This window comes from Felis catus, chromosome F1 (assembly GCF_018350175.1).
Source record: "Felis catus isolate Fca126 chromosome F1, F.catus_Fca126_mat1.0, whole genome shotgun sequence".
NCBI lineage: Eukaryota > Metazoa > Chordata > Mammalia > Carnivora > Felidae > Felis > Felis catus.
Genome location: NC_058384.1, coordinates 41,925,607 through 42,047,502, shown reverse-complemented (window position 1 = coordinate 42,047,502; position 121,896 = coordinate 41,925,607). Strand labels below are relative to the sequence as shown.

At 50.9% G+C, this 121,896-nt stretch overlaps 1 protein-coding gene and 1 long non-coding RNA gene across 14 annotated transcripts; one reads left to right on the top strand and one right to left on the bottom strand.

Moving 5' to 3' along the window:
* Window positions 1-243: 243 nt before the first annotated feature.
* On the bottom strand, window positions 244-98,570 carry ATP2B4 (ATPase plasma membrane Ca2+ transporting 4). 12 transcript variants are annotated; one of them, XM_003999388.6, is made up of 22 exons: window positions 98,134-98,570; window positions 51,987-52,647; window positions 40,642-40,839; window positions 39,772-40,029; window positions 39,202-39,327; window positions 38,162-38,287; window positions 37,010-37,045; window positions 35,267-35,428; window positions 31,785-31,999; window positions 31,180-31,422; window positions 30,405-30,646; window positions 26,375-26,606; window positions 25,272-25,451; window positions 24,343-24,430; window positions 22,462-22,568; window positions 18,474-18,665; window positions 17,787-18,000; window positions 16,750-16,961; window positions 15,629-15,736; window positions 13,053-13,229; window positions 9,701-9,808; window positions 244-4,892 (listed from the first exon to the last, which is right to left on the bottom strand). In XM_003999388.6, exons 2-22 carry the CDS (start codon window positions 52,177-52,179, stop codon window positions 4,578-4,580), a joined length of 3,732 nt encoding a protein of 1,243 aa, XP_003999437.1. In that variant the 5' UTR covers window positions 52,180-52,647; window positions 98,134-98,570; the 3' UTR covers window positions 244-4,577. The 12 variants fall into 12 exon arrangements, with proteins under 12 accessions (XP_003999437.1, XP_044904947.1, XP_044904949.1 ...); XM_045049012.1 differs by lacking the exon at window positions 9,701-9,808 and having other exon boundaries at window positions 51,987-52,289; window positions 52,555-52,647; window positions 98,134-98,568; XM_045049014.1 differs by lacking the exons at window positions 9,701-9,808; window positions 98,134-98,570 and adding an exon at window positions 96,854-96,870 and having other exon boundaries at window positions 51,987-52,289; window positions 52,555-52,647.
* A 16,641-nt stretch (window positions 98,571-115,211) lies between these two features.
* On the top strand, window positions 115,212-120,891 carry LOC109495710. Of its 2 annotated transcripts, none has more exons than XR_002739270.2 (3): window positions 115,212-115,318; window positions 120,229-120,316; window positions 120,446-120,891. It is a non-coding gene; the product is annotated as an uncharacterized LOC109495710 (long non-coding RNA). The 2 variants fall into 2 exon arrangements; XR_002151325.2 differs by lacking the exon at window positions 115,212-115,318 and adding an exon at window positions 119,139-119,274.
* Window positions 120,892-121,896: the final 1,005 nt, after the last annotated feature.

The following is a 121,896-nucleotide window of genomic DNA, read 5'->3' as shown; positions in this document are numbered from 1 at the left end:
CCAACTGTGGATTCTGCCCGAAGCAAGGGGAGCAAAGCTCGTACCTTCGGCGCAGGGGTCCAGCAAGCGGGGCCACGAGTCACCAGAGGGACGTGCTGGCAGAGAAGCATGTCAGGGTCCAGTGACAAGCTGAGCTCCGGGCTTGCACGGATGGGTTCCTGATGTGACGGTGGCAGGTTCCCCTTCCCACGGACCCCCGGTGACACGACCCCCCCCAGCGGAGACACATTGAGGACAGCGCAGTTACAGGTGGGCATGGGTTTTTATTTTCAGTGCACGGCAGTACTGATTCTCATCAGCAACAAGCTTTATTGGTTCCAAAAAATATATATATATCCCTTTTTCTCCCCCGTCTTTTAAAACTCCTCTTCTTCCCGTCTCAGTGGACAGCATATTTGAATTTCAGATTTGCCGGTTTACGGCATTTTTTTTTTCCTTTAAGAACCATATAAATACATGCAAAACGTTGTACAGAGAACTTCAATAATATCGGAACGCAAATACAGATCGGGTGCACTGTTTGGCTGAACTGCGAATTATGGTAACACACACTGGGGCGCACACTGCTGCTTGGCTGTCGCCATGTTTGTTGATGGCATGCAGACCACACTAGTCAATCTTTTGTTTTGTTTGTTTTTCTTTTTTATACAAAAATACCAGTGCTTGTTATACTAATTACTGAAAAAAAGAAGAAGAACAGAAAAAAAGAGACGAAGAAACTCAAAGTTCCTATCTGCGTGCTGATCGGAAAAGAACAACGTAGATAGATTTGTTGGCACATATATATGGCATATTCACATATGGCATATATACATATGGGGAGCAAATCTGAACCAAAGGCCAGTTCGGTCACGGGGAGCTCACTTCCCTCCGTCTCTCCTCGTCAAGAGGAAAGGGGACAGCAGGCCTAACAGCAGGGCTGGGAAGGCAGAGCACTGGCACTGAGCTAAATGGAAGGGCGTCTGGTCTATTCTGAGGAAAAGGCTGGAATGGCTTCAGAATAGCAGGCATTTACAAGTGCCTCATCCCCACCGCTGCAGCGGGTGGTCCCTAGATACGGAAAGTGAGGAAGTGTGCACTTTGTGATGGTATCCCAGGCTGCTTCAATCGTTAGGCAAAAGAAAGCAGGAAAGAAAGGAGGTGAGGCATTTAGAGGTTGCAGGACACATGCGAGCTTGCCACACCCCCCCCGGGTTTTCGGCAGCGAGGTCAACGCTCAGATATAACGGTGCAAACTCTCCCCTCTGACGTTCAAGTGGAGGAAGAAACCTAGACCCTAAAGAACCCACAAGCGTCAGAAGGATTGCTCGGTGGTCTAACACCTTTAGGGATGGGGGAGTCACTTCAGAGGGCACCTATGGGAAGGACCTAGCCCCAAGATTACCACCCGGGGTTAGAACCAGCCTTTGATTTTTCCACTTAGAAATCTATCCCCCGTCTAATATATTGCACACAACATTTCTAGGGGAGGGGAAGTCCCAAATCAGATCCTTGCACAAAGACTCATTAAGGGAAAACTCCTGGGACAACAGGAGGTGAAAGAACCATAAAAAATGCAACCCCCAAATCAGAGCATCCTTGCAGCTCGAGAGATATTCGTGTTGTGGGTACCACTCTGCCAGCTACCCATCAAGAAACGAAATCCAACCAAGGCCCCTGATCTTAATTCACCAGTCACTAAAAAGCCTGGCACCCATCTCCATGGGGGACATACCCTCATTTTCTGCTGGCTATCCCTTCTTGCTGGATGCTTTCCTTCCCATTCACAGTCTGCTGCCCATTTTTCTAGGTTCATCTAGGATAGTAATTTCCCCTTCTCCCCATCAGACCCTTTTCAGATCTAAAGCACCATATTGGGGGAAAGCTTTAGTAACTTGTGCCATATTGACTCACTGCCAGTTGGATCACTAAAACTGAATAGAAAAAAAACTTATATAAAAAACATATGCACATAAACACTTAAACTTACTCAATTCCATATCAACAAAATTTATATTAAAAAAGTCTAGAACCCAACAAATTTTTTTTTCCCTAAGTATAAAGATGGCTGTTTGGAGAAAGGAAGTACGGTGCATTGGTTTTCAAACCAATTACAAATATACTAAGTCACCTGTCATGTCAAACAGCTGGTTATATGCTCCTGCCACAGGGTAACATGACAGCACTTAATTTCGAATCCTTTAAACAAAATACATATGGCTGACTCAAAAATATCAGTTTCTGATCTAAAGAAAACTATATTTTTTGCATAATATTTCTCTATTTTTTTTCTCTCCTACCACGGAAACTAGAATACACACAAAAACCATTGAGCTTAAACAAGTAGACACAAGCTCTCAAGAGTAACCTGTCAGGCACCATGAGAGTCTTTTGGGAGCAGGAATGGTAAAATAGCCTCCAAAGTTTGTTATTGGCTTGTTTCTCAAACTGATCTGAGGTAATAAAAGACTTGACAGAACGAAATCTTCCAATGTACTTAATAAATATGTATGTGCACACCTAACACCTTGGGTGAGCTGTTTTGTCCCCACAGGAGTATTTAAGACAGAGAAAAGATTGCTGAAGCACGTGACCCTTATAAAACCCGAATCAAATTTGGTGGGTTGCGTAGGAGTGGGGATGGGTAGGGGGTATTGTTTCCTTGCTCTTTCTACCTCGGACAGCCCAGATGGAAGGGGTAAGGGAGGAGGGATCTAGAAGAGAAGGCCAGAGAGCATAGGTTCAGGCCACCTTCCCGTCACAAGGGGACATTTGGCAGTTCATAAGAGCCTCGAGCCCTACTCCCTACTCCCATCACTCTTGAAAGAGGGGGACAGGCCTCATTTATTTAATGGGAACCGGTAGACATGCACAGAGGAGCTGATGTCCACATCAGCAGGGATAAAAATGAAGCTCCTGCAAATGTGGCTCCACCTTGTCCCATTAAGGAACACTTAAAAAAAAAATCTCCTGGCAAAGTCCCCAACTCCTGAGAGGCAGGGAGGAAGGGGATGCTTTGGGCAGTGTTCAGGGAGAGAAGGCACCGGGCTTTACAGTCGAGCACATTCTGGGGAGGGCCTTGAGTGGGTCATGTGGGAGAAAGGGAGGGAGGAAGGAGAGAATTTCAGGGTGGGTCTTTTGCTCCTTCAAGTCAGCAAAATGTCACTGGAGTCCACTTGGGATGTGTATTTTCAAAAGCAGAATATTTGAGAAAGGTTGGGACCTGTTCAGAGACCAGACGAGTTAGGGGCCACGAAAGAGCAGAACAAGAAAGATGAAGGATATGTCAAAGCTGGTACTTGGGCACCTAACCTCAGAGTGTCTGGTTTTCTCGGACGAAGGGTTTCTCTGATCCTGTTAGGATGGCCCTTTGGCCTCTCCCAAGGCTTCTCAGTACTCACTTCCCCAACAATCAGGTCCTGTCCTAGAAGAGCCTTGGCAGAAGGCCTTGAAAGCGGTAGTGGTCAACCCAAGGAGGATTGCACAAGAGTTGGCTTTGATGGTCTGTCTTGTCCTAGAACTTCCAGCTGTTGGTCCTCAATATCCAAGTCCACTTAGGAGGCAGGGCCGGTCTCAATTAATTCCTCTGCTACCACTTTGGGAATAGGAGAACAATCAGGCTTATGGTAAAAATTGCATACCAAACATATGAAAGCTTCATGGTCAAGGCTGAGCTCCCTGGCACTTAGAAATGATACACACCTGACAAGATGGCAGTTTAGAAGTGGAAGGTAACCTGACAACAACAGAAACACATTCTTACCAGCTCTCAATTGCTTCAAAAGGATCTTATTAGCAGAGAAACCTTTCCTCCTCTAAGACTAAAGCAAGGGTTCCACTGGGGCCAGAAGGGAGAATGGCCAAAGTTGACTCAATTCAGCCATGTCCTTTCCAATTTCTCAATCATCATGACAAAAAAAAAAAGAAAGAAAGAAAAAAGAAAAAGAAAAAAGAGAAAAGAAAAAGAAAAAGAAAAAAAGGGGGAAAAAAAAGAAAGAGTGAAAGTAAGGAAGACAATGGTCACAAAAGACCCAAAGAACCTTGGGGAGGTTTGACCAGAAGGGCAGAAAGAGCTAGAGGGCTTTAGGTGTAAGGTTTGAAAATGGGAAAGTCATTTTAAAAACAACCACTCTATAAGATGATTCTATACATTCCATTCCTATCTCAACACATCTCGTTTGGGGATATTTTATCTCTCTGAACCCTCAACCTCGCTTATAAATGGCACAGACTCATAGGGTAAAATCCAGAAGTCAGGAGTTGATGACATATGTATATATACCGGGAAGAGTCTGGGTTGGGGTAGATGCCAAGAGGATTGTCATCATTTCTTTACACATGACAACTGATACACCCAAGGGGTAGATTCTACCATTCGTTACCTGCCTGGGGTTTGACTGCGTCCTGCTACAAACCCCAACTCAAGTTTAAGTTGAAATCCTTGTTGGTCTGTACTCTTGCCTCTTCATGGTCAGGTGGGGGTTCACACATACTTGGGAGCAGCTGACATGACAGTGAAAAGTCCCATCGTCACCTTAGAGATGGGACAGATGAGAAAGGAAATGGGGAAAGCGGGGACGGGAGCCAGAGAATGAAGTTCAAACTGATGTCTCCAGGCTGTGTAGAGGGCTGTCCGCATGGGAGGCAACGATGTGCACTTGGCTGCAGTCCACCGCATTGTTGTTCTTGTTGGCATATGGGGTGACCTCACCATCCAACAGGAGCACCCTAGTCCCAGCCTTAGGAGCCTGTTCGAGATCTTCCTCCTCATGCTCATCCAGGAGTGGTGTTCGTGGCACCTCCTCATCTATGGCGAATTCAGGGTGGGTCATGAAGTTGTGGATGGAGTTTTGGTTCTTGGGTTTCTGAATGCTTTCGTGGAGGGAACTATGGAACGCTTTGACCACTTTGATCTATACCAGGGGAAGGAAAAGGAGGACGAGAAAACACGAAGGTGAGAATTGGCCAGTAGAACAAAGAACTCGTGGTTGGAGGAGAGAAACAAAACCCAAACTACAAGACACTACTGCTCAACAATCAAAATCAAACACATAAGAAATCACGGAACACCAGGAACATCAACTTCCAAGCACGGGGTTGGGGTGGGGTGAGTGATGGCAAACAACTGAATATTTCAAAAGCTGCATTAAAATAAAAAGAAAGAAAGAAAGAAAGAAAGAAAAAAAAAAAAAGGTAGAGAACCCAAAGCAAAGTTAGCGTTCCCAAACAATCCATTCTTCAAACGAAACAGAAAACAAAGATTCATTAGTTCTTCTGGATGGAAGGCAAGGGCATTGGAACTAGGTGCAAATTAATAGCCAAACTTAAAAGATGATTCAGACACGTGGCTTTCTGTGTTGAGGCCAAACATTTTGCGAACGTGGAACGGAAAAATCACACACCGACGTTTAGTTATCTGCTTAAACCCCTTAAAGAGCCAAACACATAGAGGATATACTTTGGGTGATAAGTGACCATGGATACCGTGCAGCAAGGCAGACAAAACAATCTTCGTTTGTGTTGGCAGCATGCAAGAAATTGAGGCTCTCCAGCTTAATAGTTGCTCTGTCAGGGAACATGCATACGCTTATATCCTGCCACCTCAACCATGTCCCCTTCCCCCAAAGAAAGCAGAACTCCACCGTTCAGGCCCTCCCCTGGCAGATGGGGAGGAAATACGGGTATCAGAAGATGCCTTCCTTCTGACTACTGACAGAAGAGGTGGCCTGCGTGATTCAGACGCGTGTCGTGTCTCTGATGCACAGCACCTGTGCCGGGCCTTGTGGCTCTGTCCAGCCGTTTGTAAGTTGGAAGAGGAGCACGATCTTAGGCGGAGAAGGGAGAGGATGGGACCAGGAGACAAGGCACCCAACCCGGGAGGCCGTGCTACAGACAATTTGCAGTTTTAACGGGCAGAGGGAACCGCACTGTCCTAGAAGGGTCAAGGTCTTTTTTTCTACCGCACAAAAAGGGAAGGGATTCAGTCAACTTAGAGAAGAGAGAAAAATAAACAACTGATTCCCATGACCACCTTGCGCCTTGTCCACAGGCACTAGCTCTTTTGGCGGCCTGCTTTTCTGAACCGTAGGCCTCTCTCAAGTATGGTTTAGAACCTGGGTTAGTAGAACTGGGGTAGGGGCAGGAGGTTGGATCCCGAGAGGTTGGAGGGAGAGGCTGGGGGGGGGGGGGGAAGAGACGGTGGTGGTAGGGCAGTTTTAGTTGTTGGGAGGTGGCTGACTCTAGTCTCGTCCCAAAATTGTTTCATCAGAAAAGAAATGGGGGCAATGCGGGAGAAACTGCTGTGTGGGGGAGGGGCAGGGCGAGGAATGATGAATGTTGGCGTAAGGCACCTCTTCCACCCCTCTGCTGTCGCAGCAGAGAACGTGTCCCTGGAGAAGAATGTGCACACAGCAGAGACACAAAGAGTCAGGCCGTGCTTTCGGTCATTGTATAGAACCTTTAAGACGAACGCGCCAGGAGGATCCACTAACGTTGTGTCTTGGCCAGCCGAGGCTTTCCTCCACCCCACAACAGCACGGCAGGACCCCCCCGGGACTGAGGGTGCTCAGAGCTTAGAAGGCAAAGGACTCTCTGCCACTGGGTCGGGTCAGCTCAACGCTTCCGCCAAGAAGAAGCAAGGAACCTGGGCACACGTTCACCACGCTGAACGGAAAGTAAGGACCTACTTTTCCACCCTGCTAGGACTTTTAGTGACCACTGACGGGTGAATTTTACCTGTCATGTGCTCTTTGCTCCAGATCTAGGTCAGATCACATGGAACAGAGGCTCAAGAGGTGGGTTCAAAGCCATGTCACCCCCCTGTAGGAGTGATGGCATGGCCCACGCTTTCCACCTGCTCTTGAGATTTCAAAGTGTTTAACAAGTGCTGCTGAAGAACAGGTACCTTTATACCACCAGTTGCTTCTCTTCAATATCAGTGATTTTCAAACTTCCTGCTTCTATTTTTTTTTTTAAGCCACTGAATGCTTAATGAAAACAACTCTGTGTGAAGTCCAATACAGAAAACAGATTTTTAAAAACGGGGGTTGGAGTCAGGGTCTGGAGCCCTGTTTTCTGGCTTTTCCTCTCACCTGTTGGGGTGATCAATAACATTGTTACAGGTAAACAGTAAGGGAAATAAAAGTGAATTGGAATGGGTAGATGGAAAAATAGGGATGATTTCTTCTTTGGGGGAGCAAGGAACAGTCATCCGGCTAGACTGCAGGGCTTCTAGAATCTAAAGGGAAACCAGCATCCTGCATAAAGAGCTCAAAGGAAGAGGGGTCAGGGAGCTAGGTGGCACCATCTAGTGGCCTGGTGGCAGAGAGAAGGGAGAAGGGTGCCAGAATGCTCCTCGGCTCCAGCACTGGCCTCAGAGAGTATGTAACACAATCACACAGATACATCATCACCAATCCACCCCAAGCAGAGGTGGGATCCTCCTTTCTTGATGTCTGGTGCGTGAGCCGTGTACGGGGAGCAAGACATAGCTGGTGAAGAGGGTGCTGTGAAAGCCATTGACACTCTCCCCTCGGCCAATCAGCCCTTCCTTCCCCAGTTTTCATCTCTCGAAACCGCTGGGAAATGACACTTCTGTGGCCCCTGTCCTATGGGTGGAGTCACGGATTGAAGGGTAACTCTTTCTCATGTCTTAGGAGTCCCAACCAGGCTGGACTTTCCATTAGGTATGAGGGTTAAGGGCCACTCTCTGGAGCTCTATGAAGGGGCAGATGAAGACTCCATTTCTTCAGCTATATTCTACAGTTTTCTGTTCTCTTTTCAGAAACCAGGGGGAAGAGAAGGGAGTAGGGCTTTCCTATAGAGGGAAATCTTAAAGATTTATCTACAGAAAGTTAGATAAATAACTGAATTCACTTAGAGATCTGGAATGGGGAAGGGGGTCTTCAAATGCGTGACTATTTCTTCTAGGATGGCCAAGTAAGAAGGCACAGCTGGAGAAAGAGCAGGCGTGGCTGTGTCTCTTGACTGATTTTCTGTCTTTGAGGGTGTGGACCACACCTTCTACCGGCAACTCCCTAAGAGCCCAATGGGCTCTGTCTTCTGCTTAGTCTCTTTCTACCTTCACATCAAGGTAGATTTCTACCTTCACCTGCCACTAACCCTTCCAAAAAGAAGGGCATAATTAAAAAAGAACAGATGCTAGTTAGAAGGACAGGGAAAAACTAGATGAAAAAAGGAAATAAGAGAGGAATGTGGAAGGACCAGAGAGAGAAGGGTAGGACTTATTTTGTTCTTTGACTGCTTTGGGGCCTAGGAAATATGTATCTATAGAAATACGTATCTGTAGAAAACCCCACCTCCTATATGTCACCCCAGAACCCTTAGAGTTGGCTGAAAAGACAACAAATAATCTAAGTCTGGTCAACCTGCACAGGTCACAAACACGTGAACCATAGACAATGCAACTGTTCTTTCTTTACCTCCCTGCTCCAGGTTGGAAGTGGGGGAGAAAGAGATAAATAAAACACTCAACTATCTGAAGCTCACAATAAACTTCATACACAGAGGCTCCTTCCCCACCAAGTACCTTGCACTATCAGCAAAGAGCCTTCTCTCACCTCTCTGTGTCCCCTTGGGGGAAGGTAAAGTGACCAGGAACAGGAAGGCAAAAGCATTAGCAAGAATCCAGTAATCTACCGAAGGGAACACCAGATCTTAGGTTAAACACTGGCAGCATTCCAATTGACAGTCTGGCTGCGAAAGGGGTTCCTAAAACCTTATACGCACAATAAAACGCGGAGGGCTGGCTACGGCCGACACAATCAAACTAGAGGAAAGGAAAAGCAAACAAAAACAAAACAAAGCAAAAGCTGCTCTTCAGAGATTCCTTAAAAAAAAAAAAAAGTTGGAGTGAAGAAAAACATGTTATGTTGACCTTTGCCTATACATTTCTCCCGCCCACATGTGAATTCAATTGGTTTAAAGTCCCTGAAAAGTGAAACCGTAGGGACACTTAGCCCTGTGCATGTGAACTGAACACCTTCTTTTCTTCACACTCAGCTACTCTATGCCAGTATGACCAGCTCACGACAGAGAGGTAGCCTAAGGGACCGACTTCAACACTGGCTCAATTATGACAGATCTACTGGTAAGAAAACCCCATGGGAATGTAGCTCTCTTCGTACTCACTTTCAGGAGATCTGAAACTTGCCCCCAAATGAGGCGAGTGCAAGGTTTTCATTGGCCTAAGCTCACATCTAACCTTAGGAGATAAGGTTTAGATTCCAAGGAGCAGGAGGAGAGGAGAGGAACAACATATCCAAACAAAGCAGAACAAACAAACAAAAAACTAAAGGAAAGCAAAACAAACCAACACAAAACTCCAGGAAGAAACGAGCAATGCAGAGGAACAATCAGAAAACAGGATTATTGCCTTTAAAATGGCTATGGTTTAATAGTTTTTCAACACCAAAAAAAAGTAAATAAATAAAAGGGCACACAGCCTGGTTTGGGAGTGGGATTTCTGTCCCATTTTTCTTCCCTTAAGTCAAAGATCAAAGGGAAAAACCAAAAGGAAAAGATAACCACGGTTGGTTAAAGTGGATGCCACAGTTGGTTAAAGTGGATGCCACGTGCTCTCTTGTGGTCATTTTAGCAAATCATGCATCATAATAGACTGTCACTCACTGCCCAGAGTAGGAGGTGGAACAGCAGCAGGAACAGAAGTGGTGGGGGGAGATCTGACTGGCGCAACTGTTACATAGGATGAGCTAGGAACATGTTTTACATCAAGGTGTTGACCCATGGTCTGTCGCTTTAGGACTCCCTTAAAAGAGGCTCCCGTCTGGAATGTGTTAATTACGTCGATCTGCAAAGAATCAGAGAGTGAGACAGCTTTGCTCCACAGTCAGAGAGGGGTGAAGAAAGAGGCAGGGGGCGGGGGTCCTGGAGGGTCAGGGAAGGGGGGTGGAAAGTGCTGGGAAAGGGGGACAGGAGCCGGGGAAAAAGAGCGACATTCCCTCAGACACAAAGCGAGAGTGAGGAGAAGGGGGAAAACCGTTATTTGCATATTACACTTCATTTAAGGAACAATTTGCCGTGGAGTCCAAATACCCAGCCAGAATCCAGTCTTCTCTTCCCTTTTAGCCTCTGAAGGACACTTTAGGTGTGTGGGTGTCCAAATGTATCTAAAATGTAAAGGTACTTCTCCACCCCATGACTCCTGGCAGATAGTGACAGCTTATTCACTGTGCTGACCTGTCCTCTGAAAAAATAAGGCATGGAATTTAAGACACGAGGCAAAGCATAGATTACTGAATTTTGAGGCTCTGGAAGCTCTGAATCAATGAAATCGACGACCTGTTTTTGCAGGTTCTGCAGGAATCTAACTCCTGTGTTTAAAGCAAAAACAGAGGCATGGAGTAGCCCACACACAGGTGGCCGGGGTGGAAAGCCTCCCAGGCCACGACGGCTGGGCTCACCTGCTTCTGGGTTTCTTCTCTGGGACACCCTCTCCCGGGGCTGAAACGGACAGAGCCCCTGAGAAGGGAGCTGAGGAATCCAGCGGCCAGGCTCTTGAGGGAGAATGTTACTAGCTGCGGTCACACACTGGAGATAGATGCCTGGCAGAGGTCTGACAATGACTCAGTAGCCAGATCCAGGGAGGGGGAGGAAGCTGGCCGGTGGTGGTTAGTGGCTACAAGTCTAACGCACACAAGTGGCCTCTGGTGTTCTGTGTGCTACTTCTCAGAGACAGAGGTGAATTCACGCCATTTGGTTTCCAGCAACGGTCTTGGTCTGGGGCCTGGGGCAGACCTCCCGTCTTTACCCCTGACCCCGAGGTGACAAGGAACAAATCAAAAAGAATTCCTTTCTCCTTCAGGATCTGGCTGAATCATCTCAAAAATGCCCACAGGCTTAACACCAAGGGCTGGTTCCATTTATGTGAGTTCATTTCCCCAGGTGGGAAGGTGGGAGGGCAGGCACCTTATGAGTCCGACCGTTCTTCTTATTTTTAAAGCTTCCCGAGAAGCCGTGAAATGTTTAGGGCGCGTTTCTGGATTCAGACCAAAGCTTGAGCTAAACTATCATCCCTTCATCACCTTATATAGTTTTTAGTTCCAGGGGACTGAGGAGCCCAATCCCGTGGTAGGAAAGGGTTTGCACGTGGGGAGGACAGAGCTACGGTGCACACTCCTTCCTTAGTGCCTGTTAGTGTTACAAAGTCCCAACCTCCACAGTGAAAGTGGATCCCAGGGTTACCTTCCCAAGAGTCTAGCCCTTAAGTTTCCCAAGCTTCGGCTCTCTAGTGCTTTTGGGTCTCCCTAAACTAAAGGGACCAGGATGGGACAACAGCTGGGCAGCACCTGTCATCCCCCACGTGTGCCAATGAGAATGACAATGAGGACCAACAATCAGATGGCGGGGGTTTCGCTAGAGCCCTGCTGAGGCCGACCGGCTGATGCCAGGAGAGAGCGTCAGGTGTCTGTGACTCAGGTGAGCACAGCCAGGCCCATTTGCTTATGGGGTCAGGTGCACACCGCCAATGGCAGGGATTTGGTCATGGTGGCATCTTCGAGGGTTGCCTTTGCTGCCTAGGCTTTCATGCCATTCTGGCCCAGCTGCCTCAGGCCCCCCAGGGAGAGGCAGTTTCCTAAAAGCTATGCAGGCAGGGAACCGAGAGGTATAGAGTTGAGGGAATGGTAATCGGTAGTGGAGGGGAAGGAAGATCCATGATTCTCAGCCCCCCAGGACAGAAGTCTGGCAAGGGGCCAGGAGACGCTGGAACGAGGGAATCCCGGCTAAGAAAAAAAAAAAAATCACATAGGAGGAGGCAGTGACCCTGAAGGAGAGAAAAGCAGACAGGTTATTTTGAAAGGAGCAGACCTGCAGGAAAGCACCGGGCCTTAGAGACAGGAGCCAGTGGCCTGGAAGGGTGGGGGCGAGGGGCGGGGGGCTCGGTTTTGGCAGGTCCCGTGGGAATTTCCCTCTCTGGGAGGAGGAGCGCGAGGGAGGAGCCCCATGTTTCCCTACCTAGCCCTTCCTTCCCTTCCTTCCCATCTCCATCATTGTCTCGTCTGTGGGAGACAGGTTCCCAGCATATTCAGTTGTGAAGGTTCATTTGATCTCTCTTCCCCATGCACTAAGGAGGTGGGCTTGACTAGGGAACTTTCTAAACCATCTGCGAGGCTAATTTTAGAGAGTGAACTTGTTTCTGGGCTCTCCAGCCAACCAGCAGAGAGGAACAGGCCTGCTCTCTGGGGGTGGGAAATCTCAGGACTAGGACAATAGAGGCATATGGAGCAAGGACAGGGCGAGAGATAGGATGACCGGCCTAGACCAGCTCGCCCACCCAGGAGAAGGTGGGTTACAGTTGCTTCGTGGAAAGGGAGGGAACAAAAAGTTGCTGTAGGGCTTCATAGGTGGGGGGCTCAAGCAGCATCGAGGCCCATTTTACAAATTTCGAGAAGGGAAAAGGTTTGGGGAAATTATAGCTTCTTCCTTCTTGGGAAGCAAGTCTGAATCCTGCAAAAGATGCTTCGGCAGTGAAAGACTGTTGTCATTTATACACACTTAGCCACCAGATTCCCCACCATGGCCTTAAAGTTTGAGTGGGGAAGAGGATGAGTTTCTTTGACCAGGATCCCTCTGGAGAACAGCTACATTATCCTAACAGCAGCTCGAGGATGTGCGTGCAGCGTATGCTGGAGGTGCTGGCTGAGAGCTATTGTCTAACTCCTTCCTCCTCAAGGGTGGGGAAGGACTCTGAACGTCTCCCACCGTGAAGTGAGGTCTGGTGCTTGCAAGAGACCTGACACGGGAAGCTTGCCGGCCCAACGGGAGGGTGGCAAAGTGGGGTTTAGAGCCAACCTGAAGCTAAAGGACTATGCTGCCAGTTGGTGTCCCGTGCTCTAGGCCCTCTGACTATGGAGCCCCCGTAGCAGCTGCTGCCCGATCTGTCCTGAAGCAAGGGAGCCCGGGCTGTCCAGCAGCAGTGAGCCTTAGGGAGGGAAGAGATGTCGGCCACCAAGAACAGCTGCTGCCCTCCCAACACCTCCCAACCTGGAGACATTTCTTCTCCTGGAGGGAGGACCGGCCACTAGGAAGAGTACCTGAGTCTGGATGCGGTTCAGGCCCCGGAACCAGAGGATCTGGCCTCGGCGCAGCTCCATCTCCGCGTGGTCGATCTCATCCAGCCCCTCCGCGTCCTTGGTGATCTCCTCTTTCGTGGTGCCATGCCCGGCCTCCTTCAGGAACTTCAGGGATTGCGTAGGTATCGAGGAGATTATCTGAGAACAGGTGCAGCAAAAGGGGAGACACCAGAGTCAGGGCGGGAGAGCTGTCACTCAGCTTGCACGGTCAGGCCCCCGGGTGGGTCAGTCTTCACCCTATCACCCATGGTGGGGAGGTAGGCGGTGCCTACCAACTGGCGGACCATCACGAAGGCCTTCTGTATTTGTGGACGTACAAAGGAGACCTTCCATTCTAGTATCTGACCAGCCAGCTGCCTGGTTAGTTGTAGATTTCATTCTCCTTCTGTCTCAGTTCTTCCTTTCCATTTTGCCATGGATCTTTTAAGGGAAGTAGAACTGTAATGCATGATACAGAGTAGGAAGGGACAGAGACCAGACCAGGGGGAAGACAAGTCTGGGGACAGGACGGTCACACTGCATGTGTATGGGCGAAGAGAAGAGTGCAGGAAGGGAATGACCCTTTTCTAGTTACCACGGGCAAAGTAATTCCTGTGTGTGACACGGGGGTGAAAGGCTACTAGAGGTTTTCTTGGGCTTGGGATGAGGGAGTGGGTGGGACGGGCCAAGGAGGGAGGGACAGAGGAGTATTACCAGAAGACATGGGGCAGTGGGTTGGGCTTGCAATTCAAAAATAAACCACACAGGAAGCTCGATCACTTCTCTTCCACAGACAGACGAGGAGCAGACAGGGTTCGGAGGAGACGGGGACTGTATGAGCGTTCCGATGCAGAGTCAAGTATTTTGAAATAGGAAGAAGGTCAAAGTGCAACTTTTGGATGACTGGAAGGAGCTCCGTGGTACAGAAGGGAGGCCATTATCCGGCACCAAGGTTATGTGGCCACACGTGAGACCAGACGCAGACGGGAGTTTCAGATAGTCAGTGAAACAAGCAGGCTTCACCCAAGTATAAAAGGGACCCCCTGATCAATAAACACCGGCAGATAGACGGGGCGGAAGGACTTGTGTTAGGAACTGGGATAGCAATTAATCAGGGAGGCACCTCGGGGATATGAAAGAAGCAACTAGCAGGTTTATGGGGGAAGGCCTGCGGTCCCAGGGAAGGATCTCTGGGGCCACTTAGAGCAAAGCCACCCAGGGGGCCAGATGCCAGTCAGTAGAGAGTGGGGGTCTGCAAGAGCTTAGCCCGGGTCAGAGACGGGGATGAGGGGGATGCACACGGTGGTCATAGGGAAGGAACAAAACTTAACCAGACGTGATGATATTGTTATGATATTAACAGCTCACTCTTACTGGGTACTTATGGGTCCTGGACATTGTTGTAAGTCACTGGCTGATCAACAACGATAAACAGTGATCCTATTATCTTAAGTTGAGGAAACTGAGGCACAGAGTGGGTAAGACACTTGCTCGAAGTGATTCAGTTTGTAGAAGGGAGATGGGGATTCAAACCCGGGTAGCCGGTACCAGAATCTATGCTCTGAACTGTGTGATCTGCTTCTCTAGAGACCTTGCGAGTCTGGATTTATCTTAGATGAGGGTCAGGCATGCAACCCAGATGAGGTCGGGGTGAAAAACAGGATGCTGGGGAGCCCTTAACTATGTCCGCACAGTGGGGCACCTGGGTGGCTCAGTCAGTTAAGCGTCCGACTTCGGCTCAGGTCATGATCTCAACAGTTGGTGGGTTCAAGCCCCGTGTCGGGCTCTGTGCTGACAGCTCAGAGCTGGAGCCTGTTTCAGATTTGGTGTCTCCCTCTTTCTCTCTGCTCCTCCCCCACTCACACCCTGTCTCTCTCAAAAATAAACATTAAATGGGGTTCCTGGGTGGCGCAGTTGGTTAAGCGTCCGGCTTCAGCCAGGTCACGATCTCGCGGTCCGGGAGTTCGAGCCCCGCGTCAGGCTCTGGGCTGATGGCTCAGAGCCTGGAGCCTGTTTCCGATTCTGTGTCTCCCTCTCTCTCTGCCCCTCCCCCGTTCATGCTCTGTCTCTCTCTGTCCCAAAAATAAATAAACGTTGGAAAAAAAAAATTAAAAAAAACCAAAACATTAACAACAACAACAACAACAACCAGACAAACACTGTCAGCACAACAGCTCACAGCCAGACTGTGGCTTCATCAGAATAAAGACTTCTGCTTGGTAAACTCTTCTGCTTCTAAGACCCTCAATTTTTTTTTTTTTCTTCTTAGCAAAATCCCATTGACAATTTCCACTCCCATCTCAGAGAAGCTAAGGGACGTGCCTGTCTCTAGGCATGGTTAGAGAAGAGATCCGAAGCCTCTGAAGGGGTGGGCACTGATCAGTCCCCTCTGGGATCCTGTAAGATGGGAAGATCTTGAAAGCTGTGGGTAGGGAGGGGTGGGAAGGAGAAGATGACGGGGCCGATCTGGGAGTCCCCGCGGTGCGTGTTCCATCTCCTCTAGAGGAAGGGGCGTCGCCGGCTGTGCGGACCCACGCGGCGACCCTGCCGGTACTCACCTGGCCCCACAGCAGTTCTCCGATGCCAATGAAGAGGCACCAAAACCACTGAGACAGGGTGAGCTTCGTGCAACTGAAGGGTTTACCCCCGAATTCCACAATGAGAATCTAGAACCGAGAAAGAGGCAGCCTACCGTCACGTTGATGGGTAACAGGTAGCTAGCTGTCCAGCCAAGGCCGTCATGGCCACATCAACCCCTGCCCCGTGATCCCTGTGGTGCAAGCCCTGATCGGCTTGTTGGAGAAGGAGAAGGAGAAGGAGAAGGAAGGAAACCAGAAGGGGAGAAGGGAAGAGAGACAGTCTTTATAGAGCCCCTGATGGAGGGGCAGATATCGTTACTATGACTATTATTAAGGGAAGAGCTGGCGATCCAGGGGGGCTGGAGGCTTCTTGTGACTAAAGCCAGTGGGTGACAAAGAGAAGGCAAAGGGATGGAGAGGGGGAATTGAGGAGGGGGGCAAATAAGGGAGATACCTGCTGGGGGAGACTCAGGAGCCCTTTGTCATAGGGCCGGCTCATAGTCTCCTGTATCTGCAGATGTTTTAGTCTACCTCTGACTAGGGCAAGGAGGAAGGAACCCAATCCTTTTACCACCAGGGCAACTGTGCCCTTGACCCCAGTTCTACAAGGGGAGCCTAAGTCAGGCTTATTGTCAACTGCATGTGAACCACGTACTTCTCTTTCTCTGTGAATTGCACAGCATTTTCTGCCACGAGCCCCTCGTGAACAAAGGGGCAGGGACAAGGGGAGACCCCGTACAGCACGTATTCGCACCTTTCACGCGTGCTGGCAGGAGGCATGGAAAGGACCTAGGAGAGTGGCCCTCTCTTTGGTCACTTTGTGAAATTTCTGTGTTTTAGAAAGGTAAGCAAAGGATCCCACAAGTCTTATTTGACTGGCTACCAACACGTCGCCTTGCCCTGGAGCACCTGACCCAGCAGGCTCCAGTTCTAGAGCCGTGTGCAAATGGAAGCCACCTGGGAATCCGAAAGTGTTCAATCTACAGCCCGAGTGCCCATCATTCCCTCATGTCTTCTCCTGCGCACCGAGGGAATCCTGTTCCCAGCTTCTGGTCTTTGCCATCCCAGACCTCCTACCCCAACTCCAGCTGGAGGCTCACCTGGCTGATGAACGTGCCCAAGACCACACAGCAGAAGATGAGGTTGCGGAAGATGCCTGCAAAGACGTTCCTCTCTCCGTGGATCTTGCGGGAGTTGATTTCGTTGAAGAGCTGCATCAGCACAAAGGTGTTGAAAATAATGGTGTAGTGTTGGCTGGGTGGGGAATGTAGAGGCGCCTTCCTCCCGCTATCGATGTCAAAGAATTTCTCACCTAGTGGGGAAGAAGGAAGCATTAGTGGGTGAAGTATGAGCTCCACGAGGGCTCAGGTTGAGTCAGAACACGCTGGCATGGCCAAACTGCTTGCTGACGGCCGGTGTCCGTTCTAATAGGTTAGTATCTGAGCTACACTAGTTATCAAATACTTCTAAGTGTTAGTTCTCATCTCAACGCATCTGACCCTCTTTCTCAGTTCGCTCCATCGATTTCGACTTCTTGTAGTGCAGCGTGGTGGTAAAACTGTGGACCAGGGTCAGGGCAGACACAGGTTTGACCTTAGTACCATTATTTATTCATTATGTGACCTGAGCTTCAGTTTTTATAATCTATAAAAAAAAAAAAGAAAGCTATAGAAAGCCACCCTTGTGAAATTCTTTTTCTTTTTTTTAATTTTTTTTTTAACATTTATTTATTATTGAGAGACAGAGAGAGACAGAGCACAAGCAGGGGAGGGGCAGAGAGAAGAGGGGACACAGAGCCTGAAGCAGGCTCCAGGCTCCGAGCTGTCAGCGCAGAGCCCGACGCGGGGCTCGAACTCACACACCGCGAGATCATGACCTGAGCCGAAGTCAGACGCTCAACCGACTGAGCCCCCCGGGCACCCCCACCCTTGTGAAATTCTTGAGAGGGGTACATCAAATAGCATAATGTGCCAGGTAGAGGGAAGAGAGGACACACTCAGTAAACGCAGCTGTTATCACTCCCAGTCTTGTGCTCAGTGTGCACCATTGCTACCTTCTTTCCCCAGGCCATTCTCTGCCCCCATCTCCATTTAGCCCTCCGACCCTTCCCCCAGCCCCAGCCTCACCCTCGGCTCACCGGCAAAGACAAGGAAAAAGATGACAGTGAGCTGATAGACTGCGTGGCCCAAGATGTTCTTCATCATAGTACGTGAGATCAGGGGCTTATTGCGGCCATAGGGGCGACGCTTCAACAGAGACTCCGTAGGAGGCTCGGTGGCCAGGGCCAAGGAGGCAAAAGTGTCCATGATTAGGTTAACCCACAACATCTGCACGGCTTTCAGTGGGGAATCCTGGTGGGAAGAAGAACCAGTCCGTTTAGCTTTCCTTGGAAAACACCCCCTACCTCCCTCCTCAGCCTCACCTTTGCCCCTGCAATGGCCTAGCTCCCACTATCCACCCAGACTTTGGATCTGGCCCTTTCTTAGCTGAGTGACCTTGAGAAAGTTACTTAACCTCTTTGGGCCTTGGTTTCCTCACCTGTGAAATGGAGAGAATACCCACTTTCCGAGATTGCTTTTGAAGAAGAGAGATAACACAGAGGGGTACCCATCACAGCGGCTGACAAGGATGTGCTAATTAATGGTAGATGAGTTACCATCCTTCCACACGGGCAGATGGAGACTCGGCAGAGCTAACTCCTGCCCCAACACCACCGGGGAAACTCTTGTCCTTAATCCTCAGTAGACAGTACCCCGCCTCCTGCGTTCCCTAGCCCCCGCCTCACCTCTCCCATCTCGCCCACCCCGCACGCCACTCCTTTCACCTGAGTGATACAGGCTCCGGTGAAGGCCACAATCACGGCCACCACGTTGACAGTGAGCTGGAACTGCAGAAACTTGGAGATGCTGTCATAGACGTTTCGCCCCCACATCACTGCCTTCACAATGCTGGTGAAGTTGTCGTCTGTTAGGATGATGTCTGATGCCTCCTTTGCCACATCCGTGCCTGCGATACCCTGAGGAAGAAAGGGAAGGAGGACAGTGAGAAACTGGCTAAAGCAGAGCTTATCTACGTTCTGGACCAGGGCTGCAGTTCGTGACCTCCAAGAAGCTTCTGGACCAGGCAGAAACGCCAGAGGGCGCACTTGCCTTGCTAATAACCAAGCCGGCGTATTTTGAGTTCTCGCTTCCAAAGATGAAGGGAAAATGTGACGTTGTCAGTCCACAGAAAACAGGGCTGGGGTCTGATGCCACCGTGTTACTCCTGAACCCAGGCTGGAAATGACAGTTATCTTTTGATATTCCTTTCTCCCTTCTCTCCCTTCTCTCTCTTCCCTCCCCACCTTAGAAATGAAGGAAAGGATAGGAAACATGTCCTATCTATTCTACCTCCAAATTCATACATTTCTTTCTTTCTTTTTTTTTTTTTAAAGATTTTATTAAAAAAATTTTTTTTTTCAACGTTTATTTATTTTTGGGACAGAGAGAGACAGAGCATGAACGGGGGAGGGGCAGAGAGAGAGGGAGACACAGAATCGGAAACAGGCTCCAGGCTCTGAGCCATCAGCCCAGAGCCCGACGCGGGGCTCGAACTCACGGACTGCGAGATCGTGACCTGGCTGAAGTCGGACGCTTAACCGACTGCGCCACCCAGGCGCCCCTAAAGATTTTATTTTTAGGTCATTGCTACCCTCAACGTGGGGCTCGAACTCACAACCTTGAGATTAAGAGTTGCAAGCTCCACTGACTGAGCCAGCCAGGTGCCCCTAAATCCTTATACTTCTTTTGCTGCTGCTAGTATCTCACTCAAGTCCTTGTCCCTCCCCCTGCCCCCCACCTCTAAGTCACCTTACTTTTTTTTCCAGGAGGAGTAGTCTGGCAGCACAGTTCAGATGTCCTATCCTTGTTCAAAATTCTGTTCCTGGGGAACCACTAAAGGTTTCTGAAGAGACATTATCAATGGTTGAAAGCTGTGCTTTTAGAAACAGTAACTCTTCTAGACTGACAGTCAAAGCCCTCAACAGGTGAACTCGGATGGATTCATTCTCCAGCCTACTCCTATCTAATCTTTCTGCTCAAAACCCACTGGTTTATTCACCGTTCTCTGAATCTCTTATTCACTTCTTGAATATAGACTTCTACTTACACCATTTCCTTAAACCTGGAACATCCTCCTTCCTCATCCATTTAAATCTCATCGGTTGTCAATGGTCCTTGCAATTAAGCCCTACTTGCTTTGCAAAACCATCCCTAACACCACCAGCCCATACTTCTATCCCAAGTCTTGCAAATCCTACAATCCACAGAGGAGTGTATTCATTAATTGGGCTTCCAGTAGTAGATGATTTTGTTCCCTTTACCAGGTAATAATATATTCCCTTTCGGATTGCAATAAACAAGTACCTGTCATAGACTATACCAGTCAGTTTCCCCATCAAAAAGTTCTCTAATAAATCCACACAATGCCATAACATGCGCTGTAAAAAGGGGGGAAAAAAGGAAGGAGGACTCTATGTACTTACTACTATGGAATAATCTCCAGGTTACATGAAGTGAAAAAGCAATGCGAAAGAAAGAGTGTATGGTGTGTAAATAGATAAGCACAGATAGTAGTATAGGTAATATCACTCAGCTAAGAGAATGGGATACAAACATATTACGTGTTTGATTATGTTTTAAAGGAGCAAACAAAGGATACACCAAAAACAAGAGAAGTAAGTTACTTAGGGCTAAGAGGGGAGGAAATGGGATGGAGGGGAGCAGAAGCTGGATTTCTTTTTTCTTTTTTTTTTCTTTAAAAAAAATTTTTTTTAATGTTTATTTATTTTTGAGACAGAAAGAGACAGAGCATGAACGGGGGAGGGTCAGAGAGAGGGAGACACAGAATCCGAAACAGGCTCCAGGCTCTAGCTGTCAGCACAGAGCCCGATGCGGGGCTCGAACTCACGGACCTCGAGATCGGAAGTCGGCCGCTTAACCGACTGAGCCACCCAGGAGCCCCCAGAAGCTGGATTTCTTGGTGTAGAGCTTGTTTTGTATATTTGACCTGAGACGGAGACCTGAGAACTACTTTATATGAGTATAAAACGAAATTAAGTTTAAAAAGCAATTTCCAAAAGGCAAAGCAACGCGTGCTTCTGTGGTGACAGCTCAGAGCCTGGAGCCTCTTCAGATTCTGTGTCTTTCTCTCTCTCTGCCCCTCCCCCGCTCACACTCTGTCTCTCTCTGTCTCTCAAAAATAAATAAACATTAAAAAAAAAATTAAAAAAAAGTTCCAAATGACAGTTTGAAAGACATAGTCCCTTGATGGCAGAACCTGGTAGGATATACCTCCAGGATAAAAAAAGAACTGTAAGAAAGATCTTGAACTGTTTGTAGTAGAGTAATTGTATTATTATTGCTCTTTTGAGACTATCACCTATATTTTAGGGTAAAGCAATTTATGATTATGTTAATGACATTAGGATCGGAATTTTCAGCTTAAGAGATATAAATATAAAATCAAGGAAGTTAAATAAAATTAGCAAGTTAGAGTTCTATAATTCTAAATTTGCTTTGGAAATACCAATATGGATTCATGAAGCATTTTACTTTAAAACAAAGAAACACAAAAACAAAAAAAAGAGGCATAAAAGATATATTTCCTCGCTCTGCCCATTGAAAAGATCTAGAAACAAAGAATTACTCAGTAGTCAGGAACACCCTGACATGTAGACTGTGTTCTCTAAATACCATTTCTCACCACAAAGCAGGACTCCTTTGAGAAATGGATGATTCCAGGCAGGACAAGAAATATGCATGATGATTCTGGAACCTTTTATCATGCCAGAAACCAAGTAAGGTATTAAAGACAATTGCCGTTGTATCTAAAGACCCAGCAATATTCATGAGGCTAATGATGGGTCAATGTGAATGTCAAAATAACAACAAGGGCAATGGATCAAAACACATCAAGTATACTTAAGCCCATGAGTTCATAATGGTATTAAAAAAATAGTTAAGTGGTTTTCTTTTAATGCTTATTTTTGAGAGAGAGAGAGAGAGAGAGAGAGAGAGAAAACAGGGGAGGGGCACAGAGAGAGGGAGACATAAAATCCAAAGCAGGCTCCAGGCCCTGAGCTGTCAGCACAGTGCCTGACGCAGGGCTCAAACTCACAAACCGTGAGATCATGACCTGAGCCGAAGTCGGATGCTTAACCGACTGAGCCACCCGGGTGCCCCTTTTGGTTGCTTTTAAAGAGAGCACCCCAAACACGGATTATTCTTGAATATCCTTCCACGGCTTAAAAAAATCACCAATAGTGCAATACATATGGGAGGCTTACAATCATAAGCTACTTGAGTGTGAGAATGACATTTGCAATCCGGGGGTTTCTACATTTGCGGGAATGTCAGAATGAACCAGTGTGCCTGCTAGGAAAAGCCAAACATTTCTGGGACCCACCCATGTGCTACTGAATCAAGATATCCAAATGTGGAACCTTGGAATAATCGATTTTAAATAAACTCTCCAAGTGCTTCGGACGCGCTTGGCCTCACGAGCGTAAAGCAGAGTGATGAACAGTGCTGGCGAAGGAATACGTGCTTGATACGTCGTGGCTTCCCTGCCTGTGTCGTCTAGTCTTCACACTTGATGGCTCTCCCACTACACATACTCTCATTGGCTGGGTCGTTAGGAGAGACAGAGTCAGAAAAAAGAGCGCAGTGTGGGACGTGGAGGCACAGGAGGCGGCAGGCTACAAGAAGCCTGTCCTGGCTTCCTGATGGAGAAGGCAGCTTGCAGGCAGAGAGACGGTGTACTGAGCTGCTTACCATGGCAAAGCCAACATCTGCTTTCTTCAGGGCCGGCCCGTCATTCGTGCCATCGCCGGTGACAGCCACCACCTGTCGCTGTTCCCCAACAGTGCTGTCGATGATGCCTGGGAGAAACAGACACACCCCGGTGAGTCCACATGGGCCATCTCAGTCCTCTGCTCCCCTCGAAGGTGCTTTTGGGGTTTTCCTCCCTGGTCCCTGCTACCACCTCCCTTTCTTTCCTTTCTTTTTTATTTTGTGGGTTACAAGCTCACTTGATAGCATGTTGAAAGTGTAACCATCCTTCTGAGCCCTGACAGATCTGTCAGTTCCTGAGAAGCTGCTACTGCTTTGCCTTGTTCTGTGCAGGCATCGGAGGTAAGGAAAGGCTAGAGGAGCACCTTGTCCAGCCTTCGATGTGGCAGCAGGCATGTAAACACAGGTAATTTACAAATAGAAGTGCAGCTACTAGCTGAAAACAACCACAGGAAGGGGTGAAGACCGGGTGAGGTGGACTGATCCGGTCTTGGGCAGCCACTCTGGCAACGAGAGCAGACGGTGCACTCCTGCCCTCTGGTGGTCGGAGGAGAGCAGTGTCTCAGCCTCCAAGGCCAGGAGGCCTAGCGCTTTGAAGAGGGAGGAGCAAAGGGCACAGTGACAGCCAGCCTGAAGCCACAGGTGCTATAGACTCAGAAGGCTGGAGAGGATCCAGATCATCTACGCCACTCCCATCATCCTCCAGAGGAGAAAACTGAAACCCAGAGAGAGGAAACGCCTTGCAGGGTCCCGAAGCCAGCTGGGGAAGCCCAGCCATCCTTCCATTCCATCGCAGCCAGCGAGGGCCATGTGCTTCCTGAGCAGGAAGAGGAAGCAAAACAACGGGGTGGGGGGGGGGGGGAGAGTTAAAGCAGAAAATGATACTTCCCAGGAGGCTGGCTTCTTCCGACCAAGGAGAAGACAGGAGAAAGATCGGGAGGTCAGAGTTGGACACCAGCATGCACACACGTGCACACATCTACATGCACATACATGATACCTGGATGCCTTTTCTCTGGCGTCCAGGCTGGTGCCCAAGTGTGAGTGTGTGTGTGTGTGTGTGTGTGTGTGTGTGTGGGTGACCATCTCCCTTTCTACTTTGTTCTTTCCTTCTTTCTTCTCTATGCTGGAGGTTCTACAGCATCACCCCAGGGCTGTGAATTGTTTCACAGGTGGAACCTTGACCTACGAGTCTGTCTTTATCAGGTAGCCTGTGGCAGCCCAAGGGCCCTAAGGCAGCTGGTGTTTGGTGGAGAAGCCACCGGTTGAATTAAGGACAGAGACCTGGGGGTTGAACTGTACCACTCGCATTTACCAGTTGGCCAATTTGGGTAAGCTACTCGTCTTCCCAGCCTCGAACTTCCTTATGTGCAAAATGGGAATCATTTAACCTGCCCTGGTCGAATAAGGTATGGTGTCTATTTTATTTATTTATTTATTAAAAAAAAATTTTTTTTTAACATTTATTCACCTGTGAGAGACAGACAGAGCGCCGTGAGGGAGGGGCAGAGAGAGAGAGGGAGACACAGAACCCGAAGCAGGAGGCTCCAGGCTCTGAGCTGTCAGCACAGAGTCCGACGCGGGGCTCGAACCCACGAACCGTGAGATCGTGACCGGAGCCGAAGTCGGACGCTTAACCGACTGAGCCACCCAGGTGCCCCAAGATATGATGTTTAAAAACAACTTTATTATATGTGTTGACTACAGATGTTGGCTAAGCTGTCTGTTCCCCCCACGAGCTGGAGAGCTCTCCTGGGACCTTCCTGTTCAGGACAGGAGAGTTGCTTTGGCCAACGGTCCTCGTCTGCCCTGCCCCAGACTGCCGTCTTCTGCCCCAGGTACCTGGCCAGCAGCCAAGCTTACCTTTCACCAGGGTGTGCTTGTCAGTGGGGGACGATCGCGCCAAGACTCGAAGCTTAGGCCAGATCTTGTCCAGCTTCTCTTGCTCCACCTGCCAACGTGAGACCACACCAGGTCAGGCAAGCCCAGAATAGTCATCCAGAAGAAGCTTACTTCTCCCCACGCCCTGAGATTCTGGGGGAGCTGGCATTCCATGGCCCATGGCGGCTGCTACCATGGCCTCCATGGGACATGAAACATCCGGCTGAGTCTCCAAGGGCAGATTCATTGATGGTGACCATTCAGGCTCCGCGTGCCTCTTTTTTCCTCCCAGTTCCCTACTGGGGAGCCAATCCCCTATTTCTTGGAGCCTTGACAGGAGGTGGGCAGGGGTTAGCTGTTGGCTCCAGGGGCTAAAGTGCTTCTAAGGTCTTAGGTGTGGTTTCTATGTAGACCAGGAAGCTCTGGTCTGCTTCACACCCAGACCACATCCTCTTACAAACCTGTGCCAGCATTAGTCACAGGGTGGTGACACAGGAGGGTGAGGATGGAGGGAAATCAGTACAAAATCACTCCTTAACTGAAAAAAATCGGGAAGACGCGAAAAGTTAGTGAGGCTGTCTCAAAAGTTAGCTTATGAATGAAGATAACGAGGAGAAAGGAAACTCGCAGTTTTACCCCCTGAGCAGCTTTGGTAGAAGGAACGTCTCGCTATGAATAGATTTGAGTTTAAAAACCACCCACTTGGCGGTACAACTCCTCACAGCTTCCCCTCCCTCCTCTATGGGCTGCTGCCCGATTCATGAAACCATTTAATAAAGCCGATTAGATCTTCCAAAAAAACAAAAACCAAACAAAAACAAACACACGACCACCACCACAAGAGCCAGCCGCTTTCTCCCGCGCGTCCCAGCTGCGCCACACGAGACCCAGGCTCCCCGTCCGCGACCCACCTCGCCCTTCTCGTTGCGGATAAGTCGGTTGAACTCTTTGCCTTCTAAGCACAAGAAGTCATCCCCAGGTGTGACAATGCCACATTTGGTGGCGATGGCCCGGGCTGTGTTGATGTTGTCACCGGTCACCATTCTGACAGTGATGCCAGCTTGTTTGCATTTGGCGATAGCGTCTGGGACCTATGGAGAGTAAGGCAAGGGGAAAGGAGGAGGTGGGGTGGTGAGGCCTGCTAGGCTGTCCCCATTCACTGTACACAGGAGACAGGTATCCCAGGAGCAGTGCCACGGGGCACTGGCTACGTCCGGTCATTTTTATATTGTCCGGTGTCACCTCACTTCTGTCCTACCCACGGTACTACATTTGAATTTGCCTTTTAGTGTAACTTGAGTTGAAGAGGACATTTGCTTCAGGAGCTGGGTGTGAAAGCTTACTCTCCCTGCGATCTAGACTCCTTAGCAGGGCATATACACAGCCCTTTGAGATCTGGCCACTGTTTTCCTCCCTAGCAGACGTTTTTTGCCATTCTCCACCCCCCTGGCCCATACTCCAACCATATCAGTTCTTTGCAGTTTCCCCAATGCACGCTGCCCTCTCCTGCCTGGGGGCCTTGACAACTAACAGTCCATCTGTCTGAATTTCTTTCGAGCAGAGGCTTTTTCCGATGCCTTAGCGTCTAGAATAGTGTTCAGCTACCCTAGGGGCGCTCAACAAGAATGTGTTGCTTGAAAGAAGGCGGCTGGAGGCGGGGATGGTGTCCCAGTTAACTCAGCCTCCTGGCTGTTCCAGGTATCAAATCATAAGCTCAATGAAACCTATACGTCTCACCCCTCAGACGGCATTAACCATCAGAATGGCACCTTCTAGCAGGTCAGCACTCTAAAGCAGTTTTGTGAAGCTGGAAGCCTGGGAACATCCATCCCTGCAAGTGAGAAGCTGTTAGGTAACACGCCTGGGGTCACAGCTAGAAATGGAACCAGTACCCCAGTTCCTGTGACTCCTGGGTGGCTTCCCGTTAGACCGTGCTCAGCTTGCACACGCGCCAGGGGCTGTTGGAAGACTTCCATTCATGTTTTCTTACCCTTTGGCCAAGCCAAAGCCTCACCTCTGGGCGCACGGGGTCCTCAATGCCCACCACCGCGACGCAGGTCAGTTCGGTGAGGATCTCACTCTCGTTGTCCCACGGGGGCTCTCCGTCATTGAAATCCCGGTAAGCTATGCAGATAGTTCGGAGGCCCTCACAGGCCATGGGCTCGATGACAGTGCGCACTATCTCATCTCGGTCCTTGTTCTTGAACGGCACCACTTCCCCTTTCTTGTCCAGGATTCGATTGCACCTGGGGAGGCACACGGTCAGGAAGCAGCACCCCGTCTCACCCCATATGTCTCTACGGTCACCTGCAGACACTCTGGCAACTGTTCTGAGGCCAGACACTGTTCTGAGGCCAGAAATCTCCTATCCCTCTCCCCCAGCTGAGTCCCTTTTTCCAAGGTGGGGAGGTGTGTAGGTGGATAAGGTCCACGTAAGCAGAAGGTGCGGTTCCCCCCTACCATCTGTCCCTACTCATATGTGAAGTCTCTTGGGGATCACCTGCTCTTTTGAACTTCTCAAAGGTGGAGAGACAGTTTTAATTCCCGTGACCTAGAATAGTACTCAGTGCATGGGGCGTGTTCCACGGGAATGTGCTCATTGAAGGAAAGTGGCTAATTAGCAGCCAGCTAGAGGCACTGGTTAATTCAGCTACTGGCCCTATGCCTACGCCTAACCTTTAAGGACCTGCGAGGAGCCTAGCCACATTGATTAACTTATGCAACTTTCTATAATCAGAACTGAGCGCGAGAAGGACAACGGAACATAGAGGCACCATTTCTAGTACGTGCTGTGTGCCAGGCATGTTATGTACAGGCATACCTCGTTTTGTTTTGTTTTGTTTTGTTTTTTACAAACTGAAGGTTTGTAGCAACCCTGCATCCAGCAAGTCTGTTGGCACCAATTTTCTAACAGCATTTGTCCACTTCCTGTCTCTGAGTTACGTTTTGGTAAGTTTCACAATACTTTAAACTTTTTCGTTATTATTATATTTGCTATGGTGATCTGTGACCAGTGAGCTTTGATGTTACTATTGCAATTGTTTTGGGACATCGAGAGTCGCGCGCATGTAAGACAGCAAATTTAATCGATAATGTTGTGTGTGTTCTGATTCCACTGCCCAGCTCTTTCCCCGTCTCTCTCCCTATCCCCTGAGAGACAACAATATTGAAATTAGGCCACTAATAACTCTACCGTGGCCTCTAAGTGCTCAAGTGAAAGGGAGAGGTGCACATCTCTCACTTTAAATCAGAACCTAGAAATGATTAAGCTAGATAGAGAAGGCATGTGGAAAGCCGAGGGAGGCTGAATGTTAGGCCTCTTGTGCCAAATAGCCAAGCTGTGAATGCAAAGGAAAGGTTCTTAGAAGAAACGAAAAGGACTGTTTCCGCGAAACCCAAGTGGTAAGCGCGTGAAACAGCCTTGTTGCTGATATGACGCAAGTTTGAACGGTCTGGATAGAAGACGAAACCAGCCACAACGGCCCCATAAACCAAAGGCGAATCCAGAGCAAGGCCCTAACTCTCTTAAATTTTATCAAGGCTAAGAGAGGTGAAAAAGCTGCAGAAGAAAAGTCTGAAGATAGCAGAGGTTGGGTCATGAGGTCTAAGGAAAGCGGAGATCTCCATAATATAAAAATGGAAGTGCTGATGTAGACTAACGGTGTTGGGAAAACTAGACAGCCACATGCAGCGAGTTCTCCAGAAGGACTAGCTCAGATGATTAACGAAGGTGGCTACACTGAACAGCAGCTTTTCCGTGTAGACGCCACAGCCTCATACTGTAAGAAGATGCCGTCCAGGACTTTCACAGCTAGAGAGAAGTCAGTGCCTGGGTTCCAAAGTTTCAAAGGACAGCCTTACTTGCTCGTTAGTGGCTAATGCAGCTGGTGAATTTACACCGAAGCTAATGCTCACTTACCATTCTGAAAATCCCAGGGCCCTGAAGAATTATGCTAAATCTACTCTGTCTGTGCTCTCTAAACGGAACAACAAAGCTTGGATGGCAGCACATCTGTTTATAACAAGGCTTACTGAATATTTTAAGTCCACCGTTGAGAGCTGCTGCCCAGAAAAAGACTCCTTTGAAAATATGACTGCTCATTGACAATACACCTGGTCGCCCAGGAACTCTGATGGAGATGTCCAACGAGATCAATGTTGTTTTCATGCCTGCTAACACAACATCCATTCTGCAGCCCATGAATCAAGGAGTAATTTCGACTTTCAAGGCTTATTATTTAAGAAACACATTTTGTAAGGTTGTCGATAGAGATTCCTCTGGTGGATCTGGGCAAAGTAAATGGAAACCTCCTTCCAAATGCCATTAAGAACATTCATGATTTATGGGAAGAGGCCTGCATATCAACATGAACAGCCGTTTGGAAGCAATTGATTCCAACCCTCATGGATGACTTTGACCCTCAGGGTTCGAGACTTTAGGGGAGGAATTCATTGCAGATGTGGTGGAAATAGCAAGAGAACTGGAAGGAGCAGTGGAGCCTGAAGATGGGACTGAATGACTGTGATCTCGCGATCAAACACGGACAGATGAGGAGTTGCTTCTAGCGGATGAGCGAAGAAAATTTCTTGAGATGGAACCTATTCTTTTTTTTTTTTTTTTCAACGTTTATTTATTTTTGGGACAGAGAGAGACAGAGCATGAACGGGGGAGGGGCAGAGAGAGAGGGAGACACAGAATTGGAAACAGGCTCCAGGCTCTGAGCCATCAGCCCAGAGCCCGACGCGGGGCTCGAACTCACGGACCGCGAGATCGTGACCTGGCTGAAGTCGGACGCTTAACCGACTGCGCCACCCAGGCGCCCCATGAGATGGAACCTATTCTTGATGAAGATGTCATGAAGATCGTTGAATGACAATAAAGGATTCAGAATAGTACATAAGCTTAGATGATAAAGCAGTGGCAGGGTTTGAGGGGAAGCAACTCTAATTCTGAAAGAAGTTTTACTGTGGGTAAAATGCTATCAAATAGCATCTCTATAGCATCTCATGCTATAGAGAAATTGTTCATGAAAAGAGCCAATCTATGCGGCACACTTCACTGTCTTATTTTAAGAAACTGCCACAGCCACCCCAACCTTCAGCACCCACCGCCCTGATCAGTCAGCAGTCATCAACATCGAGGAAAGAGCCTCCACCAGCAAAAACATGATCACTAGGGGCGCCTGGGTGGCTCAGTCAGTTAAGCATCTGACTCTTAATTTCGGCTCAGGTCATGAGCTCATGGTTCATGGGATTGAGTCCTGCGTCAGGCTCTGTGCAGAGCCCGCTCGGGATTCTTTCTCTCCCTCTCTCTGCCCCTCCCTAACTCATGCATGCGTGCACACACACTCTCTCTGTCTCAAAATAAATCAATAAACATGAAAAAAAAAAGATTATGATCACTAAAGCTCAGATGATGGTTAGCATTCTTTTAGTAATAAAGTATTTATAAAGTATGTTATTTTTTTAATATATATATATATATATACACATCATGTTATGGCACCCCCAATAGACTCTAGTCTAGTGTAAGCACGAGCCGTATATACACTGGGGAATCAAAAAGATTCATTTGCCTCACTCTGTTGTGGCGATCTAGATCCGAACTCACAACGTCTCTGACATAGGCCAAAGTTACATTGAACCATTTAATCCTAGGAACCCCACGGGCATTATTCTCTGTTTTCAGGCTAGCAAACGAGAGCTTGGATCATTGCGGTCCGAATCCTGGCTGTGCCACTCTTAGCTGCATCACCTTGAGCAAGTTACTTCACCTCCCGGGACCTCTGTTTTCTCATCCGCAAAGGGGGGATAACAACAGTATCTGCTGCACTGAGCTGTGAAGATGAAATGGAACAGGCCACCCGAAGGCATGTGAAAACTGCGTGGCCCGAGCAAGCGCTCAGATATTGGTTCTGCGGTCACCGCCCCGAAGCGGGGCTCATGTATCATTCGGCGGGGCTCAGCACGGGCGCGGGTTGCCCGGACCTTGCTGGGGGGGAGGATTTCGCAGGGAAGGAGAAGCGGGGGAAGGAAGTGCTCACTTGCGCAAGATGATCTCCGAGGCGCCCTTGCTGTACATGCGGTAGCCCCCGCTGGGCTTCTCGATGACCGTGCTCATGGATTTGCGCACCGAGTTGAAGGTGTACACCTTGTAGAGCTTCTCCTCGGGCACCTCATTGCGCACCGCATGGTAATCCTGCTTCAGGTCTGTGACAAAGCCCAGCAGAGCGCATTCGGTCTTGCTGCCCACCTGCCGCGGCAGACCTCCCTCCTTCTCCGGAGGCTGAGAGAAAAATCATACGTGGCATTTGAGTAACGGGCCTCGACTAGGGAGAGAGCTGAGGAAGGAAAGGACAACACTTTCATGCGTTTTCTTCCCAAGGGTAAGCGGGCAGTGGGCAGGGGCGACCGTGGTCGCTGGGCCGTCCGGGGCTCCGTTTACCCTGGGGGTGGTGCTGGAATCTCACCCTGTGCGGGTCTCATTCTAACCCCCTCTCTGACTTTCTGGACAATATGTACTTTCCTCCTGGTAAGCCCAATTCCGCTACCAGCACGAGGTCTCTTCCAGAGATTCCGCCCTCAGATGGTGCCTGGTGGGTGCTTCATGGCCGTAGATTTCTACCTGCCTCCCCACCTCCGCTCTCCTCCCATGGATCATTCCCTAGTCACGCCAAACACGTTCAGTGAGGAGTAGGAAACGTGACGGGGGATGGCAATTCAGGCAGAACAAACAAGAGAAAATTGCTCTGTCCAGAGGAGATTGACGGTCCCTTCCGACCACCCCGTTCGAAGTGTCCAGGCAAAGGGAGAGCTTACCAGAATCTTGGAGGTATAGGCACTGTTGATAGAAATGCCATTGACAATAAGATCCAGGACCTTGGGCAGGAGGACATCAGGGCTCGGGATCTGATGGTAATGGGTGTCTCCAATATAAGCCTGTACCACGGTCATGCGGTTCATGGTCAACGTGCCGGTCTTATCAGAGCAAATGGCTGTGGCGTTGCCCATTGTCTCACAAGCATCCAGGTGCCGCACCAGGTTATTGTCTTTCATCATTTTCTACAAAGGAGATGAGAGCAGACTTGAGAGGGGACCGAATACAGGTCAAAGGCCATGTTTCAGCCAACACGTCTCCACCTCTCCTCCTCTCGTTGGCGCAAAAACGCAGGATACCGTTGTGGCGAATCCTCCTTAGATTCCACTGGCTTCCCGAAACACTGATGCGGCTCCACTGGCTTCCCGAAACACTGATGCGGCTGATCAAGAGGGTCTTTCACCTGTGAGCAGTGCCAGCGGCCTCTGCCCCTGCGAGGTGCCACGCAGGGTCTGGGGAGATGGCCCGGCCTTTCACCCCAGGCTACACGGCGCCCTCCCTTCCCATCTCTGTCCTGAAAGAAGAGCCAGCCTCGTTCCCGTCTCACCTTCACGGAGTAGGCCAGGGAAATGGTGACAGCCAGCGGCAGCCCCTCTGGCACGGCCACCACCAGCACAGTGATGCCGATGATGAAGAACTTGACAAAGTACTGGATGTAGATGGGAGTGCACTCGGGCAGCCACGCTCTGCGGTGGATCACGAAGTTGTCAATCACAAAGTACAGGATCAGGATGAGAACCGTGATGGCAGACATGATGAGGCCTGTCCGGGAAACAAGTCACATGAACCCAGGCTCCAGGGCCTTCCCGGGGCCCTAGCCAGAGGTGGGCTGGCAGAGGTTAGAGGCTTTGCTACCAGGGTTTAGAACCACTCCCTCTAGGGAGTCGTACCCAGATCCCCTATCCATTCTCTGTTGCTTACACATCACCGTGCAGGGAAAAAGACGCTGGTTTTGTCTCCCACAGACACAGGCTCTAGTCTCGGCCCTGCGCTAACCGGACTCGTGGCTTTGTGCCAGGTTTTGTCCCTCTCTGGGCCTGTTTCCTCATTCATAAACAAGGAGGTGGTCTAGTTTTCTTTTTTCTTTTGGGCAAGGTCATCTAATACTTTATGTTTTTTATTTATATTTATATTTTTTAAAATTTACATCCAAATTAGTTAGCAGATAGTGCAGCACTGATTTCCCGAGTAGATTCCTTAAGGCCCCTCACCCATTTAGCCCATCCCCCCTCCCACAACCCCTCCAGCAACCCTCAGTTTGTTCTCCATATTTATGAGTCTCTTCCGTTTTGTCCCCCCCTCCCCCGTTTTTATATTATTTTTGTTTCCCTTCCCTTATGTTCATCTGTTTTGTCTCTTTAAGTCCTCATATGAGTGAAGTCATATGATATTTGTCTTTCTCTGACTAATTTCACTTAGCATAATACCTTCCAGTTCCATCCACATAGTTGCAGGTCTAGTTTTCTAAAACAGCATTTTATTGGGGTGCCTGGGTGGCTCAGTCAGTTGAGGTTTTGACTCTTGATTTTGGCTCAGGTCATAATCCCAGGGTCATGGGATCGAGCCCCATGTCAGGCTCTGCGCTGAGTGAAGGGCCTGCTTAGGATTCTCTCCCTCTTTCTCTGCCCCTCCCGTGTGCGTGCACATATGCTTTCTCTCTCCCTCTCTCAAAAAACAAAAAACCAAAAAAACCCTAAAAACAAAAACCCAGCATTTATGACTCTATCTCAGACCTACCCTCTTTTCACAATTCATAACGTAGTGACTGTATCTGCCTACTTCCTAGTCGTTTATCAATTTGGGTTTCTCCCCTATCAATTCACGACTCGTTCACAGTGATGTCCCTAAGGTCACCTGCATGACTAACTTTCAGAACAGTGTTTCCTGACCTTTCTCTTGACATGGCATAGATAGGAGATGACAATAATTTGTATGTTTACAACAAGCAAATATTTCTATAGTGCTTGCTATAGGCCAGGTAAGCACCTCACGTATACAGACCCATTTAATCCTCACGAAACCCCTGTGAGGTAAGTTACTATGATCATCCCCTTTCATGGGGAAATCAAGGCACAGAGAGGTTTTTTTTTTTAAAAGAAGGTCAAAACAAAATTATGATCTTTAAATTTTTTTAATTTTATTTATTTATTTATTTATTTATTTATTTATTTATTTATTTATTTTGTTCGTTCATGATAAGTGTACTCTTTAATCCCCATCACCTATTTCACCTATCCCCTCACCCCCTTCCCCACAGAGAGTTTTCTGGAATGGACACTGGCTGGGTGACCAACTATTCTGGTTTGCCTGAGGCTGTGCAGTTCCCTGGGATGTGGGACTTTCAGAGCTAAAATCAAGACAGTCCCAAGCCAACGGGGACAGCTGGTCATCCTACAACACTGATGTAAATGGAAGAATCTTTTCAAGGTCAGAAAGCACCTGGCCCGGGTGCTGTCTGGCCACTCTGAAGGCTGAGGGAATCACAATCCGGGCACCCTGCACCTCTCTATGGCAAAATATCTGGGAAGAGCTTTGCTTCAAACCCCAGTCTAGTTTGGGTCTTTGCTCTTCCTGAGGGCCTAATGACTCAAGAGAATCAGAGCGAGGCTAGAGGTGATTATACCAATGAAAGCGTATTCTTTTGAGCTTTGCTTCAGCAGGGTCAGGGCTGATGTGAGGCAAACTGGGTGCGTAGGGTCCAAAATTTAAGGAAGTGCTCCCTCCCAGGGTGGCACATTGCCTCGCCCGACTCCCGGCCTAGCTTGATACGTAAACTAAAACAAGAGAGGAGACCCGGTGGCCGGCCCACCGGGTAGCTCGCACTCCCTAAAGAGCAGGGCAGGGATCCGGAGGACAATAGAAGGGGTTAGGCGGGGTCTGTTTAATGTTTCACACCTATGCGCCAGGCTCAGGAATGTGATTCCACACCCGCAATTCATCTCATCCGTGTACAGTTTATACGCGAGAGATGTCACAGCGGTCAAAATCAGCCGGGTACTAGAACTGAAAGAATAGGGCTAGACTAATGCGGTCCAGCAGAACTCTCTGCGATGCTTCAAATGTTCGCTGCGTGCGCTGTCCCATAAGGTAGCCACGACCTGAGTGTGGACATTGACCAACTGAACTCAGGCTGATGTGACCGAGGAACTGAATGTTTAACTGTATTTGATGGTCAGTCGATGTAAGCGGGAACAACCACACAGGGTTAATGGCTCCGCAAAGCTTCTGGCTCCCCAGTGTGTGGTCAGCCCATCGGCGGCACTGGCATCGCCTGGGGGCTTGTCAGGGATGCAGACTCTCAGGTCCCGACCTCCTGACTCAGAATCTGCGCTTTAACCAGGTTCCGGGTGAACTGTCCACACAGAATGTACTGGTCTAGCCTCTGATTGTGGTAAAGAGAGGGGTGGGGTCAGGAGATAATTAAACAGTGGGACAAGACCGTACCTGGAGGGCTCTGCCCACTGAAGGCGCAATATTCCTTCTGTTTCCTCCTCCAGCCCCGCCACTCCCCCCTTAACCCCCAACAGAAGGTAGAGGGAGAATGTAGAGGCAGTCTGGAAAGAGCCTCTCCAACCACAGGCTTCCTTTTTCCTCCAGTCCTTACTCTGAATTTACTGTCCTTTGCCTGGCCAGATGCTAGGACCACACTCGGGAACTGCCTCCAGGAAACAGGAGCCTTCTCTGCCCTGGAGGAATTTATAAGTCAATACGCGAAACAGGTGGGTGGTTACCAGAGTCTTCCGTCTCCCTGAAGTAAATCTCCCCTGTGTGACAGAAGTTCTTTATTTCCCGCTTGGCGGCAAGAGACCACGGGGCCTTTAGCCCTCGCACGCTGGGACACGCTTCTCCCTGAAAAGGCCCAGGGAGTGGCCGGAGGGTGGCAGGGAGAGGGGGCCTACTCCCTGGGCTGCACGAGCCCCTTGGAAGTTTCGGCTTCTTTCTGCCGGCCCGGTTGGTTCAGAAGGGAGACAGGGAGGCCAGGATCCAGAACAGCACTAACGAACAACAGGAAGCCGCCGCCCTACTCACCAGCTTTCCCGATCTGAACAGCCAAGCGCGTCAGCTTGCCCTGCAGCACCGACTTCTCCTTTCTGGGCAGCTTGGCCGCCTTCTTCTCCTTCTCCTCGTTGTCGGTCCCCTCCTGGCTGTTGAGTGGCTGGATTTCCAGGGCCACCCCATCCTGAGTTTTTGCTAGGGTGCGCACAACAGAGAGGACAGGTGAGCGCGCAAGGTGACGGCAGCGAGTGGCAAGCACGTGAGAACCCCAGCTCCTCTGTCTCCTTCCTGGAATCCACCTCGGACCCCCGAGGTCGATTCTGACCACTCTCACCCCGTGCCAGACGGGGCACTTGCCTTGCACCCTCCACTGGGGCCTTGGAATGATATTCTGACAACTGGAGACGAAACGGGGGTGCTTTCGGGGTACGGGTTTCCTCTTCAGTGGCAGCTTCCTGGCACCACCTCAGAGCCCCAAGCCAGGCTTATTCCAGCAAGAGGATTAGTCATGCCGCTAAGCGCTATTACCAACAACCATCCCTCCTGGAATTCAGTGCCCAGAATGGTGAATCTTCACTGCAGGAAGGGGCCGATGGGGAAGGCTGGAAGATGTGTCTAGAGCGTAAGGGCCCTCCCGGTCTGCTCTGTTAAATGGTTCCTCTCTCTCTTCCTATAGACCGTCAGGGGAGAAACACAGACCCCCCCCAATACAAGATGTCTTCCAGTTCCTCCTCGTATCAGTCCAATGACAGTGGAAGGAAATGCCCTTTCTCCCCTGTCTGACGAAGGTGGGGAGGCACAGAGTGGGGAGGTACAGGGGTAAGTCTTTTGGGGTGGAGAGGGAAGAAGCTGGTACGAGGGACCCTCTGGAATGAGAGGGATAAAGACAGACATATAAACCCATTTTGCTTTCGAAAGAAGAGTTAAAGAGACCTAAAATTAAAGAATTCTTTCTGTGGAGCCCTGGTTCTCCGATGGGATGACTTTATTCCTGAAGACTCCTGTGACACGGGTCCAAAGAGCAAAATAATCACTAGTGGCTGTCTCAAGAGAGCCATTCTCGCTGGGTCCCAGCACCCCTCCAGCTTCACCCCCGTTGGAGCTCAGCCCTTTTGCTTAGGATGCCCTTCCTGAGATACTGTCTCTGTTGTCAGACTCACAAACAAGACAGAGACGGGATGTAGACACAGCCACCAAAAAGGAAACACACACCAGATCGGGAGGAAGAAAACAGACTGAGGGGAGAACAAAGAAAGAGGTGGGGAGAGGTACAGAGAAAGGGCTCTGTCCAAGCACCCCCGAGAAGACTAGAAGAGAAGACCAGACCAGAAGAGGACACCGATGAGGCAGCTAGCAAGAGGAGGGTGCAGGGACTGCCCACCCCATCTCCCTCCACCGTGAGGACCCTGAAGTCTTCCAGCCCGGAAACCGATGACCTTTGGTGTTTAAATCTGGCCGAGGGCAATGAAGCAATGCGTTCAGAGCCCAGAGAAGAGCTGATCCATCCAACACGCTCCCCAAGAGAAACCTTGACAGGAGATTCCATGAGACAACAGCAGAGGGTGCTGTTGTCCCATTTTGGATTGGGATTGGGACACCCCCCCTCCCCCCGAGACCGCCCCCAAATCTCTGCACCTTCCTCAGGATGAGGCATCCAGGCCACAGCAGCAGATAACAGATTTATGGAGAGGACAAAGGGAGAAGGCAGATGGCCTGGAAAGGTCTGATTTGAGTGTGGGCAGGTAGAGATGGTAAATGAGTGGGTGGCGAGGTTACCTTTGTTGCGATTTTCAGGGACTCCTTGTTTTTTACCTGTTTGAACAAGAAAGAAAAAAGTGGGGTGGAGACCCAAAGCGACTATTAAGAGATCAGATATCCAATCTGTTGGTCCTGCTCAGAGCCCAAAAGGGCGACAGCAAAGGGGCTGAGCGGCAGGGAAGGGACTATAAAGGAAGTTCACGTCTCTGCTCACATCCCTGCTCACGAGGGGCTCTCCTGAATCCTGGGGGTGCAGACCAGCCACTCGTGCAGGTGAGTGCACACCCACACCTGAGCTGCGTTCTCCCGGAGCCCGGCCGCTGCTGGGAGGCTGCTCCCGGCCTGAGTCACATCGCTGGGAGAAATGGGGTGGGGGTTAGAAAGTGAGAGGCTGGAACTGTTTCTGCCTAATGGTGAAGGCTCTGAAAGGGGTCTCCGTGTCAATTCACTGGCACCAGGCAAGCTTCGTCCTTACTCATTTGCAGGTAGCTGCAAAAACCACTAGTCTAGCTCCTGGGGGAACGTGTTTCATTTCCTTTTGATAACCCGCCCTCCACGAAACAGCCTGAGATGGTCCTCTAGCCAAGGGACAGAAATCCTTCCCTCCTCCAAGGAAAGAAGGAATGCCTAGGGAAAGGGGAAGACTTCTTTTTAGTATCTCTTCTTCATTCACCCTCTGTGTTTCCTCCCTTCAGGAGCACGTGAATGGCAGAGACAGGACTAACTCTGGGGGGAGACATTACCTCTCTGTTCCCACTCTCCTAGCAGTGTCTCTCTTCCCCTGACAGCCCACGGTTTTGGCAGTTCACCCTCAGCCTTGACGGGTCATTTAATCCCCCACGTTTGCGGAAGAAGGGTTGGGGGGGCGCACGGAGGGCATCTGGGGCCGGAGCACCTAGCCAGCTCCCTTGGGGCAAGCTTTACATCTTGCCCCTGCACAGCCATTAACAGACACGGGAGTTGAGCCTCAGAGGTGACCTGACTTGGTTTTCATCAGAGCACCCTGGGGAGCCAGGCTTGACATCTTTATCTCGGCAAGACGTTCAGATATCTGTGCTCTTCATCCAGCAGCTTCTTCCACGCAGATGTTCCATCCGGGTCTGTTCTCTTGCCTCCCGCTTTGTCCGCGGGCACGGGTGGGAACAGAATCTCATCTCAAACGCCCCTTACCTTTTTTCTTCTTCTCCTCCTCTTCTCCCTCGCTGGCTCCCAAAAGGGTAAAGATGATTCCAGTCTGAGAGTTGATACCCACAGCCGTCACTACCATCCGGCCAGAACCTTCCATGACATGGGTCCCTATGTGAGAAAGGAGAAGGTGGGAGGAGTGTTGTTTTTTTATCCCTAGCCAGGCTTTGGTGTGGAACGCAAACTTAGAAAACAACAGTCCCTCTTCCTTCCTTCCCCACGGATAATGATCCGCTCGGCAGATAGTGGGAAACGGTCAAGAGCTGGGCCCATTTAAAGGAGACCGAGCACTCCAGCTGATTCCAACGGGTAGCCAAGGTTGAGAATCACTGTTCTAGAACGCTGGTTATCTTTACTCACCCAAGTACTGTTGCTCCCAGCTTTAGCTAACATGGTTGACCCTTGAACAACACGGCTTTCAACTGCACATGGATTCTTTTCAATAAATATATGTACAGTTAAAAAATAATAATCAAGGGGCGCCTGGGTGGCGCAGTCGGTTAAGCGTCCGACTTCAGCCAGGTCACGATCTCGCGGTCCGTGAGTTCGAGCCCCGCGTCAGGCTCTGGGCTGATGGCTCGGAGCCTGGAGCCTGTTTCCGATTCTGTGTCTCCCTCTCTCTCTGCCCCTCCCCCGTTCATGCTCTGTCTCTCTCTGTCCCAAAAATAAATAAAAACGTTGAAAAAAAAAAAATCAAATCAAATCAAATAGACCAAGCAGATTGGGGGGTAAGGAGAAAAGTGCGTCTAACTGCTTTAGGGTAAGACTCTTTCCCCCACCCCCACCCCCACCAGCAGCGCCCTACCAAGGCTCCTAGAGCACTTGCTGTAGAGAACCTCTTTTAGGTTGCCCGATAACCCTGTGTGCAACCCACCGATATGCTGCTGCCCCAGATAAAGCTAGGGGAAGGAGAGGGGGTAGGGCCAGAAGAGAGAGCGAGGCCTGGAGCAGGTCTCCGTAGCCTCACTGGCTGGGGGAGGTAGAATGGGAAGTAGAATGGGGGCCGAAGCAGCCAGAGGCCATACCTGAGAGCAGCATTGGGTCCCTTTCCACAGACTTCTTGACATGGTCTGATTCCCCAGTCAGAGAGCTCTCGTCAATCTTGAGATCGTTCCCCTGGATCAGGATCCCATCTGCGGGCAGTAGGTCACCTAGTGCACAGAGGGGAAAGGGCAACAGGGAAAGAGGGGAGGAAAGAGCTTGGCAGAGGGTAGGAACCATCCAACCCCATTTCAGGGCTGCTTCCACGGGCCCTGCCCATAGGGCAATGGCCCAGGGGGGTACCTGGAGAGCCTCTGAAAGATGACTTCATCTCTGACAACCTGTCAACTCCTTATGAATTAACAGTTACTTCTCATGGCCTCAACATTATGGATTTTTAACCCTAAGACACACAGGGTACAAGTCTGACACTTTTTGGGGAGAGTTTCTTCTTTCTTTAGATCCTTCTCCACAACCTCCTTCCCCTGACCTAGAAGCTAACACGATTGCGGTCTTATCTTTTTGGGTCTTCGGTGATTCCCAGCCCCCTATGCCAAAGGACCTAGCCCTCAGATAGGGAGGGTGCCACAGGTACAAGAAGCACGAGTTCTCACCGTATTTGATTTGGGCGATGTCACCCACCACGATCTCAGCCACGGGGAGCTGGATGATGTGACCATTTCGGATCACGGAGAATTTCTGTTCCTTTTCGATGCGGTTCTGCAGCCCCCGGAATTGCTTCTCTTTGCTCCAATCATTGAAGGCAGTCACCAGCACCACGATGATCACGGAGAACAGGATGGCTGCCCCCTCAATCCAGCCGGCTTCTGCCTCTCCTTCATCTTCCGGGCTACTTACGGGTAGACCACACTCTAGCCCAGGGAAAGGAGAGAGTGGAAGGGTCACCTGGGGGCCTTCTGTTAACATTCAAAACGGAAGTAGTGTCTCCACAATCCCCAGAACGGCAAGTCAGGGAAGGAGAATAATAGAAAATAAAACCCTCGGGTAGTAGAGCCATCCTCTGAGGGTACTGGAGGATGGCACGATTGGGCACCGTCTCGTTGCCAATAGAATTATTTGCGTGCTAGATAGCACGAAACATGTCATTGCCAACGACTGGCCAGTCGCATGTGCAGAACTTATGATTCCTAACGTGGTCAGGCTCCAGGTCTCTGCTATTTCCCATGATGCCAAATAGCTGGCGGGGGGCACTGGGAGAAGCAGGTTTTGTTGGTTGGGTGAGGGTAGAGGACTCCTGATATGCTGCATGAGGATTTGATAGGAGAAGGGGAGGGAGACCCTGGAATCAGGATGGGTTGGAAGAACAGCTTACTAGCTACTTGCTGGTTTTCTTTGGAGAGCCCTGCCCACCCCCCCCCCCCGAACTTTTAAGCTACACCCTGCCAGCTGCTAAGACCAGTGCTTATTGGAGGTGCTGGAAAGAACGCCGATCAGAGCTGCGCTGGGCTGCTGTGGACACTCACGTTCATTTTCTTCACCGGGGGGCCGATAGAAGGACAGGACGAGGGAGATGATGGCTGCAATCTCCAGGATGATGAGTGTGACATCTTGGAGGGCTTCCCACACTAGTTCTAAGAAGGTCTTGGGCTTTTTGGGGGGGATAAAGTTCTGTCCGAACACGTGCTTACGTTTCTCCAGGTCCGCAGGGTTCCCAGACAGACCTGGGAAGGAGATACGAGTAGGATGAGCAGGTGAGCAAAAAGGGGAAGAAATGAGGGACAGAAGCAGGCAGTTGAAAGACCGAAATAAAGACCCTCCGCTTCCTGTTCTGCCCAAGTATGAGATCCAGCCAGGGTGACCAATCTCCCCACTTTGCCCAGGACGCGGGGGGGAGGGTGTGTGTGTGTGTGTGATACCTTCAGTCTCAAAATGGGCAAACTGGGACAAGGTGGTCACAGGCGGCCACTGGCTGCTGCTCTGTCCCCAGGGTAAGCTAACCTAGATCTAACACCTCACCGCCTCCTCCCAAGGATGCTGCAGGCTCCGGCTCTGAGAACACAGACATTCAAACGGTCCCCGGGGCTGACAGAACTTTCCTCTCACATTAACATGTAACTACTGGTGATGATTCTACAACAGAGTTAGCTTCCATCCACTGGCTCACACACAAAGGCCCGGAAGAATAAGCTCTCTGCTCAAGGTCACGCTAGGAAGCTAGGAGACAGCTGGACCAGTTGTCCTGATTGGAAGTTCCAGGGGCTTTAGGAGAACAGGAGAGGCTTTCGGACTCCCAACTGTGGCCATCCCCTTGAGGCACATGTTCCCCCGTTGTGTCACCTCCCCCACAGACACAGACACACACCGCTAAGAGGTGCTACCATTCTAGTAAGTACTGTGGACTTACAGAAGTACTACTTAGACTAAGTATTAGGTATTAAGAGAAGCACTATTATTCACATTGATTGAAAAGAGAACACAAAGGTGAAGCGGCAAAGTCAGACGGTATGCAGTCCTTGATTACCAGCACGCTCCCCTCTAGCACATATGCTTATAAACCTGTACGAGTGTGCACCCATATTCCAGACATGTTCCAGAGAGAAAAGGGATAGGCAGAATTATTCCCTATTCTCAGTGCCGCCTTTATTTCAGGACTTTTTTTTTTTTTTATTTTTGAAAGAGAGAGAGGGGGAGGAGGGGCCGAGTGAGAGTGGGAGACACAGAATCCGGAGCAGGCTCCAGGCTCCGAGCTGTCAGCACACAGCCCAATGCGGGGCCTGAACTCATGAACTGTGAGATCGTGACCTGAGCCAAAGTCGGACGCTTAACAGACTGAGCCACCCAGGGGCCCCCAGGCCTTATATTTAGACTCCTCTGCTGGGCCCCAGGAGGGGGTTATACTGTAGGGGAAGGAGGGAAATCCTAAAACTTCAACAGATGCCAGGTGGCATTTCTCAAGTTGTTTACCCAGAGCAGCAGATAAGCCCTGGGCTTGGCACCTGGAGCTGCACTGTTCCATGGGTTCCCACCCACAGGCAGGGTGGGGCGAGCTTTGTCTGGGGAAAAGAAAGTCCTAGCAGAGGAGAATTAGAATCAGAGGGCAGGGACACTCCATGAAGCCTCACGAGGGAGAGCAGGGGACAGGAAGCTGCAAGGAGAATTGGAGATGCTGATGCCAGAGGGCTGCTTCACACTTTGGTCAACAGGAAGGGCTATTCCCCCGGTGGGGAGGGGGGCGTGGCGTGAAGGCAGACCTCTACTCTCCGTCTCCGCTCAACAGGACCCAAGAGTAGTATCTTAAGTGGCAAGAGGAGAGATTTGGGTCAGACCTCGGGAAGGTACTCGGACAGAAAAAGACTTGGGAAAGGGGAAACCGGAAGGGGTGTTGCTTGTAGGGTCTGAGATGGCCTCCATTTCTGGATCCAGAAGACAAAAACCATCAGGAGGGGTACTCAAGATACTCCCCTGTCTGGGAGGGTAGACGAAGGACCCTGAGTGGAGGGAAAGTGTGTGTGTGTGTGTGTGTGTGTGTGTGTGTGCGCGCGTGCGGGGTCGGGGGGCGGTAGTGGTGAACTGGCTTCCACACTGTTGGAGTTGGGGAATAGAGACCACTCTCACCTGCCAGCACTCAGTCTGAGAGGGAAACGGGGAGCCGGTCAGGGAAGCGGTGCCCATATTCTAATCCAGGGCCTCCTGCCTCCCAGTGCCCAGATATGCCACCCTGGCCTCTGGCTGAGTGGCGTAGCCAACTCTGTGGGGGAGTGGGTTTGGCCAAAGCACTAGAAGCAAGTTGGGCTGCTTCCCAGAGGCTCCCTGCCTCCACCGCACTGCAAAGTCGGGTTCCCAGTGGGAAGGGAAAGCAAGGGCCTGGGAAAGGAGTGTTTCTGGGCAGGGCATCGTGATCCCCAGGCAGGCAGAGGCGGAGCAGTCGGCGGGTCCTGGCCGGTTCTTTCTCCCCGAGGACCTGAGAGAGCGAGGCTGTGCCAGTTTGGGACCGCTCTACTGGAGGGCCAGGTTTGCTCGAGGGAAACAGGAGTTCTGATCATTTGTTCATCTCCCCGGGGACGTTTCTCAAGGAAGCAGCGAGGAGATGCCATTGCCCCCTTACCAAGGTGAGTAGGTGACTGTGAGGGCAAACCAGATATCAGATACTAGAGGTCATCTTTTTTTTTTTTTTTTTAATTTTTTTTCAACGTTTTTATTTATTTTTGGGACAGAGAGAGACAGAGCATGAACGGGGGAGGGGCAGAGAGAGAGGGAGACACAGAATCGGAAACAGGCTCCAGGCTCTGAGCCATCAGCCCAGAGCCTGACGCGGGGCTCGAACTCACGGACCGCGAGATCGTGACCTGGCTGAAGTCGGACGCTTAACCGACTGCGCCACCCAGGCGCCCCAAGGTCATCTTAAGGGACATCCCAAGACCCCAACGGAGGCCAAAGCCAGAGCAGCAACAACAATCTAGCTGAAAGCACCCATCTGAGGTCACCCTGCCCTCTCTGTTCTCAGATTAATACCCTGTGACCTCCCTCTTTCTCTCTCGTGCTCTATCCATTCCGCCAGCACATCCTGGCAGCTTTATCTTCAAAATATACCCAAGGTCTATTCCCTTCTCACTTTCCACTGCCACCGTCCTGGTGTGAGCTGGCACCCTCTCTTGCCTGGGTGATGACGACTGTCCTCTAACTGGTAACCTTGCTCCCACCCCTGCTGCCCTGTGCCCCGTCCCCTCCCAACACAGTAGCCAGAACGGTCTTTTTCAAACCCAACCCCTGGCACTCACCTACTGGTGGCTGTTACTTGGAGTGAAAGCGGGCACCGGGGCCTTTATGATGGCCCGTAAGGCCCCTCAAGAGCCCCCGGCCTCCCACCCCTCAACTCCTACTATTTGCTCCTTGCCCAGTGAGCCTTCCTGCCATGCCCTGAATGCGTTCGAGAAGCTTCTATGTCAGGGCCCTGCAGTAGCTCCTCCTCGGCTCAGCTTGCTGTTCACTAGCTCATTCTCTTACCTCTTTCCGGTGTTTGTACACCGACCCTGACCTCACTGATTTAATAATATGGCTTCTCCGCTCCAGCACTCTCGATCCCCTTATCCTGTGTCACTGTTTCCTTCCACAGGTCTTCTCCCCTAATATGTTATACGATGTGTTCATTATGTCCGTCCACCCCCCCCTCCACGAGGGCGGGAGCTTTGTCTTTGTTCCTTACGTCTACAACAGTGCCCGGCATTGTACGCATACAAATGTGCTGAATGAACTGAATGGATGAGTAATCAATCAGGTTGCTAACGTTTAAGTGATTACTAGGTGCCAGATGCTTCACCAGGCACATTGGTGCCTTCTCGTTCAGACGCTGCAAACCCCTACGAGACAGTTACTGTTAACCCCATTTTACATATCAGCAGACTGAGGCCTGGAGAGGTTATGTAACTACTCGGGCTCGTATGCGACACAGTCTATTCCACTCCCCGGGAAGCAGCTGCACGCCCACCTACACGCAGAGGGGGCTGGGGTGTGGAAGCGGCTTCGTTCCAGGGTGACTGACTGGTCCCGCTTGGACCGGGACTTCCCAGGTTTGGGCCCCGAAGCTCCCGCCTCCTGGAAACCACCCGGCACCCCCTGGGTCCCATGGCTGGTGGCCCGCGTGCCGCTTTCCTCTGCGCCGCTACGCCAATCAGCCCTGATCCCACGGTTTACAACCGGGCCGAGTTAGTGTCTCCTTCCTGTCCTCAGGGATGGTGCCACCGGGTCTATCAGAGTCCAACCTATGAATCTCGCACTCGACACAAGGTTCATTATGGCCTTTTTTGGATCCGAGCAAACCAAACGACACACGTTACGGAAAACAGAAAGGTCAGGCCTTGCTCTTGCCTCGATGGCCTCAAAGTCACGCACGAACTTCCCGTTTGCCATTTTCTCTCATCTCTCTGCCGCACCTCAAGTCACCCTAAGCTGTTGCAGTAGCTATCTTAAGAAGTCAAGGGGCCGTCCCAGTTCCCAGTGTGCCCTGAGGCAGGGAGGGGCCTGTGGGGACTGTTAGCAAAGTGGCCTTGGGAATCCTCACTCCGACTTGTGGCAGGGCACGGGAAAGCCTGCGGGCCTGGGAGCTCAGCCAATCCCCAATTTTGGGCTTTTCATTCCATTCTTCCTGCCCCCAGAGGCTCTCAGGCCCTGCTCTCCACAGAGGTAACTTCGCATAAATGCTTGTCTAGCCGAGGACAGGGTATTAGACCCTGATCTCTGCAGTGGCTTCTCAAATACGCAGCTTCCTGGAGAGAAGCTTGGCAGGGAGAGAATGCTGGAAACACAGGAAAAGGATTTCCCTTAGAAATACATCAAAAAAAAAAAAAAGAGAGAGAGAGAGAGAGAGAGAGAGAGAGAGAGAGAGGAATCTTTGTCCCCAAGAACATGGGAGAGAGAAAGCCCCACCCAAATCAGGAGTGCTTTTGGCTTTAAGAACCAGACTGAACACATGAGCTGGGAGAGGCGACAAAGAATGTCAGGCTCTGAAGTCATCGCCCCTACCCCGTGCTGGGGAGTTTCACGGCCCCTGCCCAGGCTGGCAGGAGACGGAATACGCAGCAGTGGAAAATCTGTGTCTGCTGTGGGTCTGTACGGGGAACCAGGGCTTGGGAGGAGAGGCGGCAGCCCGGCCCTCAGTGGCCTGGCTCCAGCGGGGATGGGCCAGGGCCAGCCTCCCTGGGACGCCAAGCGCTGTCGGCAGCGGCACCCCTCACGAGAACCAGCTCAGCCCCAGAAAGGGTGGGGCTGGGTCAGACATCACGAGGGACTTCCCAGCTGGCTGAGTTATGACACCTTGCCAAAGAGAAGCAGACTCATCTCCCACACACATAGTACCAGGGACAGGTTGCCCTGGGTGGGGTGGAAGGCAGCCAGCCCTCTTTGGTACAGAACAGGCAGCAGAATACCTTTCAAGTCCTACCTTAAAAACCTTGCGTTGGGGGGGGGGCTGAGGGGAGGGGGAGCTCGACATCAGCACAGGGACCGCAGGCTTTCGGCAAATGCCACGACCTCAGCATCTCTAGCCTAGCACACCCACAGCTCGGAGATGTGCTCTCTGGCTGCTGGACCTCCAGCCCCTAGAGAGAAAGCCATCTCCTCAGGGTCACCGCAGGAGGATGCCGGACTTGGGGAAGAATGGCCCCTTCCTGATGCTCAGTGCACACAGCCCCGCAGCGTCGGCAGGGAGTGTCTCCCTTCGTCTGGCCCTCCTCTCCACGCCTTTTCTGAACACCCCAAAGCTGGCGCAGAGCAAGAAAGCTCCCTGGTCTGCCCTCCGCAGCCCTCTGCTCGGCCACCTGCTCCCACACCGCACGCGTGTGCTTCCCTCCAGTGTCACGCTCCCCGGTGCTCACACGTCAGAGCTAAATAAAAAGAGTGAAAGCCCTACTTCCAAGGGTGGATGCGACATCTGCCTCGGCCCAGGAGGGAGTGCTATCTCTCTCCCCCACCGCCCCTAGCTGATGTTCCACGCAAGGCAACAAGAAGGTCCAGAACGAAACAGAACTTGCAAGCTTTTCTGCTGAGCTGCGAAAGGAATGCGGCACAAAGGGTTCCCGGCCTGGAAGTGGGGGCCAAGCAGTGGGGGGAGGGGGTGGTTCTCAGGCTCAGGAAGACTCATCCCCTCTCCCCATCAAGACTGCCCTGTCCCCTGCCTGGCAGCATTATGCCAGCCATCCCAGAAGCCCGGCTCTGGGCAAGGAGGGGCCGAACCGAAAAGAATTCACAGAGCCTGGGGTTGGGCTGGGGAGGGAAGGTCCAAAGCTGTCACGCACTGTTGGCCTCACTCGGCCCTGGGCGCACAAATCACACAGGGGACTCCCAGGATGCAACATGGAATCCCCTGCAGGGGGTGGAGGAGGGGGGGAGGCTCCGAGGGAGGGCGCTTTCACTCTCTTTCTCAATCACCTATTTTGCTCATTCCAGCTGTTGAGCCTGCTTCCCCTGGGGTTTGGTGGAAACCTTTCCCACCCCTCCGTAAAGTGCTCAGTATTTCTTTGAAGAAGTTACTAGACTTGCCTCAGCTTCTCACATCACAGCATAGCTGCTTTCTGGCTGTTTCGCTGGCCTGCCCACCTTCTCTTCCCTTCCCTCCAAGATGTTCTTCTGGCTTGAGTCTCTCTCACATCTTAAAGTAGTGCAAATAGATCTGCCCGAAGCACGATGGGCAGAGAGGGCCAGACTGCCAGCCTCTGCAGCCATGCCCGCGTGCATTGCTTTCAGGATCACTTATCTGGCCTTTGTGGTAGCCAGTCGGTTGAGTGTCTGGACAAGAGTTGAAGGTGATGGCTGTGGGGAAGAGGGCCAGAGGTGGCTCGGCTATGCTTCTCTTCTGGAATTGACGAGCTCCTAAGAACAGGTAGTCTTTTTTTTTTTTTTTTTAGTTTCTTTATTTTGAGGGGGGAGTCAGAGAGAGCAGGGGAGGGGCAGAGAGAGAGGGAGAGAGAGAATCCCCCGCAGGCCCTGCACTGTCAGTGCAGAGCCCAACACGGGGCTCGAACTCGCAAACCGTGAGACCCTGACTTGAGCTGACACCAAGAGTCGGCCAATTAGCCGATTGGGCCACTCAGGTGCCCTAGAAGCAGGTGCTCCGAAAACACGCGTTCCGCCCTAAAGACAGGGAGGAAGATATCAAAGAGGCCAGTTACCATCTTCCTCTTACGTCCGTTGCATCTCATATCCACTCCCCCGGTTCTGTACCCCTCCCCACCCCTACGCTAACATTCTCTAAAGCGGCGGCCTCTAAGTAGGGGGCACGCAACCATCTGCTGGAGCGTGGGAGAAGCACCAGAACTTTTTATATGACTTCATCCACTTCTATTTCTTGCATCTCTTCCTATGTAAATAATACTAGTGTTAGAAGCATTAATAGTAATATAGTAGAGTTGTGGGTAAGCATGTATTATTTATCATGTGCTCAGCTTTTTTTCCAGATTGAAAATGCTACTGGAAGGGCGCCTGGGTGGCTCAGTCGGTTGAGCGTCCGACTTTTGATTTCGGCTCAGGTCATGATCCCAGGGTCGTGAGATCAAGCCCCGCATGGGGCTCTGTGTTGACTGCGGAGTCTGCTTAAGATTCTCTCTCTCTCTCTCTGCCCCTCTCTCCAACTTGCTCTCCCTCTCAAATAAAAAAAGCAAACAAAGAAAATGCTGCTGGAAATTTCAGTCTGCACATGGAGGAAGAGCCCATCCTAGCGTGCGTGCTTTTTACTCCCCAAAGGATCTCAGCTTCCCAAACTTAGTGGCTGCCCAGTAACTATGCAGGGCGAAGACACCGCCATTTTCTGTCAGGAACATTCCGCGAGTGCTAGCAGCTGCCGTGGAGCACGGCCAGGCCTCAGCCTCCCCAGGCAATCAGAGGTACAGCGGTCCATGCTCCCAACTAGCCACGCCCACTGACGGGGCAGAAGCCACGGGTAATATTAGCACTGGGTCACAATTAGACATTTTATCAGGCATTGAAACATAGAGCAAAGTTTTGAATTACCTGTGCTTCTGAGACTCTCTGTGTTCCTGCTCTAGCCTAAGAATAGTCTATTCTGTTCTACCCAGTCGTAAGAACTTAGGGGAGGCATTTAAGCCTTTGGACCTGGAAGGAGGGGAGGGGGATGAATAAAATTAAATCCCACCTGCCTCTAGAATTGTGTAAATCCAGTATAATAAAACCATGCTCGTGTCATAAATATTATAAACTCCCAGTTCCATAAGGCCTCTTAAAGCTATGGTTTAAAAAAAAAAAAAATCTGTCAGATCTATATAGGTGATGCTATCAACCCAACAGATAATAAAAAGGAAGGGTCATACTCTAGGAACCAATTTCCCCAGCCTTACTTCACCAGGTTACCAACTACCAGAATTCAAGCACCAGGTGAATGTCTTTATTCTTCTTTTTTTTTTTTTTAATGTTTATTGATTTTTGAGAGAGAGAGAGAGAGAGAGGGAAAGATGCTGAGTGCAAGTGGGGGAGGGGCAGCGAGGGAGACACAGAATCCGAAGCAGCCTCCAGGCTCTGAGCTGTCAGCACAGAGCCCGACGCGGGGCTTGAACCCACGAACCGTGAGATCACGACCTGAGCCGAAGTCGGACGCTTAACCGACTGAGCCATCCTGGCACCCCTCTTTTTTCTTAGTCTGCAGGGGCCTCCCACAGGGGACAGGACTACAGTAGGTTGTCAGGCACCTCAGTGTGGTCTCCTGTGACCAGGCTGGCTTTTTACAGCATCAGCTCTTTGAGGCACCTGGAGAGTGAAGTTCTTTTCTCGGCCCTGCCCCACGAAACAGCTCAGCATCGCCTTTGTCTGGGGAGAGACTTCTGGGTCACAGCTCCTCTGTGCCTCCTTTTCTATGCTCGTATTCCTCGCACATGCGAGGAGGTCATTGTTGGCACGGGGGAATAAACATTACTCATGGAAAAGTTGTTTTCGGACTCCCTGCCTCCCCAGCTCCAGGACCGGCCCTATGATTAAGTCTTACACGGAAACAAATCAGGATACAGACTTGTGATCTAAGGAAGCAGGAGAATGGCGGCAGACAGCCGCCCCACTGGTAGGGGGACTGGCGTTGGGGCATGGCCGGGGCCTGTAGCAGCAGAGGCACCTGCCATCAGAAGCCATGGCTTTCCACCACAGGTCTGAAACTAGGAGTGGGGAGGAATCTAAGGGCATTAGTTACATCGACAACATTTGCTGTCTGATGGTGAGATTAAAGCAGCATATATGATGGCCTTTGGGACTGGAAGCTGTCTGGGAATCAGGGAGGAGACAGTAGCAGCTACGAGAAATGGATTAGGAAAACTGGGAGGAGAGTCTGGATCCTTCTGTCAGGAGCGTCCCAGGTTCCAACTGATTTGGACTCCTGAGCTTTGCTTTGTGAGAGAAACGCCTGGCCAAAGCCATCAAGAGTGGTATAGGAAGGGGAAAAAGGAAGATCCTGCCTGCATTGCTCAGTGAAAACAGAATGCGAATAGCCTCTGTTTAAGGTCAACACTACTACAAAAGTGGCAGAATCAAGAAATCTAGCTGACAAAAAGCAGTGCCCAAAGGGCAGTCATTAGATTCTAGCCAGAGGGCAAAGACTGAGCCGTGGGAGAGCGACCAAGCCCTGCCATCTGAACTAGATCTCTTTGACATCCAGAGGTGAAAGGACGCAGTGGCCATTGGTTGCAGTCATACAAGCAGGAACCTCTCCAGAGGAAATAATACATCGCACTCCACGGGCGCTCATACTCTGGCAGATACCTTCAGACACGTGGGCTTCATTTTAATCTGAGACAGCTCATTAATTGAATACCCACCCTAAGCTTGAGCGCTGGATGCACATGATATGCACGTGGAATCCCAATATTTTAATCCCGATAACTGAATGGGCTAGGTATTAACATCATTTTCAAAGAAGGAAGAGACTCAGGGCGGTTAAGTAAACTGTTCAACGATACTCCGTAAATGGGGGAGCTAGTGTTTGAACTCATGAGAGGTAGGAAACTGGAGTCTAGCAGTCAAGAGAACACGGAAGGAAGCTCCCTCAGATTGCGAAGAAAACAAGACATGTTAATGTACAGATACCTAGATAAAAATCTCTCGCTCGTTCGCTCTTGCTCTCTCTCAATCCTAAAGAGTCTGGAAAAGAGACTTGGACTCTTGTCCAAGTCCAAGTCCAAACTTACAGCACTGGCTGGGGGTCAAAACTTCTTAGACTTGGCAAAAAATATGATGTAGGTTCCAAGGAAGGCTAGAAATAGTCTACTTCAAGAGGCTAAAGGCATCTGGAGGACAAGATCTTTTTTTTTTCTTAATATTTTTTTAATATTTATTTTTATTTTTGAGAGAGAGACAGAGACAGAGACAGACTGCGAGTGGGGGAGGGGCAGAGAGGGAGGGAGACGCAGAATCCGAAGCAGGCTCCAGGCTCCAAGCTGTTAGCACAGAGCCCGACACGGGGCTCAAACTCAGGAACCTCGAGATCACGACCTGGGTCAAAGTCGGATGCTCAACAGTCGGATGCTCAACCGACTGAGCCACCCAGCCGCTCTGAAGGACAAGATTTCTGATTTACCTAATGCTACTCAGCCATGTCCTGCCTCACTGACGGGGCCAAGTAAGACCCCGTAACACAGATGCTATAACCATGCATAAGTGAGAAAGGAAGGTTCCTTTGATTCTGTCTCCATTCTGATGAGGCAAAATTTTACATTACCATGGCTTATTGGGCAACTGAAGTGAGTCAGGCAAGCACGAAGCCAGGTTTTCCGTTCTCTTTTAAAAGCACATTAAGAAGAACTATATTAAAGTGTGCCAGGCAGGGTTGAAAAAAGTCATCAATAATTCCCTGACACGAAGCAAAGTGACTAATCCAAAGATACGGTAGGTACTACCCTGTGATTTGCCCCCCTATTTCTAACTGTACACGACAGAGAGATGCCACGTTGGGCGGATGCACTGGGTCACTTTTTTTGTGCCCGTTCTCCCCAGTTACACTGTGAGATCGGTGTGGGGCAGAATTGTATTTAAGTTCTTCTGTAATCAAAGACTGATATTGAATAAGAGACTTGGTCACTTACTGATAAAAGCGTCTCTGACACAGACACTTGTAAAGCAGAGCCAAATCCTCTCCTGACACGGAAAAAGGAAGAAAGGAAGAAAAAGGAAGAAAAAGGAAGAAAGTCCGACCGTCAGCGAACACCGTCGCTGGGAAAGAGATGGCTCTCCGTGGTCTCACCTCCTTTCAGAGGCCATGTTTTTCTCAAACGACCCAGATACACCAGTGAGGTCTCTTACTGCCCTCTCGAGAAGCCGGGAAACCACAGTTTTGAACACTAGCCACCTTCCTCTGATTCCCCACCCCTGGTGTGGTTTTTACCTTCCACGGGGTTGGTTTTCAGTCTACTGCAGAGATTCGTTACACCCCCGTAGTGGACGTTGATCTGGTTGATTGCGTCGGTCGAACGTAGCTCCATGAGCTTCCGCAGGTCCATTACTGTGCAGCCAAACTCCCGCTCGTGGCTCTCAACCATCGAGTTGGCCGGCAAGGTACGTTCTGTTGGGTTCGTCATTCTGCCTGCTGTTACCAAGCCCCTCGACCAGAGAAAATGTGGCTTCCCTTCAACTGGTCAGGAACTCCTGCCCTTCTGCCTCACTTCTTACTTCTTGCTTCTCTGGGAGCCTGGGTAGGAAATAGTTGGGCTATATCCTGTGCAGTGAGCTTCAGGGTAGCAGCCTCTAGCCCAGATCCTTTTTTGTGTATGAAGCTCGGCAGCGAGGGGAGGAAGGGGATGGGGGAGCCGAGTGGAAGCCGGACCACGTGTCACGACGATTGGTGTCCCCAGGTGGTAATGGAAGCCGTTGGCCAGGGTAGGTAGGTTCCTAGCTTAGACCAGCTTGCCCAGATGGAGGTATAAACAGGATGTGCGTGTTACCATGGAGGCTACCTTAGCAACAACCGGCAACTGCGGTGGTAGAGAGGCGGCAGGAGAAGGAGGAGGAAGAGGAGGGCTCCCTGGATACCGCTGACAACTGGATCTCTGGAATAAAGATTCGAAGACAGACAAAAACAATTAGAGCAGCCATGAGGATCCAGCACCTGCGAGGCAAGAGGTACTCATTTTAGGGCTTAGATGACAGCGGGTGCCTGAGCTGAACCGATCGCCGAGGCCTGAGCTGAGGGATCGGACTCAGGAGGGGCCCGCCTCTCCCTAGGAGGCCCCAGCAGCCTGTACACCCCCATGGAGAGGAGTAATTTCCGATATACCCCAGTCTTCACATCACGCCATTCTCAAGCCAAGTGACAATCTGGCGACTTCAGGAACTTGGAAATAAAAGGTTTGTAACCCCTAATGGCTCTCACGCTCTCCACGTCTATCCATATGAGGGCCCCACTATGAACTCCTTTAGTCTGATCTTAACTGGTCAGAAGAGGAGTCCAGACCAGAGTGGCCTGGAGGGTGGCCTGCCAGTCTGCCCCCCGCGCCCCTGAACCCTGTGCCCTGTACCCAACACCCACGTTGACAAACCAGGAGGGCAACCTGATAGAAGATGCCCAGATGCTCCGGGGCCCCTCCGAATACTCAGCCTCCAGCCCGCTGCAGCTGTGAGCAGGTTGGGGACTACGTTCAGGTCTTGGAGCTAATAAGCCCCATCCCTCCAAAAAGCTTTCGCCGTCCCCAAAAGGGGAGAGTAAAATGCTCTGGCAGTTGGCAATCCAGGGTGCAGCCTTTCTTTCTTTTTTCTTTTTTTTTTTTTTAATTTGTAATGCTTTTATGTATTTTTGAGAGAGAGAGACAGAGACAGAGTACTAGTGAGGGATGGGCAGAGAGAGAGAAAGACACAGAATGCGAAGCAGGCTCCAGGCTCCAAGCTGTCAGCACAGAGCCCGATGTGGGGCTCGAACTCACAAACTATGAGATCATGACCTGAGCCAAAGTCGGACGCTCAGCCGACTGAGCCACCCAGGCGCCCCCAGGGTGCGGCCTTTCTACGTAAACGGGACAGAAGGACCTCTGAGAAGGAGGTTTGCAGCGTATGGTTTCAGTGTTACTCGGGGTGGCGGGGATAAGGCAGCTATCAGTTCAGATAGAGCCCAGGGCCATGGCAAGGTCAGCAGGAAAGCAGGGTTAGCCCGCGTGTGAGTCAGCATCGGAGGGTCTCAGATCAGCATTTCTCCCCTCAGAAAGGCATGTGCGCCCCCTCTGAGTGGGAGGAAGGGCGGAGCTACGTGCAGGTGAGGATCTAAAGGGCTGAAGGTGGCCAGGCTCCCCCTGCCCCCCGCCCCGGCCCTGTTCTTAGCTTTAGAGAGCAGCTCCTGCGTGTCGTGGGGGACCCATCGTCACACAGCAGCCGTTTAAATGTGAAGCGGCTCTTTCTGGACGCGGCACCAGAACATGGGGGCCCAGCCCTGGTTAAACAGTCCCCAGTGACTTGAGTTGTTACCAGGGAGTGGCAAGGATCTCGGGACAGCCCCTCTCTAATACATAGATGACATCCTCACTTGTAGAAGGCGAGCAAAGAGGCACAAGAACCGTCAGAAAAGGGCTGGGCTCTTTTACCGGTTACTTTTCCCCAAATCACGTGTGGCCAAAGTTTCCTACCAATCCTGTTCCCGGCGGGTCCCCTGGGATGGAGTTGGGTACTCCTCCCTCCCCCAGTGTTCACTCTGCCTCCTCCTTTTATCAGAGATTTTTAGAGCTACTCTGACCTACAGAGGGCTAAGCAAGCAGGGCTTTGCTTTATTGTTGCTATTGTTTTTCAAACATCACACTGCCTTTTTGCTTTTTCTCTTTTAAAGAATTTTTTTAAAGTTTATTTATTTATTTGAGAGAGAGGGAGAGAGAGAGAGAGAGGGGGAGGGAGAGGCAGAGAGAGAGAGGGAGAGAGAGAATCCCCAGCAGGCTCCATGCTGTCAGCACAGATCCCGATGCGGGGCTCGAACTCCCGAAACCGTGAGATCATGACCTGAGCCGAAACCAAGAGTTGGACGCTTAACCGACTGAGCCCCCCAGGCGCCCCCTCCTTTTTTCCTTTTTTAGATGTCATCAGAGTAGCCTGGGGAACAGAGGTCTGGAGAGAACCTGAGGCAGCGTGTCAAACTCCATTCAGACTGGCCCAATGATAGGCGGTACGGCGGAATTTCCCTCCAGTTCAGCTTCTCGTCGAAGCCTGGAAGCAGTGGGAAGGGCTAGAGCAGTAAGGAGCCCATCTTGACCCTTCAGTAGAGCTCCTTAACCTTTCAAGAGGATGTTGACAACAGTGCTGACAGAGTGCTAAACTGGAAATCAGACTTTACTTTTCCTATCTCGACCCACTATGGTGTCTGTCCCATGAAGGCTAAGCTTTGCACTTGTCGCGTTCACGGCTTTATCCCCAGTGCCATACGGGCGCCCGCACACAGGGGCACTCAGCTCATTTTGTTGTCGTGGTGGTTGTTGTTGAATTAACTGGTAGCAGATCCAGAACCAGATTTACCATCTTCCCAGGCACCCTTGGGGCATGTCACTTGGTCTTCTCAGGGCTCAGTTCCTCCCACCTTCACCTGGGGGGAAAAAAATCAGCCCTACCTCTTCACACCATCTCAAGAAAGTGACAAAGGACTAGAATAAGAGATAGAAATAGTGCTGGAAATCTTTTTTTTTTTTTCTAATGTTTATTTTTGAGAGAGAGAGAGAGAGAGACAGAGTGAGAGCAGGGGAGGGGCAGAGAGAGAGAGAGAGAGAGGGAGACACAGAAAACGAAGCAGGCTCCAGGCTCTGAGCTGTCGGCACAGAGCCCAACACGGGGCTCGAACTCACGGACCGCGAGATCATGACCTGGGCCGAAGTCGGACACTTAACTGACTGAGCCCCTAGTGCTTGGAAATCTTAGATGAAAGATGACCAGTGCCCAGTATGTCCACTCTCAAGTGATGGGAGAAGGCTTAATTTGATCTTAATGAACTTTTGGTATCTAGCCCTTTAAGCAGAAGGACAATAAGCTCCACGTCCCCCTCCATCTCTCCTTGCCAAAGGGAATGCCCAACCCTCAGAAAGAATGGAAAATTCCAAGGCAGCTCCATTAGCAATAACCATTAGCTACGTTATAACCACTGGCAACACCACTAGGCTATGCAGCCTTCGATTTCTAGAAAAGAAGAAGGGACGGTCTGAGTCAGAGTTCCTTACTTTGAACCTCTCCTCGAGGTATGAAAGGGGAGAAATTTTTCACTCACGGAGGCGACCAGTGAGAAAAGGTCACTTGAGATTAGAGCACGTGGGGCATGTGGCAGAGAATGAGGTCTGTCTGCTTCCGGTTGCTCTAGAGACGCTTACAGAGGAGGTCACGCACTAAGCCGTTGACACAGTCAAGGGGGCCGTTGTCAGCTGGGGCCCCCAGCTTAAGGTGGGATCTTTAAGGACGTTCTTCTGGAATTCGGAGGCCTAGCAGGCACCCATACGCCTCTCTGAGCTCTCAGAATGTGAGCGTTCCACAGCTGCTGAGTCTGCCTGGCCCCTACCCTTATTAGGCAACTGGCAAAGAATAATCTGTAAGTGCTCTCACACCCCCTCGGCCACAGCCTCAGCCTCAGACGCAACGCTCAGACGCCTGGGAGGTACCACCTCTTGTCAGGTCAGGATTAGTCACGCAGCCCTGGGGCAGTCTGGGTAAGGTATGTGCTCACTCCCAGTTTCTAGCATTTTGCCAGCTTAAAGGACGATAGGACGGAAAAGCAAACACTACCTACAGGGGCAAGACATCCTATTATTGTACATGATCATTGAATCATTTCAATGTTCTTCGGCCCAAAGGCTTGTAACATCCATTGTACAATTTGTAATGACGGTGAAAACATTGTCTTTGACTTTGACCCCCCCCCCCCCCCCTTACAGATGAAGCCACTGAGGTCCGACGAGAAAAAAAGTGATTTAGTCTTTGGCAAGTCAGCACCCTTGACCATCTGGCGCTCCTTTTGTTATACCTTACTCCCTCCCTCGAGTCTGGACCTCCTCATTTTCTTCCTCCTTCTCCTCCTCGTCCTCCTCCTCCTTCTTCTTTTTTATATTTAATTTCATTTACTTATTTAAAAATTTTTAATGTTTACTTATTTTTGGGAGAGAGAGAGACAGAGCGCAAACAGGGGAGGGGCAAGAGAGAGAGGGAGACACAGAATCTGAAGCAGGCTCCAGGCTCCGAGCTGTCAGCACAGAGCCCGACGTGGGGCTCGAACTCACGGAACGCGAGATCATGACCTGAGCCAAAGTCAGACGCTTAACCGACTGAGCCACCCAGGTGCCCCTTTTTAAAAGTTTATTTATTTATTTTGAGAGAGAGAGAGAGGGAGAGCAAGCGGGGGAGGGGCAGAGAGAGAGAGAGAGAGAGAGAGAGAGAATCCGAAGCAGGCTCTGCACTGGCAGTGCAGAGCCTTACATGGGGCTCGAGCTCAAGACCCGTGAGATCATGACCTGAGCTGAAATCAAGAGTCAATCGCTCAACTGACTGAGCCACCCAGGCACCCCTTTTCATCTTTTATTTTACAGAGAGAGAGAGAGAGCATGCATGAACAGGGGAGGAGCAGAGAGAGAAGGAGAGGGACAATCTCAAGCAGGCTCCATGCTGAGTGCGGAGCCAGACTTGGGGCTTGATCCCACGACCCTGGGATCCTGACCGGAGCCATAATCAAGTCAATTGCTCAACTGACTGAGCCTCCCGGGCACCCCTGGACCTCCTTATTTTCTGACAAACATCAGAAATGCAGGCATCTCTGGAGTGGAGAAAATAACCGTTTCCACCTAGAGGAAATGTTGACTCTTCACCAGCTCTTTCTCCTTCAGAATCAACCACATCGCATCACCACTACATCACATCACAGGGGCTGAAACAGACCTTCTCCTGCTCCCGTACATACCTGAGAAACAAACAAACAAACCACCCCACGCTTCCAGATAACTCAGTCTGCGGCGAGACTTGCTAGGAAGTTCTGAAACAGGCAGCTGCCAGAGACAAGGACCTCATGCCCTAAGCCACCAAACCATAAACAACAGTCAGACATTCTGTTTCCTCCAATTTTGTCCACGGAATCCCTTACTCTCGGGAACCTTCCCGGGCGCTAAAGAAGCGATACATCCCCAGGCTACGAGGAGAAAGGGCAGCTCCCGTGTAGGGATAGAGTAGGGTCTTTTGAGGACCTGAAAGTGAGCCCACACCCTGACTCTTCCCTGCCAGAGGCTCCTATGGAATCTGGCACGATGCATGGGAAATAAAGTATGAATGGAAACAGGAGAAAGGGAACAGGAGGGGCCAGGGCCCAGGGAACCAGGCTGGCTCAGCACTGCAGCCGGACCTGCCTAGAATAATAAGGGCTACGCTCAGCTCTGGCCTCCAGGCTGCAAGCGAGGGCTGCCTCGTAGAGCCGCCTCTGGTTCCCTGCTCTACCCTGGGTTGACCTCTTCACCAGGCTGAGAGCCTCAGCTCGGGAGCGAGTCGGGAGCACTCAGAGATGCTGTGGTTGGAGTGTCAGCGTCACTGCCACGCAGGACATAAGGCGTGAAAGAGGGAAGGCTTCGAGGGGGGTGGAGGGGCAGGCCGGTCCTCCTCAGGAAGCACCAAACTGAGATACGAAACCTGCTCCAGTCGCCTCTTCTCCCCAGACCTGTGCCCTTCTCTCTGATCCGGAGGCTCCCTCTCCCAAGTGAGGCTCTATTTTTCTCCCTATCTGCAAGGGGAGGGATGGAGTGAGGGAGAGGGGTTGGAAGGGAGGGAAAGAAGGTTTGCCAGGTACCTTAGGAGGCACTCCGTGGGGAAATGAGAGAGACATCACACACGTACGATATTTAGTGCCTAGGTGGCGGCCGATACGTACCGGCTGGTCATCGCTACGTATATTGTCTCACTGAATCCTCACCAACAGTCCCACGGGGAGGGCACCACCATTTTATAGCAGGGAGATCAAGATTCAGAGAGCTAGGGTTTGTGCTCTAGTTGAATCCAAGCCACCTTGTCTCAAGTACAAGGACATTGCTGTTACAAAATGGAAAAACCAAAAAAAACCAAAAAAACAACCGTGGCTTTACTTCCTAAAGCCTGATGAGAAGGTCCACGTGAACCTTTCTGTCCCTTGCCCATGAGCCCTGAAGGCTCCTAAAGGTCAGGGGAACACCTCCTCAGTAGTGACTTGAGACCGAGAGGTCCTGCTCGACATTCTCTTCTCTGCTGTCTCCGGCAGTGCCATCACCCACAGTTTCTGAGGTTTGACTTCTTCTCTCAGGCATTTCCCATGCTTCTAAGAGGGCCATGCCCTGTCAAGGAAGCTGGCAAGCGCTTGAACATGGCAGGCTGCCTGGCTGGTGTGAAACATCCTTGGCTGGCCCTTCTCTCTGAAGGTCTAAACCTCACACAGAGGTCTCTCTGCTCCCTCCTCATTACAGGTCCCTTATTTCCATGACCCAGATCCTAGCTCACTCTTGCCAGTTCTTGTCTCTTGGGTCTGGCAGCCATGCCTATCATGGTGCCAGGCTCTTCCTCCCCGCCCCCTGCCATGCCTGCCCTGCCCTATTGCTTCTCCAGTGCCTCCTGGCTTGCAGAAGCAGACCTGGGCGCACACCCTCCTTCCGTCTACTGAGGCCCTTTGGAGGCATGTGGGAAGAAAGTACGTTGGCTAAAGTTCAGGTGGTGGGGGTTACCACCTGTCACCGTCACCCAACAGCCGTGCCCATGCCAGGAAGCCAAGTGAGGGCTGGGGCACCAAAACCAGGCCTCCGCACTGACCACAGGATGGCACACTGTGACCCGTGGTCCTGGTCGAGGTCCTGGAACCTGATGCTAATTCTCAGCCAGCTCCTAGGACCAGGGTTCTAGAGGCTACGCCCTTCCTGAAGAGACAGCATCACTTCCCGGTGAGGAAGCAGGGACACATGAGGCTCTCGTGCCCGCTCTTTTCCTCCCCAAGTTGGCCACACTGAGGAGTCTTCAATTCAGTAGCAGAAACGCAGTGCTAGCATCAAAGGATCTTTCTGGAGAAAATACGTCACCTTTGACCCCTAAGCCTCAGGAATCCAGAATTCTTCCTTCTTTTCCACGGTCGCCTGGTACTTCTAAGTCAAAGCTAAGTCTATGCAGCGTGCCTGGGTGGCTCAGTTGGTTAAGTATCTGACCCTTGATTTCAGCTCAGGTCAGGATCTCATGGTTGTGAGTTTGGGCTCCGTGTGGGGCTACACGCTGACAGTGCAGAGCCTGCTTGGGACTCTCTCTCTCTTCCTCTCTTTCTGCCCCTCCCCTGCTCGCTCTCTCTCTCTCTCTCTCTCTCTCTCTCTCTCTTGCATGTGCACGCATGCGTGCTCCCTCAAAATAAGTAAATAACCTTAAAAAATAAATAAATGAAACTTGGGACTTCATTAAAAAAACAAACAAACCAACTAAGTCTATGTATACCCTGGGCCTAGTCATGTACTACTGGGCGCATCTCCCAAAGAAATAATCATATAGGTTCAGGAGGCGACATGAGTGAAGATGTTCACAGGGACATTACTGTGGTGACAGGAAGTGGTAGGCAACCTGGGATTCCCTGTCCCAATGATGGACAGGCAAAATATGTGTGCTAGACAACAGGGGATATAATCCAACAGTGAGGCACAGATCAGATATACACGCAAGGACACTTGTGATCTTAGAGACAGTGTTGGGGGGGGTGGGGAAAATGCTTTAATAGTGTTTACACAAATTGAAAACACATCATCTAAAGCAATGCTCTATATTTTAAGGGACATATTTATTTATTTTTTGATGAAGAGTTTGCAAAGTCTTTTTTTATTAAGTCTCTTTTTGAGAGAGAGAGAGGGAGAGAGCACGAGTGAGTGAGGGGCAGAGAGAGGGAGAGGGAGAGAATCCCCTGCAGCTTCCGCACTGTCAATGCAGAGCCCGAAGCGGGGCTCGAGCTCACCTGATTTAGGGCTTATATCTCACGTGAGATCATGACCTGAGCCAAAGTCAGATGCTTAACTGACTGAGCCACCCAGGCGCCCCTTTAAGGGACATATTTAAACAAAAGATACATATTAGTCCATTGAAATGGGTGAGGACAGGGATAGAGGTGGGATATGGGGTAACGGTGAACACACAAAGGGCCCCTCGTGGACCAGTGATAAAATGAGCCATGAACCAATGGTATGGTCAGCTCCATACTCTGCACCTGACACCCCAACAAATAAATCCAAAACACATGGTGATCCTGAGACCGTGCAGTCCTCGAGGGGCTCTACTGTCTAAGATACACTAAGGCAACGGTGACCAAACTTACCAGTTCGGGCCTGATGCCTTCAGGGCGCAGGAAAAGGTAGGGCCCATCGACAGCACAAACTTCTCTACACAGCGATACCAAGAATTGACCCACGGTTGGTAGCCTGTTCCTAATCATCTGGCTTGTTGAGAGTCAGCTCACGTCAGAGACTCCAGGAACCATCAAGATGGAGACAGGAGGCTTCATGGCCTGGGTCGGGACACTAAAGCAGACTGTGCCTGAGAGGGAAATGTCACCCCTCCGGTATTCTCCTAAAATAGCATCAATAGATCAGGATGAAAAAGGGCAGTCCCTCAGGCTCTGAGCCATGGGGAATGTACCCGCTTCCACATAATCTGAGTCATACTGGCCCAGGTCACCTCCGTGGCCTCCTGTGACCCCAGGGCTGTGGGGGAGTGTTCGCAGCAAGCCAGAGCTCAGAACAATGTGGAGGACGAAACAACACTGACCATTCCCTTCAGTCGACTAAGGACGACGAGAGCCAATTGCAGGCGGGAGTGACGGTGCCGCGTGGAAGAAGGCCTGTTGTTTAATGGAAGGGGAGCTGGCAGCCTCCCCCAGGCCCTCCCACTTGCTCATGGGAAATGCTCAGGATATGGGGCAGCGAGGGTGTCTGCTTCTCACTCCTAAGCAGGGAGCAGCTCTTCAGAACTGGGACAGGACGCAGACCTTGGCCGGTCACACGCAAACGTCCAGTATGTATATTCTCTCGGACAACACACATTGCCTTTCTTGGGGTTGCTTTCCGTGGTTTTTCCACATTTTGGTTCCAAGGGAACAAAGGGGCTTTTTAGCAGCTGGATTGGATCTTGGGTTATTTTTAGAAGCGAATTTCAGCAGAGTCATGCCAGGCTGGTGGAGAGGGAGAGGAGGGTCAGTCTCCCTTGGCTGCTGGAGCAGGACCTCGTAGCTAGCTCCTAGGCCTCAGGTTCTGGCGGGGGCCCCCAGAGGGGAGGGGGGAAGGCCCTGGCCTCGGCCTGAGAAGGCCACAGCTCAGCCACCAGAAGGGAGTGTCACAGAGCTGCTCTGTCTCCCATAACATTCCTGTGTGACCCTAGTCAGAGTAGGCTGGACATCGTGCCTGGAAGACCGTCCCATCTCCTCCCTCCGCTCCATGACAGCGTCCCCTGGACAGAGCACAGAGAATGCCCTCCACCCCCCAGCCCTTCTCCCAGCCCAGCTGTTTCCTGGAAGTCCCAGGCAAGGACCCCACGCTGAGAAGATGACGTGCATCAGGAAAGAGGGCCGGGGCACTCCCTGATAACATGTCGTCCCATTCGCCCGGCTTTGTCCGTCCTTGTCCACAAACTGCACACACAGCGGCCACCACGGCAGCCCCCGGCCGTAGAAAGCGAACTGGCCACTCTCCTCTGCGCTCGCGGCCTGGTCTGGAGCAGTGGTTCTCAAACTCAAGTGGGCATCAGGAGCCCCGGAGGGCTGATGACAACCTATGGCTGGGCCCTGCTGCTGCTGTGGCCAGAGTTTCTGATTCCGGAGGGGGGAGGGGAGGCCTGGGAATGTGCATATCTAACACGCTCCCTAACAAGGGTGCCGCGGCTGCGGGTCTGGGGCCCACACAGAGGACACCGCACAGGTTACGAGGCATCTCTGCGAGGAACGTCAGGAACCCCTTTCACAACCCCAGGTTAATGCACTTTGGGGGCCTCGAATAGGGGCCGGGTCCGGAAGGTGCTCTCTGACCTAGGCTGACAGGGGAGGCACAGGAGAGTCACATCACACATTCCTTCCTGCCTTTCCCTCTCCCAGGGTGCCGATCGCTGCTTCCATGCATCTCAGGGCACCCCCTTTCCCAGACACCCGTGATCTTCCCCAGGGAAGCCCCTCTCCTGTCAGTCCTTGAGAAAACGGACTCGAGAGGACTCCCCGGAACTTGCCACAGGAGCCAAGGTTTATTCGTAAGTTGAAACAAGCCACCTCGTCAGCTTCAGAGGACACCCAGGCCTCTCCTGGGTCCAGCTGGAGCTAAGCGCCCTCTGCGCTCCTGTTTCCTATGACTGACCCCAGGTGAGAGACGGAGGGGGCCGCCCGCAGGTGACGGGAAGCCTGGGAACCAAGGACACCCACCCCTCGCGTTGGGCTCCCCCAGTGTTCCCGCCACTGGCCCATCCGGACCCCAGGCTGCCTTCCCCCGCCACCCCCCGCACCCCCTCGGGGGCACCTGCCCGCTGCTCTGGGGTGCGGCTGGCGGGGGGGGGGGGGGGCGGGGGCAGCAGCTGTTTTCCAGTCGGGGTGACAGGCTGCTATAAACACCCGCTCTAGGTTGCTATGGCGAAACGAGGGTGCAGCCTGGCTACAGTGAAGCTATTTATGTGCCTGTAACGGCAGAGTGGTCTGTTTTTTATTATTTTACTTTTCAAGCTTTCCTTTCCCAACCCCCTAGTATGGCTTAAAAAAAAAAAAAAAAACCAAAAAAACCAAAAAAACCAAAAAGAGCCACTGTAACTTTCTCAGGAACAAAAAGAGTGTGCAGCTGTAAAACAGAGCTTGCTTGGGACTTGAGCCAGGAAGGGGAAACCTGAGGTGGGGGATACAGCCCCTTCCTTTCAAGAAGGGAATGTGTGGCTTCGTACTCATACAGGTGTGCAGGCACCCCAGCCCCGCAAGGAGAAAGGCCAAACTCGGTGTCCCCCACCTCTGTACCACTTACATTATTAAGCGGAGGCAAAGCCACTTCATCTTCTAGCTTCCTTTCAAAGGCTCCAGCCAGCAACGTTCCTCACATCCCCCTCGGCCCCCCCCCCCCCCCCCGCCATCGGCCCCCATTGGCCGCCAATGTCATCAGGGCGAGGACACGGGAGATTCCGCCAGGAGTCACGGGAAGAGAGCCCAGCCCCCCGGCGTCCCCCCGGCTGCAGGTCTGCAGGGAATGGCCTCTAGAGGTACCTCTGAAGGGGACCCGTGTTTCCCCACTTACACAGAGAACTTTCATCCAATTCTCACCCCTCAGGGGAGCTCTGGGGTGAAGGGCTATCCTGCACAAGATTTAGAGTTGTAGTCAACGTGGCGAGGACCCCGAGCTGGCAACCAAGGAGTTGGCAATGAAGGCTCAGATGCTGAAGGATGATTAGGAGTCAGATTGATTCCTCCTTGGACACCCATGTCTTCAAGGCGCCAGGCACACGGGGAAGAAAGGTTTTTGGCAGAAGAGGTAGGGAGTGACCAGAGATGAGCCCCTAGATGGGGCACTATTGCCCCCTGCCTTCTCCACTCGTCCAACCCCAAATAAAGTAACAAAAAAGAAAAACGAAATGGGCCGTGGGTCATAGGCATCTCAAGAAGGGCAAGAGAGTAGAAGGAACTAGCCCATGTGGTAATCTCCCCTCTCTCTCTCTCTCTCTCTCTCTCTCTCTCTCTCTCACACACACACACACACACACACACACACACACAATGTGTACCAATTTTGATAAACAAGCAATAGGTTGACAATTACTAAATAGCATCTAAGTAAGAGAGTCACCTTCCAGAAACAGCTGGCTGGAATACAAACGATGCTGCAGAATTTTACCAGCCCTCTTTTTCCACCTTATTCCAGCTCCTTTCGGATTTGGTATATCCTTAGGAGGAGGGAAAAAAAAAAAACCTTCCCGCCGATGGGCGTGTGAATCAGATAGAAGTGAAGTTGGGGCAGTGCTAAGAGCAAATCCCACGAACTGTTCCCATTTCTTCCATCTCAGATTATAACTGAATGCTTCCAGCTGCCACCATAGCTCTGAAAGGGTATTGAGGAAAACAACCCCACGAGGAGGAGAGAGGGCAGAAGGGGGCAGCTGCAGCTTTTCCACCAGGGAAGCATCCTCGGCTGCCCCAGGAGAGGTCAAAGGCCTAACTGACAGCCCGGGTTAGCCGACAAAGTCTGGCTGGGAAAATCAGAACCTGGGACGGAAATCAGTCCTGGCAATACCTTGGGGTCAAAAGAGCAGAGTAGTCATGGTTGCTAAGCCTGTCAAAGCAAGTGTCATCAGCATCCCATTGTTCCTGTCGGGTACAAAGGGAGGAGGGAGGAGGTGAGGAAAGGGTCCAGTACGGGGCACTATCCTGGACGGTTGACAGTAGGCTGGGGGGGAAGGCTGGTGTCCCAGACGTTAGCGTCTCTGTTCCTAAGTCTCAGGGTATTAATTCAAGCAGAGTGGCCATTACTTAGGAATACACAGAAAGACAAAGAGAGGCAGACACCCCCAAGGTAGAGGAAGCTTCCCAAAAGTCACGGACTAGAAAGAACATCTGTTCAAGAGAGCTCAGATCCGTGGTGATGGACACGGGGCCCGTTGTCGAAAGAGACAAAGGGCAGGCGGAGAGGTGATTCAGCCTCAGCTGGTCACTGTAGCTGGAAGCGGCGGGAGAGTGGAGGGTACGGCGTATTCTTCCTCCAAGTGAGCAGAAAGGTTGTCTCATCTCTCTATCCCAACCCCTGCCCTAGTGCCTGACCTGACACGTGGACTTGATGAATGAATCACCCTTCTCTGTTCCAGTGTGCTTCCATTTCCAAGGGAAGGAGAAGCACGGAATTCCCAGAAGGGGACCCAATCTCCAGAGAGAACCAGGCACCTCTAAGTCCCAAGAACCACTCCTTCACCATTTGGCTCCTCTCCCCCTCCTCCCTCCTGGGGCCCTGGTAGACCGAACGGATTGGCACATCTCACTGGTTCTCCAGAACACCATCCCAGGGCTCTTCTGGTGCAGGTAGAGGGAGACCAGCCATCATTGCAGGGGTCCCCCACTCTCTAGGGAGGAGGCAAAGGTAAACACAAAGAGTTTCAGTTCTCCCAACACCCATCCGATTCCAAACTCCCACACACAGCATTTTAAACACCACTGCAGTACCTCCAAGGAAAAGTCTGGGAGACTATGGTGACGGTGGTAGGGGGGAGGCCTGGAGGAAGTGACAAAAAAGGCTTCTTTCTGGATTCTATCTGAGGCACTGTGCTGCCAGAAATCATAGGAAAAATACCTCGTTCCAAACTCTCTCCATCTCATTTTCTTCCCTATACCTCATTTCCAAGGTTCTCACTTTATTTTTTTTTCTATCTGTGTATATCACTTTCCCCATCTCTCCCTGTCTCCCTGTCTCCCTCCTTCCTTCTCTCTCTCCTTCTCTATCACCCCCCACTAGCACCGCCCCCCCTCATCTATCTGTCTCAATCTCAAAATCCCTCTCCTTCTCTTTTTCACAACTTTAGCAACAGCCTGATTGGATGGAGTTCCATTCTCTTTATGTAGTAGTTTCTGGAACCCATCAGCCCTGTCCAGCGCCCACTGGCTCAAGTCGGGGCAGGTACAGATGTGCTGAGAAGCAGGTTGGGCACTTCCGGGGCTGTCACGGTGAGCACCAACACAGCACCAATCCATGTCACTGGGGTCACAGATGATGGACCGAGGGCACACAGGATGAACTCTGTGAGTCTACCTGCCCCCTCCCACAGCCTTCTGGAGCTTGCCTGGGCCAAGCCAAATATGTAGCATCTAACCGTGCCTGAGGTATAGGCAAATGGCTAACACCAAGGCCCCAGAAGTGAGGAGCTCTAACGAGATGGGGGAAGAGAAAGGATAGGAGATTATTCCATGGACTAAAAGCTAGAGTCGGGATTTAGTACGCTCAGCCAAGTTCCCAATGTGGCACGAATAAGGGAGCGGCCCGATGGAGGAAGGGGCTGGGAGCCTGGACAGGCTGAAAGGCACCCAGGACTACAGTCTGACTCTGGCTCCTTTCAAAGTGTCCACAGAAACGGAAAAGTCCAGAACTGAACACAATAAGCTAGTCCGACCCAACCACAAGCTGCAAGATACTCCACTATCCCACCTCGCCTCCACTCTGAGCCTAGAGAACGTGGGTAGGGAGTAGAGGCTGGAGTCCAGCTTCTTGGCCACATGGCTGCCTTCTGCCCCGCCACTGTGCGAGGATTCGAGGATTCACAGAGGGACCCAGGCCCAGCAGAGCCAGACCTCTGCAGGCAGTCTCACACTATTTGCCCAACACTTGCTTCTGCAAAAGTCCCCTTGCCCCCCCCCCCCCCCAAGGCTCACACACCCTGGCCAGCTGTTCCAAATCTGTAAGCTCTCCATCACCGGAGAACAATCCTTTTCGGTCGGAGGGTTGGAGGGAGGGGTCCATGCTCTCCCTTCAGGGTCTCAGCCACTGAACCCTCCCTCTGCAGGCAGCCAAGTCGAAAGAGAAGCTGAGGACATACCGCCAGGCCCTCCCTCCCCCCACCTCCTCCAACAGGCAGGGCCAGAAAGAGAACTCCTCCGTGGGGGAAGTCCCAGGGCAGTGAGGCCTGGAAACTTTGCCGTCTAAGGCTGTGGAATTCTCCTACCGGGCTCCTGCAGTTCATCACTGTGGCTCCCTGGATTCCCGATTTGGGCTTTAAAAGGTAGCACCAGAGCGAGAAGGCCAAACATGTTGAGGAGAAGAAAAAGAAAAAAACAGCAGTTGGTGGCAGCTCACAGATAACCGCCTCCGACGTTCGTCTTCTGAGTGACTGAGTACGTGTGGGGGGTGGGGGGGGGGGAGAAGAAAAGAGCAGAAGGAAAAGAAGTGTCGACCACACCCCAGAACACTCTTCAGGGTTCCCAGCTAATGTTGCCTTTTTTCGCACTCCGGACCCTAACCTGCTGGTGCAACGATCACCTAGGGCTTGGTTGGTTTGAAACTTTCTCCTCTGAGCAGATCTGAAAAATGGGAGGCTCTTGCCCCCCTTTGGAAAAAAGAGAGCCAGAGGGCTCACAGGTGTGAGTGCAAGGCCTTGGGACATGAACTTCCAAGACTGAAGAAGTGGCCTCTTGGCCAGGTTGCCATGGTTTCCATGAGAACAAACAGAGGGTTGGCTCTACAGAGGGGTAGGAGGGCGAATGGCCTTTTTCTCTCCATGGGAATAGTTTCAAGGGCCAAGGCAGGAGGGGCATACAGTAAAACACGCAGAGACGGTTACAGAAAGGTTCTAGGGGAAAGACAGTGGACAGTCTTTTTTTTTTTTTCTGAATTTTTTTTAATGTTTATTTATTTTTGAGACAGAGAGAGACGGCGCGAGCGAGGGAGGGTGGGGCAGAGAGAGAGGGAGACACGGAATCCGAAACAGGCTCCAGGCTCTGAGCTGTCGGCACGGAGCCCGATGCGGGGCTCGAACCCACGAACAGTGAGATCATGACCTGAGCCGCAGTCAGACGCTCAACTGACTGAGCCACCCAGGCGCCCCGACAAGGGACAGTCTTGACGGTCCCCATTCTTCCCGGGGAGACTAGGGTGGAAGGCCCCACTAATAGGATGATAAGACACTGCTCAGGCGGTGAGCCAAACCTAGGAAGGAAATAGGAAGATAAAATGCCCAGCCAACCCAACTGTAGGAGGCAGGGAGAACACAGCAGAAGTTGAGCTGCTTTGGGAAGGGCGAAGACTTCCAAAGACTCTGAGTTTTGCTTTGCAAGGAGGGCAGGGAGAGGACTAGGCCCCCGCAGTGATATGTAGAGGGGCTGCTCCCCAGGACTGAGGCCCACCCCCCTGCCCACCCTCAATGCCAACATTAGCGCACCGCCTTCCCAGGCCCCCGGGGTCAGGACTCTTTCCAAAGGAGCCAGATGGGGCAGAGGACTGCCAAGTGCCCAAATCCTGCCACGTCCTCCTAGCAGGAGCTGTCTGCTGAACAGGGCCACCTGGCCAAGGAATTCCCTTTCAGACTCATGGGCAGCTCTCTGCATCGTGTGAGAACCCCCTTGGATGCCTCCTCCAGAGCTGGTGCCAGCCTGGCTCACACTGGAGAGACGGAAAGGAGGCAGAGCCGCGCAGGACTCTGCGACACCCAGAAGCGGCGATGACTGCACCTCTGTGGGTGAGTCCCACGTACGCCCTGCTACCTTCTCAGAGCCGCGCGGGGCCAGGTCCTGACTGATCACAAGCTGGGAGGCGGGCCGGACCCCATCCCAATTTCATCATCCCTGGCAACCGCACTAGCCAGTCAATTTCCCGGCCTTTTCGGGGAGGAGACCCTCCACTTTTCCTAACAACTGCATCAGACATCTCACAGAATTCCAGAATCACAGTCGTGAAGGGAACTTGAGGGACAATATAATACAAACCCCTTCATTTTATAGTGAAGCACGTCTGAGTCAAACACGGGGCCGGGCCCTGGGACAAAAAGGCTATGCAGTCTCGGCGGAAAAGCAGGGTACAGGGAGAGGCACACGATACAAAGAAATCCGTATTCGGTGCCCAGTGAAGGGTGGAAATACCTCCTTTACCTGTTCGCCTGTGTGTATCCCACACGGCCAGGATCCGCCCTGCAGGCCGGCTTGCCAGCTGCCTCCAGGGAGAGCTCCCTCACAGCCTGGCCTTTCCCTGCTGGGCTCGGCCCACACCACGAGGGGAGGGGAGCTTTCTCGAGGCTTTCCAGAGCTGCCCCTGAACATGGGTATGAAGTGAAAAGGTGGTTGGGACATGAAACACCCTAAGTTTTGCTGGGTAGGTCATGCGCCCACGGGCCGTATTCATCCGAAGGGGGCATGTGTCGAACATCTTCATAAAGGTGGCTTATGGGCACTTAGCTGTCAGCCTGGCACATGGCCCCGGGTCACTAGGCCCTAAGAAATATCTAAGAAACCCAGAAGGGAATCCAGTTTGACCAGAAGGGCTCAGGGCACCACGGCAGCCAGCCTCACGGGCCCGTCCCTCCTGGAGCTCTGCCTGGGGCGCCTGGGTGGCTCCGTCGGTTAAGTGTCCGACTTCGGCTCAAGTTGTGATCTCACGGTTCGTGAGTTCGAGCCCTGAGTCGGCCAGGCTCCTGCCCCTCTCAGCCCACAGGCTCTCCCGTGACAGCTCTTCCCAAGCAGCCCTAGGCTTGCCTCTGCCTCAGCACACCCTTCCTCCAAATCCATTCTTCCTGGGCCTTCGTATCCTCATCTGAAGAGTAGAGATAATGAGAATAGCCTACCTCAGACAGAAGTTGAGAGGATCATCACTTCTTTACAGTACAAAGGCCCACCGCTCTTGGATGAAGATGAAATTGCCTTACTATCGAACAGGGGCGCCTGGGTGGCTCAGTCTGTTGAGCGTCCGACTTCGGCTCAGGTCATGAGCTCACAGCTCGTGAGTTCGAGCCTTGCATCGGGCTCTGTGCTGACAGCTCAGATCCTGGAACCTGCTTGGGATTCTGTGTCTCCCTCTCTCTCTCTGCCCCTTCCCCGCTTATGCTCTGTCTCTCTCTCTCAAAAATAATAAACATAAAAAAAAAAAGAAGCTACTCAACAATGAAAACAAAGTGACGAGGCTGCTTCTCTGTCAGAGGCCCCCAGTGCCTCCGGCCACCTTGTTCCCATGCTTCCTAGCCCTGGGCCCTGGCTCTATGTACCAGGAAGACAGGGGTGCTCCCCATTCACGGACTTCTCTAGAATCTCCAACGTTTGCAAGCTGTATCCGGGGAACGGCCTGCCCGAGGTTCCTTGTAAGTGGTATCAGCAAGACTGAGCAGAAAGGCAGTAAAGTTCATGAGAATCAAAGAAGATTGTGGTAAGAACTCACATCCGGGCAATGCCTCACCATTTCAAAGCACTCTGATGTGTGATCTTAGGGACGGGCTTTTAAGGTAGACAGGACTGATGATAATACTCCTTCTACCAATCTTATAAAACATGGTCTGAAAGGTACATGACTCAGTGAAGGCCAGGCAACCGCAGGAAGAGCCAGCAAGAAGCTGAGGCCCACCCCCCTGCCCACCCTCAATGCCAACATTAGCGCACCACATGCTACCAGGTCCTATAAGGCAGGTGGCGAGACAGGAAAAGGGACCAAGAGAGGAGCCCATATAAAACAGCCCGATCATTGTTAGGCCCCACCCAGGACTCTGGAGCTGGGGGATTCCTGTCCTGATGACCTCAGAGGATTAATATAGGCTCTCCCACTTCCTCCCAGAGGTACCTGTGAGACACGCTGAGGGTAGGTGTGATGTCAGTATGTGTCACCCTCTCAGCCTGTGGACACCTTGAGGGTACAGATTGTGGTCCAGACAGAGACAGCGCAGCTGCTGGTGCACTGAAGGGGTGTAGGAGGGAGAGAAACAGAGAAAGGAGAACAGAAAAGGGCGAGGAAGATTCAGGGAAAGGAAGGAAGGGGGCCCTTCCCGAGGGAAACTCCCAGAGAAGGCTAAATAAAGACAGACATGCCTGTATCAAGAAGCCCCCAGGGGCGCCTGGGTGGCTCCGTCGGTGAAGTGTCCGACTTCGGCTCAAGTCATGATCTCACGGTCCGTGAGTTCGAGCCTGCGTCGGGCTCTGTGCTGACAGCTGAGAGCCTGGAGCCTGTTTCAGATTCTGTGTCTCCCTCTCTCTGACCCTCCTCTGTTCATGCTCTGTCTCTCCCTGTCTCAAAAATAAATTAAAAAAAAAAAAAAAGTTAAAAAAAAAAAAAAACAGCACCCTGGGCTGCACCCTCCCCCACCGCCTGGGACACTGACCCCCCTCAGCTTCCTGCTGCCAGGAAAGAGACTGTTCTCTCCATATTACTGCAAATTATGATAGACCCAAGGGAGTTTGATTAAAGAGAGCATCCGCCAACAGATGGATGGATGGATGAACAAAATGTGGTCTATCCATACAAGGGACCATTATTCAGCCTTAAAGAGGAACGAAATTCTGATACCTGCCACAACATTCCTGGACCCTGAGGATATTACGCTCAGTGACAGAAGCCAGACCCGAAAGGACAAATACTGTATGATTCTGCTTAGATGGAGTGTCTACTCTAGGCCCAAATTCAGAGGCAGGAAGTAGAGCAGAGGGGGCCAGGGGCCGGGGGAAGAAGGTGGGGTGCTATTGTTTACCGGATACAGAGTTTCTGTCTGGGATGATGACAAAGTCTGGAGATGGATGGTGGTGACAGCTGCACAACAGTGTGCGCGTACTTAACGCCACTGAATGGTACACTCCAAATTGGTTACAAGGTTAAATTTGTGTTCTATTTTACCGCAGTTTTTGTTTGTTTTGGGGTATTTTTTTTGTTTTTTTAATGTTTTTTATTTATTTTTGAGACAGAGAGAGACAGAGTGCAAGTGAGGGAGGGGCAGAGAGAGTCGGAGACACAGAATCCGAAACAGGCTCCAGGCTCTGAGCTGTCAGCCCAGAGCCCGACGCGGGGCTCGAACCCACGAACCTTGAGGTCATGACCTGAGCTGAAGTCGGACGCTTAACCGACTGAGCCACCCAGGCACCCCTGTTTGTTTGTTTTTTAAGGAAGACAGGAAAGCCAATGGCACAGTGCTGGTGCAGACAGGTGAGACAGGCAGAAGGCAAGAGCGGAGGGAGGCTCAGGACCGTGGAGCCCAGTTGCTGCTGCCATCAGGAGCTCAGCCCCACCTTGGTAACGGAGGTGGGGGCCTAGTGGCACAGCGGTCAGTTAGTCCAGACAGCGGCCTCTGACACGTCCAGGGCTGGCAGCCCACGGAGGGCCTGGAACAACATCACATCACTGAACAGGTGGCCTGGCAAGGCGGAGGGGCAAGGCCAAGGGGAGGGGAAATAGACGAGGCTCTGTGTGTATGTGTGTGTGGGGGGGTGGGTACGGGTGGTGGTGGAAGGGTGTTCAGGGCCATGGACCAGTTCTTTTTCCAAGCAGAAGGGAAAATGTCAGCTTTCACCTACTCACTCTCCCAAGGTCACCCCATCACTGGCTCAGAGCACACAGGCATCGGCTTAGAGCTGGTACAGCGAAGGCCTTCCTGACTCGCAGTGGAAATATAGGATCTCCGGTCTTTTCGAGGACCTCCTATATTATCTCATTTGATCCTCCCGACAAACTTGGGAGGTGGGTAATACGGCCTCCATTTTACAGAGAAGAAAGCTGGCTAAGTACCTTCTCTAGGGCCACATAATAAAGCAGAGCTAGAATCAGAGTTTGGCAAAGGCTACACTTCTTCCACAATATTGCCTTGAGGGTGCTTTCCGGACATGAGGGCTTGTTGTCTCTTAGAGTACAGTGCAGCGATCAAGAGCCCAGGCTCTGTGAGCAGGCCGACCCAAATCCCAGATCCACCGTCACTACCTGTTTGACCTTGAGAAAGTTAGTTCGTGTCTCTGTTCTTCGGTTGTGGCAGTGATACACGGGGGATAATAATAGTAACCTGGTGTAACGGGTGGCCAGATTTTGAGATAAGTGAATAATCCACATAAAGACGCACAGTGCTGCCTCATAGTGAGCCCTCAAATATAATTATTGTGGTTATTATGTCACGCTATCTATCAGCCCGTTTCACCTGTTGGGTGTGGGGCCACTAGGGCCTGCTCACCGGTCAGAAGGTGACTGTGGAAATGGTACGGTATTTCCCTGGCTTCTGCATAAGGGAGAAATTAACACCTTATGGTTGGAAGGGACTTAAGGTCATTTGGACCAATCTTTTGCCCGGTGTTAGAGGCCATTCTCTTCCTACTCGTCCCTTGGAGCCAACTCATTAGCTCTTACTCCCTCTTACATTAAATTGGGCTCTAATTTGTCATCTCCAGCACAATGGTTGGCACGCATTCTCTGTCTTACAACTCCTTTTGTGATAGCTCCTATTATCCCCTCTCAACAGTTGAAGAAACTGAGGCCCAGAGTCCTACAGTTAACTAGCGCTCAAGCTGGGCCATGAACACAGGCCTGCCTGATTCCAAAGCTCATATTCTCAGCTATTACGTGATACTTTTGCGTTAGAGAAGAGAGAAAAAAAAATCTACTATATGGTAGAGGGGAAAGTAGCTGTGGTCACATTCCAAATCTACCATTTAAGTGAGCACCTAGCATTTAATGGGCATTATTTTGCGTCAAGGACTCCATGACTTATTTTTACAGAGAGGACGACTGAGGGCCATTAATATGTTCAATACCAGAAATTTCCTAAGTAAGAAAGGCGAATTTCATACTCATGTTGATGCTTTTCCTTTTACCATGCTGTTTCTCAGAACCTCAGTTGACTCATCTTTTTTTTTTTTTTTTTTTAATTTTTTTTTTCAACATTTATTTATTTTTGGGACAGAGAGAGACAGAGCATGAACGGGGGAGGGGCAGAGAAAGAGGGAGACACAGAATCGGAGACAGGCTCCAGGCTCTGAGCCATCAGCCCAGAGCCCGACGCGGGGCTCGAACTCACGGACCACGAGATCGTGACCTGGCTGAAGTCGGACGCTTAACCGACTGCGCCACCCAGGCGCCCCAGTTGACTCATCTTTAAATAGAATCAATACTCACTCCCATTTCATTCATTCTTCAGTAAATGAGTGCCTACTGAGTTCCAGACCTTGTTCTGAGCACAAAGATACAGTGATAACAGAAACTGCAATTTTTACGCCTTCTTTTTGCCTGGCACTCTTACCCATATTACGTGAAATTAGGAATGTCAACGAATCAAAATGATTCCCGGGTAGCCACTCAATAAATGGCGATAGTCATTCTTTTTTCTGTCTAGATTACAACTCAAACAACAAAAAAAATTGTAACGGCCACATTTTCCATTGTCTTCATTTACGTTTCCTTTTCTTTCTTCCCATTATCTTCCCTGGTTTGAATTTATATTATTCTTAGTGTTTCAGTGTAAGCCTAGAAATTTTACTTTGAAGTTACATTATGCCTAGTGTTTCAGTATCCTTCCTGAATTTTAGACTGCCTTTTAGGTAATTTTTCTTCTTTCTGAAGTATTTTCTTCAGAAGTCACTTTAGTGAAGGGCCTATTGGTAGAAACGCGTTTTTGTGTGTCTGCAAAGGCTTTTGCAAGACATTCTTGGAAGATCATCACTGATGCTAAAATTCTGTGTTAGCACTTCTTTTCTTAGTGCTTTGGAGATATTACTCCACTGTCTTCTGGCTGTTATGTTGAGGTTGAGAAATCAGTTGTTGGTCTAAATGTCAGGCCCTGAAAAGGAATTTACCTTCTGGGTTTACTCTAAAGGAGTTTAGCCTTGGTGTTCCGTAGTTTCATTTTGATGTATCTAAGGGTCAATTTTATTTATCGCTCTTGGGATTCATTAGGTATCATACATATAACGATGGTATTGTGTCAATTATTGACCATTGCTTCTTCAAATATTGTCACATTCCTATTTTCTCTATTATCTCCTCCTGAAACATTAATTAAATGTATACTGGGAGGGGCGCCTGGGTGGCGCAGTCGGTTAAGCGTCCGACTTCAGCCAGGTCACGATCTCGCGGTCCGTGAGTTCGAGCCCCGCGTCGGGCTCTGGGCTGATGGCTCAGAGCCTGGAGCCTGTTTCCGATTCTGTGTCTCCCTCTCTCTCTGCCCCTCCCCCGTTCATGCTCTGTCTCTCTCTGTCCCCCCCAAAAAAAAAAAAATGTATACTGGGATCTTTTTTAGTCTGCTCCGGGGATGGGTGGACCATAACACATGAGCCACATCTGGCCTGCTGCCCGTTTCTGTAAAGAATAATTTACTCTCTGGCCCTTTGAAGAAAAAATTTGCCAACCCCTGCTCTATTTTCCTGCCTCTACACCTTTTCCACATCTTCCATCGTCTTTTTCATCATCTATGTAATTTCTTCAGAAATATCTTCTGGGGTGCCTGGGTGGCTCAGTCGGTGGAGCGTCCGACTTCGGCTCGGGTCATGATCTGGCAGACTGTGAGTTCGAGCCGAACGTCGGGTTCTGTGCTGACAGCTCGGAGCCTGGAGCCTGCTTCAGATTCTGTGCCTCCCTCTCTCTCTGTCCCTCCCCACCCCCCCACGCTCTATCTCTCTCTCCTTCAAAAGTAAATAAACAGTAAAAAAAAAAAAAAAAAAGAAATCCCTTCCGGTTCACTAATATTATCTTCAGCTGTGATATAGTCTTTTTTAAACTATTCATTGAAATCTAAATTTCCTTTACTGTATTTTTTCATTTCTGGGAGTCCCATTTGGGTATCTGCTGAATTGAGTTTCTTGTCCATCATTCTTTCAATACCCTCTTATTTCTTATAACATATTAAAATGTATATATGTATATATGTATACATACATATATAATTTTTTTTAACGTTTATTTATTTTTGAGACAGAGAGAGACACAGCATGAACAGGGGAGGGGCAGAGAGAGAGGGAGACACAGAATCGGAAGCAGGCTCCAGGCTCTGAGCCATCAGCCCAGAGCCCGACGCAGGACTCGAACTCGCGGACCGCGAGATGGTGACCTGAGCTGAAGTCGGACGCTTAACTGACTGAGCCACCCAGGCACCCCAGTATGATTTTAATAATTTTTTTTTCAACGTTTTTATTTATTTTTGGGACAGAGAGAGACAGAGCATGAACGGGGGAGGGGCAGAGAGAGAGGGAGACACAGAATCGGAAACAGGCTCCAGGCTCTGAGCCATCAGCCCAGAGCCCGACGCGGGGCTCGAACTCACGGACCGCGAGATCATGACCTGGCTGAAGTCGGACGCTTAACCGACTGCGCCACCCAGGCACCCCAGTATGATTTTACATAATAACTCCTATATCTGCAATTTTTGTAGGTCTGATCCATTTCCATTGCTGGGCTTCACTGGTGATCGGGGAAATGCAAATCAAGACCATTAAGAGATACTATATTTACACTCAGTTGCCAAAATTTAAAAATCTGAGGATACCCAGTACTTAAGAAGACATGGAACAACAGTATCTCTTACACCTCACTGGTAGGGGCAAAACTACTACAAATATATTGGGAAACAGCCTGTCATTATCTTGTAAGGTTGAATATTCATATACCAAGACCTAGCAATTCCCTTCTGAGATCTATACCCAGGAGAGACTTGCACATACACACCAGGGGACATGAATAGGAATGTTTGCGGCAGTACCATTCATAATGGTGGGACAGGGTGAGAACTTCACCAATAGAATATTATGTAGCAGTGAAAATGAATAAACTACAGCCACACCCAACAGGGATAAGTCTTAGTATCCTAATATTGAGTGAAAATAAACAAGCCCCAACAGACCCTACATAGTATATATTTTTAACAAAGAATATAAAGCAAAACTAAGTAATATATTTGCGTAGGCGCACATAAATTTATCAAGAGTATGATGAGCACAAAATTCAGGATAGTGGTTGGACTGGGTGAGGAGGCGAGGGCATGGGATCGAAAGGGCACACAGGTGGATGCAAATTATGGTAGTGATCTTATTTTTGGCTTGGGTGGTGGTTTCAGGTGTCTTTGTTAGGTTATTAGTAAATAACCTATATAAATAAGTAGTGAAGAGAGATATGCATTAACCAGTGAGGAAAATGGATCATGAACTATGGGTTTTGATTCATTCAATTTTGTGCATCTGAGAAATAAAGAAAGCTGGAGATGAGGGGAAAAGAAAAATAGGTTTCCACTCTTTCTGCCAGCGACATTTTTTAATCTGCAAGATCAAAGATAGTCATGGATCTACAAACAGCCTGTTTTAGAGGAGAACTTCTATTGTCAATTTCATGGTCTAAAATGGTCATTGAACAACACAGTCAATATACTGCATTTGACCATATTATCCTAACAGGCCAGTATCAGTCAACTTAGAAATTCTGATTCTCGGGTTGTGGGTGCAGGTGGGGGTGGGAGAAAAGGGAAACAGGGCACAGGGGCTGATATTCCTGTAGGGACCAGAGAGCCAGAAGTGAGAAGCCGCACGGAAGGAAAGTGGAAGGGAGAAGGCAGCAGTGACCTGGTGTCCTGCTTTGGTGGTGGCTAGAGGTGTAAGAGAGGCATCATTTAAAAAAAAAAAAAAATTGTTCTTAATGTTTATTTATTTTTGAAAGAGACAAAGACAGAATGCGAGTGGGTTAGGGGCAGAGAGAGAGGGAGATACAGAATCTGAAGCAGGCTCCAGGCTCTGAGCTGTCAGCACAGACCCCAACACGGGGCTCCAACTCACGAGCTGTGAGATCATGACCTGAGCCCAAGTCGGTCGCTCAACCCACTGAGCCACCCAGGCGCCCGGAGAGACATCATTTCATAAGGGAGGGAGACTCAGGGAATTAGCACCTGGGGGCTCAGGTCCATGTGCCCCGTCTCCTCTTGGATGCAAAGTGAAACAGCTAGGGAAGAGCGCAAACCCCTTCCCGCTGAGACTTCCTGGGTCCTAAAGCTGGAGCCAACCCCAGCGGGACAGGGGGCTCTGGGCCCAGGACTCGGAAGGGGGACGAGCCGCCGAGCCTCCTCCCGGCATCGCGTCCCGGTCTGCCCCCCCACGCGGTGACCTCGGGCCGGGTAGGCGGGCAGGAGGAGCCCGGCACCTGCGTGCCCAGGGTGGCGGCCCTGCAGCCGGTGTGCGCGCGGCGGCCTCCCCTTCCGCTAGCCCGGCCACCGGGCCCCGCGCTCGCCCTCGCCCTGGGCCTGCGGGTTCCGACGTGTCGGCCAGCTCCGCTCCGGCGCGGCTCCCAGCCCGGCCCGGCCCCGGCCCCGGGAGCAGCTGGGGTAACTGACGCCTCCACCCTTTCCAAGTCTGGCTCTGCACCAAAGCCCCCCAAGAAGGCGGGCGGCTCCGCCCCGGCCAGCTAGCGATTGCTCACAGGGGGGGGCAGTGACTCACCGCAGGCCGGGCAGCCCCACTCCCTCCCTCGGGGACCCACGTCCTCCCTCGCGCCACACCCCGGGGAGGAATCTCCACCTTCCAGCCTCAGGACGCGGCGGGGGAGCCGGCCAGTTCTCACCCCGCCCTTCCCTTCCCTTGGCCTCCCTAACACCCCAAGAGCAACGCCCTGTGGTTTCAGTGGCTCAGGCGACGACTGGGCACGGTTTCTCCGGGAGAGCCCTGTTCCTGAGCTGCCACGGGCCCGCCAGGAACAGGACCCAGCTCCACACTTTGCCCTGCAGGCAGGCGTCCTAAATGTTGTCTGTCAAGACGTGCATGATGTCCGAGGGCAGGGACAAAAACTGGGGTGATTCTGGGACGTTAGCATGAAAGGCACTGTTCACATCCCGCTTGAAGGGAAGGCAGAGGTAAATCCCAGATGCTCTAACACAGGATATTACAGTATATACAGAGTGAATAGTCTCAGTCCTCACTCCTCGGTGGTAGGATGAGAGGGAGGCAAACTGGAGGGTGCCCCACTGACCATGTGGGGAGCTTGGGCCCTAGAGTAGAGCCTGACCTGGTCAGGGTACTTGTGGGAACCACAGGCTTTCCTTGGCTTCACTTCTTCTGGTCAGTATAATTGAGGGGCTCGAGTTATGGCTCCTTCCAGTACTGACGTAAGAGCAGGATTCTAGGACTTCTAGTCTTAATGGAATACTGGCTTATCTCCGCATCCTCAGGAACACCTCTGAGCTCTAACAGTGTACTTTCACACGTGGATAGCGCTTTCAACTTCTCAAACACTTGTATATAGATTCCATACTCTCCCCTTAGATTATCATAATGGTCCTTTGTGATTAGAAACCAACAACAAATGAGGAAACTGCTGCTCAGAGGTTAAGGGGCTTGTTCAAGGTCACACTGTTGGCTGGTGGCATGGTCAAGAGTGAAATTCAGCTAAGAGGCTCTTTAAAAAAATTTCTTTTAAGTTTATTTTGAGGGAGGGAGGGGGAGAGAGAGAGAGAGAGAGAGAGAGAGAGAATCCCAAGAGGCCCCACACTGCCAGCACAGAGACTGACTAGGAGCTCGAATTCACAAGCTGTGAGATCATGACCTGAACCGAAACCAATAGTCTGATACTCAACCGACTGAGCCACCCAGGTGGCCCCTCAGCTAAGGGACTCTTTTAAATCCCTTGAGAGCCCCAGATTTTTCACCTACGTTGAGAGACTCATACTTGCTGGGACCCACCCTCCATCTACAGCATAGCGAGAATCCACTGCACCCAAGAAAGAGGGCTCAAATTTTATATGAGCTGGAGAAACAGCCTTCCCGACCTCAGAGGAGTCAGGCGAATGAGGAGGGGCTTCCTCATTCAAGAATCTTCATAAATTGTAACCCACATACTTGTAGGCACTCTATGGTGTACAAAGCACTTCCACATCCACTATCCCATGCGATTCTTGTAATAACCCTATGAGGTATTCAGGACTGTATTATCTGACACATTAAGTAGAATGAAAAGGCTCAAGTTTAGCAGTTAAGTGACATGTGTCATGGTAGCACCCTGTTCTCTTCCTGTGTTGCTGCAGAAGATTCTGGAGGAACCAATGTAAGAATGAAGATCCCTCTACATTCATCATGGAAACCCAAAGCATCTCCCTCCATTTTTCTCATCTATCTTCCTAAGATGGCCTAGGAGGGAGAAAGGTGCATGGATAGATATCTCCTTGTATGCCAGGGGACAGACTGGGGGCACAGTGGTGGGAGCCTTCCCCAGAGTCACACAGTGAGGTGGTACGGGCACATGGATGAACCCAAGACTTCATACCTCAGCCCTGGAGCCTGCACTGAACACATGCCAATATTCTTTGGCTAAGACCGTATCTGTCATGGAGACCGCCAGGACTCGGTCACTCTTGAATTCATAATAGGCAGCCGGTGCAACCTTTAAAAGGCTGACAATCCAGGCTGTCATTCCAAAGAGGAGTCACCTACCGCAAGCATCACTCTGTCCTGCCATATACACTAGACGCTGTCTTTGCCCCCAGCCCTGCATTTGCTAATTATCTTAAGGCTGGTGGCAGCCTTCTGTTCTTCTTACCTCCTTCCTCTGTGCTCCTTGCTGCTCTCTATTCTTGGATGATTAACCAAAAAGTTTCTTTAAAAAAAAATATATATATATATATCTATGGATATATATATCTATATATCTATGGATATATATATCTATATATCTATATATCTATGGATATATATATCTATATATCTATGGATATATATATCTATATATCTATGGATATATATATATCTATATATATATAGCCACAGATAAAATCTACCCAGCCTCTTTTACACACACATTTAAGAGAACGAAGGCAGGAAAGCCTCACAGTTCTTTCCAACCAGAGGCCAGTATGAGAGCATCAACCCAGCAGGCGGAGCCAGCCTCTCGGCCATTAGGGAGTAATTCCACTCAGGTTTATAGGGGGCTTGAATTAGGGTGTTCAATATCTTCTTCCAGAATGCCTGGCCCTCAGCTGAGCCTGTTGTAAAAGCCACCTTGCATTTGTAACTCTCACTTCAAACACAAGTTGGCCCGCACCTCCACGTGGGATCCCGACACCCAGAGGGAGGGAGGGAACTTCTCAAAGGCAATTCAAGAGTTGCAAGCTTTCTGCCCTCTCTCTGATCTCTTCATCCCAGGTTCAGACCTCTGCGCCCCACCCAGGCTGGCTCCAGACTGTCCACTTTCAAGGAAAAGGCCTCAGGCATTCGTATCTTTCTTTCTCTTCTAAAATCACACCGACCTTTTGCTTCTCGTTGTCTGCTATTATTGGATTCCCTGGACCATATTTGAGACTGAGTTGTGGTCAGTTCCTTATAACGTAGGAAAATGGTCATAATACAGTTAGGGTTGGGTAGGAAAAAATTAGAATCAAAACCACAATATTTAAGGGTGGCTGGCTGGCTCAGTCAGTGGAGCATGTGACTCTTGATCTTAGGGTTGTGGGTTCGAGCCCCACATTGGATGTAGAGATTACTCAAAAATGAAATCTTAAATGGGGCACCTGGGTGGCTCAGTTGGTTAAGCGTCCGACTTCGCCTCAGGTCTGATCTCACTGTTTGTGAGTTCGAGCCCCACATCAGGCTCTGTGCTGATAGCTTAGAGCCTGGAGCCTGCTTCAGATTCTGTGTGTGTCTCTCTCTCTCGAACCTCTCCTGCTCATGCTCTGTGTCTCTTTCTCTCTCTCAAAAATAAATAAACATTAAAAAATAATTAAAAAATGAAGCCTTAAAAAGAAAATCTTTAAAAAAACTTGAATATTTAATGTGTCCCCAGCTTTAAAAAGGGTATATACTTACCTACATATATAAAAGAATACAGAGAATATATCAAAATGTTAACGGCGATCTCTGGACTTACAGACATCTTATTTTCTCCTTTATATTTTTCTGAACTTTCCAAACTTTCTAGAATGATCTTGTGTGGAAGCAGTACAGAGCTCAGGTCTCTAGAATCTCAGAGGCATGGTTTCAATTCCACATCCCCCACTTCGTAGCTGTGAGACCTCAGATAAACTATTTTATCTCTCTGAGCCTCAGTTTCTTCTTTGGAAAAGGAGAATAGGAATGACACTTTGCTCACAGGGTTGTCCTGAGGAGGGAAGGAGGTCATGCGATTTCAGCATTTGGTGTGGTGCCCGACATAGTAAATGCTCAGTAAAAGTTAGATTTTTATGCATTCCTTTTATAATCGGGAAGAGGGGGTCTGTAAAAATATTAAAAAACCACTTTGCTCAAAATCCACCATTTGGATTAAAGGACATTGGGAAGACCACAAAAGCCTTCCAGAACATACAGTCTCACTGCAAGTGACTAGGACAACGTAATCGTCATGTAAACCAGAGTTTAGGTATGTCATGTCCGTATGAAAAGGGAAAGGTGTCAAATGAGGAATGATGAGTAATTCATGGCTGGGGAAAGGAAGTAGAGATGTTTTTTTAGAACCGCACACACACACACGCACACGCACATACACACACACACAAGACTAGATCAGACCGCAGAATAACTGATCAAACTAAAGGTAACCGGCTGAAGAAAAGCATACAAACTAGAAAGTCTGAAGAAAAGTTTCTGTGAGTGAGGAAGCAGGGGATGTTCTCCCTGCAGAAGGTAACAGAGAGGCAGGGCTGCCTGGGGCTCAGGCAGGATGACTAAGGGACATGGCCTTGACTTCACGTGGGCCACAAGTTCGCTCCCGGTCAGACATGGGACTTTGGGTTCGGGACCACGGACGGGGCGAGTCCCGGGGAGCTCTGAGGTGCAGCTGTTCACAGCAATGGTGCAGGAGACAAGCGAGAATGTTCACTCCACCCATCCAAATAGATTGGCCATCCCGGACCGCCTCATGCGCCCTGCCCCGCTTTGTGCCAAAGATACTAGTGGAGGCTGGACAGCAGAAAGGAGTGGAACGGGAATTAGCACCATTGTCAAGAGTTTAAAATGGAGCCCCGGCCCTCCTCCCACCTCCGAGCCATGGCCATATAGTTACATAGAGTTATACAGTGTTACCCTCCTGGCATGGGTCCTGGGTCTGAGGGGGAGAGAGGTAATGGAGTGGGGAACAGCTGGGCTCAACAATTCTGGGGGGGGGGGCAAGCAGAGTCTCCTGGGGCACTGGCTACTGTTTCTTTTCACACGCCAGTCACCCAGCTTCCCAGGAAGCTCCCACCCCCAGTCTCTGCCACCTGAACCCAGCTAAGCACGAGCTGCTTCCTGGGGCTGTCACCCCATCCTGGGTGCCCTTGCCTCCGCACTGAGAAGCTTTATTTTTCCTACTCTAGGTTTGCAAATTCAAATGCCTAAGGGACCAGGCAGGCACAAAAATAAGCAAACCAGGCTTAGGTGATGGGGGGGTGGTGGTGGTGGTGAAGGAAACCGGCAAACACTTGTCTGAATGGGGCAGGAGTTCCTCAGCTCCTGCTAAGTGTTGCCATGAGGAGTAGGTTGGCCAGTGTCGTCAGCGCTTCTGACTTTTGAGACAAAGCAAGCAACGTGGATTTCTACTTGAAATCTCCTGATTTTTAAAATTTTCGTAACCAATCACAATTAATCTGCAGGGCTGTTTGGTAGGAGGAGACAGAGAATTGGAGAGTTGAAATGTCGCTGAAGTGCCTTTAGGTCAAACTGCTCACGTGACACACGAACGAATCAAAGCCCGGAAAGGTTCAGTGATTTCCCAAAAGCAAGAGAGCGGCCTGATGGTTCCAATCCCAGGTCTCCCAACTTCTAATCTAGAATTCATTCCCCTAAATGCCCCTGCTCGTCACGAGGAGGCCTTTGCAAGTATTCAGGCACGAGATGATGAAGTGTTGAACAGAGATGGCGACCCCGGGAAGGAAGAGAGTAAACTTGGCTATGATCTCGACTCGAGTCTGATGAAAAATTTCTATTTGTTTATTCAGTTATTCATCCATCCATCCAACATTTAGTGATGATCATTCCATGAACCAAGGGCTGTGCTAAACACTGGGTGTTCAGAGATGACTAAGGCAGCACCCCTCTTTCTGAGTAGCTCCCAGGCTGTGAGTGGGCTTGGCTGACGCTGAACAGAACCAGCCAACTGATGGGAGCCTGGCAACCATGCTGTCATAGGCCCGCTCGCATCGACTCTTAGCTAATATTCACATCTTCACTTCCTCTGAAAGCACTCCTCTTACCAGATGCCATCCTCGAGAAACTGGGAGGGGACTGGAGAAGGTCCCCCCCATTCCCAGAGGGCCTGGAGCCCTTATGGATTCCATAGGCAGCAGCAGGAGCAAGGACCAGGACTCAACCCAGGCACTCAGTGCCAAGCCCCTTCCGGTTCAGGGAAGGTATGTTCTTTATGCATTACCTTGGCCAAGCGGCTATCTCATCCCAGCTTAAGTTTCTGTGTGGGTGTGTGCTGGGGAGAGAGGAGGAGCTCCCAGACCGGGACTCTCCTGCCTGTTTATCAAGGGGCCTGCTCAATTCTAATGGCAGTGGGCAGCTGACCTGGGTGACCGAAGAGTAATGACATCCTCGGGTCACAGCTTCTACAAGCAAAGAGAGTATCGTGGCCTAGTCTGCCCCCCTCCATCAACAAGAGACTTCCCAGCGTTGGCTCTCATAGCACCTACTTCCGGAGGGAGGACTACAGGGCAGGAGCAAACAAGGTAACATGGTTGCTGCCATTCTGCCTTCTTTTCTAGGACTCTTGTTGCGCAAATAGGAAGCACAATCTGGGAACTGGCATCCAGAGGGTAACCGGTCACAGGAAATGATGGAACCCACAGTTGGCCCCTGGGGGCCCCTTGGTGGAGAGTTGCGGGAGGTTGGGGCCTCCGGGCCTTTCAGTTACTGGAGGATAATGGGCTCTGATCCTTTTATAAATGTACTGAGCCCAAGGGTTAGCAGGGAGCAGGTAGGCAGGCTTATGGCGGCATCCACGGAGACGAAAGAGAAATGAAGGAACGGAAGAGGAAAAATTTAAATTCAGCGAACGCCTACTATGTGTCAGGGGCGTACAACTTGAGCAAATTGAGTCCAGAAAGTCAAATAATTTGTCCATGGTCACACGGTTGCCCACGCAGACTTGTATCCAGTTCCACCGGACTCCCCCAAATCCTCACTCTTATAGAATACCATGCTGCTGGGCTTGTGAATGCTGACCAGATGACTGAGGACACAGGGCATAGCTACCAAGAAAGGCATGGGAAGAGATCCAGGATTTGGTAAACTCCAACCCCTGGGGCTGAAAACCCAACAGAAATTAGCATTCTTTTCTCTAGCGATGGAGCACCTTGGCATTCCATTTCCTAGTCCCAGGAAACAGATTTTCCAGTGTCAGGGAAATCTCCTCCTCCCCTCATTGGACCAAATATCTTAGGTCAGATGTACCAGACAGGAAACACAGATGGGCCAAGGACCATACTTTCCTTTGGACTCCTCCACATTGAGGGACTGTTCCTAATGTCCCCCATCGAAGCGGACTATGAGAGTTGAGTGGAGATCAGAGGCACACTCAGTTGGTCACCCCAGTGTGTTTCAGTGGACAATTCTCCAAAGATTAGAATGTGCCCTTTTTCCCCCTCTAAACATGGGGAGCCCAGGAGTATAGAAGATACCAAGGTAAAATTCACTCAACAATTTTTTACTGAGAACTTACCACGGGCCAGGTACTACTCTAGCTGCTTGAGAAACATCAGAGAACAAAGAGATGAAGAACCTTGCCCTCTTAGAGTCTACTTTTCCAGCTGAATCAAAGTAAAACAGTTCTTTTTCTTGGTGAGGGTTGCATTATAGAGAAGGCATGAGTCTTGGTGTCTGACAGGCCTGGGTCAAAGATTAGCCCAACCCTGGATGATCCAAGCCTGGATGATCTCTGGATGATGATCTGGGAGCAAGCTACTTAACTCACTGGGTGTTAGCTTTCTTATCTGTAAAATCGGGACAATAACACGTTGCAGTAATGCTGCAAAGATTAAAAATAATGTACATTCAACGCCTGGCACGTCACAGAGTTCACAAATGGCAATCTTATTTTTCCAGGCCCACCTGAACCCACAGATTCTGGGAAAACTCGCAGAGTTTGAAAGCAGGGCATCATCTCCACAATGTCCTGGAGACAGTTTGGTTTGGTGAAGAGCATAGTTGGGTTTGAACCCACCACCTGAGGTCAAGGAACGTCCCCTCTAGAAACAGTCTGTTTCTGTAGCCCCTGTGGAAGGGCGAAGCCTGGGTCATCATGTTTGATTAGTCCCCGCTTCCCTCCAGCAGGTCACAGGTAATTGGAGCAAGGGTGGACACACAGGACCTAAGCTGGAATCTGTACCTCTTGATATCTCTTTGGACTGAGAGACTGGGTTAATCTACTTGGAGAGCTAAGAGGGAAGGTCATATGGATTTGGAGGCTGAACCCACTGCTCGGGTTAACCACGATGGGTGCTGAGCACACGGACACGGGAGCAGAGAAGGGAATGCGTGCCGCCCCGGAGAGAGACAGCACGGTCCACCCAGGGGCCACACTTGCCCCCACCAAGTTTTGTGATATTTCTCTGTCAACTTCCAGTAAGGCCCCCTTTCACTCTTTTTTGCTGCTTTGAGTGGGTTTCTGCTCCTGCAACCAGATGATGTCGGAGACGAATCCTGCACCTGTCTCAGAAGGTGGTTGTTGTGACATAATGTGAAGGCAGCTGGCATTTAGTTGACATTCAATAAAGGCTGTCGAGTCTCTCCGTGTTCTTGTCAGTCCGTCACTTGGCAATGGAGAGAAGAAATCTATAGATGTTCTAGCCTAGGGTTGGACCTCAGCCTTATGTTACACGAATGTCTTCATTAAGCTGTAAAATGAAGACGCTGTTGACTTTATTGCCTGCTGGAAATATTAAATGCGATCATCCAAGTTTCGTATGTAGCACATGATGGATGGTAGGTCAGACGATCACTTCTACTGTTGTCATTATTATTTAAGATGCGTCGTGTTGGGTCTTGATCTAGGCAAGGAGGGAGGATGTGGGAAGAGCAGCCTCTGGAGTGGGCAGTGAGAGAACAGAGAAGGATGGGCTCCGTAGTGGGGTCAAGGGGCTGGGCAGCAGAGAGAAGGAACAGAAGTGAGCAGTGGGGGACGAGCAGAAGCCCGAGAATGAGAAGCCTTACACTTACCTAGCACTTCCAGCCCTAGCACTTGAGTGTTGACGCAATGCTCTCCCTACCCTATTTTGTTTGCCCATCAAAACACTCCATCGGGTAGATCAGGAAAGGTGACAACATATACAGGTTATGGACGGGAAAGTTGAAGGTCAACAGAGATCTGTGTCCTATGTGCCACCCAACTCTAAACCCACTTTTCTATCCTGAGACACCAGGCTGCCTCTGGAAAGTAGGGTGGAGGGGCTGAAATGAGAAGAAGCATGGGAGGAGAAATCGGACAGTTTCTCTGGAAAGTTTGCTTTTTCATTCCAGGGTTTCATTCAGATCCTTTCTGGGCATCCCAGCAATGGGACAGCTCTGCCCCATCAGGCTCAGAGGCTCTAGGATGTAAACAGAGGACTGCAAAGTCAGACAACACGGGGATGCCAGCCTAAGGACCGGATATACAGGCTAGATGACCGCCCAGCTTCAGCATCAGGCCTTGGCCCAGGAGAAGGCTTCTTCTGGCAAAGGACAAGGGCATGTCCTTCACCATCTGGCCACAGGGCCATTGGTAACACGGTGCTGCCCTACAATGGTCCCCAAGGCCCCTCTCAGCTCAATTGTGTATGGAGTCTAGGCCTTATGTCTCTAAAGTCAGGAGTTACCTCTCCCTGTTCTCCAAGGACACAGATTCAAGTTCTCTGGGACACTGTGCCATTCAGGGCTTGCCGTGGGCCCCCAGGCTCAGGACACTTGTCTTTGAGCTGAAAGGAGTGATTCTTAGCCACTCTGCATCCTGGAGACATGACTTCTCCCCAGATCCTCACACAGTGCCCGGCATACGGTTTGTGCTCACTTCATGTTTGTTGGATGAACAAACGAATACGCGAACAAGCAAATGAATGACAGATTGGCTCCGGCAATAACATCAGCAATAAAACCAGCCTGTGCTGTCACATTACAGCGGCCCCACCATGCTGCCTCTTCGCTCCCAAATCAGAGCTCGGCAGCCAACCCGGCCCAGAGGAAGGTGGAGGAAGATGTACAGGGCAGAGCACTTCCCCTTCAAACTTCCTCCGACCTTTCGGAGGAGTCACACCCTGTGTGAAAGGGCAGGGCCGGGGACACCCAGGCAGGAGGAAGGTTCTGCCCACCCCTTTCCAGGACTTCTGCTTCCGCTCTCAATCACCCAGCTTCTCCCAGCTCCATGCCCACTCTCTGGGAGGAGCTGCGGAAAGTACCAGGAGAAGAGACCCAGCTCCATTAGGAGCTACACGGCGATCAGGGCGGTGCAGGGGCACTCCTCCTTTGCATTTTCCTCACTGCTAATGACCCAGATTGGTAAGAAGGGTAGCAGCAGTTACAATCATGGCACAGCACTTTTATGGTTTCCGGCATCTTCCAAAGTGCTTCTATCACACGACCTCACCACACCACACGTCATCCCTGGAGCGGCTGGGGTGCTTCTGCCTGTTACTTGGGTAGAGAGACTGGGCAGTGGGGAGGTTGGGTGTTGAGCTGGGTCACGAGTGCTGCACGGATGGGGTCAGAGGCTCAGCCACGGACTTGGAGTGGGGAGAAGTGGGGTCTAACGCTGGCTCAGCATCAAACTATCAAACTCGCCTGGCGTCCTTGGGCACGCAAGTCTCCGGGTTTCAGGTTTCTCACTTGCCAAAGAGGATACATTGGACCATTCTTCCAACTCTGTCCATCTCAAATGCTCTGGCTCAATAGCACGAACAGCCACCCCGCCCCCCCAGCCAAAGCCTGGTAACTGACCTCCCCTGCACCAAGGTCAGAAAGCCCCTGGAAGTGTGGATGCCAGCTGTGTCTGTCCTAGCGATGCTAACAGATGTCATCTGAGTGCATTCCACAAAGAAGGCTGTGGTACAGACGGCAGGCAGGAAACATCAAAAAAGCAGCCTAATGGTCCACAAGCACTAGGAGAGCAGGCAGGCAGCAGGCTGCTGCTGAGGCCAGACGCCATCCTGCTGCCACACGGGTGCTGGCTCAGACACAGGCCGGAGCCATTCCAGTGGGGGGCAGCAGACGGCCTCCCTCACCTGCCAGAGCATCTGACTCTCCAGGACGCTCAGTGTCCTCTGCCGTCCGCCGGATGCAGCATCTCAGCTCTTCGTCCCAACCCGCTTCCCCTCCCCCAAGCTCTCCTCCACTTAGCCTCTCTCCTCCTTCAGATCCTGTTTGGCAATCACCTCCTCCAAGAACAATTCCAGGTGAGCCCTGCCAAATTCTGGCCTCCACATTCCTACTCACATCCTTCAGACCCCAGCATCACCAGGTCATGTGTCCCTGTGCCAGATGAGGCTTCCTGTGTGCGATCCTGCTCTAGTCTGCCCCCAGATGGGGGGGAAGAATAGAGTGGATATTCCCGAATTCCTCCTTTCTGACAACCCTCCATCCTCAGCTCCTAAAATATGAGGCAGGGCAGTCAGGGCACAGGAATAGGGCACTATGGACGGGCAGCACTCTCCTCTCTCCCCTGGGGCAGCTGACCTGGCCAGTTACCAGAAATGCTAGTGCTGGAAACTCACCCAGAGTCTGGACAAGGGTTTGGCCAATGTGTCTACCTCCAAGGCCAAAAGTCTGGATCGAGAGGGAGGACAGGCTGGCCCAGCAGCTGGCCACATTTCTCCAAACCCAACCCATAGTTCGGATGAAGACCTCGTCTCTCTATCCCACGGCGCTGACTGTAGTCCCTGATTTCCAGTATTTCCTAATATTAATACGAGGCCGAACCATGTGAAATGCCATCTGTAGGTCAAAAGTGGTTGCATATTGGCAATTTCGTATGGTTCGTGGTGCAATCTAATCACTCCGGGAAAATCATGTTCTCTAGGAGATGGTAAACTCCCCGAAGGCTTGGACCTCTGTATCTCTCTCTAGCCAGTCTTTCTGAGTTTCTGGCCTAGGACATAGCAGAATCTTAGCTTCGGGAGATACTGAGCCAGAACTTCTTAATTGAACATCCAAGGCAGGTAAGGTGGGGAATCTGAGGACCCGTCCTACTCCGAAACCTTAAAAGTGGTTGTCTACAGGACAGGTTCCTTTATGACTCCCCACCTCTGGTCATCCTGGATAGAGGGATGGAAGTTGGCCACAGGCTACTACCTTGTGCTAGACTCTAAGGTAAAGAGTTTGGTTTGAGCATTGAGAATTTTACCCCTTTGTGGGAAAGGGAGTCTTGAATCGGAAATGCCTTTGTCCAAGCTTGGCTTCATTTTACAGTGGGGGAGACAAAGGCCCAGAGACATCACCACCGTAGTCAAGGTCACACAGTAGGCAAGAGTCCAGGTCACCAGTTTTCTGACTCCCAGTCCCATGCTCTTCCGGCAGGGCTGGCAGCACATGAGAACAAACTCTGCCCTGTCTGCCCCCTTTCAACTTCCTGTCTCGCGCTCTTACAGGCTCCCTAGCAAGACAGAAGGGGAATTGACGAAGGGATCAATGGCCCCCTCCTGCGTGAAAAGAGCCCTGAGTCATGCCAGGGTTTCCAGGGAGGGGAGAGAGAGAGAGACAGACAGAGAGAGAGAGAGAGAGAGAGAGAGAGAGAGAATGGCAGTCCTGTAAACCTGATCTCTCTCCAGAGCTGGGACCAGGCTGGAAAGGCGGGGGTGGAGAGTATGGTGATCTGGGTCACTGACAGTGCAGCTGGTACACGGTCCTTGCCAAGAAGGGGGGCCAGAAGGCCTTGCTTAGCCCAAGCATGAAGGCTTGGGGCAGGCACTGCCGAGTTCTTTCAGAATCACCGAATTACAGAATTCAGAAGGGATGCGAAAGCTTGGTCAGAAACAGCCTCAGGGTGATTGGTGGATTCCTCCTCTTACAGCCCGGGGCATCCCCTCGAAAAGTAGGTGGGTGATTCTGGAAGCCTGCAGCTCTTAGGCTTCCTCAGCTGGCCCGTGGCCTGGTGAGGAAAGTCCTGCTCCCACCTGTTGCCCCTGGTCCAGCTGGCCCACCCATTGTGCCCCAGCTGCCCCCACCAGGAAAGGGAAAGCCCAATGCTGACGGCAGCAGGGAGAGAAGGAAGCCTCCCAGGGGCAACTACGTCATCAAGAAGGTCCCTCCACGTGCTGTGTGGGGCTGGAGGAGCTGAGTCACTTGCAAACCCCTCTGCCCCTAAATACTTTTGCATAATCTCTAAGCACGAGGATATGCTCCTATAAAACCATTATCATTACTGCTATGACATATTCCACAATTAACAATAATTATATATCATCTCATATCTGTATTAAAAGTTGTCCAATTGTCCCAGGATGTCTCTTACAGTCTTTTTTTTTTTTTTTTAACCCAAGGTCCAGTTAAAGTTTACATATTGCAATTGGCTATTATGGTTTTTTTTAATGTTATTATTTTTGAGAGATAGAGTGCAAGCAGGGGAGGGCAGAGAGAAAGAGAGGGAGACACAGAATCTGAAGCGGGCTCCAGGCTCCGAGCTGTCGGCACAGAGCCCGACGCGGGGGCCCGAACCCAGGAAACGCGAGATCGTGACCTGAGCCGAAGTCGGACGCTTAACCGACTGAGCCCCCCAGGCGCCCCTGGCTATGATGTTTCTTTAGCTTCTTTACATCTAGACTGGTTTCTGTCTTCCTGCCCTTCTCCCCAAGCATATCATTTCAGGGCTTCTTTTAATGACCTTCACTTTTTTGAAGTCTCAATCAGTTGTCCTGTGGAATCGCTCACATTCTAGATTTGGCTTTGGTCTCCTCGTCATTAGGCTCCACAGACACACGTTTGGCGAGACTATAGCTGATGTGGCTGCACGTAGAGCACATCAGGAAGAACTCACGCCAGGTGGTCCCACTACTGCTGATGTTTGGTCGCTTGGTTGAGACGGTCAGTGCCGGATGTCCCCGTTGCAAAGACAGGTTTTTCTTTTTGCAAGGAGTAAGTAATCCACCAGGTGATACACTGAGATCAACCTTTCATCTAATGATTTGTGTCATTCATTAGCAAGCCCAGCCTGAACCAGTGACTATATGAGGGGCTGCAAACTAGTACATTTAAAGTTACTGCCTCCACCTTTCATTAGCTGGCATCCCTGTGTGAAGAGTGTTCCCTCCCTGCTCCACTTTCGCTGTCAGAATGGACATCTTTTATTCAGCGTCTTATAATCTATTACTGTTATTCTTTTCAACGTTCAGTGTGTCCCAAAATTGCCCTGTGGGAGCCCCTTGAAGCCAACTCCTGAGTCTTTTGGCCATGAGCACATGCTAGCTTTCTGGCATAACACGATTCAGGTGTACTTTCTCAGTCCCAGATTTAGAATCAGCCATTTCTCCATGGAGCACTGCTTCCTCTTAGGGGCAAGTGGTATTTAGAAATAAACATCTGGGCGTGAGGTGTCTTCTGTGCTACCGGGTAGCAGTACTTCTAGACCCTTCCAGTGAACAGACCTAGGAGATACATAAAAAATCACAGGGTTCTGCCTCACCTTCCCCCATTCCGTATTTTTGACTCTCTTCTTCCAGATCAAAACCCTGACTTCCAGAGATGTCAATATACTCATCTGATCTATCCTACAACAAACAAAAAACCGTTTCCAATTTATGATGCCAACACCATGACCAATAACACAATTAGAGAGTAAAGTTCAAGATTTTTTTTTGGTAGTGCTTTTTATCCTGAGAATATACATTCCACTAAGAGTCAAGGCATTAAACAAAAAGATTACTCGAATTAATTATTTTCTCTGTAGAGGAATCAAATTGATACTCGGGTTCATTGTTTCTGTTGTGGTTGGCTTTAGGGTTTGCTTTTTTCTTTCTTTTGGATCTATGTAACCAGGTAAACTATTTACCTGGTTCAGAAGTCAAAACTCTAAAATAGTAGCATTAGTAAAGTTTCATTGCCATCTCTATCTTATCTATCCTGTTCCTATTCACCCTACAGAGAACCATTTACATTAATTTCTGGTTTATCCTGTGTGTGTGTGTGTGTGTGTGTGTGTGTGTGTGTGTGTGTTTGCAAAAAGTATTCTGATTTCTCCTGTTTTCTCAACAAAAGTGCCATGCTCTATACACGCACTCTTTTGCATCTTGCATTTTGCATTTAACAACATATCCTACAGGGATGCCTGAGCGGCTCAGTCAGTTAACTGTCTGACTCCTGATTCCCACTCAGGTCATGATCTCACGGTTTGTGGGCTCGAGCCCTGTGTCAGGTTCTGTGCTGACAGCGTGGGGCCTGCTTGGGATTCTCTCTGCCTCTCTCTCTTAAAATAAGTAAGTAAGTAAATATTTAAAAAAATATATATCCTAGAAATCACAGCATGTAAGTTCACAGGGCTCCTACTCTTTTTTTGGCTGCATAGTACTCCACTGTGTGGCCATACTCCTGTTCATTCAGCCAGTCTGTTAAAGATGGGCATTGGGTGGTTTCCAGTGATTTCCTTTCCTGCTGCAAATATGCCTTAAAGAATCACCTTGTGCATATGTCTTTTTGTATCTGTGAATGTGCACTTTCTGGATAAATTCCTAGAAGTAGGATGGCTGGGTAAATGCATATGTTGTTTTGTTAGATAGTGCTAGCTTGCCCTCTGTAGGAGTTGTACCGGTTTGCACTTTGAGCACTGATTTTGCAACCTAGGTGGATCTTGCTAGAGGTGTTCTGAGCTGAGAGTTTCCCTGAGTCTGAGAGTCCTTGGTCCCACCAGTAAACACACTGCCTCAAGATCCTCTGGTCCTAGTGACCTGGCAGAAAGGCAAGAGCAAAGGGGTCTCACTGATTCCATTCCAGTTCATCATTCTGAACGGTCCCAGAGATTTCTTTTGTGTGTGTGTGTGTGTGTGTGTGTGTGTGTGTGTGTGTGTTTATTTATTTTTTGAGAGACACAGAGAGAGAGAGAGAGAGAGAGAGAGAGAGAGAGAGAGAGAATGTGAGTGGGGGAGGGGTGGAGAGCGAGGGAGACACAGAATCCAAAGCAGGCTCCAGGCTCCGAGCTGTCAACCCAGAGCCGGACGCGGGCCTCGAACCCACTAACAGTGAGATCATAACTTGAGCGGAAGTAGGACGTTTAACTGACTGAGCCACCCAGGTGCCCCATATGTGAATGGTCCCAGAGATTTCTGTACTTGGGAAACCAGAGCACAGAGAAGTGATGGGGCTGAAAACTTCAGCCAGAGAGGAGCTAGAGTGGAGAAGAAAGGAGGGATCCTTGGCCTTTGGTCGCCTAAGTCCTCACCTCCCTTTTCTCTCCTTTGGCCTCTGCACCATCCCACCCGCCACTCCCCAACACAAATTGGTTCGAACCCCTCCTGTGTTGCTCCTGGGGAGCCCTTGGCTCTGGTCCTAACTTGATCCTGCCTGGTTTCCCTCTTCAACCCACATTCCTGTGGGCTGCACACAGAGAACTGGCTTCAGGTGGAGGCAGAATTCAAAAGTCCCTGTCATTTCTCTTTTAATATGTGCAGAGGAAATAAGTCAGTGGAACAAGACTGGCTCATACAAGGGAAAGAGGAAAGAGGAGACAAAGGGATGTTGGAAGAGGAAGCACCAAACATTCCACACAAGCCTTGGGGACTCCAGCCCGAGGGCCTGTTTCATTTCTATGACCCACTCTACAGAAAGGGGAGTGGGGAAAGGATATCACCCCGTCTGACGGAGTACCATTTGCGGATGACAGGAATGAACGCAAGTCCGAGGCGCAGGGAACCGGGCTGGGAAGAGTACTGTCTGAGGGCTACGCTGGGGGAAAGACATCAAAGGGCTGTTAGAATTCCTCCACGAAGGCAGTGAGGCCCAGGGTAGAGCATTTTTCTTCAAGGTCAAACCGAACACCTGGGTCAACCTAAGCCAAACACGACTCTTAGGTCCTGGGGAGCCAGAACGAACATCTTCCTTTCCTCCCTCCAAAGCTTCCTGGATCTGGAAGGCCCCACAAGGGCAGGGCTTATCCATGTCTTTGGGTGCTGGGTCCAAGACAGAGAACACGGGCAAAAAAGAGAAAAAGGGTCCACGAGGATTCCCGGGAGAAGCTAAGGGGTGGCAGTTTCCCGTGGAGGGTTGAGTTGCCGACAAGGGGCAGCTGAGTCAGAGCCAAGCAGCCCCCAGCGCCCCTCTGCCTCTGAAGACCCTCCAGCCAACGATGCTGGGGAAGAGTGAGGCTCTCCAGTTATCATGGCTCAGGGACCTCCACGCCCTCCTCCTCACCGCTTTCCGTCTTCCAGCACTCACACCTCGGGCAAACTAACTGGGCGTTCCCATTTTGACTTCTCTTCAGACACCCAAGATCACAGAAGTCGGACAAATCTGACTCAGCCACGCCCTCCCACCATTACAGTGGGTGCGGGCTTTCCATCACGCGGCGGGGAACTGAAGCCCACAGGGCAAGCTAGGCAATCGGTCCCAGGATCTCCCCAAATGTCACTTCCTTCTTTCACCAAACATTGCCCAAGCACCTTAGAACGTGCCAGGCACCGCGCTAGGTGCTGGGAGCCCCGGGGCTAAGCCTGTGCCTCCGTCGACTTGCCCTTGAATCCGGCCAGGGACGCGGAGGAGGCAGCCGGACGGGGAGGGGACGGAGGCTCGGGGAGGCCGGGAGGCAGCAAACCTGAGCTCGGCGGCGGCTCGGAGCGCCTCCCGCGCAAAGTACTCGCAGGAGCGCGGAGCCGAGGGGGCGGGGCCGAGCTGCGGGAGGGGCCGCGACGGGGCGGGGCCGCCGGCAGCTTCGGACCCCGGGGCCGCGGGTTTGGTGCGGCCCAGGCGGGAAAGGAGAGAAGGTGCCCCCCGCCGCCCCCGCCCCGCGACTCAAGGCCACAGCGGGTGGGGGGAGGGGTAGGCAGGCGCCTCGGTGTGCGCTAAATAGGGACCTGCTCCTCAGCGAGAAGCCCTACCCGAGCCCACCAGAATCTGCCCCTAGTCAGAAAACTGCAAATAGGAAGGCCAACTGCTGGGAGGGTGGGATTATCGGCCCCCACCATGGAAGGGCGCGCGCGCGGGGGGGCGTTGGTGATTTCGAGGTTGTACCTCGGCAAGATGGTGGCAGGGAGGATAGGGCTCCCCAGCAGGAGAAAAAAAAAAAAAAAGGACTCCCCTCCTCCGCCCCCCCTTGCCTACAGAGCAAGGGCATGGATCTTGTCTTGGGTCCTCGGCCCCTGGGGAAGGCCTCATTCCCTTCTGGATCAGAAGACAAGGGTGCCCTTGGGGTGCAGTCAGATCAATCATCCAACGCCTCAAAATGAAAATTGATTCCTGTTGTTTCCTGGGCCCCCACTTAAGCTCTCCTCCAAGAGTCCTTTGCTTCCTTCTTCCCAGTTTCTAAGCTCCCACCTTTACCACCCCTCCAACCAAACCAGCTGGGGAAGAGGGCAGGTGCTTCCTCTCCCTCCCCACCCCAGACTGACCCCACTGATCTGTGGGGTCCAGGACCCAGCTCCCGGAGCCCGCCCCCCATGCCACCACCCCTAGCCAACAGGGAACCAGGCTCACTAAGCCATCGGAGCCACCACCGCCTCCTGTCCTCCTCCTCCTCCACCTTCTCCCAGCCAGTCCGTCCGGACCCCTAGGCCCCTCTCCACGGCCTGCCCCTGCCTTGGATGACCCTCTCTTCCCTTTCTTCCAGAGAAAGAGGGCCCGGCGCTGAGGGGGCTGAAGCGGGGCTCGGTATAGGAAGGTCGAGAAGGGGCATCTCTGAGGAGGAGCTCCAGGAGGGAGAGGATCTGCAGCCTCCTGCCAGACACCCCACCCAGAGGAGGAGATGGCGCTGTAGCCTGGGATTCACTTCCCCTCCCCCGCCGCGTCAGTTGCGTGCCCGCGATTTCTCCATCTGACATCCCCCCTACCAGGCCAGCCGGCGCCGACACCGCGTCTGCAAGTTGTTGTAAGTCCGGAAGGAATGCCCGGGGGAGGCGCCTCTGGCCAGCCGAGTGCCCACTCGCTCCCAGGATGCGCAGGCCACTCCCGCGTTCCCCCCTCCCGCCCCCGCTGCTGGAGAGGAGCGGTGGGTCCTTCGCAGACCTGGGGGAGTGGTGAGGCGGGCCTCGCCTTGGGGAGGGTGCCAGCCGGCCTCCTCCACCCCAAGAGCCAGCCAAGTATGCGAGGGAGCGAGCGGGTTGCAGGAGAGCAGGAGCGACCAGCCCAGCCTTCATTTCCAGCTCTTCTGCAAGGGCGCAGTGGCCCAGGACGCTCAGGGACCCTCCCAAGGACGCCGGTGACCAACCCCCAGCCGCCCAACGCTCACCGGCCCCACAGGCACCGGCCTTGGATCTGCAAACTTTCCAACTTCACCCCCTGCTCTTTCCTCTCCTCCGGGACCCGAGATGTGTGGGGCGGTGCCCTCAGAGACACTCATACAGTTGGTTCTTGACGCTCGGCACACACTCAACAACAGCGGGGCGAGGGAACTCCCAGCTTTTTCCACAGCTAATTATAGACGTGAAAGTCTGAGGATGTTTTGCAAGCGGCAGAGAAACTGCTGAGGTTTCTCTACAAAGCTAAAGAAATTTAATTTGTGCACTCCCCTTCCCCAGTCCCCTCCTTCTCGGACCTCCGCCCACCCCCCAGTGAGCCCCTCGGCCGGTCCCCACGGCAGCCCCTCCTTCCTGTTGAAGATTTCTTACTCTGTTCTTTCTTTCTTTCTTTTTTTTTTTTTTTTCCATCTCTCTTTGGGGCTTCGGAGAAAGGGAACAGACGCGGAAAATATTTTTGCAACAGTTTTCCATTCTGCGTCTCATTCCCAAGCCAAGGGGGAGGGGGAGGGCAGGAACGGATGGGGGGAAAATAAATGCTTTTTCCAAAAGCTCAGTTTGGGTGTGAAAAAGACAGCCCCTCCATTTCCTTACCCCCACAGCCCAGGAATGACAAAAACGAGGAAAAGAGAAAGAAATCACTTGTTTGATTATATGGTTTCTCAGAACGGAATCTAGGAAACACAGTATTTGACAAATCTGTGCGCGCGCGCACACACACACACACACACACACACACACACACACACACTCCAAACCCAGTCGCAAGAAACAGGCTAGGAAGAGGAAATTCAGGGAGTTTTTAGAAGCCATTGAGAGCAAAGAAAGAAACAAAGTTTGCAAATCGCGACTCAATTCATTCTCTGCAAGCCTACCTCTCTTTCTAGCAAAGATCCAGGCTTCTCCAAGCGGGACTCTCCCTCCGGGTTTCCATGGACGGGGTGGGGTGGGGGTGACCACCCACCGGTCTCCCCAGTGTGGCAACCACGCTAGAGATGCTGGCTTTGCTCTCTTGCCTTTCCAGCTACGGCCGGGGAGTGGGCTGGGTCTCCTCCCCCAGCCCTCCCAAAGGGAAGGACCTCTCAGGTTCCTGGAAGAAAATGGGTGCAGGGGAGCTGGACGGGTGTCTCCGGCCTAGCTCTCTTCGGAGGGATCGTTTCCCAGGAAGTTCGTGCTCCCCTCCTCAACCCCCAGCTTTGGACGGTCTCAACAGCAGAGCTTTCTTAAGAAAATGCTTGTCATGGCAACAGCTCCAGCCAACTCGGGCCAGACTCGGGCTCACCAGCTCTCCCGGAGCGGTGCGGGAGGAGAAGGGGGAGGAGCGAGAGCTGGAACGGAGGTGGGGCTTGGCTGGAGGCCAGACCATTACTCTACTGTTAAGGTGGCCCGATTTGGAGCCGCAGCTGCTTCCTGGTTTGTCTTAAGGGGGAATGGCGAAATGGAGGGGAGAAATCCTCTCTCGGGTTTCCACCCCGCCCTTGATGTCACTTGTGGGAAGGAAAGTAAGGGTGGGGGGTTGGAGGTGGGAAGTGGATGTGGGTGGCGGTATTCAACCGTTGCTGGGTGGAGGGAAAAAAGGAAGCCTCTGCTGGCGGTTGGCTTCCTGCAGCTCCTACCGGGCCTCTCAACCTCTTAACTCACTCAGACCCAGAACCCAGAAGCCCAAGGTGTCTGCGGAAATTGTGCCACCGCCCCCCCCCCCCCCCCCCCCCCCCGCTCCGAACCCTTGCAGAAAAGGGGGCTCCCTGGAGGAGAAGGAATCGCCTTGGATGCACACAGGTACACAGCTTTGCTTACCCATAAATCTTAGCACACATCTCCTCACCCAGACTTCGCACACACAATCCTGGGTCATATTCTGCTCCCTCTTGCCTCTGTGCCGACCAGAGGCCCATCCACAATGCATGATAACAGCTGTCCTCTTTTCAGCCCTGCTATGTGTGGGCTAAAGCACATGGCATTGTTTCCAATACTCCTGGCCATCTTGGAAGGTACTTATTGTCCTCATTTCAGAGTTGAGGAAATTGAGGCTCAGTGGCTGGACCAAGGTTACACACCTGATTAATGACAGAGCCAGGATGCAAAGCCAAGTCAGACTGACTTCAAAGCCCACGGACCTTCCCGCTCTTGTATCATGCTCCGACACACATTTCCAGTTTAATTTGCACACACGCAGACATCCACGCACACTTATATACAGCCTAGAAACTGTTAAGCACACCTCCACAGCCACACCCCCACCAACATTGTGCAAGAGTGCCACCCCTAGCTCTCGCCTGGATTTTGCTTGTGGCTTTCAAGTACAAACATGCACCATCAACTGGTTCACAGAACACATCTGTATTGACTGATATATTCCCACACCTACCTCAGCACACCCGTCATTTGTATTCATATGCTTGTGGAGGGCAGGTTGACGTACACTTCACAGGTTTGAGTTGTACACTGTGTAGTGAAGAAGGTGACCTACCAGAGCTTCAGGGGTTGGGGAAGAAGCCTCTTAGATCCTAACCAGCCCCTCAGGCTGCACCTGTCCTGCTTTGCATCCTGTCCTCCCTGCCCCAGGATGAAGAACCGTTTGCACATGCAGAAACCAACTTGTGAATTACACTCCTAGGGTTTACTTTCCTCCTGGCTCCTCCCCAATTTCCTAACATTTGGGTCCTTCCCCCCGCTCCCCCCTCTTTATTTTCCTATCCTACTGTTTCTCAGTAACCCATCTGCATCCTATTTCTGACCTTGGGAAAGTTAAACAGATCAAAGGAAGGACATATTTTTAGACTTGTTGCGCTGGGCTCAGCGCTTAGAGCTCCCGAATGTGGTGCGGGAGACTGCCTGCCACCATGCCATCACCACCTATCTTGGGAACCAGGTCTAAGATAATCCCCTGCCTGTCCCGTGCCTCTCCTCTCCAGCCCAGCTGGTGGAACGTTGCAGGGGTGTGGAGGGGACTTTTGGGTCACCTTCTAATGGAAACCATCCGTGGACTTCTTTTCCAAGTTTCACCCTCCTTGGCACTTAGAGGACACCAAGGGTGAGATGTGTCCTCTTTCACTCCCTGCCCCCCTCCCAACTTCTCTGGGCCCTCCCACCCCACTCCCCAGTGCATTTCCATGGAAGAAGCAGGGATAGAGACCATACCTTGTTACGGTTCAGAAAGTCCTACCAAAATGTCGGCTTCAGGAGCCCAGATCAATTTTGGGGGAAGGCATGGGAAATGGGAGGAAAGGAATCAGCCAAACACAGCTTCAGATTTAATGCCTTGTCAGGCTCCCTGCTGGATTGCAATAACTTGACATTTTAAAGCCCAATGAGTGTCCGTCAGTCGCATCTTTATCATGAGAAAGCCGGTCTCCAGGATGGTGCTTTAAATGTATTAAAGTATATTTTAAGCTTCTCTGCAGTGGCTGTGCGTGGAAGCATTGCCTAACTGTTCAGTAAACTTGTCTTGGGGGAGTAACAATTTAGGCCAGATGTGTGGTCCCATTAAAGGAGAAGTCTACTTTGGCCGCCTGGCAAGTGGGGGCTGGAACATGCTGCCAGTTCGTAGCCAGTTAGTATTTGAAAGGCAAGATCCTTTCTTCAAAGTCCCTGGGTCCCAGGGAGACAGGCCCTGTTGGGGAGGTGCCACCAAAGAGGATCTTAGGTGGGTCCCACCTCTGGCTGGCTGGGATTCATGGGCAGACCAGGAACATGGCTTCCATGGTAGCTTTTAGGTAGTTCCTCCCTTCTCTCAGAGCCTAGTGCTCCTTCTGCCCAGGTGGGGGCTGTGGGATAAGACAAGAGGAACCTTCCACCCTATACCAACCCCCTAGCCCTTGTGTAGGCGGGAGACAAGGATGTGAGAGGGTAGGTCAAGGTGGCTCTAGGGCAGCTGCAGCCTGGTGTCTACAGCTGAGCCAGCCACCGAAACCTGTATTTTCTGGAAACCGAGAAGCCTCGGTGCCTTGTTTCTTCCAGCAGCAGGCTTGAGGTCTACGACACTGGAGTTGCGCCCCTTCTCCCTACCATGGCAAGAGGGAGGGCACTGCCTCCAACACCAGAAGTTCCTGATTGGGCTGTTGTGTATGGCTAGCTGCCCTAGCCTCTGAATAGCCCCTTTTTCTTCTTATCCACACTGCCCCCTTGACCTTACACGTTCTCTGCTTCATTAGTTCCAGCCTGGCTTTCCTCAGCTAGGCCATGGCGTCCGCAGAGCTGGCCGGTTGTGGCAGGGAGGCCATCACTGTGGACCCTGTCCCCACTCCTCCTCTCACTTGAAGAAAATGCAGTCGACCTCGTCTCTCCCTTAGGTGCTGAACATAATATGCTCCTCTGGCCTCTTGCGAGCTTCCATCTTGAGGTCCCCAAATCACACTTGCTGTTTGCCCTCACCTCCCTGGAATGCAAGCTGCATCTCTCCCTTCTGGAGGCATCTGCTGTCTAGAACAGCAACCATCCTCCCCGCACCCAGACCCGCTTCTTTAAGACGCTCTTTCTCCTCACTGTTAACATGGGAACTGTCATTTTTTTAGAGGTCCCACCACTACTTGACCCAAACTGAGCCAGCTACATCCTTTCCTGAGGTTCTTGAACCTAAGACCACAGAGAGGACAAGTCTTGATTCCCTCCAGCAGTGTGCATCGTGAGGAGTGAGGCTCTGGAATTATCAGCGGCCATGTTTCCTGCACATGGAAGAAGGTTGCCCGTGGGAAAGAATAAAGCTTACGTGGGGAGAGAGGCCAAGAGGAAAGGTGAAGAGAGGCCTGGCAGCATCTGAGTCAACTGTATCTCATATCCTACTGTGCCCTCCCTGTTCCTACAAATGAGTTAGTTACATGACTCATTTATGCATGCATAAGCTACACTGAATTGGGTTTTTGTCCCTTGTATTAAGTAATATAGAAAGTAACGTAGGGGCACCGGGGTGGCTCAGTCGGTTAAGTGTCTGACTCTTGATTTCGGCTCAGGTCATGATCTCACGGTTGTAAGATCAAGCCCTGAGTGTGGCTCTATGCTGGGTGTGGAACCTGCTTAGGATTCTCTCCCTTTCTGTCTTCTCTGCCCCTCCCGCACCTGCACACATGCTCTGCCTCTCTCTCTGTTAAAAAAAAATTATATATAAAATATTATAATATATTATATTATCATATATAATATATACATATACACATACATGTATAATATATATTATACACATATATATAATATATCTTTTTATTATATTATAATAAAATATTATATTATATATTATTATATTATATATTATATATAAAATATTATAATATATTATATTATCATATATAATATATACATATACACATACATGTATAATATATATTATACACATATATATAATATATCTTTTTATTATATTATAATATAATAATTATATATATTATAATATATATATATATTTATAATATATAATAATAATTATAATATATTATATATATAATTATAATAATTATAATAATAATTATAATATATTATAATATAATATAATATAATATAATATAATATAATATAATATATATTATAATAAAATATTATATTATATATTATTATATTATATATTATATTATATTATAATAAAATATATATAATTATATAATAATTATATATACTTATTATAATATATATAATACATATATATGTGTATAATATATATATATAATGGAAGGAAAGTTATATAGAAACCTTTTGAGCTGGTATCTACCATTTAGGTACACTCATTTCAGTGAATTTTATTTATTCATTCTATTCATTACTGAATATGTACTATTCAACTCAGTATGTCTATTGCTTCAACATCTATTGGGTCCAGACAAGAAATACAGAGATAATAAAGCTTATTGTTTAGTGGAGGAAAAAGATATATTCATAGTATAAGTAACCACAATAGAAGGTGTTATACTCTTTGAAACATATTTGTTGAGTGCTTACTATGTGCTAGGTAGTACTTATTAAAAAGTGAAGTTGCAGGAGCCCCTGGGTGGCTCAGTCGGTTTAAGTATCTGCCTTCGGCTCAGGTCAGGGGTTCTCTGCTGTCCACACAGAGCCCGCTTTAGATCCTCTGTCCTCCTCTCTTCCTGCTCCTCCCCTGCTCATGCTTTCTCTCTCTCTCTCTCCCAAAACTAAATAAATAAAAACTTTAAAAAATATCTAAAAAAATAAAAAATAAAAAGTGAAGTATGAAAATACAGTAGTCCCCCCTTATACACGGGGGATATGTTCCAAGACCCTTAGTGGATGCCTGAAATCGTGGATAGTACTGAACCCTGTATACTCTATGTTTTTTCCTATATGTACCTACATATATACCCATGATAAAGTTTAATTTATACGTTAGGCACAGTAAGAGATTAACAGCAATAACTGATAACAAATCAGAACAATTATAACGATATACTGTAATAAAAGTGATATGAACATGGTCTCTCTCCCTCTCAAAATATCTTTAAAGAAATTTTTTTTTTGTTGGGATGAGCACTGGGCATTGTATGTAAGCGATGAACCATGGGAATCTACCCCCAAAACCAAGAGCACACTGTATACACCATATGTTAGCCAACTTGACAATAAATTATATTTTAAAAAGAAATACATGAATAAAATAAAATAAAATAGAAATTTTTTATGTTTATTTACTTTTGAGAGAGAGAGAGAGAGAGACAGAGCACCAGTGGGGGAGGGGCAGCGAGAGAGGGAGACACAAGGCCTCAGCAGGCTCCAGGCTCCGAGCTGTCAGCACAGAGCCCGATGTGGGGCTCTAACTCATGAACCCTGAGGTCATAGCCTGAACTGAAGCCGGACACTTAACCGACCTGAACCACCCAGGTGCCCCTCTTTCTCAAAATATCTTAATGTACTATATTTACTCTTCTTGTGTTGATATGAGATGATAAAATGTCTATGTGATGAGATGAAGTGAGATGATTGACGTAGGCCCCGTGACATGGTGTCCAGGCTGCTATTGACCTTACGGTACATCAGAAGAAGGATCATCTGCTTCCAGAGTGTGGTTGATTGTGGGTAGCTGAGATCGTGGGGAGGGCAACTGTGGATGGGGTTGGTGGGGGAGGCTACCACACTTCCGTGGAAACTCCAGGGAGTGACTATTTCCGACAGGAATGTGAGAAGGCTCTAGAAAGGAGACAGTATTTGGAGGTACCTGAAGAACCTTGAAGAGTAAGCTGTAATCTGTTTTGGACGGGTGGGAGGGGTGAACCCATGAGGGTAATGGCGTGAGCAAGGGTACGGAGGTAGGAAGAATGGAGTGAAGGCTGGCGAGACCGGCTGGGGCTGGACTACTGAGGGCCCTGAGTGGCCTCTCCAGGTCTGCATCGAGCCCGCTCGCTGTGGCAACAGTGTGGAAGGTAGATTGGAAACCTAGGTGGCAGGCAGGGATGGTCCATGCCCAGGGCAATTCTAGGCAGTTTCATATAACATAGTTCTATATGACACTGTCCCTGTGTTCTAGAAGCATCTGATCGAGTTGTGGAAACACATAAAATAGATAACAAAACACTGTGTGATCATGTCTAAAAGTTGGATCTAGGTGAAAAATCCATAGAAAGTCTAGTGGAGAAGCTGAAGATGGGCTGGGAGCCTTTGGGGGATAGCTTCTTACAGTTGGTGGGGCTCCAGCTGGACTTTGAAATTCTTCTCGGTGTCTCTCTTCCCACTCCCCTGCAGAGGAGTCTGGTGATAGCTGAAGGCAGGCAGTATCTGTCCCATGCCCTTAGTCCTTGTCATACGTAACCCAGGGCAAGGGGAGGAAACCGGATCCGGGAAGACAGAGCTTGGGAAACTAATGTAGCTCCAGGTTGGGCCTAAAGGCTTGGGGACAAAGCTGCCCCTTTAGGGACTGGGAGTAAGAGGGCCAGGCAGATATATCAAGACAGAAGGCCATAATATCGGCCTGGGCCAAGATGACAGGAGATAAAAAAGGAGGCTGCAGCTAGGTACGAAGACAGCCAAGGTTCATCTCCCAACACAGTGTAATCAAACAGCTAACTCTCAGGTCTGTGGTGAGGGTTGCTTCTGGAACCAGATAGGGAGGACTCTGCCCCTGGAAGGCAATGGTGACTTCAGCTGGGAGGGTCCGAGGGAGACAAAGGATGGACAGTTCCGGCTGTATTTTTATGAGAGAGGAGCAAATCTCAGCAGCTGTCTCAGCAGCAAGCCGGCCCATTTTTCCACTGCAGGAACCTTGCTGGGTCCTCCACGGGAGGCCTGGCTCCCAGCTCACCCCCTTGCTGGGTGTGGGTGGTCATCTACTCTTGACAAGCAGCAATTTCATTTTTCCCACTTCCTGCAATTCCTGGGGCGAGGACTGGATGGGACAGCCTTTACTGAGCTCATTAGAAAGCGGGGTGTCTGAATCTGCAAGGGGGTGATGCAGAATTAAATCACAGCCCTCTTTCTTTGCTGGCTTAGAGGAGCTGGACTCAGAGGATCGCAGATCTCTGTCACCACAGAGGTCTTTGTGGCTCGACTTTTGTTGGTTGGGGTTTTGGTGTTGATGACGGGGAAGGCACTCGAGCTGGACAGTCGGAGTGTGTTTGCAGAGGGAAAACCTGTCTGTTGGACCATATGCTCCTGGGAAATGAACGAGTGCAGAATCCGATGTGGGAAAGCCAGAGTCCACGGAGGTGAGGTCCAGGAGCATCTTTTGAATGCAGGGCCTTTGATGATACGTGGTTCCAGTTCTCTTCTGGTTCAGTTGGTTCGGAAGCTGCAGGGGTTTGGTTTTAATTTCGCCTTGAACTCAGTAACCAGGTTTTTGTTGTTGTTTTTTTTTTTGAAACTCAAGTTTGGTTCGTGATTTGTCTTTCTAACGAAATCTGTGTCTCTCATTTGTTTCCATGTACAGCAAATTAGTGTCCGGCAAGGGATCACACAATTCATTTGGAAGGAACAGAACAGAGGTCCTCGGGTGGCTGGCCCAGGGCTCTTCTCCCCTACTTTGAGCTGATGGGCTTTCTCACCCTACGGAAACTCAGGCCGATTCCTCAGGCTGCAGGATCCATAGACTGGGAGGGGGTTGGGGAGACCTGTGGGAGCAGCCTTGCTGGGAGGGGCTGTGGGGAAGAAGAGACATCAGTGGCATCTGCCTCCATTCCAGGAATTGAATTCTAGCCCTTCTGGTTTATTCTCAAGCTGAGACTGGATTCTGGATTCCAGAAATTCCCCTTCCCTCACCTTCTCACCCAGCGAAGACCGAGGGAGGTGGGCCCTTACAGAAACCTAGAGTGGAATTTGCTTTGTAGCACAGGTGAGGGCCCTTTCCCCTGGCATCTAGCATTTTCAGTCTCTCCCATTATTTAAGCAGCCAGTTAGCCGCCCCCCCCCCCACCCCCAAGTGCGAGACTCCTAGAACCGAGGCTTCCCACTGGGGCCCGGGCAAGTGCTTGAGTTGGGCACTTACCTTTCAGTCATTCATTCAACTACCATTTGTTGATCTCTATTATGTGCCAAACACTGGGTAAGCCACTTCTCTTGCATTATCTCCTTTTACTCTGGCCACCCTAAGAGGCCGGTGTCCTTACACTGATTTCGTGGGAAATGACGCCCAGAAAGGCCTGATGACCAGTAAGTCACAAAGCCAGGGGCCAGCTCCCTTCACTCTGCCTCTGCCTCACCCCTCCGTGCTACTTGAAAAGAAAGAAAAGACAAAGAGAGGGGGCGGTATCCAGGCCCAAACCAGAGGCAGGAGCAGGGAGGAGAGATTTTAAATGTCTGGCTCCTCTGTGTGTCCTTCTCAGTTTAACAGCTTCCAGAAGGCAGGAACTGAGGATGGCAGAACCGTCCCCGCCCCCTGCAAAGGCTCTTAGCAGAGGAAGAAGGAGGAGGGAAGGGGATAATTATTTTCTGTATTTAACCTGGGAAGTAGGAAGGGGTGAAGAGAGGAGAGCGGGGGAAAAATGGAGGGGCAGACCCAAATGTGAAGGGAAGGGTCCTGAGAACCCTTCCCTCTGGAGAAGTTGGCGCCCTCTGCTCCGGGGAAGTCACTCTGTCTCAAAGCAGACTGGCATATGACTCAACAGGTAAACTCTCTTTTTTTTTGGGGGGGGGGGGGGACAGAGAGAGACAGAGCATGAACGGGGGAGGGGCAGAGAGAGAGGGAGACACAGACCCCGAAGCAGGTTCCAGGCTCTGAGCTGTCAGCACAGAGCCCGACGCGGGGCTTGAACTCACAGACCGTGAGTTTGTGACCTGAGCCGCTGTCGGACGCTTAACCGACTGAGCCACCCAGGTGCCCCGCCAGCGTTCTCTTTATGGTTCGCTGAGTGGCCTTTTGCAAAGTGGTCAACCTCTGAAGGCTTCTGCGGGCTCCCCACATCTTCAGCCCTAGCCAGATTCTCAAAGGATCCTCTCCCCTGATAAGCAGCGACCCCTAGAGGTCATCTGGTTCTTCCCTTCCGTGTTCTAGGCAAGATGGCCTTTGTTACCATCCACACCGTAGCTGATTCTGGATCAGGAGAAAAAGGTGATTCCACGCTCCACCCCAGCAAGCCGCCCCTCCCCATCTCTGTGAGGACCCGGCTTCCACGCCCACACTTTCCACTGAAGGTGGAGTCTGCCTCAACCTCTGTAGTGCATCCCGCTTTCAGGACTGTAGGACATCGTTCACCACAAGAGGTCTTAGTGCCCAATCTGTCATCACCCTGGAATCACAGGCATCGGACCATAACTTCTGCTGGGTAATTACCCCCGTGCGGTCGATGCGATATCCTCTCCATGTGACAATCAGCTCAACAATAACCAACGTTTGGCTTCTTATGTGATAAAGGCTGAGAAACAATGGTTGCAAAATAACTGTTGCTCCGATCTGTTTGCTCAGCAGTCCCTTGAGACTCAGCTCGAGTGTCACCTCCTCCAAGGAGCCTTCCCTGAGTTCCCTCTCCCAAACCCAGGTTAGATGCCCCTTGGGGTTTCCCAAGTGTTCAGAGCTGACCTCTCTTAAGGTGCTTACTGTGTACTACAATGATTCTCCATGGACGTGCTCCTTCCTTCTAGACTCCAGGCCCTTTGAGGGCAAGAGCATCTTACTCAATTTTGTATTTCCGGTAGCTGGCATGGTACCTGGCATAACAGGTGCCCAATAATTATGAGAGCAAGAACGAATCAACAGTTGAACGACTTCATGAGTAGATGTAAACTGTGGTTGATGCTGGAGGTTTTGGAGTTCGTCACAAGGAAGAACATCCTACCTAGTGGAGTTCCAGAGACAAGGAAGCCAAGAAATCCATTACCTGGAGGTTTTTAAGAAGGAACGACATGCCATCTGCCTGATCTGAGCTAATCCTGGGTTTAACCAAGCCTGGGGACAATGCTGTGGGTCTCTGATGCCATTGGGAGATACTAAGATACTAAGCAAGAAAGTGAAGAGTAGAGTCAATGTCTCTCCCTCTAAGAACTCAGCCTCTTCCCTCATCTGTTTCTGAGGCTGCCTGAGGCAAAACAAATGTCAAAATCTTAAAAAAAAACCAAACCTTTGAAATAGGAAATCTTGGGTGGAGTCTCTACTTATCGTTGATAATATACTTTTTGAAGTTCCAGATACTATGATAAAGGTTTTAGTTATGCTGTTGTATTTGAGCTATGACAATTTGAGGGATTAGTATCATTATCCTCATTTTATAGAAGAGGAAACAGAAGGTCAGAGAGGCTTAGTAACCTACCCAAGGTCACATAGCTAGATAATAGCACTACTAGGTTTCAAACCTAGTTTCCTCGCTCTAGAGCCTGTATTTTCTCTTCCAAAACCTAGAGTTCATGGCTCCTGGACCTCCCCCTTTTTTTCCATCCCTACTCCCTATGTCCACTTTCCCTCTCTTAATACAGGGGATGGACTCAACCTGTGAGCTAACTAAACAGCTTCCCTGACTTAGGGAAACTGGGATTTTCCGAGTCGTTTCTGCCTCTTGTAGACACCAAGGAAAAATGACATTTTTGCTAAACATTCTTCACTTTTCTTGAACTCCGTTTTCCTAAATGCCTTGGAGGCAGTTCAAGTCAAATGGTCTGACCTCATGTTTTAAGACTGTATTTTGGCACTGAGGACAAAGGTGGATAAGACTGCCTTTAGCTCTTGGGGGAGTATGGCAGTATGGTAGAAATTCCTCATGTCGCGTACCTGCTTAAATGCTTCCCCTAACCCTGACGCATATTTACGTGGTTAATTTGCTGTCCTCCTATCAGGAAGCTTAACTCACGGATCCAAGATGGGGTCCGAGGTGGATATTTTTTGCTCTGTCTGCTTCTGGTAACAGCACTTTGACTTTTATTTGAAAAACTACTGCCCCTCCACCCTCCGATCTTGTAGTGTGGGAGCAGATGATCCCACACCTGACTCTAGGAGTGGGGATGTAAACCCGAACTGGGCAGTAAGACTCAAATCTGGGACTTTGGTCAAAATTCCTTCCAGTAGAGTGAAAGCTAGTAGGGTTAACACCTGGGGTTCCTGGGACCACCTTGCCAATGTCTGCCGGAAAGTGGAGCCAATGTAGATGAAAGTCTAACTATAAGTTGGAAAGAAATCGGTCTTGACCACGCTGAGAGCTCTGTATGAAGCCAGCCTGATATATTCACAGATTTAGCTCAAGCCGGGGACAGTTGTGTTTCTTTTCATTGCAATGAAAAAAAAAAAAAAAATCCTGACTAATTTTGGACTTGAGACCCATACTCATTAAAATATGTATATTGTTTCTTTCCACTAGTCCCAGGGAACAAGAGTGAATTTCTCCTCCTCCCCACCTCTCCTGTTATGCACTGACCATTTTTTACTTCCTTGCCCCTTCCGAGTTTCCCTGGAGTTTGGTTTAACCTGATTTCATCAGGAAAAGCATGGTGGGATGTGTCAATGATGGAGGAAGGCCAAGCCTTCAGGCAGTACTGTCCTGATAGGACAGGCAAGGCCATGGGGATTCAGAGGCAAAGCAGCATGCCTTAGGAGCCCTCCTTTTGAGGTGACCCCAGCCTGCATTGAATCCCAGGAACAGCCCTAAGGATGTGAGGTTACCAGGGTTAGGTAGGGGAGTGGCAGTTGGTCAGTAGACAATCGTACATCCTCCCGAGGAGTTGTCCACGCTGTACCTTCTCATTCCCAAGACCGAACAACTATCTTCTTTGCCTCGAGACCCTGGGACACCTGGAGGCCTTGCTCCCCTCCTTTTCAATCCAAGGCTCCTCCCGTTCAGAGAATCAGCGGGGGGAGATTTTACCCACAAGCGCAAAGGGACTTCAGCCGGTGTTGTCATCAAATCTCAAGGCCACATCTTAGGTCACAGATTTCTCTACCTGTCAGGGAAGATATTGCTATAATGCATGAAGCCAAGAGGGCCCTGCTCTTTGGTGTATTTCAGCGCAATGTGCCAGTCACTCCTGTTTGCTCCCTCCCTCTCTTCCCTGGCACCTGCACCCATCTTGGCTTCTGGCCAACCCCAGTTTTTGAATTACCACGGGGAGAAGCAGGACTTGTATTAATTACCTCCACAGTATTCTTCCCCTCTGGCCTCCTCTTCTTCATGTGGAGATTCTGTGCTTAGATGAGAGGAAGAACATCCTATCCCAACTAGCAAATGCCTGAGGGAGGCAAGCCGAAGAATGTTCCAACCTAGGATTAATGAGGCAGCCCCGCCTGCCAGGCTCCTGTGTCCCCTCTGAGAGCCCCTTCCAATCCGACAGGGGACCAGTACTTTTTCAGTCTTTCGCTTCGTTCTGGCCCGGTCCACAGTGCCTCCCCAAGGCTGGATGCCCCCTTGGCTGGGCTCCTTCTGCATTCGAACTGTTCTCCCAGTGGCCACCACTTCTCATAGGCTCCAGACAATTGGCTGTCTGTCTGCTATGCCCTATTAAGCTGATTAGATCCCCGGCACCAACTCCTTTCATGTTAGCACAGGGAAACGTGTTCGCTTGGACTGTATTCACAGCCTGTCTGAAGTTTTCCCCACCCTACCCCCTACAGCAGCACCTCTGTTGCCATCTCAGTCTGGTTCTATCTGGTTATTTCTTCTCCTACGTGGCCCCCGTCACTCTGAACTAAATCACTATCGCAGAATGCAGTAAGGTGAACGGGTGAAAGGCTCTGGACCCCTCTGCAGGGCACATGCCTTTGTTCCGGCTGCGTGGTGGGAGGCCCATGCACACTCACTCATCCATCCCTGATTGACCAGCAGCACAGAGCAGCAAGGGTGGCCTGGACTCTGAGAGCCACTGATAGCTTGAACCCCACACACTGATCTCAGCAACCTAATGCTCTAAGCTCAGCTCATTCACTCATTCAAAACAGCATTAGTGTTAGGTGTGTGCCGAGCTTTGTCGTAGCCACATGAAGAGTTATGGAAGGCTGTGGTGTCAGGGTTGATGCAGGCCCTGACTCTTTCGAAAGTCTGGACTTGGTCATCTGGCCTCCCAGGGGATGGCTGAAACCGAGGCAGGAAGGCCAGAGCTTTGGGGGATCTCCCCTCCAAAGAGTGTCAGAGTTGAGGTCAGTCTAATCAAAGCCAAGGGCTCTTGCCAGGGGCAGTGGAAGACGAAGAAAGAACGGGGCCCTTCCCTCCCCCCCCTCCCCCCCCTCCCCTCCCCCAACTTTGGGTAAATCAAGAACTCGGCTATCAAAATAAGCCATGTGTATTGCTAAACCCCTCTACACAGATGAACTCATTTAATTCCCAAACAAGGCGATGCAGTCAGCGTTTAGATCATCCCCATTTTTGAAGATAAAGAAACTGAGCCTCAGAGAGTGTAAGGTCTCAGAACTGGGTCAGGATTCGAAATACTTGGTGCCCACCCCACCCCACACTGTCACTGGGCCCTCTTTCCTGTGGGTCCTGGTGACTCACACTCTTGCTTGGCAGACATTGTGGTTTATGATAACTCGGTAAATGAAGTCATCTTCACACTGCTGCTTGTGCTTGTGCGGTGCCCACTGGCCCCTTGTCCCCGTGCTCCTCGGGCTCCTGGCTGCCAGGCTGGAGCTCTGCGGCCAATGGTGCTGTTTTATTATTATTATTATTATTATTATTATTATAGTCTTCTTTGAAAGAATTTGGACTGGGTTCCCCAGGAGCTGTGCCAAGCCCATTTAAATGACATGCTCGGTTATCCGAGGAGTCTTTCTTATATATCAAGGACCAGTGTTCTTATCTCAGGGTGAGTTTCCTGCCTTCCTGGAGCCTCCGAAGCTCACAGTACTTGGGGTAGACTTGCATCTTTCCATTTGAAGCCTTAAGCCTGGTATGTCAGCAGCCTGATTATCATCCCAAAGCCCTTTACCTTCTTCTCCACGTCCTCCTAGCCCTTAAGAATATGACGCCTTGGTTGTCAGTGTCAGTCTCCCAGAATCCCCAGGGTGAGTGTGCAGGTAGGAGCACGCTGTGTCCCTTGCCGGGGAAGATGTGGAGGGAAGTCATAGCAAGGAAAGCTGAAGGAGGCTAACGTAGACTGAATAACTTCTTTTTTTTTTTTTAATTTTTTTAAATGTTTATTTCTTTTTGAGAGAGACAGAGACAGAATGCGAGTGGGTTAGGGGCAGCGAGAGAGGGAGACACAGAATCCGAAGCAGACTCCAGGCTCCGAGCTGTCGGCACAGAGCCCGACGCGGGGCTCGAACGCACGGACCGCGAGATCGTGACCTGAGCCGGAGTCTCAGGACTCCGGACTGAGCCACCCAGGTGCCCCTTCTTTTTTTATTTTAAGTTTCTTTATTTGTTTTGAGAGAGAGAGAGAGAGAGCGCGCGCGTGTGAGCAGGGAGGGGCAGAGAGAGAGAGAGGGAGGGAGAAAAATCCCAAACTCCATCCCACGAACTGTGAGATCATGACCTGAGCCGAAAGCGAGTCAGACACGTAACTGACCGAGCCCCCCAGGCGCCCCTGTACCGAATAACTTCTCTGACCTAGGGCACGGTGCCTCCACACATTGTAAGGTTTTATCACAGCAGAACAGCAGTGCTCTTGGCCTCATTTTGCCCTTGAGGAGATAGACAGAGGTTGGAGCAACCTACCCATCGAGGGCAGAGCCAGGCTTCTCTTGATCCCGAAGTGGTTTTAACCCTTGTGTCACACTGCGTCGCCCTTGAACTGTACCCATTAGACGCCGGGGAATGACCGACGGTGCCGAGCCGGAAACTGAGATGCTAAAGGAGGGTTTTCGAAGATTCATCTGACAGCAGCGGGTGGGCTTGGGGGGGAGAGAGGCAAGGCCAGAGCTGTGGGGACGAGTTTGGAGGTTACTTCAACAGTACCACCCTGAAGCCCCTCCAGGGGGGTGGCAGGAGGGGAAATGAGGGACAGTTGCAAGGGACACCGAGATCCTGGCAGCCGAGTCGTCCCAGATGTGAGGAGGACACCCTTCCTTCTCTCTGATCATTTGGGGTCCCGCTGGCTGTTGGTGGCCGGTGCCACGGGTGACACCCAGGTATCGCTTCTGCTCAGGTGAGTTCATCCGGGAGCAGAGGAGCACAGAGATGATGCCTTGCTCTGCCCCCCCCCCCCCCCCCCCGGCAGGGCTGGTTGGGAGCCCTTCCTGGGCAAGGCCTACGCCTTTGAAAGGTCTGTTTATCCAGCGCGGAAGACGGAGTCATGTGTGCTCAATAAACCGTAATTGGCGGTGGTGAGCTCACAGCGTCTCTAAAAGAGAGAGTGAGCAACCGTCATTTACGAGCAAACTCCTCTCCTCAGCTGGAGGAAGGAGATGCGCCTAATGACTCTTTCCTTACTGATGGGGAAACCAAGGCTGAGAGGCCCCACGGCTTTCCCACGGTGGCCTGGAGAGCCAGAGGGCAGGGCTGGCGTTCAGATGCGCAGTCTCCGTCTTTGACCTGGAGTCCCGTCGCTGGCCCCAGCTCTCCTCTCTTTGGTGCCCTAGAAACAAGGGGAATTAATGACCAGCCCTCCCTCAAGCATGGTAGTTTACCGTTCACAAAACAGCTTCCGGCCCATGATTGCATTTGACCCTCACAGCAACTGGGTATTATTATGTTCCCTTTGCAGCTGGAGAAACTGAGGCTCGAAGAATCTAAGGCTGTGCCCGTTCCTCTGTGAGCGATAGAGCTGGGATTCAGAATGAGGTGTTCGGACTCCAAGTCCTCGCCTCTTCCCAGGAGCCATGGGAATAAGGAAGCAAATGGAAAACAGAGCAGCAAAGAGGAGAGAGAAAGGGGTCAGTGGAGGGAGGGGGAGGGTGGCAGACACAGCTTAGCTGATGCCGCGGGGCCTTCGGATTAAACATAGTAAAAGCTTCTCGACATTAAAGACTGTTCACTCCAGGCGGGAGCTACTTGCGGGAATCGGTTTATCCGCCTGAGCAGTGAGTGTGGTTCTTCCTAGAGGGAGATGGAGGGAAGAGGTGACTTCTGGAAAGTCTCCTTGCTTCCCACCCACGCATCTTGTGAGGAAAGAGGCAAGAGGAACAGGAAATGAATATCAACAGCTGTCTTGTAGTGCGGAGTGAGAGAGTGTTTGCATGGATGCCCGGATGGGGGAACTGCGCATCTACTCAGGTAACACCCCCCCTATCCCATGGTCCCGTTGACAACTCTCTCTTCCCCTGCCCTTTAACGCATCATTATCTCATTGATGGCCATTGATGGCCATCCCATTATCTCATTACAAATGGCCATCCCAGCCCAAGAGGAAACCATAGGTTAGCTTAAGAAGCTGGGAAGTAACTTCCTTTGTCCCAGAGGGTTGAGGAGTGGATGGAATGGAATGTCTCTTCCCACCTGTCCCCTGGTTGGCTTGAAGTCTCTCAAGCCCTGCTCTGGATGAAGAGTCAGGACTCCTGGGTCCCAAGCCCGGGGGAACAGCCATCCTCCCACAGGGGGGTAGATACGGCTTTTGTGGTTGGGTTTAGAAAAGTAAAGAACCTAGAAGGGCCCAAGAGACCAAGAAGTCTACTGACTTGGGTTCCCTTTACTCTTCTTCTTCTTTGCCCACCTTTCAGAGAAACATGGCAGCGGGAGCCCCGTGAAGCTGGTGAGAGGTAAGGCCAAAGGGTGGGAGATGGTCCACATCAGGCTGTTTCTTGGCTCCGTGCTCAGCCTCAACCACCACTTCTCACCACTTGAACCAGTAAGTCTGGCCCACAGGCCACAGGGGGGTCTTGGCATAGAGAACTCAGAGGACTGGGTATTCCCACCCTGTGTTCTGGGTCTGCCCAAGGTATAACACAGCGTCTGTAGATCGTAGGCACTCACTAGGTATCTGATGAAGGAGTGGGTGAAATAATTCGCTGTGACCTTGAGCAGATTATTTCCCTTCGTTTCCACACCTGTAACATGGGGGTTATAATTCTGACCCTATCCACCCTTCCAAGCCGTCCTCCCACCCTGAGGAGCAAATGAACAGATGGACGTGAATGTCGTTTATACGCCGCAGGTTTTTGGGCCACACCAGGGGCGACACAGCAGTTGGCATCTGAGCCGCCTCCACTCTGCCGCTCTTGTGCACCTGCTGTATGCGAACCAGGTCGCCGCTCACCTACCCCGCTATACTCCACACCTGGTGGACCCTGTTATGCTCCCCCTTGAAATGTGGCTGTCCCATGTCTTCTGCCTTCGGGGATCCATGCCCTACGTTAACCTACCAGGGATACCACCTGCCTTCTTGAATGCCTAATATGTGCCAAGCATTTAGAACATGATCTCCTTCGATTCTCACGTGAGTCCTCTGTGGGACTCGCACGAGTGAAGGGAAGTATCCAAGGGGGCTCAGCATTGAGTGGTAGAACCGAATTGTATCCAGGTCTCTGTCTGATCCCGCTGCAGGGGGGCGGGGAGAGGGGGCTCTGACCTTCTGGTTGTGCTTCCTGGTGGTTGACAGCCTGTGGGGGGCGGGCACTCACTGCAGCAGAGAGAACACAACAGTTAGAGATGACAGACCTGTGTTCAAGTTCAAGCTTTAGCGCATACTAAACTGGGCGTCCTCAAGCAAGCTATGTCCTATGTCACCGTATTAGCTCTCTCTCCTGATCTTGTAACTGTGAGGATCAAAAGCAGGGGTGTGTTCAAACCACGTAGTTAGCGGGAAAGTGTCCCTCAGATACCGATAGGATTTTTACAGATCTTCTAAATGTGTTGGTGTCACAGAAGGAAATGGCTGTAGTGGGGGGATTTCAGAGTCCGTAGCACGCTGGTGTCATACTGTGGGGAAAGGTGTCTTTTATTTTTTTATTTTTTTTAATTTTTTTTTTCAACGTTTATTTATTTTTGGGACAGAGAGAGACAGAGCATGAACGGGGGAGGGGCAGAGAGAGAGGGAGACACAGAATCGGAAACAGGCTCCAGGCTCCGAGCCATCAGCCCAGAGCCTGACGCGGGGCTTGAACTCACGGACCGCGAGATTGTGACCTGGCTGAAGTCGGACGCTTAACCGACTGTGCCACCCAGGCGCCCCGAAAGGTGTCTTTTAAAGTTCCTCAGATTGGGGCACCTGGGTGGCTCAGTGTCCAACTTCGGCTCAGGTCATGATCTCACAGTTGATGGGTTTGAGCCCTGCATTGGGCACTGTGCTGACAGCTCAGAGCCTAGAGCCTGCTTCAGATTCTGTGTCTCCTCTCTCTGTCCTCCCTCTGCTTGTGTTCTCTCTCTCTCTCAAAAATAAATAAACATTAAAAACAATAAGATTCCTCAGGTCACATTAGGAGAACAACTCTTTGGTCCACCTTTTGTTAGGAAGGGCTCTGTCCTCAGTCTCCCCAAGGTCCTAACCTAGGACAGAATCCTAACCTGTGCTGGAGCCTGAGCGCAGATCCAGTCTGTAAATGAATCTGCACTTCCTTTCTCCCTTGATGAGCTGGCCCACCTCTGGGGAGAGCACCCCAGTACTTGGAGGTTCCCTCCCTGCCTCCATTCCCTGCCCCCCCCCCCCCGGGGGCCTGATGCTGGAAAAAGAAACAGCTCAGTTATAAACTCATCCCAGCTGGGCCTCTTCATGGAAACACTGACAGACCCTTCAAGACTAGCTGCCAGCCCAGTGTGCCTTTCCAACCCCCTGGCTCTGAGCTAAATATAGTGGTAGGAGGGAAGGTGGGGTGGGTTTGTGGGGTGGGGAGGGACTCAGGAGAGGGAGAGAGAGAGCATGGAGGAGAATGGGAAGGGAAGGGTGGAGGGAGAAAGAAAGGAGGCAGCGATCACTTAGGGAGAGACAAAGAAAGAGAAGGGAAGGTGGAACAGAAGTTGAAGAGGTGGGGAGGAAGAGGTGCATGCAGGAGTTGCAGGGAAGGAGATGGAGACCTCCCCAGCTCTGTTTGGGTGAAAGGCGTGAGCGTGGGGGGTGGTTTGGGGGTGGTGGTGCACAGGGTGACACACAGGGGGCTCCAGGCTGGCGCCCGGCCCACATACCCTAACCAACCCTGGGCGACTGCTTACCTGCTGCAGCGATTAGAACAGAGGCAGCCGCCTCTCTGCATCCCTGCCTGCCGCTTCCCCACATCCTCATCCGGAGCCAGGCCTGCCATTAGCTGAACCCCAGGGCAGCACTTCAGGCAGCTTAGGGTCCCTCGGGTCTGCCGGTGGCCTTGGGTGGGTGGGGGGGAGCACTTCCTGGTAATGGAGGTGGCTGGTGCCCTCTGAGTGGGTTTCCAGCACGGTTGAGCGAGAGGGTGAAGCCTCAGAGACTCTGGGGAGAAGTCTGCTTCCCGGCTCCCAACACCCGCCTGGCCTTGGCCATGGGGGTAACAGGCAGGTTGAAGCGCTGACTTGGAACCCAATCAGGAGGGTCTGACCCAGCCGAGCAGAACCAGACCAGGCTGGCAGTGTGAGTGGGGGGTGGTGGGGTGCTGAAGCCCCAGCACAGGGGAGCGGAGGCAGGAACCGGGGGGCTATCAGAGAGGTTTGGGAAACTCACTGCACTTTGGTCTAAAGTCCAAAACCATGCTCACATCAGATGCAACTAGGTTTGCTTTCCCATCAAGTCCTTTCGAGTCTATCGCTCTGACCCCTCGGGATGTGGAGTGAGGCTCCGATCAGGGCCCCTGGCTCCCTGGGGCAAAAGGTGGATTTGGGGTGTGTGTGTGTGGGGGGGGGGAAAGGGTGGGCAGGATTTGCTGCTCTAAGTGAGCAGCGCTTAGTAGCTGCTCAGTAAACATTTGGGGACGGTGGTGTGGGGGCAGGCATATTGAAAGCCTCAGGGGAAGCAGGCAACAAACTCGCCCCTCTTCCTCATCCCAGTCCCTTCTCACAGATTCTGGGAGGCAGAAAGGGGTAAGGGAAGAGGGGGAAAGAGGCAAGAGGCGCGTGCTCGCGCCAGCAGGAGAGCACAGGAGGAGATAGATAAACGAGCCTTGTCACCCTTCTCCCAGGCTCCACGAGAGCGGAACAGTTCCTGTCCCCCGCGGGAAGATCAGCCATTATTTATGAGCTGTCTGGAGGGGGCACTGCAGGTATATCCAGCTTGGCTCCCCTCCCCCACTGGGGAAGGGGTGGGGGAGGAGCTGGTGGTGCCCGGAGGCTTGTGCTTTCTTAAAGGCACAGGAGGCCGCCGCCCAGCCCACACGGGAGCCCCCGGGCAGCTTCCAGTCAGAGGAGAGAGGTGAAGCCCTCCGGTGGCAAGTGAGCTGACTGCTTGCGTGCAGGAGGGAGCTTGGGGGACCCAGAGTCCTCAGGGACAGCTCCTCTGGGCTCTGCTGGTGCTGGCCCCACACAGATGGAAACTCACCCGACCAACTGGCACGAACCGTGAATTGCAGGCTGGGGGGATTCGGGAAATGGGTAGAAGTCTGGGTACAAGAGGAAGATGGGATAAAGAGCGCCCTATCCCAGGAAGGGGTGGGGGCGGTCAGGAAATGCCACCCTCTCTTGGTTGGAGAGAGAATACAAGGTGGGAATTTAGAATGGCGGGGGGGGGGGGGGGGGCGGCTAGCTAAGGAAAAGTAAGAGGGGGTGATGGACAGCCAGAGGGACAGGCATTAATGGAAGAGGCAGAGAGTGACGGTGACAGAGCTACAGGCAGCAGGCCAGAGAGGAGCCCTCCTAAGGAGCAGAAGCGAGGCAGGGGCACAGGAAAAGAACAAAAAGAAGGAAAGGCAGGTGAGAGGAGAGATTTGGGGAGTGGGGAGTGGGGAGAGGGGTGGGCGCCTCGGGCCCCAAGTCTAGCAGGGGAAGGTGGAGTGGGGGCGGGAGGGCCACCTCCCCAGCAAAGCAGAGATTGCCGCTTTCATTTCAATCGCTATCAATAATACATTCCCGAGGAGCTGCCTTTGACAGCAATTAAAAAAGCATTTATGCTCCCAGAGAGAAATCAAAATGATTTCCTCCCACCTCCCTACGCTCTCTGGGCAACGGTCCCTAGCGATGATCATCTCCCTGATTGTGCGCAGTCCAAACCGGGGACACATGAGGGAGGGGCTGAACAGGGGCCAGGGAGTATTCTTCACCCCCTTCCCCAGAGGTAGAATATCTGAATGCTTTATACCAGGCTCTGGGTGTGTGGGTGGTTTGTGGGAGATGGGGGTGCAGAGGCTGGGGATTTTAAATATGGCACAGAAACCTTTCCCGATTACCCAGTCTCTGTGAGCCTGCGACGGAGGCCGGCCGCCTCTTCAGCCTGCTGGCTGCAGGTGACCCTTGTCTCTCTCTGCTGAAGTACCCAGATTGGGGAAGGTTGAGCTGTGAGGGATACATTCCAGAGCTGATTTCAATTCAGCAAACCTTTACCAAGCCTCTACCAAGCCTGAGGGTGTTTCAGAAGTGATTAAGAGGGTCTGTGTTTTCTAGAAGCCTGTTACCTGGTGGGCAAGAGACACAGTGAACTCCACGAAGAACCGGGGTGTCGGGCAGATGGTGTAAGGAGTCACTGGGAGCACAGTGCATGGGACAGGAGAGGAATGGGGAGGGCAAGAGGGCCGGTCAGTGCGGGAAGTTCCTTCCCAGGCCCGGGGAGCAGGGGAAATGGTCATTGCTCTGTCTCCTCGGTACCTCCATGAGCCAGGCTTTGTGCCGGGCGTCTTGCTTACATTGTCTCTTTCACTTGAACTCTCACAGCTACCCTGCAAGGAAGCCAACACTTTAACAGACTAGAAAACCAAGGGGTAGTGAGGTTCCGTTATCCTTGCTGGAAGTCACACGGCCGGTAAGTGACAGAGCCAGGGTGAAGGGTATCCGTATACCGTTCACCAATCTATTCTGCTTCCCGCTGCTAATGTTGAATTCCAGACCCTTCCTTCCTCGGCGACTTCACCTCTACGAATTTATCCCACAGGTGTCCTTGCAAACGGGCACAGTGACATTACCTACGCAGTTTCTGGCAGCAACAACCTTTTTACACAGCAAAAGATCGGAAACAACCCAAATGCCCATCACGGGGGACTGGTTACATGGATGGGTAGACCATACAATACTCTGTGCAGTCTTCGAGAGAAGTGACGAACGCTTGATGTATGGATATGGAATACTTCCCAGAACACAGTGTTCAGAAGAAAAGGCAAGCACGGGGCAATGTGTGTAAGAGCCTGTCGTGTTTTTGAAAAGGATAGGGGAAAGAATATTCCAGACAACAGGGGTTATTTCTGGGAAGAATAACTGCAGCTTATCAAGAGCGAGAATGGGAGGAAGACTTCATCGAATACGCTTTTGTCGTGTGTGAGTTTGGGGCTTTTGGAAGGCACGACCCCTTCAAAATAAAGGAGTAAAATGAAAAATAAGTGTTCCGGTATAAACCTGTTGGATGAAACTAATGTGACATTGTGTGTCAACTATATTTTTAAAAAACGTCCTGATCTAGGCAAGCAGTCTTTTTTGTTTTAAGTTGCTTTATTTATTTTGAGAGAGAGAGAGAGAGAGAGAGAGAGAGAGAGAGAGAATCCCAAGCAGGCTCCACACTGCCAACGCAGAGCCCGACACGGGGCTTGAACTCAAGAAACGTGAGATCGTGTCCTGAGCCCAAACTCAGGAGCCTGAGATTGTGACCTTGAGCCAAAACCAAGAGTTGGATGCTTAACTGGCTGAGCTCCTCATCCCCCGCTCCCCAGGCGCCCCAGTGAGGTGCAGTCTTAATGGGTGGACAGGTGGCAGTTCACGGGAAGCAGGTCGTGAAGGGGCTGCGGGGGTATCGGCTTTAGAAGGACTTACATTTCGATCTGCAGGCTGACACTTAGTAGCTACAAGTCTTCCCACAAGTTGCTTAGTTGTCGAGTCCCAGCCGACTCCAGTGGAAATAGGGATTCTCCTTCCTCCCAGGCTCTTCTAAAGGGGAAGGTCACACGGTGAGGTAGAGTGTCCGTCTGAGCTATCTGCTCAGGCTGTGGCAGCTGTGACCACCGTGGTCCCCAAGAGAAGGATGCTGCGTGCTTCTCGCGTCTGGGTGTCTGGTCAAGAGTGAGGATGCCTTGCTGAGAAGGCCTCTGAGATCATCCCTGAGTGTGTCTGTGCTGCTTGGCAATCTGCTATTGTCCCAGTTGCTGGCGGCTGGGAGGAAGCATGGCGCCTACTTGACCTCCACCAGGGACCTGCAGGCCCCACCCAAATCTCTGGCTGGCCTGAAACCCAGAGAGCAGCACTGGGTCTGCACAGACGCGAAGGCTCTCTCCATTTTCTTTCTTGCAGAGAGCTTTGGATTATCCTCAGAGACCTCTCTATCCAGCCTAAAGGCATCGACGCCTTTCCTGGAGGCTGTGTTTTGTGGCATCCAGCGTGGGAAGGAGAGAGAGCCAG

Coding starts and splice junctions, on each gene's coding strand:
- ATP2B4 (XM_003999388.6), bottom strand. CDS start 52,179: ATGACGAACCCAACAGAACGTACCTTGCCGGCCAACTCGATGGTTGAG. Junction 40,030..40,641: donor CCCCGGTGAAGAAAATGAAC/GTGAGTGTCCAC, acceptor TCCCTGGGCTAG/AGTGTGGTCTACCCGTAAGT. Junction 9,809..13,052: donor TGAACCGCATCCAGACTCAG/GTACTCTTCCTA, acceptor GATTCTTTGCAG/ATCGACGTAATTAACACATT.